Source organism: Pagrus major, chromosome 16 (genome assembly GCF_040436345.1).
Source record: "Pagrus major chromosome 16, Pma_NU_1.0".
Taxonomy (NCBI): domain Eukaryota; kingdom Metazoa; phylum Chordata; class Actinopteri; order Spariformes; family Sparidae; genus Pagrus; species Pagrus major.
In genome coordinates, this window is record NC_133230.1 from 4743369 (window position 1) to 4860028 (window position 116660).

General features: G+C 41.0%; 8 protein-coding genes across 11 annotated transcripts; 1 reads left to right on the forward strand and 7 right to left on the reverse strand.

Moving 5' to 3' along the window:
- Positions 1 to 11612: 11612 nt before the first annotated feature.
- On the reverse strand, positions 11613 to 21648 carry LOC141010118 (uncharacterized). The gene is made up of 18 exons (XM_073482947.1): positions 21533 to 21648; positions 21220 to 21272; positions 20834 to 20906; positions 18823 to 18980; positions 18562 to 18645; positions 18399 to 18455; positions 18084 to 18287; positions 17734 to 17937; positions 17340 to 17394; positions 17146 to 17236; positions 16908 to 17049; positions 16560 to 16664; positions 15296 to 15404; positions 15021 to 15207; positions 14474 to 14548; positions 13996 to 14098; positions 12843 to 12949; positions 11613 to 12573 (listed from the first exon to the last, which is right to left on the reverse strand). The coding sequence occupies exons 1-18, from the start codon at positions 21558 to 21560 to the stop codon at positions 12438 to 12440; spliced, it is 1971 nt and encodes a 656-aa protein (XP_073339048.1). The 5' UTR covers positions 21561 to 21648; the 3' UTR covers positions 11613 to 12437.
- Positions 21649 to 21980: 332 nt separating this feature from the next.
- alms1 (ALMS1 centrosome and basal body associated protein) lies at positions 21981 to 34736 on the forward strand. The gene is made up of 18 exons (XM_073482856.1): positions 21981 to 22087; positions 23286 to 23466; positions 23665 to 23785; positions 23893 to 25735; positions 25957 to 26116; positions 26333 to 27478; positions 27623 to 27738; positions 28151 to 29162; positions 29441 to 29554; positions 30405 to 30563; positions 31184 to 32109; positions 32279 to 32396; positions 32881 to 33060; positions 33191 to 33453; positions 33634 to 33799; positions 34009 to 34066; positions 34179 to 34278; positions 34419 to 34736. The coding sequence occupies exons 1-18, from the start codon at positions 22073 to 22075 to the stop codon at positions 34461 to 34463; spliced, it is 6723 nt and encodes a 2240-aa protein (XP_073338957.1). The 5' UTR covers positions 21981 to 22072; the 3' UTR covers positions 34464 to 34736.
- Positions 34737 to 34786: 50 nt separating this feature from the next.
- On the reverse strand, positions 34787 to 72477 carry dctn1b (dynactin 1b). 4 transcript variants are annotated; one of them, XM_073482859.1, is made up of 28 exons: positions 72391 to 72477; positions 63497 to 63748; positions 60985 to 61063; positions 58499 to 58530; positions 49182 to 49202; positions 47517 to 47687; positions 45312 to 45509; positions 44704 to 44908; positions 43717 to 43795; positions 43192 to 43351; positions 42921 to 43025; positions 41914 to 42105; positions 41695 to 41811; positions 41312 to 41464; positions 41071 to 41231; positions 40721 to 40889; positions 40403 to 40471; positions 40038 to 40250; positions 39731 to 39892; positions 39509 to 39640; positions 39278 to 39406; positions 39051 to 39193; positions 38801 to 38961; positions 37684 to 37811; positions 37324 to 37510; positions 36992 to 37065; positions 36793 to 36882; positions 34787 to 36505 (listed from the first exon to the last, which is right to left on the reverse strand). In XM_073482859.1, the coding sequence occupies exons 2-28, from the start codon at positions 63722 to 63724 to the stop codon at positions 36368 to 36370; spliced, it is 3696 nt and encodes a 1231-aa protein (XP_073338960.1). In that variant the 5' UTR covers positions 63725 to 63748; positions 72391 to 72477; the 3' UTR covers positions 34787 to 36367. The 4 variants fall into 4 exon arrangements, with proteins under 4 accessions (XP_073338960.1, XP_073338958.1, XP_073338959.1 ...); XM_073482857.1 differs by lacking the exon at positions 72391 to 72477 and adding an exon at positions 67596 to 67665; XM_073482858.1 differs by lacking the exons at positions 49182 to 49202; positions 72391 to 72477 and adding an exon at positions 67596 to 67665.
- A 1550-nt stretch (positions 72478 to 74027) lies between these two features.
- LOC141011221 (N-acetyltransferase 8-like) lies at positions 74028 to 76035 on the reverse strand. Its single transcript, XM_073484481.1, has 2 exons — positions 75945 to 76035; positions 74028 to 75115 (listed from the first exon to the last, which is right to left on the reverse strand). Exon 2 carries the CDS (start codon positions 75104 to 75106, stop codon positions 74432 to 74434), a length of 675 nt encoding a protein of 224 aa, XP_073340582.1. The 5' UTR covers positions 75107 to 75115; positions 75945 to 76035; the 3' UTR covers positions 74028 to 74431.
- Positions 76036 to 77213: 1178 nt separating this feature from the next.
- slc39a8 (solute carrier family 39 member 8) lies at positions 77214 to 85767 on the reverse strand. Its single transcript, XM_073483395.1, has 8 exons — positions 85266 to 85767; positions 83759 to 83921; positions 81874 to 82043; positions 81672 to 81794; positions 81154 to 81300; positions 79377 to 79584; positions 78505 to 78689; positions 77214 to 77634 (listed from the first exon to the last, which is right to left on the reverse strand). Exons 1-8 carry the CDS (start codon positions 85488 to 85490, stop codon positions 77488 to 77490), a joined length of 1368 nt encoding a protein of 455 aa, XP_073339496.1. The 5' UTR covers positions 85491 to 85767; the 3' UTR covers positions 77214 to 77487.
- Positions 85768 to 87083: 1316 nt separating this feature from the next.
- On the reverse strand, positions 87084 to 95536 carry manba (mannosidase, beta A, lysosomal). Its single transcript, XM_073484352.1, has 17 exons — positions 95260 to 95536; positions 94316 to 94410; positions 94128 to 94233; positions 93872 to 94045; positions 93487 to 93610; positions 93126 to 93295; positions 92919 to 93029; positions 92030 to 92181; positions 91679 to 91796; positions 91294 to 91380; positions 90936 to 91103; positions 90634 to 90852; positions 90271 to 90435; positions 89849 to 89993; positions 89447 to 89589; positions 88340 to 88597; positions 87084 to 88148 (listed from the first exon to the last, which is right to left on the reverse strand). Exons 1-17 carry the CDS (start codon positions 95473 to 95475, stop codon positions 87924 to 87926), a joined length of 2676 nt encoding a protein of 891 aa, XP_073340453.1. The 5' UTR covers positions 95476 to 95536; the 3' UTR covers positions 87084 to 87923.
- Positions 95537 to 96702: 1166 nt separating this feature from the next.
- LOC141010997 (ubiquitin-conjugating enzyme E2 D3-like) lies at positions 96703 to 103923 on the reverse strand. Its single transcript, XM_073484185.1, has 7 exons — positions 103484 to 103923; positions 102250 to 102313; positions 101330 to 101361; positions 101042 to 101119; positions 100540 to 100645; positions 99673 to 99766; positions 96703 to 97774 (listed from the first exon to the last, which is right to left on the reverse strand). Exons 1-7 carry the CDS (start codon positions 103505 to 103507, stop codon positions 97729 to 97731), a joined length of 444 nt encoding a protein of 147 aa, XP_073340286.1. The 5' UTR covers positions 103508 to 103923; the 3' UTR covers positions 96703 to 97728.
- Positions 103924 to 105857: 1934 nt separating this feature from the next.
- LOC141010995 (RING finger protein 145) lies at positions 105858 to 114430 on the reverse strand. The gene is made up of 11 exons (XM_073484183.1): positions 114153 to 114430; positions 113687 to 113937; positions 112842 to 112950; positions 112032 to 112123; positions 111210 to 111451; positions 110837 to 111012; positions 110604 to 110744; positions 109424 to 109606; positions 109137 to 109284; positions 108569 to 108925; positions 105858 to 107227 (listed from the first exon to the last, which is right to left on the reverse strand). The coding sequence occupies exons 2-11, from the start codon at positions 113853 to 113855 to the stop codon at positions 106376 to 106378; spliced, it is 2469 nt and encodes an 822-aa protein (XP_073340284.1). The 5' UTR covers positions 113856 to 113937; positions 114153 to 114430; the 3' UTR covers positions 105858 to 106375.
- Positions 114431 to 116660: the final 2230 nt, after the last annotated feature.

The following is a 116660-nucleotide window of genomic DNA, read 5'->3' on the forward strand; positions in this document are numbered from 1 at the left end:
CGGGCAGATATACCCGCCCGGACCTTCACCTACAGCCCAGATTCCTGTCATTCTCCAGTGAAGGTATTGGTCTCCAGCCGCACAGCCAGCCCTCCATCTGCCCATGAATAGGACCAGTCACATTTCTGATAGCATTTAATGAAAAATCCACCCGGGCTTTGGAGGGGAGGGTGGATATGGAGGGAGGGTTGAGTTGAAGAGGAAGGGGGGGGGGAGGTTGCAGAGGAGTGCTCAACAAAGAGTGCCTTTCACTGGAGTGGAAAGCCTAGATTGCTCCCTCTCCCTCCCCGCTCCCTCCTCGCTCTCTCTCATTTTGTCTTTTTTGATTCAACATCAAAAATGTGCCAAATGACTGGGCAGAAACCCCCAGAGGTTTTTCAATGGGTGTGTGTGTGGAAAGTGTCACACAAAGGGACAGGTGTCTCGCGGTTTAAGGTGGCAGCGGTGAGGAGGACACAAAGGTAAAAGCAAACAATCGGTGAGGCCTCGTCGAGGAAGACGTGCTCCTGAACTCAGCCAGTGGAAGAATCTGGAGCTGGTTCTGCATCACGTATCATTCAAATAATGTTATACCTGCACATATATCTACACAACTGTAAAGAGTTCACCTGGTGTTAGTCTTTATTTTTCTTACTGTCAGCAATACCCATGAAAAAAACAAAAAAATGCACTCTCTGACTTCCCTTATCAGCCTGGGACTCTCAGCCTCCAAACCAGTGGTTCTCTCTGAAAAACAGACCTTTAAAAGCAGCTCACAAATATATGCTTTCATTATTTTATAAGGTTAAATTATTTCCTTAAACAGCTGGGCACTGTAGTCTCTGGCAAACAGTACTCAAATAGAAGTAACTAGTGCATCTGTTGAGGACTGTTTTCAGCTGTGGATTGATACACAATTGGTGCTCCAGTGAATAGCGAGTGTATTCTCATAGTAATGAAGGAATATGTCACCCGGTGCGACAGTGTTCTGGCTCGTTGGAGCTCTACGGCACAGAGGAGTAAGATATATTTAATCTCTGTAAACAGATATCTTCATATGAATGTAGAATCTGCAGGCGAGGGACAAGATGCTGCTTTCAAAAGCGTTCGTCTGTTTGTAGTTCAGGTATTATCAACCAATCGCGTTGGAGCAGGTTTTGGTTGCATGCAGGTAAACAGTCTGTGTGGAGAGTAGGGATGTCTCGGTATCAGATTTTCACGACATAATTATCGTGGTCAGACGATTTCACGATAACGATATTATCGTGATATCTAGATCCTTAATAACTTACAAAAGATGCACAAGACCAAACATTTTCGCTGGATTATTCAGACTATATTATCATTTATGTATTAATAAAAACATTTTTTATATCACGATTATCGTGAATATCCCAATATTGCGTCACCCCTAGCGGAGAGCCAGAAGCTCCGAAACATTCGCTGTTACCAAGATTGAGATATATCTGGTGTTGGATCCACAGACAATACTTGTTTGTAGCATCAGTTCATTGTTGGTTTGGATTTTTCATGCATATATTAATGAAAAAAATCTCTAGACTTCTCTTTTAAAATGATTTTTCTGCCTTCTGGTTGCCTGGAAAGAAGCAAAATGCCTTCAAATAAAATCAAAAACACTTCAGACAACAGTCTTACAAAGATTAAAGTGCCTAATGTAATTTTAAAATGCCTAAACGCTGCCTTGGTCCGTGTAACAACCCTGATTTGTTGCGTTTCTGCACATGCAGTACGTTCAGTAAAACTGTCTCACTACATCCATCTGTTTTTTCATTTGAATGAATTATTCAGGTGTGCAGGTTTTGATGTGTATATGTGCATGTTTACGTCAACACATGCTGACTGTAGGGTGACAGGGAGGATAATGGCGTTGACTCCCTTTGTTGTCCTCGCTGATAAATGGCAGTTTAAAGGTTAAATCTCAGAATCCGTTCAGGGCTGACAGTAATTTATGTCCTGCAAAGACTAATAACACTGTTGGACGCTTGTTTTACAAAAAATCTGTTGATTTTGAGCGCATTTTTGTCAGATACAGTTTTAATATAACAGTGTTTCTGACATAATTCACAGTTTTTCGGGGCTCTGGATCCAAACAAGAAAGACGTGTGACTGTGCAGCACTGACATTGTTGACAGAAAGAACCAGGTCTGATGACCCAAATCAGATTTGGTTCCCGGCTCGCAGGAATTCCTCAGGGGGGCAAAGAGAGGTGTTCTTTTTCTGTGAATGCATGAGCGAGTCTGCAATACTGGATGACGACACAGTCAGGACATCTTCCAGCTTCTTCCTCCTTCACACTCCATGCACAACGCAACAGGTGCGAAACAAACCCGAGGAAATCTTTTCTCTCCTCCTCTGACATCAGATAACAGGCCGCTGCCCTCGCTCATTTCTCATTTCCGACAGACGGGGCCCGAATGTCTTCAGCATACCCTGCCATCATTACCAATCTCTAGCTTTTGTGTTTTTTTTTTTATCAGTCAGCGCAAACAACAGCTCGCTCTTGTTTGAGTTTGCTTTTGTTCCCCTTTAAAAAGGAGGTCAGCCAGACTAAAAACTCTCATCTCATTTGCTGCCGCAGCCTTTAAGCGGTCGAGTTTATCCTCGTTCAAATCACAAACAACCAAACCTCTGAGGGCTCGTTTTGCTAATAGAACAGCACACATTGTTTCTCTTCTTTGCTCATATCTAAAATGTTAATCAATACCCTGAGAGCTTGTGGCTGGTCTTCAGAGGAATGTGCAACAGCGAGCTGATCAAGAGTCTTCACAGTTTCCCCAGATGCTCGTGTTTTCTTCTCCTTTCTGTTTTTTTCTCTTCTCATCTTGCTGAATGGATGGCTGACTGGCTGTTCTTTTGGGGAACCACACAGCTGAAGGGTTTTGTTGTGGAAAAAACATTTCTAAAAAAACTGACACCTTCTCTCACAAGATGACTCATATCAGGAAAACAAAAAAGGAAAAACACAGTAGGATGTGCTTTCAAGATAAGGTGTGCATCCAAAACAGAAAAATCCCGCTTAAATAAATAAAGATACCAGAAAATAACCAACAGAATCAGTAAAGAGATTTCAACTGTCAAAATGAGAGTTGTGACCCTTCACACAGATTCTGGTGCATTCCCTCCTACTGTGGGCGCACAAATTGGTCTTTGTCTCTTTTATTTCCCCCTGCTTCTCCTGCTCTGACTGTATTATCAGTACAGTTTAATCCACCTGTTTAAGGAGTTTAACCTACAGATGAATGCAGCAATATCAGGTAATCACAACATGAGGCAGAAGTAGATGAGGTAGTTTAGTTTTGACATGACGCTACCCCCTTTATGAGACGTTTTTACTGAATATTTTAGAGCTATTTAATAATAAACGATAAATGATAGAGTAATGCTTCATTATTCTCAGAATGGAAATCCCTTTTTCCCATTGAATTATATAATAATGCCATTTGGGTTATACTTTCTACTAAATCTTCCAACAGCCAAGCTTGTATTTGTTCTGCACTGCTTTACTGGGATTTGAATATGAAATTGGAGCAGTGTTGTTTACATTCATTATAAAAGGTTTGGTCTATAAAATGTAAGAAAATAGGGATTTAGATATAATTTAGGTAACGTTCAAGTCGCCTGCTTTGTCTGAACCACAGTTGAAAATCCAAAGATATTTACATATAAAGATATTAAGATATTCTCATTTGAGAAGCTGGAAGTAGAAGGCCCCATATATATTTATGTCCAATGCCCAATGTCCGCTACTTGGACAATAAACAATAAACAAATGTCTCTTTTGGATATAATGAACAAATGCCTCTTCCTGCTATAATAAATAAATGTGGTAAATAAAATGGTAAACTGAAGGTGTAAAGGGGCTTGGGTTTTAAGGGGTTCCCCAAATAAACACAGTTCCCTCAAGAAAGATGTGGGCAGCCAAGAAAACAAAATGGGGCCCAAATAGACCAGAGTTTCTGGCTGACAGTCTAAGGGGGAATGAGGTTCTCGGTAATTCAGGGAGGGATTCAGAATGGGTCAGGGGCAGATTCAGTATGAGGGTGAGAGCCACCGGTGTGCCATTTCCCCACCTCTCTTAAGCCTTTCAAACAGGGTGTTGTCACACTTGGGAAATGCCCCAAGCTGCTTCCACTCCTCAAATCAGGAGTCAGTCTCCCCACCTGTGCACAGGTGACCTGAATCCCCTGCGATTAGTCATGAAGGAAAATCAGCCCAAACAAAGAAAAATAGCAAGTCACAAACATTTGGACTGCTACAAAGTCTACAGCTATGCTATCAGCACTGTGAAGCTATACATGGGCACAGCATTGCATTGAGCTAAGTGCCTACATCAGCAGGCTAACATGAGATAGATATTTAATACTTTTCCCGCCGTTCAAGCAAAGTCAAAAGTAACCACCATAACATCGTCACTGTCCTCCATGCTGCTTTCTGCTGTTAGCTGTTTTCTGGCGCGTTCATGACATCGAGGAAAGAAGTCAATTCCTTATTTTTTGTGGGTTTACTTGCGTTAAAAAAATCGGTATAAGATTCGTCCTCTGAATCTGACCATCAGTACATTATTTTAAGGAAATCCATCCAGTAGTTGTCGAGATATTTCAGACCAAACTGGTTCAGTGCGTCTCTAAATAACATAAACACTATCTCTTGATCCAAAAAAACACAAAAGACATTTGCAGAGTGTTGTGTGGGCAAAGTCTTACAGAGAGGAGAGGCGAAAAAGAAGAAAGAAACCTGGAGTCTCTGGTGAGTGCTGCGTTGAGTCAGAGGCTGACCTGATCGTAAACACATGGACACACAATCCCTCGGTGCTGTCGTTGCTTGCTAGCTTACGGCTAATGTACGATAAAGTAACCGGGCTGTTTCGGGGGAATATGCACATTCACAAACCATTAAACAACCATCTATATTTATTATTTACTCTCTAAATGTAAACATGTCAACTCTCACAGCTCTGCATGTGTTCTCGGTGACAGTAGGAAACCCCGGGTGATGAAGTTATCCACCTCCACGTGTCCCTCCGCTGCAAGAACATACAGATGGTCTCTTTCTGCTTGTCGCTCCTGAAAATCATCCATCCTGTAATCTGTCCATTAATCACAATCATAAACGGCAGGTGAACAGTAGGCTCCGGTAACTGTGCACCGCTGACAGCTGGATAGTATAAATGTTTAGAGGGAGGGTGCCGGGAGGGCGGCGCTGGGTGTTTACTTGTTTGTGCAGGGCAGGCCAAACCTTACCGGACACAATTTACTGAAAACTCTCCAAAAAGAAAAAAAATGAGGTTGCTTTATGGTGCAACTGGGACACAGAGTTACAGTTGGAGGGGGGGTAAACAACTGCGTGAGGGGGCAGATTTGCCCCTGCATGTAAACCACTGAGGAGCCCGCAGTCCATGTGCACGTCTGAATGATGATTAACTGTAATTACCAAAGCAGTACCTGGCCTGCATGCCAGGAGGCAGCCCAAGATTAATGGGGCTCCGCTGAAAACGGAACAAAAGCTCACATTTCCGAGGTAATGAATCGCTCTGGTACTAAGGCGTCTTCACATGGTGCGCCCGGGCCCCCAGGGAGGTTCATTACAACGGGAGGAATAGATGGATCCTCTGCAGCATTTTCAAACAGAGAAAAAGAAGCAAAGCGGGTGAGCAGGAGGAAGTCTTAAATCGTCCCAGACATCCTGGTTGCTATAAGCACAAGAGAGATAAACAGCCTCCTCAGTGCTGTTTAAATAGGTGGTAAACATTACACAGCAAACCAGCTTGTTTGCCTTGTCTCCCCCGTACACAAGGCGTTTAAACAATAAAGCTTGGCGTGGCGCAAAGTGGTGGAGTCGTAAATTTGACGGGATTGATGGCTTCAAGGAGCAAAATCTCTTTTTTTAAATAAAAGGCTTTAACTGAGGTGACATTATCTGTATTAAAGGAAGCAGGTTTCATTCACACAGGAAGCACACAGTTTTGTAAAAAGAAGCCTGCAGGGCAAAGTTTTATTACAAGTGTCTCCTGTTATAAATCACTGTCCGAAGGAATAACCGGCAGATTAATGGTGACGTTACTTTTTACAATGTTCCAGAGGTTAATGTATGGTTTTTGAAAAAATGAATGACACAAAGCGGAAGACAAGCCACAGGACAATGTGTGAAAAAGAGTGAGAGCGAGATTGAGCATTAAGACTTCTGCAGGACGGTGATGAATGGAAGTGGGCATCAATTATTGGAAGTCAAACTCCTCCAGGCAACAATGAGAGGATTTACAGGCCTTGACATTTTTCATGCCCTTGAACATGTTACCTCCAGATACGTAGGTCGATAGCGAGATGAAATACAACCTGACGGGAAGGATTTAATGATTCCAACGCACACACAGGCCACATATTTCTTGCCCCATTAAGTTACGTAAATACTTGAAGGAAACACGAGTCGAGGCATGCCCAGGTTTTAACATCCCACAAAAACCCAGTAGCCGTTTTTTTTTTTGTTTACAAGCTTCTAATCATGTTAATGACACTGTGCTCCCGTACAGGCCGTTTCTCAATCGATCACACAGACCAACATAAAGCGACAGAATTTGTGTCTGTGCACGTCTGACGGAGATGAAAGAGATGTGAGATTCAACCTTTAAACTGCCATTTATCAGGAGAGACAACAAAGGGAGTCAACGCCATTATCCTCCCCGTCACCCTACAGTCTCCGTGCGTGGACGTAAACATGCACATATCATATACACATAAAAAGCTGCACTGCTGAATAATTTATTCAAATGTAAAGAAACAGGAGTGTACATTATGGATGCAGGCAGACAGCTTTACTGAACATAGTTTACGTGCAGGAACATAAAAGACATGGTTGTTATGAAGACAGCACCAGCGTATTTACTGGATGTGTTCACTATTTAAATCCTTATATTACTGTTGAACATTGTTAAAAGTATTGTAGCTTTTTCCTTCTTCCAAAACAACCACCGGAAAAAAGAAAGTTTTGAAGATGATGTCTGCCGATGTTTAATATTTTTCTTTTTCATCAACAAATCCCACGAAGAGACCAAAACCAACAATGAGCTGATCTGAAAGAAGTTTTGTCTGCGTATCCAAAGCCTGATAGATCTTATTACACCACTGTCAGCTTTAAAAAAACAGTTTGAAAAAGGAAAATCAAAATCAATGCAGCCTGTTTTTGGTCCACACGTTCTTCTTCCTTTTCAATAGCCGGCGCCTACCTTACCGACAATGCAAGGTGTTATGCTAGTAGCGGCTAATGTAGCCTCGAAGTGAGATGAGGAGCAGATTTATTTCATTTTCAGACTTCCAGTCTTCAGACCACTGACTGCGAATGTGTCAAATATGGACATATTGTAGCTTCCAGGTCTGAAAAGGGAAGCCAGTGCATTCTTTCTAATGACCAGCAGGGGGCAACTGCACTGGTTTCAAAAAGAAGTCTGATTGTATGTAAGCTTATGAGAAAATGACCCTACTTCTCACTTGACTTATTACCTCAGTAAACAGTTTCCTAATGAGTGTATAGTCTCAATCTCTAGCTTCAAGTCTTCCTCAACACAGCATGATGTTCATTTAGTAAATTCTGGTCCCATTATGAATAAAATAAATGATAAAGCAGGATTATGATTCAGGGCGTGGCTACCTTGTCATTTACGAGCCACTACCATGGCGTGTCCTCAGGTTCTCAGTCAGATTGCAATCTCTGAAAAAAATATGGTTTCATATCGGACAGCCTATATGCTGATGCCGATATAGCTGTGATAGGCCAACCAATATATCGGCCGGGCTCTACTTCTGGCTCGACCGATGCTGACTGGATTGGCATCACTTCAGGCAACTTATCAGATTTCCTCTTTTGAACATGAAGATGAACATGGCACCGTTTATTATGACTCTGTCCCACATTCACCATCCTGCTTCTGCAAATACTCACAGTGCATCAAATGTGTATGAATCCACAGCTGAAAATAGTCCCCAGCATATGCACTATTTATTTTGTATTTGATAAGCGTTTGCTGGAAACTACAGTGCCCAGCTGTTTTAAGGAAATTACTGAGCCTTTTTCTAAATGAATGTATAATAAAGATTTACATCATGCTGTAGAGACGAACTAAAGGCAATGTTGGCAATTACAGAAATGGAGGTTTTTCTTTAATCATGGTGAACTGAATGGAAACATCACATTTAAAACCTGTAGAAGACCTTTTAAATATGGCTAGAAATAAAGAAAGGCTCATGCTGACCTATTCATAAACTCTGATATTTCCCTTTGAATGATCTCATTAACATAGAAACTTGTGAATTCAGACAGCAGTATGAAAGAGGACTGTTTAATCTTCTGTAAGTCTTTATTTCTGAAGGTGTTTAACAGCAGATAATCAGAGATGAGTTCGTCAAGGGGACACAAAAGACTCCTCTCCTGCTCATTTCTTAGCAATAGATGCTCCGTAACCAGGAATGACAGCGTGGACAAAAGACTAGACGTTAATTTATCTTCCCTATATGACCCTGATGCAAATGAGGAAAATGAAAGCAAGCAATCAATTCCCTAATTGGGTTTGCGCTATTTTAACGTGTTAAGGGGGCCTCTGTCGAGATTAAAGAGAAGGTCAATTTCTCTTTGTGACAATTACTGTATTCATTTCACAGAGCAACAAAAGGGATCCAGCCGACGGTTAGGAAGTCACCGCAGTGAAGCAGATGCCTCCCCCATTGTGCGAGTCCAACATCAGAACATCTTGTTGATCTCAGTCACCACGCTCATTAAGACACAACTGTTTATACATCTACATTAAAGTCAGGGTGTCCACAGGTATCAGACGTTAAATTAAATGTCTTTCGAGACCGTTTCAAGATAACAAATGTCAACTTCAATGCTGAAAAGCTTGACTCTTTTTGACAGAATGAAATTAAAAGATGGATAAATGAGATTAAATGTTTATATCACGATATCAGAGGTTCACTTCACGATTATTGCAGCCGAACAGATTCACATTAATGATATTATTCAGACAATCAAATCTATCTTTAACTTTGTTTACTGTGTGTTTTGTCTCTTTTTTGGCAAAAGAAATAATCTACAAGACTGAACATCTTCGCTGGATTATTCACACTGCCTGAAAAACCCTCCCTGCTTTAAAACCAGCGAGACGAGCACAGACAAAAACAGTAAAGACAGATATTTCTCTTGTGATATAACCAAAACTAATCCAGCTTTAGCAGAAAATTGTGTGTTATGAAGGACATCACTCACAGCGAGCAGATGATTGAGGAAATATGTTTTCAGGGGCCTTTTTTTAAAACTTTAAAGATGTTCCTGCAAGAATTTGTTGGAAATGAAGCACAAAAATGAGGTGTTTTGCTCGAAAACACACACTCAGCTATGTTTGAAGTGTCATTCCTTTTAAAGAGGACAAGCAAACAGCAGCAGCCCTGCTGGGAAGGTTATGAAGTTCACACAGAGGCCTGGAAGCTGAGCGGCTGCAGGGCTGCAGTGGAGCATTTACTTTGGCTTGCCGAGAAACAAATCAGACTGTTGATACAGAGCGTGAGTCAGCTACTCCCTCACGTCACATCAATAGTTTATTTAGCAGCGGAGGGAAACCACAGAATTAGAATAAAAATTAGATTATGTGTCCCTGCGATAGAAGCAACGCATTCAATTACGCCAACTCTAAACTTCTCTTGAGGGGGAGTGAGGAGGATTTTTTTTTGCTGCATAGCAATATATCAAGAAGCAAAAGAGTGGGAGAGCAGCATGTCATGTCTGCTGCTTCATTTTCTGTTTTCTTTTTTTTTTTTCCCTTTCCCCTCCTGTTGGGAGGGAGAGAAAGAGAGAAATCTGCTAAAAGCTCTACAAACCAAGCGGCCTTTTAACAAGATGCACTTAATCTTCCTGCTGTTTGCTTTAGTTAAGTGAGGGATTGGCTTCGTCCGGGCGCAGAGTGGCGGGATGTTGACTCCAGCCGGTTTGTGAACCCTCACCTCTTATCAGACTTTATCTGCATTTGCACAGGTTTTAAGCCAAGCAAAGCCAAGCAGACCAATAAGATTAAATATATAGACCCCTGTTTTGCGAGTTGGTAATGTATGAACCGCATGTCCCAGTGCTGCCTATGGGTTCACCCAGAGTTCATGTTGTTAGTATTACAGGCCTTTCATGCTCTCAAATCTCACACAGATCAAAAGGGCTTTGTGAGGTATGCCACCATCAGCCAATTAATGCCCACGAGTACAGCTGCTCCATCTGCGAGGTCAAGACTAAGCACTTTTCACAGCTAAACGCCTCGACTCTTTTTGTCTCCACCGCTCCCGACCTCATTTTTAGGTAATTATTCAGCTCTTTGGGAAGGTTTTGTAATTCACACCCCACACGTTGCGTAACAGGAGTCACAGAGAGTGACCTTGGACTGCTCCAGAGTCAAATAACAAACCGGCTGGGCTTCAGCGAAGAGGGATCTTACACAAATCCCACCCACATTAAGGGGCGAGGAGACGCAGTCAGGAGGATTGGAGCGAGGTATTTTAGGATTAGAAGAACCTCGCTTTAGATAAAACCTCTGGGACAATGGTTACTTTTCAGGTGTTTAACTGGCACTCTGCTCTGACTCAGGCCGACTGCAGAGGGCTTCTCGCTCAAGGACACTGCAACAGGATACACAGCTGCTGCCGGGGTTAATCTGCTGATAGCGGGACAGCAGTGATTTCCCAAATTACACTCAGTTACATTCTCAGGAATCTTGCTTCAGCCTGACGCGGTTTATCACGAAGCTGACTTTATTATTCTCTGTCGTGATTCATATCTGTATGTACTGCTCCACCTACACCAAGTCTTTGGTCCTGTTCTGTATATATATATAAATATATATATTAAAGGAACAGTTCTCCCAAAAATGGAAATTCAGTCATTACCTGCTAACTCTCATGCCGATGGAAAGTCAGGTGAAGTTTCATAGTCTATAAAACATTCCTGCAGCAAAACAACCCTGCAGCATTTATATGTACTGTTTGTGTCTCGCTTCTGGTTTAAATGTGTTTAACAACTGTCCGTCTTGTCTTGTTGTATTTTAGGAAGCCTTTTTAAGACCAAGGCCAGGGGACTACAGATGAAAAATAGTAATGAACTCACGTATTAACTTGTGTTTTCTTCATTTGCACTGTCCCTTCTTAAACTAAACTTAAAGTAGCATATAGATGCATATATACATATAGCTCGTCCGGCGTAATCCAATTCTCCAGAAGCCCTGAGATCCCAAATTGATTTGAAAAGATGTTCTTTATATCCTTGAGCTTTTAGCTTAGCAGCTACAGAGAAGATTTCAGCCTCAAAAAGGGCGTAAATAATGTCCTTTCAAATCAGTGTCTCGGGGCATCCGCAAGTGCCGATGGCCATCCAGTTCAGACGGGCCCTCAAGCAGACTTTTGCTGCATTCATGTGCTCCTCGGATGGCACCACTTCACGATTCTTCTCAACAAATTATACAATGTACATCAGAACATGTTTGAGCAGTTTATATAACCAGTACCTATACATTCCCCCCATCTACTTCAAATGCTGCAACGCTGTTTTGCTGTGAATCTCTGGTTTTGAGTAGATAATGACTGAACTTTCACTTTTGGATGAACTTGTCCTTTAATGTGTATGGCACAACATTAACACTCTCCAATTTGAGGCTTTAATCCCTCTGGGCTGACCCATGATAAACTGCAGCCTACAGTGCTACTAAAAGGCACTTAATGTGTGACAGTTTGTGTCCAAACATCACTTAAACAGATTCACCATCAGACATGCCATTAAAAACGTATACATAATGTACATAAATACTGAACTGAACCATTAGTTACGCAGCACATTAACAAAACCCAATGCCCCTGCACTCTAATCACAGAGCACAACTTCATCATTAAACATAACACAATAAATGTGCCGGTAGCAAAACTAACCATCAATCACAGCCTGTAAAGTGAGAGCAGTTCAATGTTTGCGGCCCTAAAGTTAAGGGATAAAAGGTTACAGTGCCACCTAGTGGTGACTGAGAGAACAGAAACATCTGTTAAAAATCGATTTTAAAACAATACAAAGTAAAAATCAAGTGTTTAACACAATCTTTAAACAGATTAGATAATCAGAATTAATCCCTGACAAAATCAGATTGGAAAGGAATGTTCAAAGCTGGATGCACACGAATTAATACAGTAATACAGCAGTATGATAAAGTTTGTCGTGTCCTTTTGTATTTGTACAACAGTGGTGGGGCCGTCATGGTGAAAACAATTCCAAAAAATTGCAAACGAATCAAACCCAAACACATCAAAACACAATTATTCTTCCAAAAAGATCCAAAAACAAGAAGGGGACAGAAAGCAGCCCCAGTCTGGCTCCACCACTGTGTCAAATGTCAAAAGGAAACATGATGCATGCTTGTCAATTTTGATTTCCTACATGTTAAAGTTTCCCAGTCTACTGGTGAATTTGTCCTTGTCAATGTTCTTGTGCTCTGGGTCGTGTTTGAAGGTGCAGTCTGGTCTCGTGCAGCCCGTGGTCCTCCAGAAGAAGCACTCCTTCTTGTACGGGCTGCGACAACAGAGAGAAACAATCTTTTACTTCAAGATTCAACTGTAAGGAGGTATGTCACGTTTTAAAGCTGGAAATGACAGGAGGCCTTTTCACAATTTTATACTTTGGCCCAACAAATCCTTCATACATCCACAAGTTAAAGATAAAACAATGACATACGACTGACAATCTACATTTTTCACCTCTAATATCTATGATTTGAATAATTTTACACTTGAAGATAAAGTTTAAACTCAAAGTTAAACAGAAGAAAAGCCTGTTCTTACCCGGGGCGTGAGTATGGGTCAGTAGCAGCCGCTCTGGACATACCAAGTCCATTGTGGATTCTATTGGGATATCGCACCGACAGTGGAGCCCCCTCGACCACCATCCCCTGAAAACATGTCAACATTAACAGCAGTTAAAATCAGTAATTTTGCTCATCAAGCACAGCAACGTACGTTCTGTAAAGTTAACACTCCTGGCCAGAACGAGGGCTGCAACCAACAATTGCTTTTATTATCCATTTATTCTATAAACTGTTGAAAAGTTGTCTTCAAATCGCTTCTTTTGTCCAACCAACCATCCAAATCCCAAAACATTCTTGATTTACTGTCATAAATGACAAAGACAAGCAGTAAATCCTCGCAAATAACAAGCGTGAACCAGCAGATGTTTGACATTAATTACAAATGATTGAAACTATCAATCAATATCAAAATTGTTGGCGATTCATTTTCTTTTGGTAGACTAATCCAGGGGTACCCAAACATTTTCCATCATTGTTCGACAATTATTGATATTGCACTCGTTTACAGCAGTCATAACTGAAAAAGTGTAAACAAACAAGTGTTAAAGGAACGGCTCAGGCTAAAGAAAAGCCTGGTAACTTTTGTTTGTATATCGCCACATTTCCTTCCATATTGTAAAGTTGCTGTGTTGAAAAATAAATGGCCTAAGTGACATTTATCAGAGCCGCACTGAAGAGCCTCACAGCTTAGAATAGAAAAGAGGTTTTATGGAGACACAACCGATAAGATTTGTGTCAGGGTCGATTTGTGTGATGTGAAAATAATGCCACAGTTTTGAAAGAGAAGCAGACAGACTTTAAAGTAGGAATAACTTTACAGAGTGGCGGTCTTCAGTCAATGCTTCAATAACACAATCAAAGAATACGTTTTACTCTCGTCTCAAAGTTACTGCTCTACTTAGAATCTGCCAAGTTGTGAATACAAACTCGTATTATCTGATTTTTTATCTTTGCACTTATACTGAATATAAATCTGTGTGCCTTTGCTGTCTGCAACGTCAGGGAACTTAAGCTTAAGATGTTTATTTTGTGGCTCTAGCTGAAGATTTTGGTCAATATCAACACTCCCTAAATGAAAAATACTGTTAACAAGAAGAAATATCACTAAGACAAGTAAAAAAGATGCATACATTAATGCACTGGATGGCTCGGTCACAGTCTTCCTTCTTGGCGTAGTTGACAAAGGCACACTGGTGTTCGAGCAGCATCTTGATGCTGTAAACCGTCCCAGCTCTAACGGAGAGAAAAGGAAGAGAAGGTTAACACACAAGCTTAAATCTTGGAGTCAATAAGGGCAAATCAACACATTAATTAAGCAGCAATAATATAGATACATAACAGGCTCAGAGTCTATACACTTGAGCCTTCTGGTGGTCATATACCAACACTACAACGTCAGCCAATTTCTTATCTAAAATATATCAGGGAATCCAAATTAACCTTTGCCATGCCTTTTTCATTCCTTGTATTCTTGTTGCTGAAAACTTCTGCGTCTACTGTGAAGCTGTAAACTCAAGACAACATCTGATTCTGACAAAGTGCTGAACGACATCCTTAAAATGAAAACCTGCTCAGAGGTGTGAAGGAGATCAGACTGAGGTACTTCACCTGCTGAAGAGCTCGTGGAGCGTTGTGTAGGTGACAGCAGGGGCCAAGGATCCGACCCAGATGGGGAACAGCTCCCTTCATACAAAACAGAGGAGAAAGATGTTGCACTATGGGTACGATTCGGAAAATGATCATGTAAATACCAAATTCAAAGGATCCAAAGTTCGACACAAACTGAGCTCTGTGAACTGAAGATTGCAAGAAAAACTGAATATGACTCACAGTAACTTGAAATACTGCACATTTGTAAACAAACATTATGGCAGTGGTTTCCTTCTTGGAGGTTGGGACGTCACAAGAGATCACACAAGAAATCTTTAGCCTTTTACACCAGTGATTTAAAATTTTTCTGACTTTTAATCTCATAATCAGGCTTCAAAAACTCTTTTTTATCTTATTTGCACACACATTATGTAAAAATAATATATGTATCAGGAGAGTTTAAGAAACCAAAACAATAAAATAAAAAACTAAGCCAATAGGTTGTTAGGAAACATTTTTCATCGTCCATGTAGACATGAACATTAATTACAAGCATCCAACTTACGGTTTCACAGAATTTCTTGAACGAGGGGTTGGTGACTGAGAGTTTGATCTGTTTTGGTCCAAAGCATCAGTATCTCTGATCTGCAGCGCTCTGGGACGACTTGTCTGTCGGACGATCCACTCTCCCGCATCTTCGTCATCTTCCTGGACCAACGGTTGATCCGCGTTGTCCTTACTGGCACCGAATTCTGAAGAGAGCCGACAAACATTCAGAGAGTTCATCACTGAAGTGACGCGTCATCTTTGCAGCTTTGAGAAACATTTTGAAACGCTTACCTCCAGGACCGGGATTACAGTCGCCACCGAACAGAGACTCAACAGCTTCCTCTAAGGTGGCGTGTGTTTTCAAGGCCTCGGAGCTCTGCGCCCAGGTGAATCCCATTTCCTAAAATGGCAGTCAAAAAAAACAACCTCATAAGCCAACATCATACCCGCATACACACAGTAAACACAAAAATGACAGAAAATCTGCATCTGAAACTTAAGCCAACTACCAGGACATTAAAAATAGCATCTAATCCCCTCTAAAACTTTCAGGCGCAGGATACAGCTTTCAGGTCACATGACAAAACATCTACAGTGAAGCACGGGAGAATCTCAAGAGAGGCATCAAGGATGTAAAACTCAATTCATATAATGAAATGAGAATCAATTTGACAGCGGAAATTGATTTGCACTGCGCTCGCCGTGCTGCTGCTTCACAGAGACCGATGGAAAACTATTAACGCTCCAACATCCTTAACTTTAACACACGATAGCATTGCACCTGACAATAAGCATGTCCACCCTGGTGTTGTGTCTCCATCACAACCGATCAGAGCCGTCAAACACCTGTGACGTCTGCAGAGTCAATTGACTCGGGAGTGAAAGCCGAGTGTAGCCACTCACAATATAGACAAAAGCCAGATGCTAGCGGGTTTTTTGTCCAGTGTGACAGCGGTGTAAGTGGTGTAGAAACAACATCCTGAGCCTCAACACCTCAACGAAATAGGAGATGGTTGTTGACTTGTCGACTGACAAGGAGAACAAATGAGGGAGTCCACCTCCCCCTCCACACAGAAGCAGGGAAGAGTGTGGGAAACCTGAAGTTCCTTTGAGTCAGGTGTCAAAACTTCTGACATGGACCGATACCTCGCACTTTGCTGAAAAGCCACAACAAAGACTCTTCCTCAGGAAGGTGTTTACACCTGTCCAACCACCAGAAGACATGAAGAAATGAAACTTATTTGACCAACATAACCTTAAACTACAGAGTGAAAAACAAACCAGGTGAAGGAAACAAACAGCTCCGGAAGTGAGAGAGCATTCTATTTATAGAAAGTTGGACTCTCCAACAAAACATCTAAAAAACTGTAGATCCTCTATTTCCTTTTACTGTGTCAACTGTTTACCATTTAGAGCCAGTAACACAAGTTACCACAGCCAACTTTCACATGAGCTTATATGCTCTCAGTTCTCTACTTCAGTCACTGCGGTGAGCAAATGACAGTCATTTATTAAACATTCAGGGGATTTTTTATGCCTTGTAAGCTTCTCTTACCATGAGGTGCAACGTCTGTGCCCGTTTCAGCTCTTGCGCTGCTTCCTTGCTCGAACTTTCCAGCTGCAACACTTCCTTATAGATCAGTGAGGCCTCGTAGTATCTCTGCAGAAGTGAAGGAGGAATAAATGGCAGTAAGTAAAGGTTAAATGATTAGGTAATAAAGCACATTAACTATTAGTTAAGCATTGAACTTGAGTGAAATTATTTCCCAATACGATCAAATTCTTCATTTGCAAACAGGTTTAACCGCAAGAGGAGGCGTTTTTCTAAAAATGCCAAGCCAGCTGCAACATGAAAAGAAAAACACCAAAGCAAGGTTATCTGGATACAGAAGCAGTGATTTACCTTGAGCCCGCAGAGAGCTTTCCCTTTCCTAAATAAACCTTTTATCCAGTTTGGCTCCATGCAGAGTGCCAGGTCAGCATCCCCGAGAGCGTTTTCATACTGCTGCAGTCTTTCAAAACAGAGTGACCGATTTCCAAACAACCTGAGAAACAAGTAAACAGAATTCAAGGTCATTATCGGTAAATGCTTCTGGATGCTTTAACGAAAGGCTGAAGTCAATTTAAGTCTGTCTTCTTACTTAAATTCCTTTGGGTTGAATTTAATGGCGTCAGTAAAGTATTTCACTGCCATCTCGTACTGACCAGAGGCAGCCAAACGATTACCAATACCTGGAGGGAAGAGCAGAGACAGTTGTGCCTGCTTCAGTACCTTCACATGATCGTTTTGTCAAATTCTCAATGAAAAAAAATTGTTAATGGAAATAGAACCTACCAGCAAGCTCTCTGCTTCTTTTTGCCAAGTCTTCTGCCTTAGCATCCACGATTTTCTGTTAAAATTAGAGGCAGCACATCAGTAAACTGACTGCAGGTTGAGGAATGCAGGAAAAAACACATCTGCCTGAGGCTTCCTGTCAAAGATGAGATGATTTTAAGACCAACCAGCTATTGTTTGACCCCATAAAATACAGATAGAGATTTTTTAAAGAGAAAATAATTTTTTTTTCCAGGTTGACAAGAATTTAAAATAGGTGTATTATCCATTAAAATAAGTTACTGATAAAAACAACAAGATTTAGTAGTTGTCATCTGATGTGACTCGAGTGTGGCAAACAACTTGTTCTCAACGCCTTAAGGAAATATAAATATTATGTTTTCAGTGTTCCCACCTCTTTATTGGGTTCAGGTTTCTCTTCCTTCTTCTTTGGAACTTCAGCTTTCTGCACTTCTTTTGTTTTTTTCTCCTTGGACGGCTGAACTTCCTGTAATTTAGATTTTTCCTTTTTTCTTTCTTTTGCAGGCTTCTGGTTACTTCTGGTCTCCTCTGGCACCGATTTAGTCGTCGAAGAATATGAATTATTTAAATCCAAATCCTGTTGAGGACAATCAAACACAGGGTGGTCGTTTTAAGATTATCATGTTAAAACGATTATCAATGTTAAAACAGAGTTCACAAGCGATTTAAAACAAATCAAACACAGTAATGTGACAAACAGAAATGTAAAAAATCTCCACAAACCTTTTGCTCCTCATCTTTTTTCTTATTCTCCACAATATTTTCTTCTTCAATTTTATTTCTACCACTGTTCTCATCACATGCAACTGCCTCTGTTGCATGTTGTGTTTTAGCAGATTCAGGAGATTCATTTGTTTCTGCATTACTTTCAATTACAGGATTTTCTTCCTGATTTTCTGAGGAGTCTGACTTTGCTCGTTCACCCTCCTGAGATGACAAAAAAAAAAAATGAGATTACAAACAATCAGCTTTGCTTTGCTTTGTTTTTGAGAAGGTCTTGCTGTCTGTATTGCATTTCCAGAACCAAAGAATACTTACAGGTATAATGTCTTTAACTGCGTTCTCCTTTTCTAATCTTTTCTTTTCTTTTTTACGCTGTAACAGCAAGAAAAAACATGTGTTGCAAATCACTGTCAAAGAAAAAAGCAAAACCAACATTCACAAAATGATGTTAAATCCTAATAATTGTACCAATACTGACCAATTTCTTTCGCTTGTTCCTCTCTGTTCTCTCCTTACGTTTTTCCTCTTCTTCTATCAATTCTTTTGCATGTTTATCGGCCTCCTGGGGGAAAAAAATCTGAGGTAAGTGATACAAGTTAATTGTACCATGTTTTGATTAAATCTAATCTCCAGTTATATTCTCCAGACAGTAATATTCTCCAGACAGTTATATCTCATATAAATAACAAACTGAACCTTTGTGTTTCACTTTCCCAAAAACGAAACACAGGTGTAATACCTCGTCAGTGAGTTGTCTAATTCGTGGATGTGGTTCTAAAGTCCTGTGGGCATGATTGCGTGGATAGAAGTGATCATCGTCATCGTCCTCATCATCATCGTCGTCGTCATCTGAATAAATGAGGTCTTCTTCCAGGTTGTTCCTTATAAAATCTAAACCTGGGAGACAGAGACAAACACAAACAGGATCCAATTATTCACTCTAGTGCCCTCAAACACATTTTAATCAGAATTATAAAAGAACAGGATAAATAATCTGTTTCATCACTGTTGTCCTTCAGATCTTGGTGGTGCATAAACATTAGTGAGTGACAGGAAAGTATAGTTCAGTAAACAATATTACTAGTTGCATGTGCAGTAGCAGAACTTGCCTATTAACCTTTCTTAGTCTTAATGAGCTTGATGAATAACTGCGCCTGTATACGCTTGTACTGTATACATCAGAACTGTTCTTCATTTGGCTTAGGAAACCACCTCCCTACTCACCTGTCCAACATCTAAATTGAGAGATCAACAATCTGACATTCACAACTCCTTTGACCTTCTCTCTCTAGCTCTGTTTTTTTTATTTGTTACTCAACTTTGTCTGCATCTTTTCATGTGAACAAGTCCAACTCTAAAAGCACTTTTCCAGAAGAGACTGCTGGAAAAATGTGCACCTATTACCTCATATTTAAATGGTGTTGCATCACCCAGTTTCTATGACGCTGTGCTTTTCAGTCTGCCTGAGGCTGTAATCAGACCAAATCAGATGTTGTTGCGATTAGCGCAGGAGGAAACAAGTCTCATCGTTGGTCCGTGAACTGTGTGTGTATAATGCCCGGTTTCCGGCTCCCAGCTTGGGAGCAGCAACTCTTCCACAGAGGCTTTCTCCATCCACAACAACTTTGCAGAGTATTTCTCCTCCCTTGTTGGTTCAGTCTCTTGGCAGCACAATGTTGTTTGAGGCCCCAAGCAACAGAATAGAAACTCAGAGCAATTTGGCAGACATCTGAATGTTTGTGCGTGTGTCTTTTTTGGCCAAATGACAGCGTTTGTTTGGCCTGACACCGAATGTGTTATGTCAACAAGTGCTTATAAGAAAACATGAAAAAACAAGAAAACAACTTCGATCATAAGTATTATAGTAGTAGGCTATATTCCTAGTGTCTGATTGCCAGCTTCTGTGATAGGCTACCACAGCATGACGTCAACACTTGAGGTGTGCACTGCCCACACTCGGATTGAATGGGAAGACTGGCATTTTCGCCAAAACGCCTGACTTGGTCTGAATGTTTGTTACAAACACAGTAGCTTTCCAATGGCATCACACCTACCATTTCATCCCTTGGCTGCCCTCTTCTGACTCATGTTTTCCAAAAGAAGATCTCACACCCAAAACCTCTCTCAATAAAATGACAGGTTAGCTTGTCTTCTCGCTCCTAGCTTACTCTTAAAAGGGGATGTAACACAGTTGGCATCAAAAGGCCAACCATAAACCTTAACAGTCAGCTCAGCAAACAATATTAACAGTAGAGAAGAGTATGGCAACATTGAACAGGATGCAATCTGCAGTTTACCGTCACAAAAAGGAGCTGATTGCCCTCCACACCCTTGTAATTGGTCTCTGTATATGTGCTGTGTTGTCTACTCCTGACAATAAGTAGATATCATCCGTGCAGATATTCCAGCAATAACCCTTGCAGCTCTGAAGCAATGATTACCCCAAAAAAGTAGAAAATGGTAAGGGAGAAAAAGCCCAATTAATAACCACCATGTCTGTCTGGTTTTACCTAAACTTGATGTGTCTAGATATATATTGACAGACATGTGCATTCACAGGGTGATTCAGGAACTAACCGAGAAGGCTGTGAATTTGTGTTAGCCGCCATCAGCTTGTCTAACATCTGCCATCTCTAATAAATAAGATAAACTCTAATGAATAACACTGGTTTAAAATCCAATAATACCCCCCAGCTCACATTCTCCATGGTGACTTTGAAGTAACCTGCAACAGCCAGAAAATGCCTTACCGAAGACAGAGGTGACGACATCCAGCAAAGAGCCCCCAGAGTGACGTCCATTTATGAAATCCACCATAGATTCCTAAGAAGAAGAAAAGATCAGCTGATTGTGTGTTGGCTGTTACCCGTCACAACAGGGACTGTTGTAAAGTTGAAACTAGATGTGCACAAAGATTATTTTTATGTGAAGTTTAATGTACCCTAACTGTAGTGTTTTCCTTTTTATAAGGGCTGCATTATAAGGACAGTTTGAAATTGACTAAAACAAAGTAAGAGATAGGCTGCCATGGCTTCCTATCTGATGGTGGCATGCTACCAGCAGCGACCTTAAAACTGGACAGACCTGTTATGCCACAGTGATAATGACACAGTATAAGATTTCCAGTAATACTCACATGGGTGTGCATTAGTCTCGAGTTTTCTCGGATTCTAGCAATAGGAGCGCCACCTGAAAGGTAGAAAAAGGTGATATTCAAATCCACAACAGACATGTTTTTAATTAATCATATACCAAGGCCAGGGTCAAAGTCCGTGGATGAAAGGTGACACGATTTTTGGTGCTCACCCAAACGCCACAACGTTAGCTAGCCAGCTACTAAGCTAACTAGCTTAACATGTTGACGAAATAGGTGAAGTTCCCAGTAAATGAAACTGAGCGACTGAGATATCAAATTACAAATCAAGTTAGACTCACAGCCTTATTCTTACCTTTAACAATCTCCTTCCTCCTCGGCATGATGTTAACTTGCGCGTTTGAACAGGTGTCCCGAGGCTGTATGTGTCTTTTCTGAAGGCAAATTTTAGTGTTGCTATGACTGACTTCTGATTTCCGCGTTTTAACGGTGAATGTTCATGGACCTGGCTTTAACCAATCAGGCTCTTCCTCGCCTCCGCGGAGCTCCACCAATCAAATGGTAGTCGCTCGTTTGTTATTGTGGTTCGGAGCTGTGATTGGATGCGAGGCTGCCAATCACGGTAAAGTGGGCGGGATTTGACGCGAGTCGTTTGGGTCTGTGCTGTCATGATGATTGACAGCAAATAATAAGTAAAGCCTTCAAACTCGTGAAAAAATAGACAGAAGTGAATTAAAGTTCCGAAGAAAAATGTTTTAAAAAATCAAATACATAAATCATCAACTCCCCCTCTCGCGCGAGTTTCCGGTTTCCCCCACATTTCCTAGCAACGCTCCTTGGATACGCGCTGGGGGAAGCGCGCGCGCTGTGGCGGCCTGATAACAACAACATCAACATGGAGCCTCCGGAGGTATTTTTTGATTCCTGGGTGAAAATAAGTCTCTTCACGACATTGGTATCGTCCTTACGTGCGCTTACACGTAATTCTCACCCGGAGAAACCTGGCAAGAGTCTACCAATCGATGGTTGTTGCCTATAGCTAGCTAACTAACTAGCTAATTGCTTTGCTAAGTAGTTAGCCGACTATAACACATCGCTAACATACTCATTAAAAACACAACGCCATTGCCAGACAAAATCTGTGTTTTCCATCGTTAGTAATATTGGTTGTATGGATGACTGGCAGCTAATCACTTGCAAGTTAACGTATAATAGGCTACGTAGGCATGTGTCTCACCAAGCTAACGGCAACAGGTTGCCATTAGCTTGCTAACTTTTGCTGTGCCTGTCAACTCATTCATATGTGGTACATAACATAATGTAGCTAAACTCAGTTATTATATAATACGCTTTTTACTCTAAAATGAGTGTGCTGTACATTTTATTTGTGATTCGGTTATTTCGAGTTTAAAGTTTTCCGTTAAGTGTTTACACTATTTTACATTATGTCTGTCATCATAGCCAAGCAATTGGGATCACAGGATGCTTAATGAATGAAAATTAGAATGAAACAAAATCAGAATGGACTTAATGTGAGCCCATAACCTTGAATATACACTGTGCAAAGATAGTGCCCAGTAATATGATGTACATTAGTAGTGCAGGTCTGTTAGATAATGCTAAAGGCTGCAAGGTGCAAGATTGTGTTTGGATATTATTGGAATCAACTGTACATTGAAAACTGTATTTAGATATTGGTCTGTTATGTAATAATCTAGAGTTGTGAGGTTGCATTATAGATATGAAGGATATTGTGATATGATTTCGAATGAAGGTATTAAATAAATGCGCTTCAGTGACGGGTGAGCCCTCTGTCCCAACACAGAGGAGGCTCTTTATAAAATGTGATGGATGGCAGCTGGCAGGAATGGCCTAATATATATAAAGGAGCTGAATAAGTTTCTCTGCTCTGCTGTCTGACCAGCAGGTGGTGGAGGGGTTGCTCAATATTTTCCAGGATGAATTACAGTTAGCACAGGATGCTCCTCGCCACTAAATCCAGAGACTACACATTTAATACCTGCTGCTGTTGTAGTTGTATTAAGCCTCCTAAGAAACTGTTCACAAGAAAACAGTGAGAGTGAGTTGTTTGATGATTCTGTTCACAGAGGGAGGCGGCATCTCCTCAGTTGCCAGCACATGAAGATGTGAGTCAGTCTGCTGGACAAACATCCATGAACCAACTGGGAGCTCAGACTCATGGCAGTGCCAGTCAGGACCAGGGGCAGCACAGACAGGGAACAGATGGCTTGGAGCTTCAACAGCGGTGGGAGCCCTCTTTGCAGCCAGGTATGTACAGTACATTGAATAAAGCAATGAATAACAAAATGTGCAATTCAAAATCTGCAGGTTTTACTCAAAATATAAACCATACTTTATAGCATAACTTTATTTTGTATCATGATTGAATTGATCTACATTTAAGTTGTAAGTTGTAAGCCTGTCAACAATGGTGTGGATAACAATCAGCATTTTCTGTATTATCAGAATTTCAGGACAGTAACCTGTCTCCAGCCCTTCCCCTGTTTCCTGTCCACTCTGGAGTGGAGCACATGTTCACTGAATATTCTTTATTCCAACAAAGTGACAATGAATTTGTCCCTTTAAGGTAAAATAAAATAAAATAAAAGTCAAATATTGGTTATGTGGTCATAGCTTTGTGCAATGTGTCACTTAAATGTTCTTAAGTTTATAATTTTATTTACTTTTTTAAAGGGCATACCCTGACATTTCCATGGCGTCAGAGAGGTTTCGCTTTCCGTCCCAGGATCGCACCACTCAGGCCTCTGAGCGCGGCTCATTGTCACAGCACCCTTTGGCCCAGGCGACCACCCTGTCTGAAGAAGGAGCGAGCAGCTGCTGCTCTCTGTCCCAGCACAGTTTGTCACCAGGGGACAAAGGCAGACAAAAGGACACTGACAGACAGGAAGTTCCATCCCGAGATGATACAAGCAACAGGGAGAAAGACTCAGACACTGTAACTGACCCTCCAGACAAGCCTGCAGGACAGGCTGCTGAAGATGAGACATTCTTTCTGAATAAGGAAATTCCTGCCCAGCATCTTTTGGAGCTCCTTCAGAAAGATATCGGCATGCCAAGCAGCAGCAGCAGTGCTGTGTCTTCTGCCTCTGAGACCTCTGTGAAGATCGCTGCATCCTTTTCCAAAGAGTCTAAAAGCACTCAAGTTTACAAACCAGAGATCGACCAAAGTACTGTGAGAAGAGAAGGTCCTCCAGGTGAAGCTTCTCGTCCCCAGCAGCAGATACAACAACCTGATAGAGATCGATCGCGGACATTGTCATCTGAGGTCTGTAACATCACCATGGGGGTCCGCAGCACTCGACCTGATGACAGTAGTGAAGAGCTACACAGAGAGCTGTTGTCTGAGGTAGAGAGGCACAGCAGCCGTGAAGCTGAATCTAAAAACCAACCCCCGAAAAGCGTAACACAACCTGGTCCGTCTTTCACACCATATCCTACAAAGATGTCTGAAGGCAAGCCAAGTGTCACCAGAACAAATCTTGGTGGCATGCCATGGACGGGGCCATTTTCAGCTGGTGTTGAACGGGGTCCCAGAGAGCAAGACCTCTGGTCATCTGGGAACCAAACAGGGATTGATGGATCGTACCTGGGTTTCCTTCCACAGTCTCAGTCCACTCCAGGTGTTTTTAAGGCCCCACCCAAATCCAGTGTCAAGGCTAAACTTTCTCTTATAGAATCCAATAAAGAGAACTCCTATCAGTCAAGCACAGAGATTTCTCCACAGCCAGATGTTCCTGTGGCTGATGTCCACCACCCAGACTCATCAAATCAGTGCCAAGAGAAAGCTACCACTGCACAAGTCCAGTCTCTCCCAAGTCTCAGCTATATGCAGAAAGTAGATGCTTGGAGGGCAAACCAAACTTCAGGCAAGACGTCACTATTTGATAGCTTGGCACTGCAAGGTTTTGCTGGCGTCTCTCCTAAAAAGAAAGCTTACGATGCAGTATCTGACACCCTGAATCGCCTCCTGAGTCAGCAGGCGAGAGATTTACAACAGTCTCCTGTTTTAGCTGCTGCCAATCAGGGTGTTACACAGAGCTCCTCCACAGCTCCCTCTTTTTCAAGAAGAGGGGAGGCGGTGGGCAGGGCTCCCAGTGACAAAGATAACACTGGGTCTACAACGAGACCCTCTGTCTCAACCTTTGACAGGTCACAGTCCCACTCCTCTATTAACACAGTGGTCATGTCAGTTAAGAAAGATCAGCAGACAGAAGGACGTGTAGAAGAGGAGAAGAGTCACACTCAGGATGATGTCCATCATCAGTCAAGTGCCGTAGCTCATCCATTGCCTCGCATGAGCCTCGGTCAGTTCAGTGACGTGTCACTTGATCGAGATTTGACACTCTCAAGTTCCCAAGATAGTTACAACAGTGGAGTTAAATTAGGAACTTCGGTCGGAGCTTCTTCTGTTATGAGCCTCGAGGTCGATAACTACGCCCCGTACTGGACTTCAAAGCTATCAACACCACCACCTCAGCCCAGGCCGCGAGAGCTCAACATTGAAGAACGAATTCCGGTATTTGAAAAACTGAAAATCTTACATAAAAAAATATTATTTAAAATATGTTTATGACTAATAAATTATCATGTATTATTGTTATTGCAGATTCACTTTCAGCAGATAGTAACCCCAAAAAATTAGCAGCTAATTTTATTCAGCATGCAAAAAAAATGTGTATACGACGTGTAGATTAGTATTGTTGGTTCTGATATGTTCTGTATTTGTTTTTCCTGCAGTTGTATCTCCATAACCTGGGGATTGACCAGTCTCCCTCAACAATCCTTACTCCGTTTGCACCCAGAGGCCCAATCAGAGAGCCTGAATTCTCTCCCACTGATCTCTGTACAATTAAAGGATCTATTGGAACCCCGACCAAGAGCACCCAACTCTCTGAAGGTAATTTACAGCGGTTGTTTTTAATAGAGCAGCAACTAACGATTATTTTCATTGTCGATTAATCTGTTGATTATTTTCTTGATTAATTGATTCTTTGTTTGGTCTGTAAAAAATTCTGTAAAAGACGAATGGATCTACTTTTATCAACTTTAAATTGGTTAATGTACCTTAATCACCTATAAAGATTAAAAGAATACTTCCATTTTGTATTTTCAGGTGGCAGTCTCCATAAAGGAGAGTTTTCCAGGTCCAGCATCCTGTCGGTGGACTCTAGTATATCCATCCCGTTGAGCCTGGACAGTCTCGGTCCCGCTGCATCTTTTCCAGAGCGGACCAGACAGATTTCTCTCTCATCAGATTCAGAGTCCATCCAGAGTGAACGCAGACTGGCCGCCTCCTCTCAGCCTGATGAAGACTCTTATCCCTCCTCACTGCAGACAGCCTTACAACGGCAGAGGGACAGCAGCTTAACCAGCAGCCAGAACACCATCCAGCCAGGAGACAGGTTTGGCTCTGACCCCTCGTTACGTAGTGACTTGGAGTCACCTTTGCAAACGAGCCGTAGTATGGAGCAAAGCGGAGAAGCTTCTTTTGTTAGCTCCAAGGCCTTGTTGGAGATCCGTAAACTGCTCTTTCAGGCAGAGAACATGGTCTCTGCTGGGTCTTCCGTGGCTTCCCCTGCAGCGCCCCGTCTCCCACTCTCTGATGAGGACATTTTCCTATCAGTAAGGAAGAAAACCAGCCAACTCCAGGACTCCTCATTTTCCTCCTCCTCTGCGACTGGAGATCCCAGAACTCGATCCTCCCTGCTGTGGGCCAGGTCCTCGTCTGACTCCATGCTGACCTCAGAGAAACCGAGAGAAAGCTCTGTTGGTCGAGAGAGTGTGACTTCATCAGGGCCACCTAATTATCCATCCACACAACCTCTTGTTACTGCACCGGCTACAGGTGCATACAGCAGGCCACAGGATAGCAGTGTTAGTAAAGGTGAAGGGTCGTCTTTTGTCCTGTCTCAGTCAGCCCGGCGGGCAGAGCCTGAGGGCTGCAGTGCTGCTCCCCCTGACAACACAGCCCCACCACAGCCAACAATCATCATTCCTTCACCAGCCTTGACTACACAACAGCTCACCTCCACTCATGTAGACATGGCAGAGGAGGAAACACAGACTGCTACGGAAGATCCAGTAGAGAGTAGCTCCTCTTCGCCCATCCTCGAGGACGCTGACCAGGGCGTGATGAGTGATGGAAGCAGTGAGAGCTCGCTGGCAGGCAGAGTGGCCAAATTACTGCAGAGTGAATCTCCTGCCACCATGGTGTCCAGTACACCCAGTGTCACTGACCAGGAGGAGAGCAAAGCCAGAGGTAAGAGGAGTCACATGCTATACAAATTTTAACATCCAAATGCACCTTTAAAGCAACTGCTGCAGCATAAATCGCATCCTTGTTGTCATCCTTATGTAGAGTTATTAATGTTAATTAATGAGTATTAATGTTTTTGTGTTGCAGAGTGGATTAAGCTGAAGATATCAGGACAGCAGTGTGAGCCTCTCGAGTTGGACAAAGAAGACAGAGAGCGGATTGAAGAGATCAAGAGAGAGCTGCTGTTAAAAAACCCATTTAAGGTAAACATCTGATGAAAAGATCTTAACACTGGTTTAGTCATAATTGTAAAAGCTTAATTTGTAGTCATGCAAATGTTGAAAAAATAATAATTTTTTGTTGTTTTTGTTGTTGATGTCTGCCTCCAATCTCTGGACAGTTGAGATTTCATGCTTGAGGTAACTGGTGTGTTGCAGGCGTGGTGTGTCAAATAAGAGCTGCAATGATTAATCGATTAGTCAATGGCGTAAAATTAATCACCAAATGTTTTGATAATCGATAAATCTGGAAAAATTTAATTTGAACTGTTTCTGGTGCAGTTTTGCAGTGAACAATGTTTTCTTTGAATCTCTGTGGTGGATGAATTCACAGTTTAATTTTCCTGGTCTCACAGTTTCATACAGACATCTTATTTTTTTTCTTCCTTTCTTTCAGAGTCAGGGTAGCACAGATACAGAGAGCAGTGCAGCGTCCAGCTTTAAAGTCCCAAGGCGGCAGGAAGCGGCTCAGCAAGTGCAGACATTCACCACCCTTGGTGACGCTAACAACCAGCCACCAGAGGCACTGCAGGGCCTCAGCACTGATCCCTCTGACTCCAGCATGCAGCTTCAAAACCCTCCTCACACGGATCTAGAGGCTCAAATACGTGAGATCGCTGCCAGAGAAGGGGTTACTCTCCCTAGGACAAACCCTAGGGCCATCACATCTATCACCATCGCCACCCGCAGGCGCTCCAACTCCCCTTCGCCTTCCACGTCACCTGCACCTCCTCTCAGTCCTGCACCGGAGCCGCTTCAGCTGACAGACCTTTCTACAGGAGCAGTCGACCACCCTAAAGCTAACAAGCAGCTTCTTCCCACCATGGATGAAGAAGATAACACTTCTCAGTCAGCATCAGCGGATCAGAGGAGGGAAGATGCTGTAGGAGGCCAAAGTGAGGAGCCTCCTCCATCCTCTCTGGGTGTAGGTAGAGAGGACGTGAATGTTAAAGATGACAACACACAGTCTTCCAGGCGAGATGACGAGTTATCTGTCCAGGACAGCTCGGTTTCTGGTCATGAATCTGAGCAAACCGCAGGTTCATCTACATCTGAATCTCCACCCAAGACAGGTCACGTCTCACATGTCCATCTCACTCTGTCCCCCAAAGCCAACGATCACAGCTTGGCCTCTGCTGTTACAGGACTGCCTCGTAAAGAATTTGTCCCCCTCAGACACTCCTCTTCTCCTGCCAGCAGTCCAGACGAAGGTGTCGGGTTGTCCAGTCCACCAGAGTGGTACGAAAATAGAGAGCCAACAAGACAGCGAGGGACAGAAAGAGCTGACACCTCCTCGCTGTTTAAAACCCCTGTGCCTCAAGGCAGGATGACCTCCACATCCTCACAGTTCTTTACACCAAGTCACAGAGCTGCAGTGTCACCAAGACCCTTAACCACTGAATCACCAGGTAGTGACTTTTATAGTTTTATAATAGATTTTAACTGAAAAAGAAAACTTAGCCCTTCACTATGTTTTTTATCACACTATAAATGGGGGCAGAGATCTAAACTGAGGTATTGATAAGAACAAACTGTGTGAGGACTTGGACCTCGGCTAAAACACAGAGCCCAAGTTGAGGGTGTGGAGCTGATGGTGCATTCTTAGCTAAATTAGATCACAGGAAATGAATGTCAACATAACTTTATTCCTATTTATCTGTTCTTCTTTTTACCTCTCCTCATACAGCAGTGCCTGTGCTGTTGCCTTACAAACCCCGCGGCAGTGAGGAGCTCTTCTACGTCCCTCAAACCGAGGCTGATTGCTCCTCTACCGACACCACCATTGAGAGCACCCACACAGGTACCGTCTACTCATATCTAATTTTATTGAGCCTCTTGGTCAACTTGCATTTTTGACAGCAGAATCACTGCACTTTTTTCAAGCTGTGTCAATGTGCTGAGATAAGTGCAGGAGCAACAGCGTGGCGGGCTGTAAATAACAAGCTGTAAACAGCACGAGGCCGGTCAGAGCGGATCTGGCAGTTTGCTGCTCCGCCCCGGTGTTGGCTCGTCTGACAATAACTGGGCAGGGGAGTAAATAATTATATGTTTTTATGTCTCCATGCCGGAAATAGCCATGGCCGGAGGCATAATGTTTTCATTCCTGTCTTGTCTTCTCATGGCGTCCCATCCTTTGGAACATGATATTTCAGAAACACTTGAAGGAATTTCTTCAAATTTGGAACAAATGAAGAGATTTGAGTGATCAAAGGCCAATAATTGGTTGCCAGTTTCCCAATATGGTTGCTAATCACAGCCTGGCAACTGTTCCCGTCGGGCCCTGAGTGAAAAAGTTAATCAAATGAAAAATTAAGAAATTTATCAAATCCAGAATATTGAATTGTCAGTTGAATCTGAGATGAATGAGGAGGCTCTGCTCTCATTTCCCCAGAGCCTTTTGGGCAGCAGCTGCTCTATTGTAACACACACCCGGCAGAGCATTAATTATTCATGTTCAGGGGCAGGGAGAGACAAAGGCGAGCTGGGGCCCCAGCAGAGACGGAGGGAGAGGAGACCGTAGGCTCCATGTCTTTGAACATCTTGAAAATGAAGGATTTAAGTCACTTTTCCAGCAGTTTTATTCATCTGTTATCTTAAAAATAAGGACACACACGTCATGAGATAATGAGCCACTTTTGGATCCTGACCAGGTTCAGACGACGCTGTGCCTCCACGCTTCAGCAGTGAGGTCCTCGGACACAGAGACCCGGGGTTGGACCGTGGAGTCTCCATCAGACACACAGAGGGGATCTACAGCAAGAGGCTGAAAACAACCACCTTCAAAATGAGAGAGGCTGGAGAACACAGAGGTGAGCTCAACACACACACAGTATACAGATTCACTCTTCCTCTGTTGGGGAATAAGAATCATCTGTCCATTAATTGAAACATTATCTGTCATTGGTTAATTTAAACATATGTCACTCTGGTTAAAGTAATCAGTATAATGGAAACATCCCACATGTACACACTAAATGTACTGAGGTGAGACGGATGTTGTTACACAGTTTGGCAATGCAGAAAAATTAACTGCTTTTGGGAAAAGGTTAGAAACATAGTGGAGAACATTATTTGAATTGAATCGATGTATTCAGGGGCCGGTCACACAGAAACTCATTGCTACAGGTGCAGACGCGTTAGAAATGGCTCAGAAAAGACTCTTACTATATATCTTATTATTTATTGTAATAAATGACAAAGAAAAGCAGCGAATTCTCGTATGTAAGAAGCTGGAACCATCAAATGTTTGACATTTTTGCTTGAAAAATGACTGAAACCATAAATGAGTGAGCAAGATAGTTGACAATTTTCTGTTGATTGGTTTCTTGTTGCAGTTCTGCCATAAAGCAACATGTTCTTGATGTTCCCATATTTGTTTTTAAATGTTTTAATGTGTGCGTTAAAACACCTGTTTTCTCTCTTTTCACAGGTGTGTCTGTATCAACAGAGATTGATACTGAAATACGTGCCACTCAAGCTCCAAAGCCGTCTTCTCAGGTGTCAGTTGCCTTCACCAGAGTGCCTTTATCGAGCAACCAAGAGACCTCCAAGAGAGACCAGGGGACCAGCCCGGTGCAGTTCCTTAGCTATGATCAACCAGAGCCCAGAAGTGAGAGATTTCAGCCGGTTCATGTGGACATCAGCCATCGCCTGCACCCAAGCTCTGTCCCTCAGGCTGGAATTGAGCGAGACCAGGACAGGAGGGAGTCTGTCCAGCAGAGCAGCAGCACTCTGGACCAGCTGTGGCAGAGGTTCTCTGCCCGGTGGAGTCTGGAGGAGTCCCGACCCACCAGTGACAGAGAGGCATCGCTGCTGGAGCGGCTGGAGCGTCTGTCTCGTCTTATTCATAACACACAGGATGAAAACATGTCAGAGGTGTATGGTGATCCAGAAGAGAAGCGAGGGAGGAGGGGAGACGATGAAAGAAAGAAGAGGAATGTGGGTGGTGAAGCCAGAGATCTGGAGAGGAGAGTCAGAGGAGGTAGAAAGGCTGAAGGTGAACCTCAAATCCGACAGAGGCTCCAAACAGAGGAGGCGTCTCCACCTGCAGACGAGGACTCCTTCACCTCCAGCGTCTCTCATGCCTCCTCCCAGAGTCAGCTCCTCTATCCTGCAGATAGAGACGAGTCAGAGACCCTGTCCACCACGTCTGGCTCCATGTCCACTGTGGACACGGCGAGGCTGATCCGAGCCTTCGGTGCCCACAGAGTCCAGCACCTGAAGATGAGCTCCGGCCTCAGTAAACTGTACAACACCATCAACAGGCAGAAAGACGGGAGGGAACAGAGGAGAGGGAGAAACGAAGAGCCACCTCGGATCATCACTCTGTCAGAGACCACCGGCAATGATGAATCAGTAAGTTTACAGTTAACCATGACAATGAGCCAGCATGTATGATACCAAGACCCTGAAACTGTGGGGAAATGTGGTCTGTGACAAAGATCTGTGTAGGAGCAAAGATGAGACACACAAATACAGTAACAGGTTATTACGGCTCTAATGTTTTGATGTCGTTGGTCTTCAGGTTGCTGCTGATTCTGCCTCATCCACCAGCACCTACAGCCTCCCGTCACAACACGGCCCCTCCAGGACTCTGAGAGCCAAGAAGGCTGTTAAACTGGTCAGCAAAGGCATCCAGGCGGGTCAGTGTGTGCTGAAGGCATTTGGTTTTCTTTTGTGTTGGAAAAACATTTACCGAGAAAGACCGATGACACATTGGGGCACAATATTTCCTGAGCTGTCTACATGATGAATCACTGAGTGCCTGTTGTGTTTCCTCAGTCCAAAATAGTCGGCTGCAAATGTCACGTGTTGTTATTGTATTGGGCCAAATATAAGACGGCCCAAAAGTTTTTAAACACATGACTCTGGTGGAATTTGTTATAACTACATCATTTAAGGCTACAAAAACCCTAACATACAGTATCTCTCCACTGTTGTGACGACGTGTTGTGTTGTCCTTCAATATGAGACGACCCCAACTTTATCAAACATTTGGAGTTTGTGTTTCTGTAACTGAAACCTGACAATTGGTTAAAAAAACATGGATAGTAAAGTTGCAGTAACAGTAATTCTTTAAAATAATATAAAAAAAAATCTTCACACTGTTGTTTTCCTCTTCCTCAGGTGATCTGGAGCTCGTCAGTAACAGGACTCGACGTCACACCCGAGATGTTGGAACAACGTTCCCGTCACCTGGTGAAGCCAGAACTTACAGGCGGGTGTCGTCTTCCTCATCCAGCTCAGAGAGAGGAAGAGGAGGGCAGAGAAAGAGCAAGAGAAGCCCACCAAAGACCTACCCTGAGGGTACGTCAGACAACAGATGATCTGTCTGTTCCCTTTGTTTTGTATTTTTGCGTGTATGTATACAGTATATTTATTTTACAGTAATCCTTATACTGAAGTGTTTGGTTTGAATCTCCTTCGTCCTCTCCAGGCGTTTCCTGGTTCATCTCTGCTGACGAGCTGAGGACAGAGGCGAGGAAGGAGAATCGGCCGGAGGAAGAGGAGTCGACGTGGAGGCCGAGCACCGCCTGGTTTGAACCGTACAGCAGAATGAAACCATGGAGAGAGCCGCTCAGACAGAGACAAGTCCATGAAGACAGAAACACACAGCCCAGCTTGATACTTCACCATGAAACTGATTTAGACCCAAGAACCAAAACAACATCTTCTGGTCTGACCCGGATCTCTCTCCAGGTTAGTTTCTCTTTGTAGAAAAACTTACAGTAAGAAGCTGACTTGGAAAATATATTTTCAGGGCCTTTAAGATTACATGTCGGGTGTCCACTCTGATCAAACGTGTCACATCATAAGACATTTAATAAACAACAGTAAATGCTCTATTAAAAACGTTGATGCTCCTCTTCAACCCTGCAGGAGGCTCTGGAGATGCGTCGTCCGCAGTTCATCTCTCAGTCCAGGCAGAGGGTGAAGTGCCTGGCTCGGCAGGTGGAGGAGAGGAAGCTGCAGGAAGTCTTCAGCAGAGAGAGAGAAGAACTGTTCTGCCAGCCCGGAGGACCAGGGAGGCTGCCGAGGCCTGCAGGTACTCATCAGGAAACAGTGTTTCTATTTCTAGTGTGCGATGATCCTTAACTGAGGTGTTGTTAATGTTCTGTCTGACAGCTACATGTTTTATGGATCTAGATCTTTTCTTAATACAGTTTCTGTGCATGCATTGTAAAGAAGAATGATGGTGTTGTTGTAGTATTTATAGGTCTTACTGACAACTTTTTCTTTCTCTTCTCTGTTAAGGCACCGCTCAGCTCAGGAGGGCTGTACCAAGGAAGGAGATGATTCAGAGGTCCAAACAGTAAGCTGACATTTGTTCTGTTTTGAATATAACTTTTAATTCATTATGTTAACGACAACAGTATCAAAAAGGTCTCAGCTGTACAGCAATCTGAACTTTGTCTCTTCTCCAGGATTTATGAGAATCTGCCGGAGGTTCAGCGGAGGAAGGAGGAGGAAAGAAGAAAAGCAGAGTATCGATCGTACCGGCTGAAGGCTCAACTCTACAACAAGGTACCACACAAACACAAATTCATCGGACAACTTCTGATATAACACCAGCTCTGAAAATCAATATTTGAATGGAGCCAATTTCCTCAGCTTTGTATTTGTATGTATTTGTATTAATCAGATGAATGTTTTGTGTCTTTCAGAGAATCACCGGTCGAGTCCTGGGCAGGAGGACAGCGTGGCACTGATCAAACACACCAGTTACACTTTTTACTGTAGATTAAATCAATGATATGAAAACATCTTTACAATTTTTAGAACAAAACTACCTAACTTAACTAAAACAAAAGCTTTTATTTATATGTGACCAAATTTTGTAGTCGATATTTTAAAGATTATGTAGAAAAGTTGATTTCTACTGTTTTGTACTCTTTCTTACTTACAGACCGATGGAATGTTTTAATTGGTTTAAATGACTTTTAATGTAAAAATAAACCAGATTTCTGCAGATTTTTAGAACATTTTTGTTTAATTTCATGTTTTGATTGAAGACAGTGAAGACCCAGAAAGATACACTGGCATTAATGTCTTTATTGATCAATTATTGGTTGTGCAAGAGCAGGAAGCCACACGAGGAAACTGTAAGACGAGTTAGACAAGCTGCAGGTCGAGTACATCAGCTGCTCACTGAGACAACAGATAAATAACAGAATGAATAAATAAGCTGCATATTTCCTCTTTAACTACAGTTAAGTAGATGCACTATGCCCATTAATTAAATAAAACTTCAAGCTATGACAGTACCGTGTAAACATAAATATTCTAACAAATCATAAATAAGATAATTAGCATGGATTAAAACTAAAAGCCTTTAAAATCAGCCGTGGCAAATGTGGTGAGAGAGAAACAAAGATTCTTTGGCAAAGATGTAGTTTTGCTTCAAACGAGGTTTGGTCTAAACGAATCAAAAAATAAGGCAGGTGACCGCTCTTCAGCTCGAGGCTCTCTGCAGGTTTAAGGCTCGGACAAAGTCTGAAACAGCAACAGGTAATACAGTCTGTTTGTGGATAATTCAGTAACTTTACCAACACAACCGGCATTTCATTTATATCAAGCATGTAAAAGAAGATGATAACAGCGTACAGGATTTTACACCACGAGTGTAATAAATACTAAATAATTTAAATCATATTAATGCTTCATCTGTTTTTAAATAAACAAGAGTTTTTTTTTCCACAGTAGATCCCTTGAGGTCAATCAGCTTCATTTGTTCTGTGCAGTCCAACAAGGTTTTCATCAAAAAACAAAATCCTCAACAAGTTTTCTTGCATTTAAGTCGGTTGCCAAAAATTTTTTTCTCATAAAACCACCAGTAAAACATCTTTAAAGCAACAAAGCAAATGTGCAGGATTTTGTTCTTTTGTCACTCACGACTTGTTAAATATGTGCAAAAAGTCTTTTTGATCAAACCACAGTAAAATGCCCACGACTTTAAATGGACAAATAATTTTTTTTTTTCAGTGTAATTTCTAAATCAAATAATTACGGAAGCCCTGAGAGGCAAGTAAGAGAAAAACAAAACCTCTTGTGATCCATTTTTAAAGTTTAGCCTAAATTATTTTCTTCACCTGTTCAGACTTTAAAATATTGATCACTAGAGTATTGGTTTTTTTTCTTACTTGCCTCTCGGGGCTTCCGTACATATTCCTTCTTTCCCTTTAGACAATCAAGTTTTAAAAACGGAGCACACAACAGTGACACCTGATTAAAATTCACAACACAGTCATGATCTTTCTTCTGTGTAGCCGCAGCAACATTAGCGCCGATAGTGTGACATAGAAACATGGAGCGACATCCAACATTCTGGCCTAATTGAAAGCACACTGCAGGTTCCACACCAGGGCCAAAGACAAGTGTGATACATTAAAATAAAATACAGTGAATCTTGGGCAGCATGCAGTAGTGCAGTCGTAATATCTCTTCTTCTTTTTCTGGTGTAAGAAGTGAAGATGGAGTCATGATCACGATTTTTACTTCCTGGTCTGACATGTTTGGCCCTGGAGTGGGGACCAGGCTGCCAAGCTGATGATGAGAGGTGGTGATGGTGGTGTTTTGTTGGTGCAGCAGGCAGGATTTACGGGGCAGGTGTAGCTCAGGTCCGCAGCAGACTGTGAACTCTCTGCAGCTGACACTGTGACAGGACGAGGCGGTGGACCTGCTCCTGACCGCGGGGACACGGCACCATGACCCGACCCACCAGCACGGAGTCGGTCTGCTTCTCCTCCTTCGCCTAAAGACAGAAAAGAGTTTAGTGTTAGATCAGCTAAGAGAGGGTAGTGAGTCCTGATTCATCCTTTTCACTGCTGCCGCCTTATTTTTGTTTATTTGTATACTTCAGCTGTTACTTCTAGGGAAAAATTTAATTTCTTTGACTCAAAATCAGATGGATTTGTACTGAGTAAGATTTCCCATCATGCACCTGGAAAACGTCAGACCCCTGGCATGATTTTACACTAATGGAAACTAGAGATAAGTGATGAGCTGTGAGTGACAGCGTGTCTGTAGCAGCGCTCTCACCTTAACAAACGTGGTCGAAGGGAACGTCGCGAAATCAGACGTCACTCGAGCCCCAGGCTGGTGGTTGACGACGTGCTCGGCTACTTCATCCTGACAGAGTGAATAGAAAAGAGAAGAGATGTGGCGGAGGACATTTGAATTTAACTGAATTTTAGGTGAGTATTTATCTGTTCACTGCAGGTGTGAAGATGTGTTTTACCTTCAGTCTGCCCAGAGTGTCGCTCAGGGACTGTAATCTAGCCGTCTGTTCCAGGAGCTGAGCACTAGGTGTCACTGCAGGACAAACAAAACAGTTGTCCCTAAAGTGAGTAATGTGTGATACCACTGTGAAAAGGTGTGATGAACGATCTCACAGCCTGCTATATTCAGATGTGGAGGGGACGTCTCAAAACAAACTATAACTACGAATGCAATTCATTTACAAACATTTATATTTCAGTGAGTAAATCAAACTAAAACTGTACAAATGGGGGGGACAAAAACAGGATTTTGAAGACACAATCCAACTTGCTTGATAGCGGACTCACTTACCTGGAGATTTCCCAGTGATGTCCACCACCTTGACGTTGGCACTCATCTGCAGCAGAGTCTCCAGGAGCTGGTCAGTTTTGCGATAGAGGGCGCTGGAGAGCACTTCAGGACGTCCTCCGTCTTTGGAGGGAAGTTTGGTCACGTGAAGAGGAGGCAGGGAGGCGAGCTGAGCGCGCATCTTCTCAGCCTGAGAGGGGAAAGACGTGGACACTCATTAATACAGACATGACAGCAGAAACATAGATCAATCTATGATACTAAAAAAAACATTTCCTCATGTCTTTGAGGGTTCATCATGAAGTAAAGAGTAAAATCTGTATACAAGTTGAGGTGTTGAGGTGGTTTAGAGGTGACTTGTACCTTCAGTCTGTTGTTCTCGTTCTTCAGGTGTTTGATGCAGAGTCTCTGAGCTTCGATCTGCTGAGTCAGCAGAGGAGAGTCGATCACCTGGACACCAGAACCTGAGCCGACACCGGTCATCATGTTCGCTGCAGGATAGAGAGAGAGCGGGTACACGTTAGGAACAGGAACCAAACCTTTATTTATACTCGTGTGAGTGTTCGCATTCATGAAACACTCCAGATGAACTGCCTTTAGTCTCAGTTTAAATAAACTTTTTCTGCTCCGGTGTAATTCTGTTAAATGTAATATATGTTTAATAAAAACAAAGAAATAATGTCGATATTCATGTTTGACTTGCAGACTTGCAAAATGACGATTAAGATCATGCACGATGATGTACATGCCATGAAAAACAGATTTATGTGATGAATATCACATTAATAACTAATGAATATTTACATAAAACCTTCTCAGTCTTAATGGTTTAATAACAGAGTTTCTGCAGGTTCAACTCGTTAGATTTAAGACTTCTGAAGACCTTTATAGTACCACATTAAATTCCATTTAATATCCGTTTCACAATCATGCTGTGCTGTATTAAAGTAAGATGGATAACTAGTATGGACAATATGTCATGGATTTATTTATTATTCTATCTTATTACAGAGATGTGTGACTACTGGAAGCCCGCAAACAAACACAAAAACCTTTAATTTAAGACTTTTGTGAACTTAATTTAATACTTTAACACATGAACACATTAAAAGTTCTTTTTTTCTTTAAAGGACGTGCAGACACCCTAAATAAAAATGTGCAAGTAGTATTCAACTGCAGTCAAACCATGCATAATTAAATAATCATTCATTTCAGCATGCAGAATCAACAACAGGAGTAGATACCTTTTTGTTCCTCTGCAGAAGTAAAAGATTAAAAAGAAGTCATACAAAGAGAAAAGAGTGAAGACAAGGAGGAGGTGTTTAGGTTGTTAGGGTCAAAAGGTGAAATTAAAAACGTCGTTGGAGTTAAAGTGATGATAAATAACCAGAAAATGGTTAAAAAGTGTTTGAAAATACTTAATACTTCTACGAACAGCTCTGATATAAGTTAAGCATGTGTGTTAATGTGACCTCTTTACCTCCTGCCATTCCTGTGACGATGGAGGCGATTCCTGACGGGCCGGTTCCTCTCATCCCGTCCATCTTTGACTGGCTGTTGATTCTCTGCTTCAGCTCGGCCTTCTCCGCCTCCAGCTGGTCGATGTCGGCCTGCAGAGCGTCCATCGTCTCCTCAAACTCCCTGCAGAGAGGAGGAGGAGAACATGACACAGCTGCAGACTTCTGCTACAGAACACGACTGTACCGTCTGAATCTATGGCCGGTTCTCACTTCTCTTTCTTCTTCAGCAGAGTCTGAGCCTCGTCAAGTCGAGTCTGAATCTTTTCAACACGTTCGTCTGCGTCTTTGGATGAACTGTCGAGCTTCTTCTCCAGGAGGCTGAGGCGGACGTTCGCCTCGCTCAGCTCCTCTCCCTGAAAACACGAACACAGTGACTCTGCAGTTCTGTGTTTTTATTCTCGGTAAATTTGCAGTGAGAAAGATGTGTGTTCACCTACCTTGATCTTGAGAGACTTCTTCAGCTCTTTGATGACCGTCTCTCTGTCCTCCAGCTTCATGCCGAGGCCTTCAGCATCAGTGATTTCAGCTCGGAGAGCCGCTGAACGCACATCCACGGGTGGAGGGTTCTGATGAGTGACAAGAGAATGACGTCAAAACTTAAGAATCTTCTAATCCTTCTGTCAAAACCAAAAACTACAGCTGAGAGAAATCACGTCAAGGTGACTCACCTTGTTTTGAGGCTTCTCTGAGTCATACTCTCCCTCTTGCATGGCGGTGGCCATCTTGTTCATGGTTGCTATGACGATGCTGCAGGACTGCCGCAGACACTCGTAGGGGTTGGCGCCCTGGGATCCATAAATCTGAAAATGATAGTGAGATATTTTAACACTTCGCAGAACTGTTTTTGTGTCATTTCCATCACAGATAAACTGAAGTATCACTACGTGTACCTGCTCTCCCGCCTTGAACGCCACATCCTCCAGTTTGACGGCTGACAGCCCCTCCTGTTCACCGAGAGGCGACATCATCTGAGCTCCAGCTGCTGCAACCTCCTGCAGCACCGCCACCACCCAGGTCAGGTGTTTCCTGCAGTCTGAGAGGGTGTCTGACACCTGCGGGACAAACATCAGCATCACAACCGGGTGAAGACTAATGTTTGTATTCTACTGAAGAATAACTTATTTTCTGGTTGGTAATGATTAAGTAATAGAAACAGTAAAAGTTGTCCAAGTTGAGGGGTTCTGCTGCCATGGTTACCTGCTGTCCGAAGTTGAGTGCCGATGGTATTCCCGGTGCGTCGGTTCCGGGCATCCTGCGGCGGATCTTCTTGCAGAACTGCCGGATGTCGCTGCAGGACGTCTCCAGGTCCTTCAGCAGTACGGCAAGGTCGGCCTTCTCCTGACCGGTGTGCAGGAACGCGCGCAGGCGACCGACCTCCACCGCCATGCAGTCCAAGGCACTCTGGGTAAACTGTACAGGGACAGCAGCAAGATACACAGCTGTTTAAACTGCATATACACTGTCACAACTCTTTTTAACACATGAGCTGATGGACTTGTCTTTTTCTTTTATTTTGAAGTATGAAGTGCGACATTTGTCCTGATGTTGATGTTGGTACTCACTCTGATGTGATCAGCCAGCTGCATGGTGCACTCCTCGTTCTGATCTGCCAGGTGGATACTGTACAGGTGCTGAGGAAGGAGTCATTTTGTAGTTCAGGTACAGTATTATGGTTTTACGTCTTTTGACACAAGCTAGAATAGGTCCAACATGGTACATTTGACTTTTTAACAGAAAATCGAATCACAAAAAAATCTTTAAGACAAACATCGATAAGTGGACCCGAATACAATATATCCTCGTTATGTCAGATCATTGCTTCATTAGATTTAGCTGATAAAATCATGCAAAACAGTGTGTGTGTTTGTGTGTGTGTGTACCTGATAGTATTTAATGGCCTTGGTGAGCGGCTCCACGTTGACCGTCTCATCCAGCTGGTCTTTGTGCAGCATGTCGATGAGGAAGTCCAGAGAACGCTCGTGGACGCTCATCTCCGGGTACAGAGAGCCGATCTTCTTATAGACATCAACAGAGCACTGATCCAGAGCCCTTAAACACACACACACACACACACACACACACACACACACACACACACACACACACAGAAAGCAACATTAAATTCAACTGAACAACATTTTTTTACAACTTAGCAAACACAAAACATTTTAAGTGCTCAGACTCTCTCCTGCTGTGTATTCTTGGTTTTATGGACCCTAATGAAACATACTGCTCGTATTTATGTAGCGTGGCCTGCAGCAGACTGAGCGAGTAGACCAAACCGCCAGCGAAGCTCAGCTGCTCCCCTGCGGCTCCCTTCAGTCCCGCTCGCTCCACACAGTTCTCATTCAGGTCGAACTTCTCCTGGGCCTGTTTGCTGATCAGCTCGGCCTGCAGACACACACAAAAAGATTTTATTTCTGTCGTCCTTCTTCCTCTACTGGAGGAAATGTATTTATAAAAGTGTTTACCTTGCAGATGAGCCTGGGGATGAGCAGCAGCACCAGGATGCAGTCGTGGTCTCCGCCGTGACGGAGGAAGGACTCGGGCATGAAGGAGGTCAGAAGAGAGACGTGTCTGTTGGCCTGACCCACCTCCATCTTCCTCAGCTCCATCTCAATGGCCTGGACACAAACACAGACACATACACACAAGATTAAACTCAACATAGACAAAATAATATATGGACCCTGACTTAAAATCTGGTGCAAACTTAAAACCTTCAAAGTTTTGACTTTACAAACTCTAAACCATAAGAGAGTTGAAAAAAGGACGTTCAGGCTGATACAGAATCACATTTAACGTTATCAGACTTCCTCATTATTCAGACCACAGAGCTCTTTCTGTCTCTGACCTTGGCGTACGCCTTCGTCTCTGCAAATTTAATCTTGAAATCGAACATCTCTGCAGGCGGCTGCTGCTGCAGCTCTGCTGAAGCTTCCTGCTGGCTGGTCAGGTCTCTGTTCACCTCCTGCAGAAAACACAAAGGTAGAATCAGGACGCAGCATTTAGACAGAAACATGTGTGATCGAACACCATGCTCGATACGCTACATTAAAAACTAACTGTGTACCTGCAGGTGAGCTGTGAGCTCTCGGTACTTCTTGATGGTCTGCTGGTAATCAGCGACCGTCTCCTGAGCGGCTTCGACTCGTTTCTCGGCCTCTCGGACTCTCGCAGCGCCCAGATCCAACATCTCCCTCAGCTCCAGCTCCGTCTCTCTGGCGTTCTCCTGCAGCTCGTCGTTCATCTCATTTATAGCTTCCTGAAGGGTGAAACGATGACAACAAACAGCGTCCTTTACTGGAAGCTTTTTATGATCACTATTCTTCTTGTTTTTCAGATTTTGGAAAATGTCGCTTGAAGTTATTTTTCCAAGTGCAATGTCCAAATCACAGGAACTGCAATTTTTTGATACTACATACATACTCTTGCAAATGCAACAGCTGTAAAAAATAATCGCAAGGTTTGTAGTACAGTCTGTGTTTCTGTAGGTGGCGCTGCTGTAGATGCTCCTCACACTAACTACCTGACTCTTCCTCTGTTTATTGCAAACACATTTCTAATGTCTCAAAATATTTTGACTCCTGGATGTAGTTTGTTTGTTTGTTACTTTGATGTGTGTACTTTGAAAACTCTCATGCCACCATATTGTTTTTGAAAGATGCCATTATCATTAAAATCCTGCACATCCTGTAGTTGAGGACTTTTGCTTGAGACAATGACAGACCAGTCAGGTTTCCTCTCAAGCAACATTTGTTCTGATCGAGGTCAAAAACAGAAGTGGACTTCAATCTAATTAAAATAGAAACTCAACAATGACTTCAGCGACCACAAACACCAGAGGGCAGCACATACATATTAATGGCTCCATATCAATAATGAAATGAGTCAGCAAACTGTGGCACTTTAATTTTCTCTGACCTCAGTCCTATAAATACTCAGAGGGTCAGAGCAGGAAATGAACGAGTCTTCGGTCATTAGTCTTTAAATTAAGAACTGGATCAACTTTGCGTTTTTTTGTTAATTTAATCTCATTTAACATGTCTGTCGTCAATGAGACCGATGACTTTCACTCACCAGGTCAGTGACGGTCTCTCTCAGCTCCCTGACTTTCTCCTCCAGGTCCAGGTTCCTCTCTGTCAGCATCTCCACCATCTCCTCCGCCCCCAAAGCTGCATCCACCTGAAACAAAGCATCAGAAATAGAAGTTTTATTTGTCTCCTTGACATTTGAATCATTTAACATCAATCACTTCACCAATATCAGCTTTAAAAGTTCATAAGTCCTATATAAAGATCTCCTCTGAACGTAAAAAATAGGCAGATTTTCGTCACTGTAAAACACTGACCTGTTCTTTCAGCTCGTCGATGGTCTTTTCTGCCGCTGACATCTCCTCCTGCAGTTTTTCTTTCTGGCTCCTCAGAGTGTCCAGCTCCACGTTTTTCTTCTCCATCTGCTTCTGCAACTTCACATGTTCCTGCTTTTCCGATGCAGACAGGTCACGCATCCTGACAAAAACAGGAAACCATCAACATCTGGATCAAGAACTTATCTTTCCTTTTTCTCTTATCTCTATTTATTGTCAATTTTACTGACGCAACATGCATTCTCCCTGGCTTTGCTGCAGGATGAGATGTCCATTAGTTTTATCGATTTGAGTAATTTTCTTTCTATTTTCTGGTTTCTTTCCTTCTCTATGACAGTAAACTGAATATCTTTGTGTTCATTGTGTTTTTGTTTCACATCATCTTGGGCTTTTGGGACTAAACAACTAATTAGTTAATCAAGGAAATAATCGACAGATCAATCGATGTTAAAAATAATCATTAGTTGCAGCCCTAGAGTCGATTTAAGGAAGTGCCGACACACCTACCTGACCAGTGCCTCCTTCAGTCTGCCGTTCTGCTCCTCCAGCTGTTTCACGTGGTAACTGGAAGCGGCACCATCTGAACCTGTGAGAAAAAAACCCAAAAAACACAACTGAAACACACTTCTTTTTTCACGCAGGGTAATAAAAAGACCAAGAACAACTTCAACTTTTAATTTATGTGACCAAATGACACTTGAAGAGAATTGATGTTGCTGGATGTTATTGCCAAAAGAGAACATGGATCGTTTTAATTAAACGAATGGGGCTTTTCTTTTGAGTTGGCTCTGATCACTGTTTGCCGCAGCTGTAAAGAAATCGATAAATCAGCCGCCATCATGCTGCACTCAGAGGTCACCGAAGACTGACTCTCTCGACACTACTTCAACAGTCTGATCACATTATAGCCCGACAAATTTCTCCTCTTTTGCTACTTCATAGCAACTGAGTAGAGAGAGAGAGAGTAAGAGATAAAGTTTCACAGACAGAAACTTAATTATTTCATTTTGCTCCCTTCTGTACAGACCACTTTAAGCATTTCACACTGTTTTAGACAGCTTACAGTACAGGTTTATTTTTTAACAGCCTTAAAGATAAAATATATATATATATGCGTTAAAGCAGAAAGACATCTGCTGCCTTAATAAAAAATGTATTTTTAGTCACTGCCTGCAGCAAGAGGCGACTAACGCAACATCAACATGTAATAATTATTATTTCTGCATAAAAGCTCATGTCAGTTTCCACATGCATGGTTACGAATGAGTTAAACAAAGGCTACGATATAAATGAATTGTTGAACTGAACCGTTTACCTTTTACATTAAAGTAAAGTTTAATGTGGACAAGTTTGATGTCTAACTTAAAAGATCTTGTATCTAAGTAGGAATGCTCCAAATGTGGTTGTGGTTGTGGTTTTGCTACCTGTAATTTGTTGGATGTTGCAAATAAAAATAAAAAGCTAAAAACATCATCTCTGCGTCTTCGTCAGTACCTTTCTCCTCGATCTCGTGCTTGAGGATCTCCAGGTCCATGGTGAGCTCATCCACTTTCTCCTTGAGCGAGTCGACCTCCAGCTGCAGAGACTCCGCCCTCTCCTCGGCCATCTCCTTATCCAGCGTGGCCATCTCGATGGCGTCCGCAGTGTCCGACATCTCCTCCACGTAATGCTCCTTCGCCTCCATAGCCTCTTTTGCCTCCTACACACAGAGAAAAACACAGTTATGGACAGTTGTCTATATAATCTCAGTACAGTCTTTACAACTCTTTTCTCGTGATACATTTTAATTTTTCAGTTTATTCTTTATTTAAAGGCGGAATTGTGTTTGTTGCTGCTGCTGCTGCTGCTGCTGCTGCTGCTGCTGCTACATGGGTGTGGCTGACAATTATGCAAATATTTAATCTGCAAAAAATTTCATTTGTGTGCATTCGTCTGATTTTAGTTGAAATACGACCTCCTCCACCCTGACAAGAGTATTGTTCTTGGATGAAAAACATGATTACTTGTCAGTTGGTCGTATAAAAATGGTCAAAAAACCCCAAAAACAACAGCACTGCTACCCGTCCATCTACTCATACGCTCGTCCGTCTGTTGCTTCTTACCCTCTTGGCCTCTTTCAGCTGTTTCTGCAGCTCAGCCTGCTGCTCCTGCATCTTGTTCTTCCACTCCTGCAGCTGCTCCAGCTGGATCTTGTGCTTTTCCAGCTCCTTCAGCTTGGCCTTGTCCTCCGTCCGCTTCATCTTCAGCGTCTCCAGCTTCTCCTCCAGGTCCTTCACCTGACCACGCAGTGCCTCCTCCTCCTGGATACAGGACGGCGGCAAGGGTCGGTTATGAGGACAGATGGGAGGAAAAGTAGCAATTTAATTAGTTTCAACATGTTACTGGTGCAAGATGTTGAGATAATCACACATTTTAACAAAGTAAAAGCGCTGCAAGACACAAAAGGAGGTTTCACCCTTACTCTATTGCTCCAGTTTCTCATTCTTTAATGTTTCTTTAATGGATTCACTTTCAGGTTTCTTCTCAGTGAATAATGAAAGCAATATATCAAGTACAAAGCTTTCACTCTGACGGCACTTTCGGCTTTTTATGTGTTAGAAAGAAAGCTTTAATTTCACTTGCCATGCAGTGACTCCACCTGTAGACACGAGAAAGTCAGCGAAAAGACACACAAGCGCCTTATCGGGAAGTACACACGAACAATATCAATCTGGCAATAGATGATAATTTGTTTTTGCAGCCTGGGACAGACAGAGCCACCTCACACGCCAATTAAAGCCTAGAAGTCACACTTTTGACGTCTTGTTATAAATGTTAGTGAGAGAAAAACAACACTTCAATATCAAGTGCAGAAAACATCACATCACGCCACATCACTGCACCTGTGTTTCCATAGCGACGGCCTCCTGAGGGGATAAAATATGAATCAGACTGATCACGTCCGCCGTAAAAATTAAAAGACCAAATAGCAGCTGACTTTTGCTAAATGTTAACGTGATAATACTTGACATTTTCATACATGTTGCTCTTTATCGGCTGCTCAAATGACACGCAACAGATTCAATCCGTCCCCAGTTCATGATTAACGAATTAACAGAACATTAAGCCACTTTACTGGTTAAAATTGGCTAACATTTGGTCACGCACTGGTTCTTAATCGTGCTTAATTGACTGTGTGCTCCAGAGCTAATCACTTCAGCAATTACCGATTGTCTCATTTCTGAGAAGCAGCAGACTAAAAGGCAGCTGATACAGACACTTCCTCGTTATCTCCAGTTAATGACTTATTTAAATGAAACAGATGCTCATTTTCAGGTTCAGAATTTTTATTTTGGGTCACTACTTGAAGAGGTTTTTATGCTTTAATGCTCAAAAAACACATCCCCTGTGTCTCCGGTCGGCCTTGTCGTGTTTTCAGCTTCCAGTTACCGTGAATATAGGCGTAATTATGCAAACGTGTGACATGTTGACGTACTGTGATGTCACAAAGTCACGGAATTAAAGGCGGGACTACTGACGAGATGTTTCAGGAGCAGTGTTTGGAGCAGACTTGGCAAAAGAGCCTACCTAAAACACTGAAGGAAAGGGAAAAACGAAAACGCATAATAGGTCTCACATACAATCCAGCATCTGTAACCATCAAAAGGATATTCTGTTTGTAAATGAGTGGGTGAATGGATTATATAACTAACAGATTGGCACTACATTATAAATAATAACCTCATGTTTTTTGTATTTTTTTTTCATTTATTCGACTGAAATTTCTGTTGTGTTTTCAGAATGTTGCCTAATGTATTGTTAGATACCAGTTATGGCCTCCGATGATGCCCGATGACTCTTGGATGACACCCAATATAAACTGACAGCTGTGTCAAAAAACATGTATATTTATAGGAGCTATAGCGAAGAAATGTCACCTCTTATTTAACTCCCACACCTCGACTACTACTGCTTATGCACCGAGTGTTAAGACGTCTATGATGTTGTTGGCACGCTGTGCTCTGTGGTTTTGTAACACATTACTCACCGTGCCAACAAGATCGGAAGATTCAGCAATCAATCCGATGCCTGATTATGTAGTTATTGGTTTTAAAAGAGAGAAAAATGTATCCTCATAGCTGGCTGAGTCACCTGGTTACTACCCTAACCCTAACCCTAACCCTAAATATAGAATTATCCCTGTATCTGCTGGATGCAACATGGTTCTTAATTCATTGGCAGGCAGCCTTTCTCACTTCACACTGACTGTAAAACATCAGATCTGCTACGCTGCTAACTACAGCGAGATATTTCGAGCTGATGCAGACCTTGCTGGGGACAGGGGGCGGCGGGTTTCCAGGGGAGTGGAGGGTGGGGATGACCGGAGCAGCCAGAGGGGTCTGAGCCGGCGTGCTGGGCTCGCTGCTGCTCATCTCCCCGGCTGAGGCCGAGGCCGAGCCGGACGCAGCCCCTTTCCCACCTGCAGGTCGGGTGGGCTGCTAAAGAAACAAAAGAAAGTAGAACCATTAGAAATCTGGATAGAAAGACAATGAAAAGATCCCGCTCGGTATAACTGGCTGATGATGTAATAGTGGCCATAATGGAGGTTGTTGAATGAATATGTTGACATAAAGAACCCTTTTTGTTTTTGTCTTTGTAAACATCTATAAAACACTGTTTCTGATCAGCTATGTGCAGGTGTGTTTTGATCACAGCGTCATAAATGTTTATATGTTCTGGTTTCTTTCCTCCTCTGTGACTGTAAACTAAATATCTTTGGGTTGTGGACATAAAAAACAAGAATTTCTGTGATGTCAGCGTTGGCTTTGGGAAACACTATTCGACATTTTTCACCATTTTCTGACATTTTATATACCAAACAACTAATCGACTAATCAACAATAATGAAAAAATCTGTAGTTGCAGCCTTATTTGATTCCTCAACGTGCTTGCTAATTGAAAACAGACTGAAATCCTCAATAGCTGAGGATTTAAACCATTTTAGTATCTGGCTTCCTGAATTCAGTCTACAATTTATGCTCTGCTAGTCACACTATCCTTTTAACTTTGGGTGCTTAGCATCATTACATTGTTCACGCTTTACTTGCTGAGGACTATGGAACTCAAACTGGTGATGCACTTGAAAATCTGGCAGGAAATGAGCAGATATTATGTTTGGCACACGGCCAACACATAACCAGGATACTCCATAAAACTGATCATAACAAGAATGTCCACGTAATTATAAAAACACTTGTTTTGCGCTGCCTGACCAATATTTATAATATTAATATGGTAATAATACAATAACTGAATAAACAAGCTGTCCTCAGAGGAAAATAAGGTCCCCAGAACACTGTTTGAAGCTAGAAAGGTGGCAGGGTCCGCCACATATAAACATAGCGAAACAGTATGAAATAAATTAACTGTAGGTTTGTCAAATGTTCTTGTCATACTGAGAGATGGATCACGGGTTTCTGCATTTGCCAATTTTTCATTGGACCTCCATCATGGCCACATCTGATTTACAAATAATGACCATAATTAAATAATAGCAAAAAAACAATATTAGAAAGCAAAGAAAGCAATTAATATGCTGAAAATGCCATGGAACGAAGTGAAACAAACACAAAAAAAGACAAAACTGAGCAAAAGAAACAGTAACTACACCTGCTAAAGCAGAAAGAAAGAAATTTGACAACAAAAATGTTGAACACATGAATGCTGGAATACTAAAATATAAATGTGAGGAAGTCTAAAAGGATAAAATAAAGAAAAGCAGCAATGTAAGTAGAAAAATGTCGGCACTGTTGACCAAAATTGTGATTCCTCTAATGAAGACAAAATGGATGTCGTGTCTGGCGATGTATTGTCACTACTGTCTCAGCAACACTCGCTCAAACACTCACTCACAAACTGCTGCATGAAGTGAAATAGCAATCACACGTATAAATGAAATGGGAAGCCCTGAAGACTTTGAAGACCGGGCTCACCTTGGGCCTTCTGGCCGTGGTCTGAGGAGCAGAGGGAGGAGAAGAAGAGGAGGAGAGGAAGAGGAAAAGGAGGATCAGGGAAGGGAAGGAAACAAACAGCCAGGGTTAGTGATTCAAGGCAAAGTTCATATTAAACTGGAAATCACAGACAGACGGACAAAATGAATGGAAGATGAAAAACTTTCCAGACTTTTTACTGACAGTAAAAACTTCACAACGAATCCATTATCATGTAACATCCCTACAGATCTCATCTCCTTTTGTTTTCCTTCTTGTCCTCGCTGGTCTCCAGGGCCTCATCTCTTCCACCCACGTGACCAAAAAAAACCTCAGTAACAACATGGACACAGTGGCTGGTACGGCTGCTGTGACCTAAATGACTGCATTGTGTCTCGAGGGACACGGCAGGTTCATCTGAAACCAGAGCTGTTGTACTGCGCTCATACTGGGATAATAGCTTGTTATCCTGCTACATCGCTTGTTTCAGACACGCTGCACAGGCGGCTGGCTGAGTGGATCATCAGTGAAGTGTGCAGAGAGATATCCACTCTTTGTTCTTATCTGATTTCTAAAGAGTCCGTCCACCAGATCTGGGTTGCATCTTTTTTAACTGATTTCTTGTGAATGTTTGAGTTAAACTGCTTAGAGAAGGAGAGGTTTGCTGTAAAGGACAACAAAGAGCATCCTAAGGAAGAGGAGATAATCCCACAATTTATTCTAAGAAGATCAAAGCCAACACTTACAGTGTAATGTGCTCTCAAGGAAAATCTGCATCTCTATTTTTAGTTGATTTCCATGAGAGAACTCATATTTAAAGATCTGGTTTCCCTGCAAGCTAAGACATTTCTACAATCTTTAGGCTGATGTGAGTTTAATTCTACATGCATCAGGTATACAGCTGGACGGATGATCCACAGTATAATCTATAATGAATGAACTTTTTCAGAAATAAATGCCAACACAAGGTAAAAGTAGTGCAAAAACATTTCGATTAGTCCGTTATTTAGGTAAAAGTAGTTTGCCAGAGTCAAAGTTAACTTCTTCTTCTTCTTCTACTTTGATATAAAACTGACAAAAGCAGATAATTCTTACATTTGAGAAGCTGTAACCTGCACAATTTGGCTTGAAAAATGACTTGAACGATTAATTGATTATCAAAAATATTGCCAATTAGTTTAATTCTGAACCACTTATCAATTCACTAACCCTCGCAGCTCTAGTAATTGGGATTACTTCATTATTACATGTCACGTTCACATAATGCATATTAACCATATTAAACGATCTTTATCATTCATTAATAGTTGATTCATATGTTAAAATTTTTCATGTTCAGTAAAAGAATATAGATTATGTTAGTTTATTGGTTGACTTGAATCATTAATTGGAAGTGAACCACTTGAACGTTGTCTCTGTTTTACTCATGATTAGTGCCACATTACGTTGTTCTGTCCTGGAAACTTTCTAGGACATTATCAGAAAATTGTGAGGAATTTATGGACCTGAATAAAGCGTCCCCTAAATACAGTATATACCCAATTTTTGAGCAAACTCAATCTGCAGATAGCCAAAACAGCTACAAAATGGACATTGAGAGTACGTTGTCTCCACACAGGCCTTCCCTATATGGTGATAACTACATTAAAACAGAATTTAACCCAGATCTGTGCAGACGCTGTGCAACACTTTCTCTTCCACCCTACTGACTCTCTCTGTCTCTACTTGGCCACGGCCATCGCTTTGGTCAGTTATCGTTCTTTATTGGATTAAAGCTGGACCATTCAGCAGAAATTAGCCCGAGCTAACAGCTGTACCAAATAAGAGCTGACAGCCTACTTAAGCCATAGTGTCGTGCTGTGGATAACAGAACAGGCTGTACTGACATCGCATCAGCCCTGTTTATTACATCTGCAACCAAGAGTGAAATCCCTTGATTCTCCCCTGACGGACTAAAATCATTGACCTCGTAAAAAAAAGCTGTGGAAGGCATGACTCGTGCAAGCTGAGCCCAAATTAAGGATAGACAGAAAAATACAACTGAAGCTGCTGCACACACATGAAATAACTCTGCAAAAAAAGGCACGTGAGTTCACAAAAAAAATCAATAAAAAAATCAAAAGAGAGCACGACCCAGCTGCAGGTTCACTTCTACTTCCACTCTGGGAATATTAAGAGGAGAAAAAAAAGGGCGATTCCCATCAAAGCAGAATGAGGAATAACTGAAACTTCCAGGCATGACCTTTACAGGCAGCTCTGCCAACAAAACAAATGGATGATGACAACAATAACAGCAACATCCCAACATTTAAGGACGATCATTTGGAGTTCTGTACCTTCCGGGGTGCAGGAGTCTGTCTCATCATATTTGCAAGAGAAGAAGACACACACACACAACACAGTCACCGAGAAACACACACAGAGGAAGGTGATAAAACAGGGAAAGATGCTCGATCCACAGACACCGGCTTTAGGACAGACAGCTGAAGCCGAACAGACAGGCAGCCACTCAGGCCGGGAAGCTGCAGTGGTGCAAATGGCCGCAGCGATTTTTTCCCAGGCTCCCCCTCCCTTCCCTGCCTCCGTCCGTCCCTTCCTCCTGCTATCGTCCTCCTTTATGTCCTCCTTCTCTCATAATCCATTCGCCAGAGCCCTCGGTCGGTGCCTCCCTTTCCTTTCTGCTACGATTACGACTCTGACATCTCGCTGCCGTGGAGCCTCCGACCTGCTACCGCTCACAGGAGACGCCTCGCCTCCCCTAACCTTCCCTCTCCTCCCTCCTCCCCTCCCCTCTGTCTCATTCCCCCCCCTTTTCTCACTCTGCTCATTGTGATTTGTCAGCTTGGCCAATGCCCTGCTCCAGCATTACATCACTGTGCACCCTCCTCCCTCTCTCTCTCTCTCTCTCTTGCTCTCCCTCCTCCCCTTGCTAGCTGCTGCTGCTCACCCACTCATGACCACCTCAACCACAGACAGACAGGGAGGGATGGGTGAGACTGAGCAGTGACGGGGGACAGACAGAGGAGAGGATGTGAGACGGAGGAGGGCGGGGCTGTTCACGGAGGTGAGAGGGGGAAAATGATGCAAGCCTCTCTTGTCTCCTAGCAACACTCCCATAACCCTCCTCCTCTGGGTTCATTAAAATGAGACAAAAACAATGAGGGCGAGGAAACACCTGATCTGTTTTTACAAACTGTATGAAGGTATACCATGCCGCTTTTCCTCCCAAATGTACAGAGGATTCACTTTTGATTAATTCAATTCAATATATCTGTTGATGCATCTTACCCAAATGTTATCTTTCTGTTGTCCTAGCCTGTTTATATTGTTTGTATTTGTTGTTGTAACTATTGTATTTGATTCTTTTTGACCTTTAATCAACCATTGTTTAAGCAGTCCACTGGAAAATGCCTTGTGCATAATCTGGAGCCGTCAGAGATATTTCCTTAAAGTGAATAATTCTAGCCAGCCAGCCCAAAACCACAGTATTTTGGGTAAACAAAACAAGGTTTGAGGTGGCAAACACCTGAAGACGCACTGATGTACCATGCTGTTCCTCGCTAGCCAATTTATTCATCTTAGCGAGTGTGCGTACAGTACAAAGATTTATTGATGGTGGATGATGTCAGGATATTATTGGTTCAAAATGGTCATATTTTGTTTTACAGTACGAAAACATGATTAGATTTTGTTATAAGAATGCAAAGAAATTGATTTTTGTAATTTCTTTTGCATAATATGACATGGGGTTATGATCTGACACGCTTGAAAAGGTATTTTCTATTTCATCTGGACTGTAATGCAGCTGTTTTTACAGGCTGAGTAGTGCCTCTCCTGGAATCAGTGGAGTGCCCCTTTAAATCCAATATGGCCTTGAAGCTCGTGGATTCGCAACATTACCCACAATGGCTTAATACAACCAGTGATCACAAGCACTGTATTGGCCTGTAAATGATACTGGAGTGCCATTTCATTTCACTTCATTACTCATGTATTATACTACTGGGATCACTGAAAAATCTGCAGGTCTGGAACTACAGCAACATCTCTTATGCATGCATCTGTAAATATCCTCATACTGCCTATTCCCAACAGTCATATTTGTTCTACACAGGTTACTTCTTCTCATAATGGAGAACAAATCCTTGCAAAATGGGTTGTAGGGATTTCCCAACCATTATACGGCTTAGACGCAGTTCCCAGGCTGGTTTGAGCACCTCCTAAAATCAATGTGGAGAGCATCAAGTAATGAGTTTTCCCAGATCTAATGGTTGTAGTTGGTCCCCCGTGGAATTTTGGGTGTTGTTTGATAATAATAGTTCAAAATGAATGTAAAATATCTTTTTTCTTCTTCTCAATAAAATGTAAGCCTCAAGCTTTAGACGTAACACCGATTGTAGCGAAATTAGTTTTTAGTGTAAAAGTGATTTAATAGGTCGATTCCTTCCTTAACAGCCGAGAGACGTTTGAGTAGCTATCATAATATCTTCCTCAGCTCCACTAATCTCCTCCTCTTCACCAGAAGCTCAGCAGGAAGCGGAGAGCGATGTAAGAGGATTAATTCAGTGGGGGATACTCCGATTAGCTGTGAGCTTTAAACCTGAAAACACTTCTACATTGTGGGCATGAGAATTGGCTGAAGTGTTTTGAGATTGATGTGATGAAACTAAATGAGGCTTACGTCACAGTGAATACAGACTCTGTAGTGTTTGAGTATTAAGGAACTGAAAATAGATTATTATGTGAAAGAGAGAGGCAGAACTTAAGATTCCTGGTTCCTGAACCAGAGAGTAAAACTGTTTACGCGTATCCATTACAGAGCAGCGAAGGGAAATCTGTCCTGTTGAAATATTAAACATCTTTCTGTGTAATCCCTTGACTTTCTCTCGAGCACACAGATACACTAAGTGCTGCTCTGAGAGGACCCCTGAAGTGATGGTAGTGAGGCGGACAGACAGAGAGGATGATGGGATGGGTGGATCAAGTTCCTGCTTTCCCAGCACACACAGGGAGGAATCGCTGCGTCTGAGGTCACTGCTCTGCAGCCTCCAGCAGGACACAAAGAGGATAAAATTACTGCCCAGGAAGCATCAACGCAGCAGAACCCAACACGCTCTGCTAGTACTGCCCTGAGCAAAAACAGTCTCTGTTATTATAATATATGACTATAGAAAGATGTGATCTCATAGGACAGCAGCACAAGAATAAAAATGAAAGTTTATTATTGATCGTTATGTTACTTGCACTCTGCATGTGCGTAATCTCCACTGAGGATGAGGGAGTATATCGTCATACTTATAGCTTAGTGCTCCAGGGCCCCAACAGAGCAATATACACGTCTATTTAACTCTATACCCTGAGGCTTTGACCAGATGATGTAACTTTTTAGAAATCCCATCATCCTCTCTGTCTGCTCGTCCCATTTTTGATGTTTCAGTTAGTGATTCACTCGCTTTAATTCTCTCTAAACATACTGCATGCTCATCCATATCACCTTTAACTAAGTCTCTAAGGACATTTTTTTGCCCTGGGTTTCCATTAAGATATGTCGAGGTTTCTGGGGGTGTGCAGTCTGACAAAAAGGCTCAAGGCACTCAGGGCTAAAGAAAAGCATTGTCGCCTCCTCTGCATGGTCCTGAGGATGAAAAAAAAAATACATTTTTTTTTTTTTTTACAGTTAAAGGGCAACTGCTTAATATCAGTCCCCACTGATGTTGAAATGAAACCTACTCACTTGCTTATTTATTCATTTATCATTGAAGACTTTGGGGGGAAAAGACAGCGTGTCCTTTTTCTTTAGACGCTTAGGGGAAGGCTGAAATTGAAATCTGGACACTAAACTGCTGTTTTTTGGGTCCTATGACCTTCAGTTGGAGGACTAGTAGGTGTAGACTCAATTTCTATTACAACTATGAACTATTACATTTAGTATTTCATGTTATTCATACCTTCAGTTAATCTCTACAAGTACATTTCTGTCTTGTCTGCATCCTCTATTCCCTGCACATTCCTCAGTTAAATCTCAGAAGTGAAATAAAGAATATTCAAGCTTCCTGTTCGAGACTAAACTGAGCTCTCAGTGTTAAAAGTCAGTCTGCTGAGGAGTAGCTGCAGAACAGGAGACGATAAAGTAGAACCGAGCTGACAGGAAATCCATACTCTGCAGGTCTGTTCTCTGCAGGCGGGAGGGCGGCTGATTTCACCTCCGTCACAGTCTGACATTTTCGAGACAGCGCAGCAGAGGAACGCCTGCATGTATGACTCAGCGGAGGGTGATTATTAAAGAGCACTGGACCTCGTGATGAATCCCCGAGTGGCACAGCATAAAATGTTAAAGTCACTATATATTAAATCATATTGTCATTTTATTCTGTCGCCTTCTTGTTTAGATGCATGTTCAGCTGGAATAAGATATTGTGGCTGGACATGTAAAGTTGGCTGTATGTACTATGTATTCAGATCTGTTAGGTTGAGGCATTCTTTGATGGTTAAAACTTGTCATCTTCTCAACAAAAGTAACGAAAAAACTGAGAGTAGAAGGGTTTGAAGAGAGTTTTTATTCCAGTAGTTTTATTCCATCCAAGCACAAAGGCCTCAGACTTGACTTTATCATCAATTAATCTCAAGATGAACGGAAATGGGAAGTTTATTTTAGCGGCCATCAGCCTTTAATGAAATTATAGCGATGAGTCGAGTTGATTATACGAAACCAAATCGCTTTTATTGACTTAACAAGCGTAGCATCTACACAAATACGGTATGTACCTTTAAATTTGGTTTGTAATAAAACCAATAAACTCTAAGAAGAAGAAGGAAAGAAGAACAACAGGAAATTGCTGTTCCTGGGTAGAGTCAGAAACTTCTACGAACTTCTTTTCAAAATACAAACATTTTATAAGGTCACAGTGACCCTTGACCACCGAATTCAAAACAGTTCAACCTTGAGTCTAAGTGGACATTTGTGCCAAATTTGAAGAAATTCACTCACTGTCATTCTAAGATGGACGGACAACCCAAAAACATAATGCCTGCAGCTATCGGTGGCACAGAAATCAACAAATTCTCACAATTTGGGAGGCAGGAAATAGAAAATGACCTAAACAGTCAGAAATCAAAATTGATGACCTCAAACCAGCCCTACTGCTTTCACCACTCTTACACCAGTACATAATTTTACTCTACAGATGTGAAATTGCAGAGGAAACAAGAGTTAAATAGCGACCAACACTGCCAAAAAATGAAGCCAATTGACGAGTACCTTCAGCTGCAGCTTCTGGTCTTTCAATATAATCTCCTAAAACCTCTGAACATCCCCTAACCCTTCAAAAACTCTTCGTTTATGATATCAAGAGGAACTTTTTCTCATAAAACCTGATTACTGGATTTGTGCTCCTACAATATATAACCACTAAAACAACAGTTTTCCTTGAGGCTCTTGGGATTTTGAGTTTAAAAAGAGGATAACTTGGCACTGATCATTAAACGTGCATCAGTACGACACAATCGGCTGCCAGAATCATTTGACTTCAACATGCTTTAAATGCACAGAAAGCAGACAAACACAGAAACATACACCTTGAGCCACAGAGCTGCACCGACGCAAACAGACCGGAGCACAGAGCACGGTGAGGTCAGATGACAGGAAGTGGGCGTGGCACGATGACGGACAGACACAGGTGTCACCTCTCGCTCTTCTCACGTAAACACAGGGGATGGCGATGCGGTGAGCTGAGAGGAATCATGGGTAAATGAGGGATGAGGCCCTGTTGCCATGCAGCAGCGAGGCCATTCAGAGCCACGGATACTACGATCATCGTCATAACATTACCACTGTACCGAGGTTAGAGAAACATGCAGCACCTTTTTAGGCTTCACTCCTCGCTGCGTGGTCGGAGGAAAGAAGGGAAGGAAGTGAGGAAGGATAGTAGGGAGGGTGGAGGTTAAAGGTCAAGAGTTGTCAGAGGCATGCTGGAGGTGACGGTGGCTGTAGTGAGACGGTGCTCTTCAAAGACCTCAGTCAAATACACAGTACACATATTTTCACAAACACATCTTCACTTTCACACACACATCTCTTCATTCAGTTGATTCTCACACACACTGCACATAAAAAATCCTGTTAAATATGAGTCAAACATGACTGATGTGTTATTAAAATAGTGTCTCTCTTCACAGTGATTACATTAAAATATAGTAATATGACACACATTCCATTTGTGTTGCATATATTTGTTTTTATTAAGAGCTCAGTTTTGAGTTTTTATAGACTTTTGGGAATTTTGTGTCATTGCATCCATGGGCACAACTGCAAAACTGCTAGACCTAATATTCTGAATTATATCTTTGCATTTTTCTCAAAAATATAAATAATTTGTGGCTGTACAGCCAGATTCATAAAGCTATAATAGAGCCATTATAGATTAATAACAGGGGAATATTCCCATACGTTTATTTATGTTAAAATGATCTCAGGGGAGCTCCTCCATTTGTGTCACTTAATAAATAATCTGTCTGGGTAGCACAACACACAGCTACTTTATTTATGAGTAAACATCGCCCTCTGCTGGTCAGAAAGGAAAACAGATGCTTTGGCTCAAGATTTAAGATCTGATTTGGTGCAACACAACTTGTCAAACTTGGTAAACTAATTTTTAGGGATTATTTACAAAAAAAATATCTGTTTTCATATATCTGAAATCTGTTTTTGATTATGTTGGAAGGCAATGTGAAATAGGAAAAAGGAGTTTATGATCTCTAGATTCTACATAGTTTATAATATTTAGCTATATTTTTATATTTCTCCTTTGTGCTGTAAATTACTACCTCTAAGCTGCATACTGTCAGTGTGCCACAGACTAAAAGTACTGTTCATTTTATGCATAGATAGATTTTTGTTAAATCTCTTTTAGACTGAATAAAACACACTATCGAGCCAAGTAAGTGTGACTTACTCCTAAAAAATACTAAAAACAAATATCCATAAACTCATGTGAGGGCTACCAAGCATCTTTCCACACAGTTACTACAACACAACCTGTTAAAAAAGGAAGATTTGTTTTGAAAAAGTCAGTCAGAAATGAATCAACTCTCACTGTTGGAAGAGGCTGAAAAATCGGAGCAGGTGTGGTGTTATTTCCTCCAACAGGAACACACTGGGTTTACTTTAGATAACACAGAGTTTGTGTGTCTGTGTGTGTGCAGGTATGTGAGTTTGAGTGGATCCGTTTGTGAGTCCAGGTGTGTGCTGCCGTATCTGCTCCTGACTTCCTGCAGGGGAACTTTCTCTGTCGCGGTGCAGTGTTATCTGCTATCTGACTCACCAGTTTAGTGGACTTGGGCGTCTCCAGGATCTCTGAAGTGATAAAAAGGACAAATAAAGAAAGTGAGAGGCCAGCTGTCATATTAAATCAGTGTTTACCGTCTTTTACAAGGTATAAAGTCCCACAAAGATCCTGTTGCACATTAGAGTCAACACTGACACACAGCTGCAGGAACTGTGCTGCTGAAACACCACAATCACGTCTCTAAAATTAGTTTCTCTGTGTCCATTTTCTCCCTTCAGATGAAAATAGAGGACAGTAGCTGTTACTTGTGTGTTGGTGATTTCAGTATTTACACCCCTTTACTTTTATCTGATGGTGATTTAACATGTCGGTTTTATGTGTGAATGAACGCCCTGGTCAACTTTACGCCTACGCACGACAACAATCTTTTCACATTACTTTCAACAAGGCACACGTCTGAACTGACTGCCTTCAAATTGATGCAAAGACTGCAGCAGCACAAGGTTAAACATGCAGAGAGAGAAGATTACTATAATAAATGTATTATCTAAATGTCCTTGCACTCCCTGTTATGCCAACTACAGATTAATAAATGAATGACCGTCAAGCAAAACATTTTACATACAGCATCACAGTCACAGCTAAAAAAAGAAAACAGAAGACAGTGTTCATCATTATAATTAACAAGTGTTCGGTGAACATTGTGGCTCTTTCTATAAATGTGCTGTCATGTCTAAACTGACTTACAAAAGTTACCTTTGTCTGAGAGGCATCACTTTAACTGGAAGATGAAGCAAGAAATGTTACATATTCCATGTCTGAAATTGGCTTCATTGTGCCTCTGGAGACGAGCATCAACTGGAAAAAATACCACTTCGATAATTACTAAAAAAAACAATGAATAGAAAGTGTTTCATGCTTGAAGTAGGGAGAAAAAACTGCCAATGAAACAAGTGAATATTGTATAAAAACAAGCCCCTATATCTCACAAAAATATGACCTTCTAAGTGTTTGTGTCTTATATAAAGTACATCAAGATATTTTGACTGGAAATTATACTTGTTGAGACATTTTTGCAATCATTTTTCTATCTTTATTTTGGTGCAGGGCAGCATTTACAGCAACCCCTGCGTCACGAGAACCCTCCTCCGTGTTGTGGCTTTTAAATCTTTAATATGAAAGAAACATCTCTCATCTACGGTCTCATTTTTGTTGCCTGCTACTGAAACATCAACAACACCACAATTAAGTGCTAAGTGTGTAAACACTTTTTAACATTCTGCACCAGGAAGTGGACGATACTAAACCGAATACAATGCACCAGACGCCGCCACCACCCCCCTATTTGATGTAGCAGAAGTGAGGCGTAACCATGGAAACAGAGTGCAGCTCCATCCTCCAGAGGATAAAACATATTAGTGACCAGATGTGGAAAAAATAGGCAATTTATTTTCTTTAGTTGAAAGTAGAGAGAGGACAATGATTCAATACATCTTTAAACGTCTCTTAAAAATTGAGTACTAAGTCAGAAGCTTTTCTGGGGCTTCCCTTAGCAGATGAGATGATGATGATGATGATGTTATGATGAAAAGCTCCAGCTATTAACGGCCCCCGTAATGGGACTGTTTTGTCAGCTGGTCTGAATCTCTCATGATTACTGTGACTTTGTTCTGCAGCCCTGTGTTGAAAGTGAATTAAGATGTTGCTGGCAGTTCTTCCCGAATCATCTTAAATACTTGATGTGTTGTTGTTAAGTCTGACATTTACAGATCATGAGCTGGTAGACGCTTCTGCCCCGAGAGCTTTACTGGAGCAACAGAGGGATTCAAACCCACAACTTTGGCAGTGATGGTGCCACACTCTGCTTGATCAGTGACTCATCATGACCAAAATAAAACCATAGGGTGTCCTTGTAATGAGATATTTACTGAAACTTGAGCAGAAACTCGAAACCACAGTGATTAACAGTGGGTGAGCAGGCGGGGTCACACTGCCTTGCTTATGCACTTATACACTGACACACAGATGCAGACAGAGCGGATGTGGTTAGTAAGTGTCATTTATGCTCAACGTCCATACTGTGGGCACTCTACACTCGTTTAGTCTGTATTTCTGCAGGTTTTGTGAAAGCTTACGGATAGGGACCAACAGAGCAGTACCTCTGCTAGTCATGGGGGGCAGTGCAGCTATGTAGGGAATAGTTCAAGCAAGACACGACCACAGGACAAGAGAAGAAGTTTTAAAAATGGCAGAACTTTTTGAGGAGAGGTTAGAGGAGTTTAACATCCGTATGATGTCACCTCGCCTGGGCAAAGAGACAAACAGTTCAAGGTCCATGCGATACCGATTGCTTTCAAATACCGCTGCATGTTTAGCACTCTGAGCATGCATGTCCCCTAGACAACTTCCATTTCAAGAAGGTCAATATCGACATGACTGCACTTTGTCTGAGCAAATTTCCCTTTTATTTTGCTGGTCAAGCACCTCCAGAATACTAAAAAACTGAATGTGTGTGTTCTTGCCTCGTTTGGGAACCCTGCCAGTGCCGGGCTCAGGTGTCTCCGGAGACGTTGTGTCGGCCCCATCATCAACCAGCTGGATCTGAGACAGAGACACAGAAATAGGAAGAAAGACAGCCAGAGACATTTAGTCATTTCTTCCAAAACATCACAGGATCTGACTGCCAACTATCTTATTCATCAGCAGAGCTGGCAGGGAGCAGGCGACAGATGTTAAAGGGCAGCCACAAAAAAATTAAATTGACTTGTTTACTGATGTTCATTCAAATGTAGCACCCTCCAAATGAGTCGTGCACTTTCCATCTCCATAACAACCTTTACAAGTGGAGTGCAGGCTTAGTCAGCATCAGACAGTCTTTTAGGCCAAGCGGGGGACATAATGAGGAGGATTAGCAATACGACGCCTAATCGATACTGAAGCTGACCTGTATGTGTCTGCACCTGCACAGCTGGGTCACAGGTAGCATTAACACCATGAGGAAGTCACTCTAAGGGCTTGAACCGGGCATCTTACAGGTCAAAACCACAAATAAGAGCCGTCAAGTGCAAGTGATTTAAGATGTCACATCCACCACAATAAGAATTTTCTCTTTGGTACTTAAAATTCAAGAGTGGTCCAGGCCTGTTGCACAAGCCATTAACTGATACCATTCCTCATAGCGTTAAACCCGTGTAGGAGTTTATATGATAAAAATAATACAAAGTGGAAAGTAATACATATTTTGTTCTGCGTATATCAGCAGGTCCCTGCACAGGGTAACATCCTCTGCTGCCTGTAATAAAATATATCCTCTTGTCCTTCGTATGAGTGTCATATTTGCTCTCATTTTTGTCATGAACTGCTTTTCTTTAGGAGGATGTTTTTGTATCGAACTTAAGAGCATTCTTACTTTGTTGTTGTCACAGTACTGTAATGACACAGCATTTACAGTACTAGTGATATTTTTACATTGTTTCTGGTCCCCTTATATCACCAATTACACTGGCTACACGTGCTCTGTTTTTGTCTGCTGATTTCCTTTGCTTTTACTTTGACATTTTTGTGCATGACACTTGCACACAAATGGAGCAGAGCATGTAGAGTCATACAGCGATTTGGGGGTGTCCACTGAGCCCCTTCCGGTTCCCTTCATGGGACTGTGATCCCTTTCCTAAGGACCCCATTTCAGAAGGGTTTGGATCTTGTTTGAACCGTGTTTGTCAGATGAAACGATGACTTTGAAGGTCAAAAATGTCGCAGTTTGTCATAAAGATAGTAAGATAATCAGTGAACTCCATCTTTTCGCACATTATGCATCACCTTGGCATGAAAAAGCATTTTAAAAAAAGTTAAAGTCACAACAAGTCTGGTCACATTGACAGCTGCAGTTATGTGAAAGGAGAGTTAGTCAGTTCTGTGAGCTAGCTAACATACGGGACCAGATGTACAGGGTTTCAGTTACGGTACAGTAGGTAAGTCAGTTTTAGGATAAGAAATGTTCTTGCAGGAGGTCCAAATAGGTTTAAATGGTGCACTGTGGAGATTTTTTGCTCCCGAACACACATGCACACTGGTGATGTGACACACATTGCTGCCAATGGTTTTCACACTATTCCACTGATGGAAAGGTGGCGATAATGTGACAAGAAACGCTGCAATGTGCCAAGGACAACAAGGAAGAAGAAAACTGCTAGCTAGTTAACATGACAAGTGGGAGACGATTGCCTTCAGGGGCAACTTTCATTAAGCTGTTGTTGCCCCATGTGAAACCTGAAGTCACTGTTTACTGATCTTCTCCAAAACCTAACCAAGTATAGTTTTGTTGCCTGAACCTAACACATAGAACACGACCCTAGCCTCCTGCATGACTTTCAAAGAGAGTTTTGGCAGAAAGGATTTCTGGCAAAAAGTCCCAAAGGCAAACTTCTCCCATAAGCATAAACACAGATGTAAACAATGCAAGATTTTATATACTTTGACATGTTGGCTACACAAAATGCATTGTGGTGGGTAACAGTGAATTTAAACATAACTTTTGTTTGTTTGCTGTAAAAGAAAACTCCACAAGAAACCTTGAACTCTTACTCCAAAGTGAGAAATCTGCCATTTCAAACAATTAAAACCCACCAATGATGTTCATTAAATGCTATGAAATTTAACCCAGGTCCCCCCAAAATAAGATTATTTTGCTTTCCTTCCTCTGGGATATATTCGACTTTCACCTCCAGGCTGCCACATGTAATCAGTGGCCACTGTATCACAGAGGGATTCTATGCGGTATTTTCTGGGAGAAAATAATAAAGTTGTTTTGATCCAAAACAACCGAGCATGCAGCCTGAAGCAGAAGAAAAATGCTGGCACCATTGAGACAGCAGAGGAAAACATCAACCCCCACACAGACACATGCATCACATAACAAGAAAAACAAAATGTCAAACATCTTACAAAATAAGAAACAATAGATAAATGGTGGAAAATACTGTATCATTATCTGCTTTAAGTTTCTAGCACTGGACAAGTTGTAACTGTAGTTACCTGTGATTGTCTCACAAATATCCCACGATTCTCCTCGCAGGTAAAGTAACGTTTGCCCTGCACGGTGCCGTCGTTCTTGCCTTTGGCCTCGTCCAGGATGACTCCCACCCACTTTCCTGAGGCGAAGAGCGTGTTGCCGATGTAAGCAACCGTGCCGCGCTGCCCCTTCCCGATCACCTCCACCAGGGAGCCCACTTTGACGGGCCGCCCGCCCCCGTCCGAGCTCATCCTGCTGCTGCCGCTGCTGGTGGTCTGAGTGGGACAAAGGAAAACACAGACAGAGAGTTGGACTTTTAAAATAGGAACTCATATTCATATCAAAACATTTAAAGGGGCACTCCACTAAATATACATATCAGTGTAGGTGTCAATGTAGGAGTACTTCTCAGCCTGTTGTATAATGTCTTCTGTGGCTCTGGAGGAGTCCTGTCTGAAAGTCTGATGATGATGTCATCAGGGTAGTCTCACCTTGGGCTTGGTGACTTCAAAGAAAGCCTGAGTTACAAACTGGAGGAGTTGAGTTTGAAAGGCGTGGGTGTTTACCAGACAAGGAAGTGTTTCGATGCTTGATATAGACCAGCACCAAATACTGTATCACCATTTGTTTTTTAAAATCTGCGTGCCACAAGTTCCCCTGAATACTGAATGGTTGTAGCAACTATTCAGGGTGGTCTCTTTGACCCTGAACATTAAAAAAAAGGACGTAAGGTGGCTTTACAAGTGCAAACTAAAGCTGTTCAGTGGATATCGTCTAAAAAGGAACCATTAACAGGATCGTGTCTGCACACAGAGGCGTACTGCAGTGAGGAAAAGACTGCAAAACAGTAGTTTAAGTGTCATTCTGAACCACTCGGCTATTCAGGACCACACAGGAAGTAAAAGCAGGAATTGTCCTGACCTCCACTCTCTAAATGTCAATATAAGCTTCTTTCTCTTTCTAGCCAAATTTCTGTGATAAATCCATGGAAACAATCACACAGTTAAATGTTTCAACAGGGCACGCTTACTCGTGCTGCAATATTTTGTAATCAAATAATCCTGCATAACCCAATTTTCAGTGTGATGTCCTAGAACTGATGGTGACTCAGCAGAACAGCTCAAAGAGGAGCAGCAGATATTATTACACTGAGAGAACATATCCCGACTCTCCTTCAGCTTACTGTAAACATACACCGTCTATATGCTGCTGTTTAACTAAACACAGAAACCTCCGCAGGACAGTGAGCCAAAAACAGAACAACAGCAGCAACGTAATGGCATTTTTAAATCCGGGTCTGTCTCATCCACTGCAGGTTTCTGCAGTCATTAGACAGTTCTCGTCCTTTGATCCAAGCTATTTTATTTCTGACACTATTTTTAACACATTTCTGTGGAAATATCAAACAAAAACTTCAGTAACTAATTTTGTTTGTATAAAAGGGATAGTATGTAACATTCATTAAAATCTACTTTTACAGAAATCAATTTTGTTGAGTTGTGTACTCGTTTCCATCAGCTCATGACGGAGCATGAATTTTCATGATTTTTCATTGCCGTTTGCTGCGTTCTATGTTTGAGAATGAAGACAACACCTCCCATGATCCCACACTACTATATGACATCAGCAGACTTCGACTTTTGTTATTGTTTTGGTTGAGAGATCCCTCACGGCAGAGTTTAGATACTGTGCTTTTGATAAGAAATTACTATGATTTTGATGTACCGATATTGATAGCTGAGTGTTTTTAAAATCCGATACAACACATCAGTGGATAGTCGTTTTTAAACGAACACAAAATAAAACAACAACTTTTTTTAAGCAAGTTTTAACTAGCATATTACAGCTGAAAAAATGTGTCATTGCTCTCTGGTGGCCAAACTACGTTATGGCTCAATGTATCTAACCCACCTGAAACATCTTTTATATATCTCTGCTGCAACTTCTCTTTACCTATGGCCGCAACACACTCATAGATCTACATTGAGTCATATCATCACAATTAAATCTCCCCAAATGTTGATAATCAATAATACACAGGTTTGCAAAATGAATTTCAGTGTAAATGGGCAATAAAGTTGTATCGTATCATATCATATCGTATCGTATCGTGATCGTATCACACTTTTTACAGCGATATTTGTTCATCATTTGGACAACGCTTTGAGTCTTCTGCAAAGACAAGACATTTTCAGGAAGCTAGCACAAACTGTATATCTGTATTTATACTTTATACTTTATTCTGTATGTCTGTACTGACACTGTACATCGTAAATCTTCTGTATATATTGTTATCCAAGTAGTTTTATGGTTTCACACAGCCCTAAGAGGTGATTGGCCACTCTAAATTGGAAATAAGAGGAAGTAAAAAACAAATCATAACCAGTTATATCTGGTTAAATCTACAGGCCTTAACAGTCAGCTACTGATATTGCACAAGTTGGGGGCATTAAATCTAAGCTAAAGAGTAAAGTATAGGTTGGAATGTGGTAATATAACGAATCTTTTGTTAAACATAAGCTGAGAGCTGCTTTCGCTTCTTAACAGTCATTTTTGAATGGTTTACATTTCTCAATCATTGAACAATGGATTTACTGCTCACAATCCAGACTGTATATGAAGAAAAATGGTCTCAGTCACAATGGAGGGAGGTGTAGGTCTATTCTCAGCTTATTATTTATGGAAACTAATTGGTCCGCTGCTGAGGCATAACTCAGAGCTACAATCAGTTTCTTTCTCTCATAAAATATCAATATATCAAAACATTTTGTTGGCAAAAACATGGAATACTATCATCTCCTCTTCACGTAGCCCTTCATATTCACTCTCTTACTGCTTTCAGACATCATTTAACAGCTGCAGATGATGATCTTTTATTTACATCACTGTTGAGATATTCAGCTGTGTAGCAGCAGCGATGCCAACCCTGAATTCCCATGATTGCTTAAAGTCTAATTAACCTATCTTATAATTCATGACCAACAAGGAAGGAGACATTTTAACTCGTCGTGTGGAGTAAATGCATCCTTGAGTCTTTGTTGAGCAGTTTCCACATCACACCAACTCCTCAGATCTTTTATTCAAGCTTCAACTTCTATTTAAAGACATAAAAGTACTTCAGATTCATCAAAGAAGCAGGAATCATTCGTTTACAGCAGCTTCACAGCTCAAATGCACCTGTCAACAATCTGCAATCAGTCATCCATTAGGGGTTATAAGTCCTGCCATCTTTAAAGTCATTAAATGATGTAAACAAAAGAGTTTTGGCTTCAGCTACCAGTCTGTAATGAAGCCCTCAGCGTAGTTCAGACTTTGCTCCGACCTGTTTGTCATGTGCTGGAAGCAAAGGACCCGAGGAGGACGTCCTGAATTATTTAGTGCCACTCTACTCTTAAAACACACGCGAGCTCACACTGACTATGATGCAAAATAAAAAGAGGATAAAAACAGTGATACAGCCTCTTTTTCTGCACTGTAACACTTACAGTGCTCTGACGAAGGCACTGATCAAACTGAAGATGGTACTGATTTGTTTTCTCAACAAAATAAGCATCATACACATGGTTTTAACAGATAAACACCATGTTACACAGGCTAGTACACAATATAAAGACTACTCTTGATCTATAAAGGGTTTTCTGATCTGAAGAAAGAGGTAAGAGTAGCTGAAAGGTACTGTGTGAGCAAGCACTGATGTCATCCCTCCCGGTGACAGGGAAGCTGCTTGACTCAGAGACGGATGACAAACAGGAAGTCTTGTGGGGCTCATGGATTGTGTGTCCAGCCGCCTGCTGATAACAAAAACCCCTTGTGAAGCCATTACCTGCCTGTCATGTCTCATGTAATAGTCATAACAGAGGTCTGAACCTCAACATCAGACCAGCAACGTTGAACCCGGAGGGGCATCCGAGCCGAACAAAGAGGCGACAATTCAGACAGAGGAATGCAGTGCTGAAATGGATTAGAAACCCCTCTATTCAAAGTAGAAATCGACATGAAGCAGATGACAGAGTGAAACAAATTGAACAGACGTAACAGGAACAATGGCGCACCGATCAGGACTAAGTTAAACACCACAGTCTGGCCCATTCATTCACCTCCCAGCACCTCGTACACACTCACCCGGGTGTACGTGTTCCTCCTAGTCTGTGACATGTTTCCCCAAATTGTCTCGTCTGAAGGAGCGTGTTACTGGGGTGAGCGTCAGCCAGACAGAAGGGGGTCTGGGAGAGGGGTGGGGGGGGGTTCGGTGATGCTGCTGGAGCGTCTCCCTCTTCCTCTCTCTCTCTGTCTCTTTACAGGATCACACCATCCCTCTCCTGATCCTCAGCACAGCCTGAGCTCCCAAAACTCCTCGTCTCCTCCTCTCTGCTGCTGCCAGAGGAAAGCTGCAGGAGCTTTTGGCCTCTGTCAGAAAGTTTCAGAGGGGCAGACGCTGCCGATCCACCCCTCCGATGAATGGACCGGAGGAAAACAGCAGAGCGAGGACAGGAGGAAAAAACGGCCAGGCTCAGTCTGCTGTGAGTGCATCAGCTGAGCGGCAGCACTGCGCTGCGCTAGTGTCTGTGCTGGCTTCTGCAGGAGGGAGGGAGGTTTAGGCCCAGACTGAGGTGCTGGGTCCTAAAGCCTGCAAATATGCTACTCAAAAGCTTCTCAGAATAAACTTGACAGTCATTATTCCCATGCAAGTCCTCCTAATTAGGCATGATGGAAAGGTAGAGTAGACAAACATAACGGTTGGCCAATATTAGCCCACCACAGATATATCGGTATTAGCACGTCTGTTGTCTGATATGGGCCAATATGGAAACTTATTTTTACAGGACATCATGCAAAAGATGCAGGGTTGTAATTCATGATAATAAACTCCCAGTGAAGTTTATTGTTAGACTGTTGAATATCCTGCCTCTGTTATATACAGTATGTGTCTGTCAGAAGTGTTTGATGAACCACATTTGAAGGATCATTGTTTATGCATACATTCTGTGTATGAAGCATAATCGGCTGATCGATCGATATTGGCAATTTTTTGCTCCTTTATATCAACATTGGCCCCCAGTCTCACTCAATGTCCCACCCACAACACTATCCGATTGGTTACACGTCACAAGTAATAGCCTAAACAGAGAGGCGGAGTCACGCCCCTTCCAGTGGGCCACCATGGGACCTTATTTTAGAAAAAATAAGTCTGGTAATGAGTGGTACCAGACAAATATTGTTGATTTCACACAAGTCAATGGTATTTTACTATCTTTACAACAAACTGTGACTTTCTTGACGACCGACATAAAGAATTTGTGTAATTCATGGCACAATTCAAATGGGATCAAAAATGTATTTGTCTCTCCCCATTGACTACTACACAATGTTTTTTCCAAAACAAGGTCTCATGGGACACACTGGAAAAGGCGGGATTTGCCTCTCTATAGCCTATCAACACTGAATAATGTGAATCTGTAAAGTCACTTGTAACTAAAGTTGTTAAATTAATGTGATGCAGTGGAAGTATAAAGTAGCAGAAAATGGAAAGTACCTCAAAATTGTACTTAAGTGCACTACTTAAGCAAATTGTTGTTAGTTACAATCACTGGTTATATTACATTTTGACATTTTTATTTGTGTTTTAGAGGCACTGCAGTCGAGTTCAGTTTCTTTCTTAAGCCACGGTAAAATCATGACAACTGGGAGGACGGAAATGCAGGCGGTAAGCATTTTGAAAACCAGTCCAACTCAATCTGAAGCCGTTTCATTGTGGTTGAACACAAAAGGCCCAGGTGATGCTCTGTAATAATGCAGCACACTGTAAGCAAAAGCCAGTAGGTTGCATTAGGGCCCCGCCTGATGCTGTGGCCCATCACAGAGCGAGGATTAGCTCTCCTTTATCAGCTTTTATCAGCTAACTGCGTGGCTGGGCCTTTTTTTTAAACTCTCTCTATTTCTGTGTTGTCATCTTTTTGCAATGGAAGCAAACGCTGCAGGGTTTCTGCGTGAAAGCTTTCAGCTTAGAGGCTGATGAGAGATGTGGTAAGAGTATGCATTTAAGGATCAGAACAAAAGAAACAGACCATTCAGGAGCAGGGAGATATTTCTCTTTCTATCGAATAAATGCATTTCTCATAATGCTTCATCAACCAAGAGTGGACCAGGACAACAACATGTACTGTCTGGAGGATCTGAAATATCTCTACATATACAGCAGGGACTACAGATTAAGGCAGTATATGTTTTTTTGGCTATAGAGCCTTGATAAAACTCCGAAAATTGCATTTAAAGTCCGAAAATACAGACTCGGATTTCAGACATGGGAGAGTTACTCACAGTTAAGGGTGTTTAGGGACAAAATCAACCTCTGCAGTCTCTTTGCACCCTTTTATGCAAATGACAAAGGCAGAACCAAAAGTGTGGGGAGGGTGTGTGGGAGAAGAGGGGGAGCCCTTATCTCCCACCAAAGAAAAAATAACGAGAGAACCAGCAGACGGCCCAAATCAAAGAACTGCTGCCTCCTTACAGAAAATGAGGACAATAGGACAGAAAGAGGCGTCACCAGCTCAGCCAAGCGCTGCTGCGAGCCTCTTTAGACCGGTGCACACAGGAAGGTTGCAGGAACAGAGGTGACACACAAGGATTTTAGGAGGAACATTACGACCACGGTGCACCTCAGCTGGTCTGCAGGTCCAGGAGGAACAAATCGACGTCATTATACAAGGTAAGGATGAGCATGTCTATGTCCTTGAAGCTGGCATTGATTGAAATGAAGAGGAGAAATATGATTTGAGTTCGTCATGTGTAAAAGAGATTATGTCTTCATAGAGAAGTTGAATAATGGGCTAAAAATGCAAACTGCTGCGTCAGGGCGCATCAAGGTGTCATCATTATGTCACCAAGGTAAAGAATTCTTAGGTACGTCACAAACGATACTGTTTAATTCAGTCAATGGTTGGTAATTTGTTCATTTTACGTTAAAAATAATGAAACGTGCTTGATGAAAGCTGTCAGATTGTCTTCAGATTGGTGACTCAATACGACTTGCTGTCAGAAAATCAAATGATTCAGTGTAGAAAGATGAGTCAGAAACTGATTGAGCAACCGTTCTCTGGCAGATATTTGTTATTTTACCAGATAAATGGTTTAAACTATTGATTAAAATTGGAATCAATTCATTTTAAGTTGATTTAAGCATCAGTGGTGTCATTCATTATAAAGATAATGAGGCCAGTGTGACCAAACTTCCTTTGATCCATATTTAAACACCAGAACTGATCATTTAAGCCTTTTTTAATCAGTGCGACTTTTACATTTTGGCCATAGGCCTCCAACTATCGATTATTCTTATTATTTTCATGATTGATTGATTTCTGATGAACTGTTTGGTCTATAAAACACCAGCAAATAGTGAAAAATACCCATCACAAGTTCCAAGAGCTTAAGTTGACACGTTCAAATTTGAGCACGACAGATATTATTGGCCGATATTGAACTCCAGTATCATTTTATCTGACCAACAGTCCAATATCCAAAGATAATGCAATAATAATGATAATAAGATAAGTTCACGATTATTATGCAAACTAAAAGAAGCAAGCAAGAGGCAAATATGACATTTAAATGTCTGGATTCAGAGAATTTAAAGCATCTTTGCATTAAAAAATGGCTTCAACTATTAAACAATTACCTAAAATGTCCCTGATTTATTTTCTGTTCACTAATTGTAATTGTAGATATTTAATTGTAAGCCTTACATGTAGAGATTTATCAATAAACTGGGTTGTAAATCAACTGAAAATGATTTAGAAGATTTTATTTTACATTATCTTACATCAGAATTTGAGGATAGTACTTGAAGCTTTGGGAAACTTTAATAGACATTTTGTTTTCGCAATGTTTTAACATTTACTTTGTGACTACGAATAATCAATTGCAACAGTAATCAGTAGATTCATTGCTAACAAGAGTGGATAACACATTAGCTAATTATATGTTTGGCTTCCTCTTCACTACATGCATGCTAATGATATTCAGCTTAGGTCTCAATGCTACAGTATGCACACAGGAAAAAATAGGTCATCCATAGAAAACAGGGGCAGAGCCAGTTCACTCCAGTACTTCACTCCAATGTGTGTCAAATTAGCCTGAGAGTGCCCAATTAAACTGCCTGGTCAAAAAAAATAATCCCTGCAAAATATAAATACATCCTCTATAATGAGAAGCGAGAGCATGTAAGGCTTAAATCTGTCATTTGGTGCCATCTAGTGAGTTTAAAGCCCAGAGTCCTCTGCTCCAAAGACATCCTACTGCCTTATTGACCTAAAAATGTTATTTATTTAACATAATTACCATTTATTATTCAAAAAAAAAAAAGCTAAATAATACCAATATTTGCCTGTTTTGTCTGGTGGGAGTCATGATAAATCACAGCATGGGTGTGGCTGCAGGCTGACATGACAGTGTCTCCCGTTAGATTAACCAAATTGGATGAGAAAATTAAGGAAATCAATCTGGATTTGGGATTAATTAATTTAAACCCAGAAGAGAGCCCTTTGATCCCATTAGGGCTGGATATCTGCATCCAAAAGGCGTCCATTAATCACCAACCACTGCTAATTAAATATCTGTAAAGGTCTCGACTCCATAATTAGTCGTTTTTATGTGCAAAGGTTGTATTTTAAACAGCTGTGACTCACATTAAAATCGTGAAATTTAACGCTGAGGTTTGGTGCTGTCAGCTGTCAGTGGGACACTCCCTGACTGGCTGCTAGCAAAAGATAGCTGTTAGCCTCGGTTGTCTTTCTCATAAAAAAAACCCTCATAACGCTTTAATTTTATCAAAACACACACATATATGTTGCTATACATGTGTGCTTGTGTATTTCAATTGTTTCTCACACCGTTCAGATGACATATATGTGCTAAATCTTACCTGTTTGTGTCCTAAAGTCCGGCTAGCCCGCTCAGCTTCGTCCCTGACAGGCTACATCCATCCATGGAGGTCTGACCGGACACATCCGTTTGAGGTGTCCGAGCTGCTGCCTGACCCGGCCCGCCTCACAGACACAGAGGAGCCCGGTGATTTTCTAAACACTGTATCACGATATAAAGGTGGTAAATATATTACTGCATTCCCTGGTAAGTTTATGACAGCTTACAGACAAGGTTGTGTTAATAATTAATTTTTTTTATGTGAGAATTTAGTACATTTAGGGCAGGTCCTCTGATAAATGTCATGTATTTTTCTCCTGATTGGCCTTATTAACTTTTACCATATCAAGCACTAGTGTGTGTAAATACATTTTTATTTATTATATAAAAATAATAAAAAGTTAAAGGGTAAGAAAACACAAAACTGAGGTGGGCAGAAGGGGAAATTCACCAAGATTCACCAAATATTCACCAAAAAAAGACAACAAAAGGAAAAATAAAACTGTATTTTTGTATTTTTGTGTGCATTTGATGTTCTTACAGTACTTTATTGTATTTCTATATGAGCAATTCAGCAGCAAAGACAAAATGTTCTTTATTGCCTGCATCAATGGACAATAAAGTTTTTGAATTTGAATGTACGCACATGTATCCACATTTGTTTTATGTGAGTTTGTGTGTCAGGTTTCAGCAATTGTTTTACATATTTATGTAATATCTTGTTTCATATTTTATACGAGTATGTTCTGTGTTTCAGTTTATCATCTGGCGGAAAGACAAACTTATCTTTCGCATGGACAATGACATTAAAGTTGAATATCCACAGTTTTATATGAAACAGAGATATTCATAAGATCTATAATGAAAAAACGACAACCTGACATCCTCAAAGCTTGTGAGTATCAGTCTGGAACAACAGCGGTAATAGTGATGCATCCTGTGGGCAAAACAAACCCCAGAGCAGAACCTCAGTATTCCCCTGACCCATTATTATCTGATTCAGTTCCCGGCAGGATCCTCGCCCTGTGGCCACAACCTTTCTCCTGCTCTTACTCTAATAAAAAAAGAGACTTGTTCTTCCCGTTTGACTGAGCAGTTGCCGGACTGTCTTTGATGCCTCAGGCTGCACAATTTTGGTTAAGAAAGAGAGGAAATTGCGAAGCTGTAGGGCTCAGTTTCAGAATACTGTACATACAAATCATTCTTAGTGAAGAGAGACTGGAAAATAGATTAGATACCTGGTCCTGGTATGAACAAATAAGACAACAGGTTATCCAGATTGCTACAGAGACATAAGACACATCGCTGATTTCAGCTTCTGTTTTCTTTCCTCCTCTTTGACAGAAAACTGAATATTTTTCAGTTGTGGACAAAACAAGACATTTGAGGAAGTCATCTTGGGTTTTTTTTCACCATTTTCTGACATTTTGTAGACCAAACAACTGATCGATTAATCAAGAAAGTAATCGACAGATGAATTGACAATGATCATCATTAGTTTTCGCTTTTATGTTGTGACTTTGAGTCTCATGAAAACCGCTATACAAATAAAATGTATTTTTATTATTATTTTTAGTTGCAACACCGATACTAATCCGGAGCATCGGGGGGTAAAAAGAAGAAATTGTAGGAGCATGGTCAGATCTATCAATTTATTCTTAGTGTCATGTAAAAATGAAACCATTTACAAAATTAAATAATCAAATAACTTTAAAGAAGCTCATCAACACAAACCTTTAACAGCATGAACATGGACATTGCAGACATTTCTATCAACTATTTAAAAAAAAGGTGTTGCTGCAAAACACAACTATAATTGATCAATCTGTCCTGTGTGTGTCTGGAAGAAGAGGAAAACATGCCTGACCTTTTACCTCGAGTGTGTTGAGTAAACAGTTCCTCGTGTTACCTGACCTGTCCTGAGTGTTTTAGTTGCCTTAACTGCAATGCATGCTGGGTAGACATAAGCATAGAAACTGGGAGAATGGACGGTACTGTCGCCCTGATATGTTACACAGCCTTGTGTTTTAGTTTAAGAACACTCAGTCCCTTTTCCCATCTTTCTGTAAATCCAGTCTGTACTCAAACAGTGTAAAGTTTGTGATTTTGGCAATGAGCTCAGGAATGACAAACTCTCTTATCTTCTCGTAGCCCATGTGCTCGTACAGCTTCTGAGCGTCCGTCTGCACCACAGAGGTGTACAGGACGACTGCTGGAAATCCCCTTTCTCGAGTAAAATCAGCCACTGTCCGACACAGAGCCTTAGCGATGCCCATCCCGCGGTGACTGCGCCGTACTGACATGCGTTTCAGCTCCAAGCACCCAGCTACTTGCTTAGCAGGCAGACAAGCCACTGAGCCAACCACCTGACCGTCACTTTCAGCCACCCAAAAACACGAGTTCTTCTGCTCCAGGTAGGTCGCACTGATGTTGTTGAGGTCCTCACTGAGGGAGTGATCGATGTATCTCTTGAACATGTAGACAACTAACTGCCGGGCCCCGGCCAAGAAGAGGGTGATGGCCAGGATGGGCAGCAGGAAGGACTTGGAGCTGGTCATGAGAGCGCAGAACAAACACATGAGCACCATTTGGGTCAGCGGCTGTTTCAGGAGGTGCATGAAGGACGAAGGGACGTGCTCACTCATCCCCAGGGTGAACATGTCCTTCACTGCCTCGGCGTCGTCATCCCGATACTTCCGGATCTGAATGCTGGCCATGGCTCAGCCCTGGGTTTTAAAATGACAGGAAATGAAGATGTGAGACAGTGTATAGCCTCATCTTAAGAGGACAATATATATCATAGATATTGCCCAGCTCTATTGGATATTATAACTCAATATCCATATTCGTTCAGACTTAAAAATCCAGTGTCAGTCTGGTTTTTAATTTAAAGTACCCCAAAGTGGACCAAAATTATAGATAAGATAGTACTGACATTGTAATACATTAATATTCAAGGAGTCTGAGAGGGATTTATTTTCAGAATAAGACCTTTTACTTTAACAATGAAACTGTCCACAAATGTTTTATCTTTTATATTCTGTTTACAAGTTAATGAATGTAGGGCTTTTACTTTTAATCGATATATGTGGTAATTATTGTCTAGTAAACCAAAACTAATTGTCAACATAACAAACAGCCCTGTCTTGCACAAGCAGTATAAACAACAAACACACCATGAGTAATTATCGCTGCAGGCTCAAGTTTGACGAAAACAAGGCAGTTTCTGTGACCTCAAACGTCACATGAGGGTCAACCACTGTTCAACGACTTTAAACAAAAAGCCAGGGTATGTTAGCAATGCTAGCTCTGCTAGCCACTGACAGACTTTAACACACAACCATACAACATTAAACAAAATGAATATTCAGAGCTTTAACTACATGTGTGCTTTCAGAAAATGTCCAAAGACAAGACGTCAGCTAACTGTTAATTCGTCTGATTAGCTAATAGCAGCTAGCACCAGTGCTAGCCTCACAAAGCTGCCGAGGATGTGATTGCTTTCCTTTGATTTCATTTGCTCTGAGACTCTCTGCACGAATAAACATGACTTACGTGTTTTGTTGTGAAGCTCGGCAGCAGGGTGTGAATGTGCTGAGCGCAGAAAAGTTCGCCAGAAGTCCAAATCGTCTGATTTCAATGTCCAATTCCCCACTTCCAGTATGTTGCGTTCACTGAATGTCAGCAGAGTGGGAAAATTAAAGGTCACGTCCTTCCGGTATGGGATTTCCGTCAGATTAAACTCCAGCTATTCTCTCGTGGGATTGTTAAAACTTCTGTCAAACATCTGCGATATATTCAACGCGTAATGACAACCAGGCTGCTGACGTGAAGCGTTTATTTTACAGTATTTTACCATCGATGTAGGTAATTACGAGCCGTGCCATGTAGTTGAACGCAACTTGCACCACTTCCTGTTTAACGCGGATTGGTTGCCACTTGCTGACGATTGTCTACGTAATTTGTTTATATAAAACAAAACATCCCCACTTTATGGTGCAACTTCACCTGTGTGTGTGTGTGTGTGTGTGTGTGTGTGTGTGTGTGTGTGTGTGTGTGTGTGTGTGTGTGTGTGTTACACGTTTGGGAGTTAATATTTTGTTGTTGTCATAAAGAAATAAGATATTACAGCAGTGTTTTAAAAAATAAAATGAAAACCTATCCTAAAAAAATGTTTTAATTTATTTTATTTTATTTTTTATTTTTTTTTTGGGGGGGGGGGGGGGGGGGGTATTTTATATCAACAGAATATATTAAGAACAGCTTTACCATCTGTTTTTGTTAAGGATTCGCAAAATAAAGTTTAAAACCAACTTGGTTTGCATATAAAGAGAAACAAAGGTCAAACGTTCAGGTATATTACTGGAAAAATGCACAGTTTGTACATAATTGATCCATTTGCATGGTTTAAAAGTTTCTTTAATTTGTTTTTGGTATTTGTGGCACCCCATGTTGGTTAATGTATTAATCATACAGCCACTGACAAAATCTGTCAAAACCCTGAGGGAAAAAACCTGAACAATGCATGAAATAATGGACATACGGTCAGCTCTGATGAAGAGTTGTGTCATTTGAAGTTCGTGGTGATGATTTTTGTTATACTTTACCTTAAGTGAGCAACATACATATATTGAAAAAGACAAAAAATATAAAAAAGGAAAACTCACAAAAGCACCAGTGAAGGTCACAGAGGTCACAAAACCCTGAGGTCAAACCGTCGCCATTAAAGGCAAAACAATAAATGTTGTCACACCAACACAGCGAACGTTAGTTTACACTACAGCATCAGTGAGGTACAATCAAAGTCAAATATTACACACAATGTGAAGACTAAAAAAATAATTTATTGTCTCCTGAAAACAAATTTGACTACAGTTCATACATCAAATGATTGCAAAGATTTTCCCTTTTTTATATGGAGTAAACTAAATTGATAGTCAGAACATATAAAAGCATAATTTCTCCTTTAAACATTTGGTTTTGTTTGTACAAAACATTCACTTTACATTCACTTTCCCGCCCAGCCCAACGAGCTGGAGCAGAAACAGAAGCAGCTCGTTTATTAATTTTTCTCTCCAGCTTGTGTTCATCCCCCCGGCTAGCCCAGATGGATCTGCCCTGCAAACATGGTGATCAGTAGTATGATGGTGAAGCCGGTGAGCAGCCCTGCGTTCTGGATCAGGAAGAAGACGATCTTTGTGGAGGTTCGTTTCTGTTCCCGTGCTATATTGTCCATCTCTGGAAACTGAGACAAAGAAAGACAATCAGACATCTGTCTGGTGCACCAAGGACACTGGCCTTACTGTTTAACTGCCCACATATGAGGAAGCGATAGTATAGATACAAGAAGTGTTGGTTTGTGTGGCTACAATTATTACATTGTTCCAAAGCATTCAGACTGGAAAACAGACCACAAGTCAGCATACCCATTGTCTGACTGCTGAATGGTGAAAACACTAGCAATTTTTGGTTCCTAAAAAATTACAATTTGGCCTGATGCAGGTGAAAAAGAGGTCATAATTTTAGCCTATCAGAAAGGGTAGTTTTTTATCGTCAACAATTGCCATGTAGAGGCCAAAACCAACTATCAACTGATCCTTACAAGTGCAAGTCCACTGTGACATCACCCATTGGTTTGAACATTAACTCAAACTGTTTACTGAGGTCATAAATCAAGTGAGAAGTATGGTAATTTTCTCATAAGCTTATATGCAATTGGAGTTTCTTTTGAAACCAGAGGAAGAATGCAGGCCCTTTTCAGACCCCGAAGCTACGTCCATCTTAGAGTTGATCAACAAGTGAGGAACAGACACATTTCTTGAGTTTTAACTCCACAGGCCTGGAAGTATGTAACCTCTCATGAAGGGTCCTGAGTTTAGTTTGCATCCTATTTCCGAGCCCCTTTTTAATAACAAAATGCTGTATGTTTGATAAATTCTTGCATTCATTATTTATTTTATTTTTTTGTCAACTTGTTGGCAGCATAGCAAGCTTTAAACACAACACACACTACCCTATCTGAGTGCCACAGACAGGATAGGGAAGTTAGTAGACATAAAAGATGCAGAACTAGCAGCAGTGTGTGAGTATCCTCAGGTAGTGTAATCTAACTTACCATGTCTGCCAATGCGATGTACAGGAACATTCCTCCTGCGATGGCGAAGATTGGATTTGGGGCAAATTTGCTCCCGAGCACGATGCCGAACACGAGACCGATGTAACACGAGAGAGCCGACAGCAGATTGAAGAAAATAGCTTGAGGTATGCTCATACCAGCGTTCAGCAGGATAACAAAGTCACCTGCAGAGGGGAAGAACACACAGGGTGGATACAACAGGGGTTAAAACTGATGAGTTTCATTGTTGTTTCTGTCGTTATTTTGTCTTCTGTCGTCTGATTTTGGTGTGATTGTATGATGATATGTTTAACATGCATAAACTGAAATTAAATGATTGAATGAATGAGGGAGACGATAAATGTTTTGGTGCAATTCTGCAGTTTGTCAGTAGAGATTGCTGAAGATCATAGATTTTAAAAGATCCCTTTAGTTTCAATGATAATATACTTGCTATACTTGCTTGCTATACCTGCTTTTAACCTACAAATCCAGTTTTCCTGTTTGATTTCCTCTTAAATTGCTTTAAAATTGTTATATTTTTATTTAAAATCAGAATCACACATCCTGTCTAAGCTTGTTCCCGCTCTCCACTGAAGCTACGGGATGTTTTTACTGATTAAACATTCAAACCCGACACTCTGTTGTTCACGGCTGCACCACATCATCAAACTAAGACATTCTAGATGTCTAGTGTCACACATTTCCCCAAAAAATCAGCATGAAATATCTGTTTTCTTTGGTGACTTGGGATCTCCACGAGTGCTCACAGCAAAGTTCAGTGGGTTTGAGCAATGTTTGCGTCACAGCACATGCAGAGCTGTAATGAATGACGCCCACACGGGGTCAGACAGGATAGAAGACTCACTCACCCAGCTCATGGGGAAACTCCTCACATATGATGGCGGTGGACGTGCTGAACCCGGTCAGCAAGGACACGGTGAACGAGGCACCGATAGCGAGACCATCAATGAAGTTGTGCAGCGCGTCGCTCAGAGTTATCATCCATGCCACCGTCTTGATGCTGGAGATGCGTCGCCCACGCAACCAGTGGCACATCACATCTGAGCCCTGGGTGTCCTGGAAGAGATGGGGGACAGGTTCAAGTCACACGACTCATGCTACTGTTTGATGTGTGGATTTAAGATAACATACAATGACTCCTCTCTGTTTAAAACCCAAAGTTCAAAAGTCATGCTTACAGCTAATGGAAAATAGTCTTGTGCTTTATTTATACATTTTCCCACAGTTCAACCTGGCGTATTTGATATTTCTAAAAATGTTTTCCAGGTGGCTAAATCTTGTTATGAATTATAGATCATTTTCTCTGAGTTTGCACAATGTTTGTCCACACAACCTGCAGCTGTAATGTTCTAGCAAGGTTTGAGAGGATTATTGAGTAACCACTTTACCATTTGAAAATGAAATTGTCACTGGTTTCTGGTGGAGAAACTATGTAACTGTGACACTGTTTCTAAATGGTCTCAACCCTAGTTTGGCCGAGGCACAGAGGATGATAGGAATGTCTCTAGTTGTGCATGTATTTAGTCATAAACCAAAGCATTTATTGGACAATCAAGGGATCATCAAAGTTATTACATTTCATCCTGAGGGGGATGTGACATTTGTTGACAAGAAAGTTCATGGTGGTGTTAGAGGTAGGTCAGAGGCTCACCAAAATAAGAGACCTTAAATGTCTATAAAATTTCACAGCAACCCCTCTAAGACTTGGCTAAAAATAAAGACTTTGAGGAAATCTTCCTGACTAAAGGCTTTTATCAACTTCAGCGTTTCCATTTGGATCCTCAAAATGTAAGAGACACTGATAATCAAATACAGGAAATATTTTCCTTAAATGAACGCGCAGCATTTTAAACAGAACTCTTCAATTACAAATATAAAGGCACGAGTGTCTTTAATGGGAAACCTGAGAGCAGGCGGACAGAAACAGAGCATTTGGGCCCCTTTTATTAGCCACGGCCGAACAAGGAGTCTTTGTGCTCGAGGCAGACAATTCCTGCATTTATCAGGAGGGGAAGGATCCGAGGCTTTCAGCCTGATTTCGCCGCTTCATCCCTCTGTGACAGCGGCATGTCTGTTTGTTTAGTATTTCTGATCCCTTCAAAGCCAAACTACTCCATCGGACACGAGAGATTTCACTGTTAAATATTAACAGTAGCTCTAAACGCCCTGTGTCACCGATAACGGCACAATAAAATGACTCCTGAGCTAAATATCTGGTCTTATAGAAAAACAAAAGTGTGTCCGAACCACACAAATATATAACCACTCTCTGATGCTTCATCCTCTTTGGACACGTTTTGAAATTGTTGTTTTACTCTTTGCATGATGACACAGCCTGTGACTCACAGCCACTGATAAGAAGTTTTTAAATACAGTCATTAATTTATAATCCAAGCTGAGCTCCTGTCCGGTGTGTTTGTGATGATGGCACAACAAATGATAAGAGTTAAGGAGAGACTCACTCACTGTTACGAGCTTATCTGAAGACTGAGCTACTCATTAGATAAAAGACGATTGAGTACAAGGTTGATTTCTGTGTAGGTCAACATAACATGTGAGGTGCACGGTGTGATTCAGACTTCACATTTTATTACTGTCACAGATGACGTGAGCGAGCGCTCGTACCTGAGAGGGTTCCGGGTTGGGGTTGCTCTTGTCCGTGGCGATGGTGTTGATGCCGGTCAAAATGATGGAGTCCTTTTTCTCCAGTATGTCTCCGTTGTGGAGGGAGTTTTCTTGAGCTTCTGCAGGAGTGAAGTGGCTGTGGCCGTGCTGAGGACAAGAGAGACACAGATAAAGAACATGAAATTATAATTATTAATTCTGTTTTCTGTAGCCTACTGATTTTAATAGCTCTCTGTTAAAGTTAACGACATTAGGGTTCTCTGATACTATATAAAAGATATGTTTAATGACGGGTTTGTCCCTCTTCCTTGTGTAAAACTATTAAAATATAAATAAAGCACATGACTCCCATAATCTGTAACTATGTCCTCATGGTAGTCACTAATTAGCAGCCAAATTAGCCAATAAATCAGGCTAATCAGTGGTAGATATACGACCGGAATAATAATCAATCACTCTGCAATAAAAAGAAAAGTGCTTTGCACCGATTAAACTCACTAACGGTACTGTTACCTCACCTCATGCTCCACCCCGAGAGCCATTTTCAGTATCTTCTCCATGAAGAACAGCAGGTAAAACCCTCCAAATATTCCAACCGCCTTCGACAAATAGTTATCCGATTTGGGATCAAAACCCAGGGCCTGCGGATTAACACGAGAACGTTAATGCTAGCGGCACATAAATATTGGCTCCATTTGACCCACTCCACCTGTCACAAACCTCTGGTATGAGCTGAAGCACGGCATTGGAGAAGAGCGTCCCGATGGCCAGGCCGATGAAGTAGGTCAGCACTTTGGGGAAATAGGACTTCTTGGTGAAGGGGATCAGGAAGAGACCGAGCAGAGACGCCAGGTTGATCACAGTGACCGCCAGAAACCCATAACCCCACACTGTCGGGACAGAAATCAAGAATAAACAGTGAAACAGAAGCATTATAATGTGCAAATGAAGTGATTAGGCTTTAGGTTTATTGCTGTGGTGTCACCCATTACTTGGGCAGAACCGGTTCTTCAAAAGCATCTTCATCACGTTACCAGATATTAATGCTGGAAGATTTCTAACTTGTTATAACATTTTGTGATATTTATTATCATATAACAAAGTCACCAAACAGATGTTTAACTCAACAAAATACACAATTATTATTTATTTGCAGAAGGGAAATTCTGTTCACAAGGCCGGCGAAGAACCAGCGTGCATCGCGAACAACACACTGAACAACAGTCACAGTTGGTTGTAACTGTGTCAACAGCACCGAGGAGGAGGAGGAGGAGGAAGAGGAAGAGGAGGAGGAGTGTCTGAGGTGAATCTGAGAGGTCAGTGGCTCTGTGAGTCAGTCCAGGACCTCATGGAGAGTTATGGCTCCTCGACAGGAGATGACTTTACATGATTAGATTTTATTAATTAGCCGGAACAGATAAGTGGGAATGGGAGATAATGAGTGACGACCTGAGACAAAGGTCCAGAGTCAAGAGTTGTGGTGAATTCAGGACACTCGTACACATTTTCATTTACAACCCATCAATCAGAGCAGCTGTCCCCTGCTCCCCTGATCGATGGGTTTACGATGAGGCAGTTTACCAGCAGCCCTGCTTTGGGAATCTCCATTTTATTTTGACATTTTACCAACTTCTGCAAGGACATAAGGAGACGGCGTTTGTTAGAGAGTTCAAATGATTTCCTGTCGTCTTTGCATGATATCGTTTGTCTTTGCGTGCTTTAAAGCTCTTTCAATTGTCCACATAAAGCATATCTACACAAGACAAACAGGAGAATATCCTTTATACCTACGAGTTCAAGCATTTACATTTTTGCTACCTGGAGATGAAGGCAGACTCAACGTTCATGACCATGGAAACAGCAGTCGGCATCGCAATTGTAGATGTTCAGGGGGACATTTTTCTGAGCATTTTAAGGAAACAGCAGTCGACAAAATAATCTTAAATCTTGTCCATAAAATGTGAAAAGGAAATAGAAATAAACTCTATGACGAATAGGTAACAAGGAAGAATGTGTGACACAATTAAAAGCCCCAGAACAGCTTAAAGATGTGATTACTTTGCCAAATAAAGACGGATTTAGTTCTAGTCTTCTTCCATTTCTTAATTTCCTGAGTTTCTCCTTAATAGCAAGAAGTATCAGGACATGTGGGATGAGAACAAAATGAGAACGCAGGATTTTTCCAATTTTGTTTTCAAACCTTTTTGAAACTTAACATGACCTGAAAAGTGAATACAATCAGTAGCTTTCAGACTGAAACTCGTGATCCTGTAATTTTCTTCTTGCAGTGACGACTCATTTAAAAGAATCTAAAAATAAAAAGTTGTTGGGTGTCACAGGTTTTAACACTTTTATTACGTGTGTTCACACTGTAAAGAGACGGTCAAAGGAAACGTCAACCAGCCCACATCCTGTTGTTTTTAGGGCGAAAACAAAATGCCAACCACAGACTTCAGTGACTGGCTCCATCTCCAATCCCTGAATAATCTCGAGCATTTGTGTCACTTTGGACCTGATTCAAGGCAACAAACCGCAGTGAACTGTGAATTATTTGACTTGCGGGGGTCTCAGCAAATAAACCGATGATGGTGATGAAGCAACTCACCAGTGTAGTCGAGAGGGGCCACAGGCTCTGGGACGACGTAGGGGCAGGAGGGCAGCAGCACCTGGGTCAACACGGCCGGGCAGATCCTCTCCAGATGTTCCACAGTCAGCTGACTGACATTACCGAGCCCATAGTGGGACAAGATCTGCCCTGCAGAGGGACACTGAGGGACAGAGAGACCTGATCAGACAACGCTTAATCGTTTTTAAATCTCTTTTCTGTCTCTAAAATCGTTTCAGCTGTGTTTTTAATGGTCCTGTTTCTCACATCTGTCTTGTTTTATATGCATTTTCATTTTTTTAAACAGTGTTTGAAGATGAGTGATCAAATAATGAAATGCTTCAGCAACCAGTGATTGATAAAGGTTTATAAACACAAACTGCAACTTTACAATAAACAATTGCTTATGAAGCATTTCATCGTCTGTGAACAGTGAACTAAAGATAATTAACTATAAATTTGCGTTTTATTCCTGTAATTCAGCATCTTCAAACGATTATTAATAATAGCAATCATCAATCAATCTACAGTATTCATTAGGATACAGTGTCAAGTATACAACAACAGAATAAAGTTTATTTCCAACTAATTTTTCTTTTTTTTTGTGAATAAACGTTATAAATGACATAAAATGGACATTCATGTGCTTATTTGGTCAAATATATAACTACATTTAACTACAAGAAAACAGACCGAATGTTTCAGGGGTTTATTTCAGTGTCAACAACAGAATAAGGTTCATTTACGACTAAATTTTGTTACTTTTAAATGAATAAACCTTATAAACTTGCTATTACTCTGAAAATGCTGGAGTAAATTACATAAATTATGCATTTCTATAACAGTATTTATGACTAAACACTGTAAACAAAAAGTATAAATAAAGTTCATTTACAACTAAAATGAGTTTTAAACAAATAAGCCTTATAAAGTGGCTCTGACTACAAAGCAATAAAGGGGGGAAAGATTATATAAATATGCATAAATGCACATTTCTGGTCAAACTACAAATGCCTACAGAGAAAGTCAGTTAGATTTACTATTAGTGAGAATGTTTCAGGCATTTATTACATTATGTTTTATACCATATAGTATCAACAAAGTGTGCAACAACAAGATATGGTTAATTTACAACTAAATTATGTTTTTTTTTAAGAATAAATCTTCTAAACTAGCTATAACTCTGAATAATGGGAGCAAAATGAATTAAAACACATATTTAGTCAAAAATAAGTCAAATTAATTAACTACAAAAGCCTACAGAGAACAAGCCAGTAAGATATAACATTAGTGAGAATGTTTCAGGCGTTTATATCATTTATTTCTATACAGTGTCGACAAAATGTTGAAAAAACACTTAAATTAGTTGCTTTCATAAACAGCCTTACAAACTGGGTGTGACACCACATCACACACTATAATAAATAAGCAATTCAGTGTTGTGTGGTGCTTTAAATGCTCATGAATGAGTTAAAACAAATAGAAAAGTGTTAATAAATATAAATACCTCTTGGTTCTCCAGTGGGTTGTCCTCAGTTACTGCCTCAGACCTCCTGGCTGAGATTAAAAGCAGAAAATCATCCAGATCCTGTGTGGAGATGGACTTATTCTCACCATAATAGTGTAAAATATCCTCTAGAAATCCTCGTCCATCCGCATCAAACACATGTAAACTGTGAGACTTTGAAATAAAGACCAAAAGGCAGCTGATCAGACATGTTAAGTTAGACATCTCTGTTGTTTTGTGTTTTTTTAAAAGTGTCCTTCAGTGAATAAATCTGTCTTCAGCTCCTCTCAAAGCATTTCACTCAGGATATCTGTGCAGCTCGTCCCCGGTGCTCAGTCACATCCATGGCAGTCCTTTTAAAAAGTTGTGCAGCCTGATTAAGTCCCGAGTGGTTTTCTAGATGATCAATCAGGACTATCGGAGGTAGATCAGGTTCAAAGATCAGTCTGCAGAGGCATGGAGGAGGAAAAACATGGAGACCGACCGCGTGCACTCCGTCTTTCTTTTGTGACTGACTTTCTCACTTGGTATGCAACGTGTTCACACACACACACACACACACACCCACACACACATGAGGGGACCCTAAGAAGAAGTGGAAGTGTGTGTGTGTGTGTGTGTGTGTGTGTGTGTGTGAGTGTGTGTGTGTGTGTGTGTGTGGAGGGTAAAAGTGCAAAGTGGCGGATGTTTGACAATGTGAGTCACTTTACAGCTGCTGAGTCTCCGTTTGATCAACTATGAAACAGCTGGAAGTTAAAAAAAAAAAAAAGTAAACATGAGACATGTGAGGTTGTTTTAATGTTTGTGGCGCCGCCTTGTGGCAGAAGATGATCACTGCAGGGGGAAGAGACCAGAAGAGGTTGCATAAGCGTGTACTTACAAGTTAAAACCTAATGGTGGGCCATTGTATTGTATTATATTGCTAAGATGCAAAGTAAAATAAAATAAAATCCTACATATTCAAGATTTCAACTTGGCTTTTATTCAGTATTATGTGCATTTAGTGCTCTGACACACTGAAATAACAATATATAATGTCTTGGATTGTAACTAAATACATTTACTCAAGTACAGATTTGAAGAACTTTACTTACCATCCCACTTTCTACTTCTTCACCTCTGCATCTCCGTTTTTAGGGCCACAATTATTTTGCAGCTTTAGTTACGTTGCAGGCAGATTTTCACACACAAAACATCTGAAGACAGAATATATGTTTGTTATAACTTAAACTATCCAACATGCAGCAAAAAGTATTGGTCAACTAGTTAATCAGGCGACATGTCAAGATTCCAGCCTCGCAAATGTGAATATTTGTTTTTTTTTTCGTTTTAATAATTGTAATAAAAGTAATTTTATTGTAATGATTTTGAGGTTTGGACCGTTGGACAAAACAATCATTGTGAAGGTGTCGCTTTGGGTCATTGTGACGGCGTTTCTCACTATGTTCTGATTTTTTACAAACCAAAAAAATGATTACTGTAGGAAATAATCAGCAGATTGATCCATAATGAAAATAATCATTAGCTGCTAAATGAACCCATCATAATAAGTAGACTGAACTTCACGTGTAATCATTATCTCAGTGTATACAACAATGTATTATTTATTGCTTTTCTATTTTGATCACAGTATAGTTTTTGCCTACTTATGTATACTCAACCATATTTATTTTATATTATATATAGATAGCTTAAGTTTAATTTTAATTTATGGTGTAAGTTTTCTTTTTCACGGTTTTGATTTTTGTGTATGTTTAGCTGGTCTGGTCTGATGTGCAGTTGCTACACAAATCCCCCCTGAAGATCAAAAAAGTCTCATCTTTTTCATATTTATTTATTAAACAATCAACCACAGTTGATTTCATCAGAATAAAAAAACAGCAAATACACATTTTGAACAGATCTGTACATAACACAACACATCCATGACGTCAAGTATGAATCTTTGTTCAGTCAATTATCTGAGAGATGTGCAAACAAGCAAAACACACAAAAGGAAAACAATTTCCAGTGAACAATACGGATCAGTGCAGGAGTTGATCAATGTCATTGTCAGTTTTGGAGCCTGATTAATTATCCATTTATTTCAATAGCTAAAGAAAGAAATCTGAAATGTCATCGTTTAGAAATCTGGACGGAGGCTTTTTAATTCTTCATCCAGTTGAACTCGTTAAACGTTATCAAACATGTATTGATCTTTACACATTCCATGTCTTTGTCCGATGGGTTTTGTGTGAATGAATGCTTCATGGAAAGGCCCATTGTGTGCCACAGTCTCCCTGCTAGTGACTGAATACAGCAGGTCGTCCTTTTGTTAAGAGCTGCAAACCCACTCAGAAATAATTTCCTTTTGTTGGAAACGTTCAGTGGAGAATTTCAGCGCTCCACGATGGTCTAACTACAGTTTTCTGAGGCTTTTCTGCTCCGATTGTTTGGCCAGAAAAGACGAGCAAACATTTAGAAAATTGGCGAAAAAGTCTCAACTTCATCAGGTTCATTAAAAAAAAATACCTTTCTGATTTTCCCAAAATCCACAGAGTCAAACACAAGTCATATTATCTCTTTAACAGACACAAAGCCCGTTCAGATACACGACAGTCCCAATCTGCCCTTCTGTTGCCTCTGCACTTTGGTACAGCTTTGCTGGCTGGTCTCAGGTCAGTAAACATCCCTCAAAGATGTGATGGTGAGGGATCTGGAGAGTTCAGCGACGCTGGTGGGACGCCACGCTTCAAAACCGACTGTCCTGTTTCTAGAAACCATCAGGAAGCCGTTGGAGCTGAAGCGTCCGGGAACGTTTCCCACATCGAGCCAGACGAACGGAGCCACAGAGGCAGAGTGGAGGGTGACGGTGTATCCCGTCTCATCCTGCTGCACCTTGGCCTGCACAGAAACACACACAGATCAACAATTACATTTATTTAATACTTCTGCAATCTCATATTGCAGCAATATAATGGCGGAAAATATTGCAACACTAATCGACCGCTCTAGGCTTTTCCATCGCTGCTTCCATGCGTTACTTAACATCCGTCTATGAATAAATAAAAGCAGCGGAGCTCCTGTCGTCTTACTGTGATGTTGGGTCTCTGGAGTCCCTGAGCGTCTTTAGGTGAGCACAGGAAGTGGTGGTTGGTGGGACCCTGCTGGCCGCCGCTGTCCTCCAGGTGAAAGGTGAGCAGGCAGGTGAGGCGAGTGCAGCGTCCACATCCTGCCAGCAGGGCTGTGACTGGCTGTTTAAAAATGGCCGCGGCGCTGCCTCCGGGGACCAGGAGCAGGTCTGACCTCAGCGTGCACACAGGATCCAGATCAGTCCACGAGTACACGGACACCTGATGGACAAAAGAATAAACCTGTTACCTGTTATGTTACTAAAATGGTGGAGGTGGAGGAATGAGAAAAACTGTTATTAGCATCTATTTAATGATCTACAAACTACTTTATTTATCACTTGATCACTCTTTTCCTCTACTTGTGACTCTTGAGATGCTGTAACAAGCGAATTTTCCCAATGCTGGATCAATAAAGTATCTAATTTTCTTACATTTTTATGTTTAAGTGTTTAAAAGTGTACAGCTGACAAAGAAACATTCATAAGTTGCATTAAATCTTCATTTTATTTTGACTTCCGACGCAATATTTAAGCTAATTAATTTAACTTTACAAACTGCTTTTCCCTAAGTGAATAAAGGGATACATACATTCAAAAAAACAATTGGTTAAGATTTATTTTGCAGTGTTTATAATTCTGCTTCTGTGTCCATGAACATGGAAATATCAACGTGTAACTTAAAGCAAACTACGGTTGCCTTTAGTTGATAAAATGTCAAATCTCATTCCCAACTCGTCAAGTACTGGCGCTTTAGGATGGTGTCTGACCTAAAATCCCAAAGAGTTGGGATCAACTTCCATACAAACTGGACCTTGAACAATGCAGGCAAATAACACATTAATAAAATGCATGCTCTCTAATCTTGTTTTTTTATTTTAATAAGTTATCTTTTTATTCTGGTTTTACTGTCTACACAGCATTACGGAGAAACTGTAAATACTCTACTGTCTCACTGAAAACGCTTTCAGTTGTTCGTCCAACGTCCAGCTGTTGTTTCTTTGTAATATGAATGCATTTATTGTAAGTAATAAATGTAATGTAATGATACAATTTACTGTTGTAAACATACCACGGCCCTGAGCTTCAGGTCGTGACTCAGGTCTGAGACGGCGTAGATGAACAGCGTGTCGTTGTCCTCAAAGGCGACAGGAAGGACGGCGGCGAAGAAGTTCTGCGCAAAATAATGCAGCATTTTCCACTTCCCACCAAACTCTACACACGGAAATGATATATGATTATTCTTCAACAGTGATATCTAATCTCAAGTGAAGATAAGACGTTTATTACACAACAAATTATTTATAGTGATCATAAAAATATTTCCATTTTCTCATCGCTAAATCTCCACAAAGTGTTGAGTGCAGGAGTCCAAATTGTATGTCAAGGTGACAATAACCTTTTTTTTTTCAAAATAAAGTTGTGAAAATAAAGATGTCAGTGAAAATTATCTGCTGACTGGGCGTTCACTCACCGATCGACGACCAGGACGGCGCCTGCCAAATATCATTGAGCTGCCAGTAGAGAGCGCCCATGGTGCGACCTTTGCCCTCGATGATCTCACTCTGACTTCGCCGGTAAAACTCAGTCTGAGTCTTCACACACTGAGCCTGCATGACCTGGATATGAAATACGATTAGTGCTTTAAGTGATCAGTTTGATGGATTACAAGATCAAACGTACACTTTGAATATTGTCAAATGATTTAGTCTGAACTCCGTGTTTCTTCTGTGTTCACAGATCAGCAAACATAAATGTACAGATTTCATGTTACATAACTCATCTGTGCTGAAGTCCAAATTCTTAACTTCCATCTGAAGCTGCTGTACCTGCACTAACTTGCCCCGCGCAGCTTTAGATGAATCAGACGTGAGCTGAGGGTGGTGTGTGTTTTACCTGAGTGATGTAGAGAGTGTCTGTAAATCTCTTCAGGGGATCTGTGGAGTTGGGCAGCTGGAAGTGTAAAGCGGCCTGCAGTAACATCTGCTGGTTCCCATTCTCATGGTGCTGACGATGGGAAGAGAAAGTACTGTTGTAGCTCCAGTCTGCTTTAATGGAAACCTGAAACGTCACAAAACAGACGGACACTTTATACCATCTAAAATAAAAATAAACTAAAGGGTTAAATTGAGTTATGTAGATGTGATAGACACAATCAGCAGCTTCCTCTTGAGATAAAATGAATATTTCAAAGGCTTCCTAAGACTTTCTGGTAAAGTCAACAACAACAAAACAAGAATGGAGGGTTTGTTCAGTCACCGGCTGCAGCGTGGAGAAGGAAGGCCAGGACTGGAAGCCGTATTCAGAGGCGAAACGTGTTCGTGGGAAAGTCCTCCAGTCCCAGCAGTCCAGGATGTAGCTGTAGAAATGTGTATCCCCATAGAGAGGGTCGTAGGGGTTCGCTGCCACCCATCCTTCCTGCTCCGATTCAGCCCCGTTTGTCGGACTGGAGACGAGGAACGGCCGACTCTCGTCCTCCTGAGGACAGATAAGACTCTCCCTTTCATCACGCTGCACACTATCTGAACACTTCTAAAAACATGACATGATTTGACTCTCACCTCTCGAACTATCGCCCGTATGTTGTTCACATACAGCGTCACATAGTCTTTCCGGTACAGAGGCCTCTGGGAAACTGGGATGCTGAACCAGTCTGTTGCAAGGGCAGCTTCGTTTTCATTGTTCCCGCTCCAGATTATAATGGAAGGATGAGACTTGAGGCGCTGAACCTGACGAGTTAACACAAAACAAAACGGATGACCTTTACTGTCAGTACAGGATGCAACACTTGGGAACCTTACATTAGCTTGAAATGCTGCATCTCTCCTAATTTTTGTTGGTATTTTAAAACTCTTCTTACAATGAGCAATACGAACAATAAAACAAATGTAATTAAATTAAAATAAATACTCGGCTCACCTGTTGGCTGACCTCCTCTCTTACAGTCTGTATGAAGTCGTCCTCAGTGGGATACATGGCACAGGCAAACATAAAGTCCTGCCAAACCTACAGACAAATATTTTTGAGCTTCCATCTGTTCTACAATATGGTCATGAGTCACGGTGGTGTTACACAACCTAAATCATACAAGAATATAGTCATCCATCCATAAATAGTCACACATTTCTTCAGTAATGGTATGTGAGAGTGGCTGAATGATTTCAGGGTATATTTTTGTTAAAATATTGTAAATAGCACCTTTAAGTTCTCCTTGAGAGATTTGGCTACATCATGATGTCGCTATTTAGATTTTTACTTTTGCGGTTGTATCAATGTTGATGTAACTCGAGGAAGAAGTAGTTACCATGATTCCCATCTCATCACAGATGCTGTAGAAAAGATCCTGTTCGTACACCCCTCCTCCCCAGACCCTGAGGGCATTCATGTTAGCATCTACAGCCGACTGCAACAAGTTCCTCAAGCTGCAGGAGAAGCAGAGAGCTTCAGTATTAATATATTCATAACAAACAAACTCAGTGGTCCTGCTCTAACTCTACGTCTGTCCCATGAATACAAAAATCTATCCAAAGACAGAGAAAAGAGGAGGAGAAACAGATTCTTTTTGAACGTGATCATAATTACTGATCAGTATTCTCCTCATCAGGCAACACTGACGTGCAACAATTCAAAAAGCAGCTTTTCAAACTGAACTCACACAGCAGGGGAGACCTGGTCCTGGAAGGAGTGGGCTGGGATCCAGTTGGAGCCTTTGAGGAAAATTGGCTTTCCATTGATCTGGAAATAAAAGCTCAATCCTGGAGACCCGACAACTGGCTCCTGGACCAGTTCTACTGTGCGGAAATACACCTGCAGGAGACACTTTCATCAAACCACTGACCTCTATGATTTAGTTCAGTCTCTGTGGCACAAGTGTAAAACCTTTTCAAAAAGATTTTCAAACCAAATTTAAGGCTAAGATGTCTGGACGGATCATCTTCTGCCTATTTAAGAACTGCTGGTTAAATAAAAGGCAGGATGTATTATATACTGTATGTATATATTATATACTGTATGAGGTCCAACGCAGAGGTAGAGTCAGTTACTTCAATCTACATTTCACCAAGTATGAAAAGAAAAGACAGGATAAGGTTCAGTGGTCGGCGTAAAGACTTGTAACATCAGAAATGTGGACTCATGTATCAGAATTATAAATACACTGGCTGGAACATGAAACACACTTTGTTTCACTGTTGCAGCTCCATCTTGTGATTTAAATTCGTACGACATCTGTCAGAGTTTTTACTTCGAAAACCTTCACCACTGTTGTTTTCCTGCATTTGTAACGTGTGCCATATAATAAATAGTAATTGTGACTTTCTAAGCATCATGAGTATAATCTGATCTGCTGCTGGATGTCAAATTAAGCAAGAAAAAGAAGTTTGATCCTACTCATGTGTCTCAATCTGTCATGTTTTCAGAGTATATAGGTGGAGATATGTTGGGATTTTAATGTCAGAAAACTGGGAATTTAAGCTTATGCTCCAGCTGAATGCCTAAATAATATATGAGGAGAGTGAAAGTGTTGACAGGCAGTGAACTCTGACCTTAGATTCTGTATTGAGGATTAAAAATCCATCCTGAAAGCCTCTGACAGTGAGCTGGTAAAAGGGTTGGTCACCGTGTCCGTTGGGCCACCACAGCTTCACCTGGCTGCTCTGGAAGAAGAAGACAAAGGACATAAAACACTTGGGGAAATTCTTCCTCAGTCATTTTTACACAGTTCAACAGTTTGATCCAACTGTGTTGAGTACCGTGTTGATGTGTAAGGTGAAGCTGTTCTTGGTCTTTCCTGATAGAAACTGCATCTGGACGGTCTGCTCTGAATCCAGCTCTGGTATGGAGAGCGTGATTTGGCCGTTTGTTGTCTGAACCGCATCGACAAGAAGCTGAACCTGGACTCTCCACTGAGAGACGCTGAAGTCTAGACACAGATTATAGAGACTTTGAATAAAAAGACAGGAAGACATTTTTATTATTCCACATTGGGTGAGTCAAACTACTGCTAGCAAGAAAATGGAAAGGTGCGTGGATATCGTGATAAAACAACATCCTTATGTGCTCTTTATTATCTTTAGTTTTAAAAGTTGGTGGTAAAGATTAGTTGGGACGTACTGTATAGAGGAACAGAGGACACCTGGACGAGCTGCAGTACATCAAACGCCTCCAGTCGAACTCCCTTCCACAGTCCCATCGTGGGGAACGAAGGCCCCCAGTCCCAACTGAAAGAGCTTTGCTCCTTCAACAACACAGAGAGACTGCGTGTCAGACGTACAGTGATATAAATACTGTTAAAATGTGAGTGATCTAAAAGGATGCCAGGGTTTGTTCTGCTTGCTATTATTAACATTAACATCAGAAAATGAGGAAGGAAGTACTGATGGGTGAGGTGAAGATCAGTGTTTAGTTCATGTGTAAGAATAAAATGTCAAAACAGAAAGAAAAACTGCACTTGGTTGTAGTGCCCAATTAGAGGTGGATGATACATTCACACACTCACTTTTCTGATGAAGTTGACGTGACATTCCCCCTTCTGAACATCTGGAGGACATTCAGGAGGAACTCTGTAGGCAGAATGAGCTTTCCTCCGCTCAGACGCATAAAGAACCGGAGACGAGAAGCTCACTTTCAGCACGTTATCCCCGTCCATCAGCAGGTCTCTGACTGAGAGCTCCTAAACACCAAAAACAGACGATGTTTCAAACAAACGATGCTCCGATGTAGAGGAAAATGTGCACAGTGCATCGTGATCGTACATATCTACGAAACATGTTGTCCGTCTTCCCGACACTGACTCCATTGAGCTGAATCGATGCTACAGTGTCGACACCATCAAAGACAAGAAGCACCTTCTGTTTTGACCTGTTGATGCAGAAAACACAGAGCTGAGTCAGGAAGAGGGTACAGAAAATGATTTAAAAATAACAGAAATCATGATTCTGACCTCAGCTGGGTAGATGCAGTAAATGTGGTCGTGTATGTCCAGTTGTCAAAAGCAATCCACCGATAAGACACGTCGTTGAACCTGAAATACGGGTCCTGAAATGGGACAAAAAGGGGGATTTAGCTGAAAGGAATCACTTCTTTGTAATTCAATTTATAAAAAGTGTTCAAGTTTTGTTTTTACTGACACCTGCTGCTAAAACTGTAACAAGGTGGAGGACTGAAACTGTACCCGTACCCAGCAGTGGAGGAAGTATTCAGATCCTTTACTTGAGTAAAAGTACTATATCACAGTGTAAAAGTATTAAAAGTAGAAATCAACTTATTGCTTAATTGACTGATGGTTACATCATATGTGAGAAGCTCTTTATATGTTTTGTATGCAAAATGCTTAATTTGTAAAGCAACAATAACTAAACCTGTAACATAAATGCACTGACTGAATGTAACATTTACTCAATTACTAAACTTAAGTGCAATTTTGGAGTACTTTCCCTCCACTTTCATTTTGGAGGCAAATATTGCAATTTTACTTCATTACATTTATTTGACAACTTCAGTAACTAGTTGTTATATATTGTATATAAATATAGGTACAGATATATTTACTTTTACTTGTACTTTTAATACTTGAGTACATTTATTGCCAGAAAATGTCCTTTTGTTACTTAAGTACATTTAATACCAGATACTTTTACTCGAGTACTATTTGTATGGGTGACTTCCATTATCAGCAAACATCTTAACAGGATATCTTTACTTTTTCTTAGGTTATTACTTTTGGGTACTTCTTACAACACTGTGTAATTGTAGTGAAGTTAAAAGTTCAATACTTCCCTCTGAAAGGACTCACTTCATTGGACTTCAGAGTGAATAACTGACTACTGCACTGACACAATAAAGTAAAATAAAGTGATTAATGTGTAGTTATATGTTGTTGCTCACCTGGATGTATCCCTGCTGCTGCAGAGCTGAATGAACACATCCTGGCACCTCTGCAGGCAGAGACAGTGAACCATTACTGTTCATCAGCCTCCATTTACCGCTCAGACTCACGGTTTGTTGTTGCTCCTTCACCGAAGAAAATCCGCATAAAACTCCGGAAAACAAACACAACAACACACCAGAAACATAAACACACATGTTTACACGCAGAGGCATGGCTTCTGGTTTGTTTAAGGCATGGTGAGTAACGGGAACACTCTTTAAAAGTGGACCGTCTGGGTTTGGTCGTGTTTGCTGTGAGGGCACTTCCTGGTTTGTCATGTGACGCGCAGGCGGCAGTCACGTGACGCACGAGTCACGCCAGAGTTTGGACATTTTTAAAGTTTTGTTGGGATTTTATGAAAATTGTGTCAAACCCAGCAGTGGAGGCTCACATGAATCAGTGCACAACACAGGTGTTAATATCAGTTTTTCACGGAGGAGTCGATTATTTATTATTATATTATTATTACATAGATTTTTGCTTTGGAAAAGTGCAAAATACACATTAAGGTGTGTTTTTAATTCAGACTTCTGCATATGTAACATAAAATATCAGAAAAAAATGCACAAAAGGACTCTAATTATCATTATCATACACTATATAACATTTAATATCATGGGCATTCTTGTGTAGATTATCAGGTGCAATATTACTTTATTTTTGCTAACTTTTAATATCACTGCCAATATTACTTTTTCCTATTTTATTTTATTTTTAATTTACTCTTGTACTTATTTTACTTCTCTTGTTAGGCAGTGTTTTCTATTTTCTACTAATATTTAGTACATTTCTGTATTAATTTAATATAAAGCTTGGACCCGCTGGTTGTTACAACTGTACTGTAAATTTTTTTGGCAAAAGAATTATTCAGCATTAATAAAGTTCTGTTTTAGCATATACAAAATAAATAAACAATTGTCTTAATGCAAGTCATTTACTTGTTGATGGATTCTCCTTGACCTTGGCAGAATTTCCTCAAATAGGGCAACAAATAATTGCACTTTTAGCAAAATTGCTTACCATTTTAATTAATTTCTTTATTTTGTACAGATCTATGCAAAAAAAAAAAATCCCACCATGGTTATTAAAATGTTTTTCAATGAAAATAATGATTTTTCTCCGTCAGTCCTTCAAATAACACAAATCTTTAGGTATAATACAATATCAGTTAAAATAATTAGATCTTTCAGTCCTAAAACAATCAAGGCTTTACAGAAAGGGACAGCCGATACTTCTCTTTTAGTTTCAACAGGCACAAGAGGAAAGAAAGTTGTGTAAACTCTGCACGTCTAAAAAAACCCACGTATTTTTCTGCAACTTCAAAGACATTTAACTCAATCATTTAGCAAAGTGTACATATTTACTTTAAATGAAAAACAAAACAGCACCACACTGATTCGTTTTATGGTTTAAGTAACTTTATTGAAGGGAAAAGTAAAAACAAACAGAGCCAGAAGTTGATTATCAACCATTAGCTTTGCATCAATATTTTAGGGCTACAAGAAGACAGTGTTCATGTGGGCATAAAACTAATATCTACTGGCTTCTAAATAACAAAAAGAAATAGAAAGCCTTTGAGGGGAACCAAATTTTTTCCAACTTCCAGCCTTACACTCCACTTAATTTGCAGAAACATATCAGATATAATAGCCTACCTTTATTAACATGCATAAAATACAACATTGAAGTTCTTATATTTTGTTTCCTTAACATTGATATATACTGCTGTGCTTCTCTGTACACACACTTTGATAGTGGAATAAGATACACTTCTTTCCTTTAGGTAATAGATTCCTATACTAATGATCAGAAGAACATACTGACATCACACCAGTCCAGGAAGCAGATACAAGAGCCAATTTATTTAATTTAATTTATTTATTTATTGCCAATTTGAACTTTAAAACTCTGATTTTACGGGCGTGGCACAACACAGGCCTCTCTAAGTGCTCGGAGAAATCCAGTGATCCAGTTAATATCAACCCCACAGGAGCCGACCAGTTAAACAGCTGGATCATCCTGGGGTTGATATAATGTTCATTGTCAGGAGAACCAGTTGCATCAGATTCTACTAAGTGTGTGCAGAGTGAATGAATAACATCACCAATTTCGGGTTGAAAAACTCTTACTGGTGCATGCTCAGACCGAGTGTTCAGAACTTTTTTTTTCTCCTTTTCTTTTTTTTTTTTTTTTTTTTAACTCCGCACGAAAATGGGAGCAGAAACTTCACAGAAACTGGCACGTGTCCTAGAGAGAAAACACTATCTTCTTATGAGCGCACAGGTGAAATGTAGGGAGGGGAGGGAAAAATGTTCTGATTTAACAGAAAATAAAGAAAAAGAAAAGTGAAAAGAAAACATAATTCCGGGATTTTTTCAGTTTGAACCAGCAATGACATTTTCCACCAGCTTTCCCCAACGATGCCATCACATTGCGTATTTGCTTGTCCATTCTTTTGCTGTTCTGGTGTATCTGCAGAGAGAAAACGGGTCACAATTAACTGAAGGTAATCTCAAACCAATCACACTTTTTGGCATAAAAAGCCATTAATCACTACAAATACTCGACCACTCTCCTTTTCTTCAGGACATACTTAACATGCACTTGAGCACATTGCTTTTTAACATTGCGAGCAAAGTTAGCACCTCAACAAAATGCACCATACTTGACACTTTGTACAAACTAAACGTCCTCATTTGAAATATGTCTTTGAGATGTCGTCTTTACCTGCCGAGGACAAAAAAAAAAAACTTTTCATGCTGGAGTTAGTGGATACGCTAACATGCACAGAAGATTCGGCTTCAAAACTTGTTACGCAAGGGATTTATTTTGGGGATGGGCGGCCATTATGACAGATACAATAAGCGATAATTATGCTCACACCCGGATCATATGAAACTATTAGGTCCGTAGACCATTTTGTCAGCAGATGACATCAACGAGGCCTCTGGGAAAACGTGATGGCCATATGTTTTAAACCAGTTTCTGATGTTTTGTAGACTAAATGAATAACCAAGAAAATAGTCTGCAGATTAAACAATAATGTCGCACCAAAGTTTCTTTCCCCCTACATTTTCTTATTACTTTTGTATGCTCTGTTTTAGTAAAATGTTACGTGACCCTGAAACAATGTGAAGTTATATCCATCTGTATATCCTTCAGGTTGGATTTCAAACCACACATAGTTGGATTTTCCCCACCAGGAAGCCACTCGTTCTGTTTGTTGTTCTCCATCTGTCCACCTCAGTACGATATGAAAATTAGCTTGGAAATACTTGTGTATGATTGGATATCTTCATTGCATGTTGATGCAGCTGCCAGCACAGACTATAAAAAAAAAAAAAAAAACTACCTTTGAACAGATTGTGAACCTGCAGGTGACAACACACCAAACATCAGCCTTTTCATACAAGAAAACTAACTCGTATTATCACTATTGTTTGTTTGCTGGGCTTCAGTTTCAGACATCATAGCTCATGAATGCAGCTCTTTTGGCAGCCAAATGTTGGCGTGTCCTCGAATGCACCACCAAGGACATTTTCAGAGTGGTCCCTGCTGACAACTGCTTTACAATGCAGCAGCAACAACAAAAACAAAGGCAACCCATTTTTAACTGCGAGGGATCACCCATTTCAAGTTTCTAAACGTTGATTTTCCTCTCATGCTGAAAGGAATGAAATATTAACTTCCTGTATGTGATTGAAAAGGGTCAGCAATGATGTAAAATATGTAATCTCTATCAAGGTGTGGTCTTAGATAATAAAGACTTCTCTAAACTCTCAGTTTATTGGCCATGAAAAGAAAATGACCTGACCATGGTACATTGTTAACTACTGGGCCTATGAAAGCTCATTTATTTGAGTATTTTCTCATGCAACAGAAGACTACAACCCATAACTGTCAAGACAATGTTATATTGGTGTGCAGGGCACAAATATCCAATTAATTAGGTCATCTACAGGTTTATCAAGGTGCACGCTGGACCCAAGATTGGAGCTAGGTGGGGCCAACAGAGTACTCTATTAGGTACAGACAGCCAGAGATTAGTATCACAGTCAAATCCCACACAGCAGTCATACACATGATAACAGAGATTGAAGCTTCTGGTTATTCCAGTGAGACCAGAGCGACACAACCAACCAATCCCAAAGCCAAGATGCAGCACTGCCTCCTGGCCTTACCCCTAAAGCATGGCATACTTCGTTGTCCACTCCTGAGCTAGTTTATTGTACCTGACAGGGTGAAACTAGATTACATACTATCATGGATATAATGTAATACAGGACTGTTGTTCCTTTTGGGAGGAAAAAATGATTATTTTGCGTGTTTAAGAGAAGAGTCAATCACATGTGTAGATTATATAGACTTACTTCACACTATCTGTTTTGTAGATTCGTGCGATCTCTGGCACTAGTGGGTCATCAGGGTTTGGGTCACATAGGAGTGAGCAAATGGAGAGAAGTACTGCAAGAAAGAGACATAAATATAAGTCATTTCAAAGTGTCCACAACAAATATAAAAACATTTTACAGAATAAAATACCTGCCAAAGACATTACACACTGACATGCTCTGATCATTTTTATATGGTTTTAAGTGCATAGAAACCGTTAAAAACATCAAAACAGATAAATAAAGTCAGTTGTTTACAGGCCTGTAAAACCACCCACACCCACACCCACACCCACACCCACACCCACACACACACCACTAGATGTGTTACATTTATCTTGAAATTTTTAATCAGGGCTCCAGAGTGAGACTATGGACTTGTAAAAACTGCAATACTATTTTATGTTCATTGATTCTAGCTTGACAGGTACGTGTGCTGTGTTTTAAATGAAGAACAATCATCTGTACCTTTATTCCTGTTAACGATAATTTACAACATATGATAAGAAATTAAATTAAGATCATTGGATGCACCTAAATGGAAAAAGTGAGTCATACCAGTGCAACCAGTGTAAAAAGTTCGTTAGGAGCCGCTTTATGCCAATTTATCCCTGCAGTATTGAATATTACCATTACCAACACTACTAATAGGAGGTACTGTCTTTCTTCAAAACTTTGTCACTTCAATTGCAGTAAAACAAAACTCAATCTACAGGAGAGCACTTTGAAACTCATCAAGAACTTTACCAGTATGTGCTAGTTTATGAGTGCTCATTTCAGACCCTGTCATCAACTAATAAAGTTCACTTTCAAGAACTCGTGGTGTCTAGTTGCAAGTATCCATACCTTTAGAAATAGTAAGTGCAGGAGACCACTGTGATCTGAGAATATCCAGACAGATACTGCCGTTACTGTTAATATTTGGGTGGTAAATTCTTGTTGTAAATGCAACCTGAAAAGAAGAAAAGGGACAAGTAAATTAAGACTGCGTCACACAGCAAGTCATGGTTATGCAACTTAAATATCTTAACACTAAGCCATGACGTTTGATGCTCATGACTATCAACTTCTGGAATGACCGGTATTACTTCATGAGGGCTGTCAACAGATAAAATGTGTTCATGATGCCAAACTGACAGGCTCAGTTTCACGACGAGGAAGGTTTCCTTGTTGTTTTGCGTCAACAGGACCACAAATACAATGTTTGACCCCAGTTTCTGACACTGGACATATAAGCCATTATTTTAACGTTTACCACAGGTGGGTGACTTGATAGATAAATGACAAAATGTTTAATTATCAAAGACACAAAAAAAAAAAAGCTCGTTTCAGGTGCGGTTCAGCTCACCTTGGGTGGTTTGAAGGGGTAGTCTGTTGGAAAATGAATTGTCAAGAAGAAAACTCCTCCCTGATATGGACTGTCGCTCTGAAAGCAAGAACAACATTTACATATATTTCAGAGAAGAATGATCTCAAAGCTGCTGTCCACAGCTTCTCATTATCAAGTCAAATTTCAACCTTTATCTAATGAATACATTTAAAGCAGCCAGGAACACAACGTCCGTCACAAATTTCAACATCGTGGTGCTTTAAAGTACAAGGAGAGCAACAATTATGTCATAAAATATCTACTTACAGGTCCCATGATTGTGGCTTGCCAGTGAAACACTGCGGAGAACAGAAAGTAAATTTTAGTAAACGGATAAAGGTCACAGGTATGTGATCTGACAGGAACAAGACTTCTGAGCCATCTTAGCCACTTCAAGAGAAGGGACTTTTAGGGTGGAGGTATTCATGACTAGTATAACTAGTTAGCAGTGCTAGATCTATATCCATCTGTGCTTTAAAAACATACAATATAATTTCTTTAACACTTTAAGTTCACTTAAAATATGTAAATTCAGCCATTATCTACTCTACTGGGTCAAGTTTTAGCTTCATGAAGTTTGTTGGGCGTAATCCAAAATTATTTGAAAAGACATAATTTGTACCCTCGACACGTGGGGTGTAAACACTTTGAGCTTAGAAGCAACAGAGAAGATCTGAGCTTTAAAAATTGTCTTTTAAAAATCAAATTGGGATCTAAGGGCTGCCAGAGACTTTACACCAGGCTGGTTAATGTTTTCAAACAAGTCCCCGTCTACTTCAGCTGTTTAGGAGAATGCTGCGTCACTGTTTTGCTGTGAAGCTACAGAAATGTTATGTATACTACAAAACTTGACCTGACTTTCAATCAGCATGGGGAGGGAGGAGATGACTGAATTTATCCTTTAAAAAAGTCTTTCTTAAAGTCTGTTTGATAAACTAATCTTAAAATGCAGCTTGTTCAGTTTTTGTTTTGTAGTCTCCACCACCTCCAAATGATCAATTAAATGGTTAATTGAAAATTGCCGACTTGATGTTTCCCTTCGTCATACATGACCGTAATCTGAATATCCTTGTAGTTTGGACTGCTGGTCAGACATGTGAAGAGGTCACCCTCGTCTGTGGGAAATTACAAACGGGTATATTTGAGATTAAAAAACAACAACTTTTGACTAGTTCTGGGACACTTACTGTCATCACCCACTGGGCCAGCTGAGCACTGTGCTGGAGGGTCACGAGCCAGGTCGCTGAGCTCCTGTAAGGAAGAGATTTACAACAATAACCAATTAGACCACAGTCATCTTCAGAGACAAAACAAAGAGTAGACACCATCTGAAATCAATATACCAGACGGAGTAGCACTTAACATCCTGGGTATAAATGCCAACATGGGGTGGGGGAGACTGAGGAGGGGGAAATGCAACATGAGAGGTCATTGTGCGTTTCATTTATTTCACAACCCCTCCGCCGGTGTTGTTATCTCCTCCAAGTTCAACTCTGCAGCAGCTCAGGGGCAGGGGGCCGCCTTGTTATCGTCTCCAGTTAACCGCAAGATGAGCCAGGAGCATGTACACTACAGCCTCCAAATGTTATTTTTAGGTCCCCGGCTACTTTAGGGTGAGGTGGCGACCACTGCCCCACCCCACGCTTACAAAACACACCATTTCACAAGTTAGTTTGTGGGATTTCCTTGGAAGAAAAATTCTAGTCCAACAACACACGGAAGAAAAAAAAGAAGACATTCAGGGAAACAATTCACATGTCACTCTTCTCTACTGCTGCCAACTTCCTCCATATGAGCTCTAGTACACACCCTGTGATGTGCCCATGCACTGAGCAAATACTTTCACATACCAAGGAAGTGTTTCATGAACACGGCTCTGACTGCTAACACAGATTCAGGGAGTGATATGAGTCATGAGTTCTGGTAACAGACTATTATACAATGTTTAAGTGATTCACTTGCTAAGAAAACACACATCGTCAAAAAGGGAGGCTTCAATAGAGACTTGGTATTATGAGCAGAGAGCGTTACAACACATGTATGTTTGTGTAAAGGTATGAAGTGTTGGGCAATTCACGAGGCCTCTTTCTGTCGTCAATCCATTTCGACGAGTTGGACCTGTAAACGAAACTGCTAACGTTAGCTAGCTCAGCTAGCTTTATGAATGGCGTTTCCCGTACAAACCGTGCCGTGTGTGCCCAGCCGGTGCCAACAATAAAAAAACTACAGTCGATTCACTCAACCCCTGAACACACCAAATTACTGTACACGCGATGAAACGCAAACTTCCGACTTTCCCCGAACATGTTTCACCGCCATGTTACACAGGATACAGCCGTTACATTGTGGGAGGCTAGCGCGGCGAACTAGTACAGTTAGCATGCTAGCTAGCTAGCTTGCTAGCCAACGATGTTATCTTACCTTGTTGATCCTTTTCAGAGCCATCCTCTCTCGATGTTCTTCTCTTTTATTTCAAGGTGTTCCGATCCAAGCAGTGAGAGGCAACCGTGATATGCCAGGATGATTCGCTCTCTGTTAAATTGATTTGACGCGGGGGTCAACTCGACGGCCTTTCTTCTCGAGCTAGCGTAGTTAGCTTGCTAGCGAGCTAAAACTACGTATGCGCGGAGTTGGTAACAAAGCTAGCTGGCGATTTTATCCAGCTTATTTTCGCCCCAACGACGGACCTTACACTGCCCTTCGATAAACCTCACTTTCCCCCGTAGTTTCGACGTCTTGCGGTGGATTATCCGTGTCCCCGGTCGAGGCTGAGTAAGTGCGTGTGCCAGGTGAAGCAACCCGGACGATAAGGCTCCTCTCTTCTTTTGGTTTCGGTCGATTCCGTTAGCCGACTAGCAGCTCTCTACATGTATTTGAAGCTTTATGAGCAGAAGGCGGTGCGGTCGGTGCGTGATTGACAGGGCGGATGTGAAGGCAGATTGGTTACAAGCCGGCAGAAGAAAAAAAAAAACAACATGCGTGACAGACCAGTTAGGACATGTCAGCATTTAATTATAAAAACGACCTGAATTAAAATGGAACACTTATAATAAAACATTTTAAAAAACTCAGCCACACTGTGACTTTTATTTTGAAATTCTAGCTGTGACAAAGTATAGTATTCCCATTAAAAAAAAAAACCCACATCTGTTAAATTATAACAGCTGAAAAAGTTAGTCAAATCAAAAAGAAACCAAAAGTCACACACTTGAGTAAAAGTAGATCATCATGTTTAAATATTGCTTTAAGTAAAAGTGAAAGTCACCCACACAAATAGTGCTGCTTTCAGTCTTACTGTCTGAATTTGTATCAGATGTATTTTTTTTTTGGCAATAATTGCACTCAAGTATCAGAAATACAAGTAAAAGTACATTGTACATATATTTACATGTATGTATTAGGGGTGGATTGAGTATCAGGGCCGATATTCAGCATTTTCCAGTTTATTATTGGTGATTTTTCCGTCAGATTGCCGATAAAATAAACTTATTTAAAAATGTGCAACTTTGGCTCTGAGGCAACATCCTCTCACACAATATCTGAGTGGCAACGCGTCACAATTAACAGCCTATAAACATTAAAATAATCTGAATCTGCAAAATGTATAAATAAATGTAGTGGAGAGGAAGTATAAAGTAGCAGAAAATGGAAATACTCAAGTAAAGTACCTCAAAATTGTACTTGAGAACAGTACTTGAGTGTCAATATCAGTCGACCCCTAGTATGTATATACTGGATTATATGGGTCATAATGATAATGGTTGTCAATAAAATCAATTTAAAAATGCACTTCTTTAGCTATAATCCAGCATGCAGTCTGCAAAGTGGAAGAATAAAGTAGCAGAAAATGAAAATATTTAAGATGTTGAATGTCAGGAACTTCTTTTCTAAACCTGTAATACTGTTAAATGTTTTTGGGACAGAATCCACGAGTGGTTAGTTTCAAATAAAGTAAATATCACATTGTAAAGTTTGGGGGTTGAATCTTTGTGTATTAATATTCTGATTATAGGTGAATTTTATATCCATAATTGTAGATTTCTTTAAAGTTGCTCCAAGTTTTGTGGCATTTAACAATGACTTGAAAATCTTTCTGAATAACTTGAGTTATATATCGATTAAAACCCTCTTAATTTGAATTTATATTCGTTTTTTTCCAGTTGTTTTTGTTTATTTGTTGTTGCTTGGATATACCAACAGTGTGCTCCGCAGCGCCCTTCTGTTGTTTAAAAATGCTGTATCAACGTCTACCGACTGTGCAACATTTGGTTTGTGGTAACAGGCCTTTATAATCTATAACATTTGAACATGTATTAGAAAACCACAGATGTAACTGATAAAATCAATGACGTCTGCAGTGTTATCCTGCTGCGTTCTGTTGTCAACCACTTGCAGTGTCATTTTAACTCAACACAACGTATTTGTGCTCACCAAGTCCAAGTCTTTGTACATATTTAAGTTCAGGCCCTTCATGTAGGCTGGCAGAGGGATTTTAACATTTTTCCAAGGAAGACCTGACCAGATAGTACAAAGAAACCGCTTTGTATGCGACAACAAGTTTTGTCACATTGTTCTTAGCATTCATCGATGATTAATGATATTTTACTGTTGATGATTGTGAAATTATTCAGTGACAAGTCAACATGTGAGCCAAAAAATGTAATCTGGCGTCTTATCTCGAGGCTACAGAGGTAATGTTCTGTTTAGACTTCAGAGATGTGGCACACAATGACAACGTCACCGTGCACCTGCCACGGTTTTATTAATTTATATAAAAACTACAGAAAAAAAAATGTTCACAGCAGTTATTTAATACTGGGGGGACAGAGAACCTTTGCAGTACAAAAGGCTGACTCATGAATAACAAAGACAACTGCTGAAGCTTTTCCTTTTTTCCACGCCGTTTTCACAAAAATGCTAAACAAGAGAACGACCAGGACACTGGAAAAAATTAAATGAAAATAAATCAAACGTCACCTAATTCTCTGAGTAAACATCTTTACTTGAAACCTGCTAGAATTAGGTGAATATTGATGCAACATAATTGCTTTATAGTTACACATAATTTCTATGAATTATATATATTTTTTTACAATTTCTTTACAGTTGTACAATAAGTGTCATTTAACACAATTTAGTCTTAATATTCAATCCAGATGCTCGTTATTTGCTCACTGAAGCACATTCAGTACACTGTCTGGTTAAAGATACAATTATTTTCTATTGGTTCACAGAGAGAAGGCAAATGTGCTTTATTCCCCAGTATGGAGGATTTACCCTTTTTTACTCCTTCAAGGCACTGATGCAGGGCAGTCAGTCACTGTTGTCACTGGAGGACAGCCGGCGGATCTGCCGGACAGCGTCAGCCTCTTCGAGCCCGTCAAGGTCCGAGTCTGAATATGTGCCGTTACCTTTATGAATCTGAGGGTCATCATTGAAGTCTAAGAGTTCTGAGTTACATGATTTGAAAGATGTTTGGCTATCAAGACTGAAGCCAGATGCGTCAAGATTTGTATTAGTATTGTTTGATTCAGGTGAATCAAGGCTGTTCCATGATTTAGGATTCTTGTCACCATTTTGTGGCACTCTAGGACAGGAAGTAACATTATATTCTGCTCCGTTAGAGTCAGATTGGTTCTCCACTGTGTTCTCATTCACAGCGTTAAGAGTCGATGGCAGAGGAGGGTCTTTTCCACTCTCCTCACCTTGAACGCAAGGAGAAAAAGTTTTACTAGAAACGCCCCCTAAAGAGGAGCCCGACACTGGGCTGACAAATCCAACAAAATCTCCACTGGAGCTGAAGCGAAGACCTTCAGCAGCTTCCCCGTCAGCTTTATCTTCTCTCCCGCGATCTCCATCCGCAAAGCTTCCCGTCTGATCCTGCTGCTCGCTGGGATCAGGAGTAACAGCCTCGCTCTCGCTCTGTGCCTCTTGGGACGTGTCGTTGTCCTGGTTCTGATCTCCCTCTTGTGCAGCCGGATCTGGCCCTGCATCTCTCTGAGTTGGAGCTTCCGGAGCGTCGCCTGAAGCCTGGCTCTGACCCGGCGGTGTGGGTCGGACCGTTTGGTGGCACATGGGGCAGGTCTCCTGCACGTACAGCCACTTGCGTAGGCAGTTGCCATGGAAGAAATGTCCGCAGTATGTGATCACAGCAGAGCTCATTTCCTGTAAGGAGAGACAGATTATCTGATTAGATTTCTTCACCTGTAGACGAGTACTTGGCTTAATGTAGTACTACAAGAAGAAGTAACACATCTAGATACTATATCTATATACCAGAATGTTTTTTACACAATTAAAGAAATATCTTCATCTATAACGTTTGCCGGATTAATAAGAAGGCCCAAATAGTAAACAATTTGTTGTAGACAGCGTTTCACAAAGTTTATAAAGTTTCTCTTCACTCCACAACTCTTAAAAACACGTAATTTCTAAGGGAGTCTGGAGATATCACAGTCACTAGTTTAATGATTTGTCAAAACAGACAAACAAACAACTGCTGCAAACATAGACAGGTTATGAGTGCCAAAACACGTACTCTAGTTTGCATTAGAGTAAACCACATGGAAATCAGACATGTAATGGATTCTGCCAGTTATTGTGGCTGCTTCTTCTTCTTGTTTTGCAGAGGACGTCAGTTGCGTAGGCGGTTCTTCAATGTGGCCCAGAACACATGTGCGTACACATTGCTAAAAGACTGTGGTCACAAGTGGCCCAGGCCTCCACTGAATGTGGTCTGAGTGATCAGAACTCAGATGTTGTTTTCTCACCTCTCAGGTTGTTTCTGTGCTGCTGTAACATCTGAATCTCCCCACTTAAGTCTTATACTATCTTACCTTTTTCTTTAAAAAAAAAAAGATGATTTAAAAACTCCTGAACCAGCAAATAAATAACATCTTCTCTGCAATTGCTTTCTGTTATATCATCAAGGTTTTCTGTAGCTGCTCCCTAGTCATCATGTCAAGGGTGCGAAAAAAAACAAATTAACCAGTTTTTTAAAAAAAACATTTTTGGCTGAGGGCCAAAGATTGTACCTAAACAGTGCAACAAGAGGTGGAGCTAAACTGGAAAAACAGGAACAACATGCCTCAAAGCAGTGGTTCTCAAACCTTACCTGGCGTGACACACTCTTCAGAAGCTAACAAAGTTCACCCCCCCAGCCCACAAATATTATGACTCTCTAACGATGATAGGGAAGGAACTAATAAAAAAGTATCCAAGTTGAACTTTCGTGACATAAAGGTTAGCACGATGATACCAGCAAACTCTTGTTTATTGTCCCTACATGATCAGATTCATTCAACTTAGCTTCCCTCCATATTTGTCTCCTGTTCAACCACACCTTCCCTGTAAAAGCTCTATGCCAAGCCAGTCCCACTGTCTGAAAGATACATGCGATGTTAAGCAATATACAGTATATACACAGCAGTCTCTTCCTACACTTAAACACACCGCAGAAGCCCTCTGATGACCTGCCTATGACGACACAGTCACAGTGTGACTAACCTGGAAGCAGATGGAGCAGACGTCGTTGTGTTCCTGCAGCTGTTGTGCTGTGGCTCTGGGGAGGGAGTTAATCTTCTTTGCTGCTTCCTGTCTGAGCAGGAAGCTCCTCCAGCCAGACTGAGCTCGGAGCCAAACGTTGAAGTATGAGTGGATGATGATGACAGAGGCGCCCATCCAGCTCCACTCCCCAAACAGTGACTCCCAGGTGCCGTACGCGACTACGCAGAGCGCCACCACGAACTCCAGCACCCTGCTGACGGCGTTCACCCAGTAGATCACTTCGTCCAGGCTCTCGATCGGGTCCCGACGAAACAGCTCCACCATGAAGAGGGAGTAGATGAGCATAGTGCCAGTAACCTGAAAGAAATAGTAAACATTTATATTCAGAATATTATTTTTCTTTTTGTTATCTTTTGTTTATGCAATTATAACAGTTTTTATATTATTCTAACAGCATTTGTCTGTGTTTTATTCCTTCAACTTATAACACATGTGTTACAAAGAGTAATCCAGCTTCCTTTCTTCAACATTTCACAGGAAGTCATATAAGGTCACTCGCTCTTCCTACCTGAAGGGAAGTCAACATGCAGCTGGACACCAGTATAAGAAGCCAGAAGTCCATGTGGAAGAACTGGGAGATTTTATAAGCCATGAAAACTGGGAAAACCAGCAGAAGCAGACACATGCTGAGGCCACGGAAGTGTTTCCACACACTCCTGGAAGCACAGAAGAAACAGAAAAGAAGAGAATGAAGCAAAAAGAGAACTTTTGAACATGAAGCATCTAACTTTTTCACTCAGTAAGCTTCACTTGTATTTCTCCCTAAGAGGTGAAATTCACTGTTGTGGCTGTTACCTGTTGCGCGATGCACCCAGAGCCAGAATAACTGGATCTGTTATCTCGATCATTGACTGCAGGGTTGAAGTCACCACGATGAAGAGGATGATGCTGAGGAGGAAGGTGCGCTGCAGTGCCTGCATGTCTAACAGGCCGGTCTGAAGAGCGAGGAGGAGAAGTGTGACGCCCTCAGTTACACCTCTGCGGACAAGTGGGGTAAAGGTTAAGTCATAACAGAGCAGAAGAATTAAATGATATTTAATTGCCATCCTAACGATTAAAGACAGTAATGCTGCCTTGAGTGTTTGTGAGGAGCATAAAGGGGGAGAATTTTCTGCGGTTTTTGTTTGTTTTGTTTATTCCAAGCTTTATTTGGGGAAGGGAATTTTCCAGTTGACTTTTTCCTGAGCGCAGTGACATGACTTTATTCTTGGAAATCACCCGAAATGTTTGTTACCTCTATGTGACTTAGGCAGGGGGCGCCCTCCAGTGGGAACAAATATGATCAAAAAGAAGTTATAATCTCAAACATTCTACACAAAGACTATAAAACACTTATACTGAAGAAGCTAAACTGACATAAACATACTTCAAGTGTCTGTAATAGATTGTGTTATGTATTCTATAACAACATGAAAGAAGTTGTTTGAATGGATGAACCTACAGAGAATAATCACACAAATTTGCAGCCCTCTTTGACTTTGCTGAGCTTTATGTTTTCAGCTTATTATTTATTGCAACTTTACTGTTTTGGTTCACTCTCATCGCTCTCATAGTGTTGTTTTAAGCCTCAGCAGGCAGCTTTGTTAATCAAAAAAGCTCTAAAAACCCACTGTACACTACCTGCTCAGCACCAAAGAGCAGTAAGACACATTAGGAAATGAACTAGTGAACAGAGAGGAGGATTTACTTGCTAAACAGCAACATATATCCCTCAGGAGTCGGTAGAGCCCAAAAACAGAGCTACAAAAGTGAATATTGCACCCACATTCACCAGGCGGACAGAAACACAACTCCAAATGAACAATGATGTTGCTCAGTAACTGCTGAATGCGGATATAGGAAATTGTTTGCTAACAAGTTCAATATATCAGCTTAATAAATGGCTAGAAGAAAATCTCTTACCGAAGGATTTTTGTGGAAAATGGGCAAAAAGGGGTTAATTGGTGAGAGTACAAAACTGGAGACAACATCTCACCTGTGCATGACGTTCTCATTCTGAACAGCTGCATAACCTCCCAGGTAGAACTTGCATAGGTTGAGCAGTCCAAGAGCGAGATAGGACACCACGAAGGTCAGACCCAGAAGAGAGTACGGAGTGGCACAACATTCAGAGACACTGTAGGGTTTGAAAAACGAAGAAAACACCAAATTATAAAGAAAATATGTAACAAAGGAATAATGTGCATCATCCACAGAATGACATCACACCTTGTGAGCAGGAAGAACATGATTCCCTGATGGCCTGCTGAGGCGTTGCCAGACATGGCATCCGAGCACAGCTGGACGATGAACAGCACAAACCAGAAGACACTGAAGAGCACTGGGACGGCAAACTGGTTCCACAGAGAGATTCCCACAGCCAGAAGTCTGTACAGCTCGATCACCTGAGGGACAGCACAACCAGGGATGAGTTAAGGAGTGTAAAATCAGACCCAATCAAACAAAAACAATTACAGATAAGAGGTAGAGAAGCGTGAGCCCACAGCATATTTTTAAACAAACTAAAGCATCGAAAACCTCTTCAGACAAACAGGATTCATTATAAAAAAGAAAAGAAAAAAGAATTTCAGAATAAGAGCACCTCCAGCTGCAGCAGCTCTGAGTAGGCAGCCCTTACGAGACGATATGGCAGAAAGAGATGTGAGAGGAGGAATACGGTGATTCCTGCTCCAGTCAGTCCCATGGAGAATGTGTTGACTGTTAACAGGGTGGCGTGGGGAGCAGCGCAGAGTCTGGCCAGCAGGGGGAGCATGTGAGCAGAAAACAACCACACCTTTCTGGTCTTCATCAGGAAGGCACACAGCGTGCTGAGAATAATCTGACCTGAACAGAAAACAACATTGCATTGATACAACTGTATGAATTACTAGAGACACTGATCTTTAAGCTGGAATTTATTTGGTTTTCTGTCAGAGGAGTAAAGAAACCAGAAAATGTTCAAATTTAAGAAGCTGGAATCAGAGAATTTCAATCGATTATTAGAATAGCTGGTGATTAATTTAATAGTTGAAAACGAATGAATTATTCAATTAATCATCTACGCACTGAGAAGCTTAAGTTTCTGAAGATACCAAAAAATGATTGGTTACATTTCAAGGAAATGTGTATGAAATGATGCACAAGACATCTACAATATTACCATTGATGGAAGGGTGGAGCCATAAAACTTGGAGACATGTAATTTTCTAGTGGAAAAAGCTAATACAGAATATCAATCACTGTCAGACACATAAATAAAATGACTGATGATGACGATTTTCCAACCATAAAGCTTGGAAAACTGTATGTTAACAGGCCAAATTGCAGCATATTTATAGTGAAGCCCTAGGAAAACAAAATAGTCTATGAATATGAACCTAAATGACTTTAAACCATGTATTTAAAGTTTGGTTTCAGGACTCACTAGTCATTGCAGAGACAAATCTATTGAAGGCCAGAGAATCAAGGTACACTGCTCCTTCATAACCGTACTGCAGCTCCTCACGAACATAATCCCTGTAAAATGAACAGAAATAAAACAGGTTTTATAATGTTTTGTGCAGTGTTTGTTGTTTGTTTATAGCAGACAGACGTCATAAAAAAAAAAACACAGCAACACACAACTTCTTGAGGCTGCATTTTGCAAATTTTAGATTGTTTTTTAGGACTTTGTATCCATCCCCAGAGTAACCAGCAGGATTTATTATGAAATATATTTTCTTAAATTAATAAATAAAAGAAATTAAAACAGGATTTATTATGAAATATATTTTCTTAAATTAATAAATAAAAGAAATTAAAACAATTCCAGACATGACAGAAAAAGGTAAAATCTACAGAATTATTTCTCAGTTTATTTTAAATTTTTAGCTAATTATTTGTTTATTTATTTCTGTTCAGATTTTATCTGGTTTGGTCTTTTTATAGTAACAAGCCTGAAGCCTTTAAAAGAAAACCACAGGCTGTTCTCAAGTTGCAAGACAGATTACAAAGCGGGTAAGCAGTAAACAACAGTGGCCTGAACACATGATACACTTCTCTGTCTCCTAAAATTAAATATCAGGCTGAAGGATACTGGATACACAGAAGGAGGGAGGGGAACTCTGACTGCAGCCAAGCTTTGTCAGGAGAGAAAACTGATCTAGGTACAATAAATCTAGCAGTCTGGGAAGTAGTAGTAGTAGTAGTAGTAGTAGTAGTAGTAGTAGAAGGAGGAGGAGGAAGTGGCTCTCACTTGGAAATCTGATGCCCCATGTAGAGCAGAAGGGCAGCGAGGATATGGAGGTAGAGCGTCACAATGTGCCTCAGTGGCAGAACCAAAACCACCACATTTATCAGATGACCTGAAGGCAGAAAGGAAATGTTTATGTTTCCTGTGATGGAAGAAGACAAGATCATTGAAAAATAGGAAATACGCGCTAGAAAGGCTCACAAGGTGGATTCATATCGAGCTCTGTCATCTGATCTGCGGTAGTTTGCAGATTTTAATGTCAACCTTACTTTATTTATGCTGCCAAAACACTGAAATTACACAACTACACTGTGTTCAACTGTTGTTTAAGGTCATGGCTAGAGCTTCAACTAAAAATTGTCAGAAAATAGTTAATATATCCCTTTTAGTATTTCCGGCAGCCCAATGTGACGCCTTTATATATATTGTTTTGTCCAAACAAAAGTCAAAAATCTCAAAGATATTTAGGAGGGATCTTCCTGAATTTTTTTCTTGGAACTGTGAAGTAAACTGGGGTCAAATTCCTTTTATGTGTTCACTTACGTCACCAATAAAGCTGATTGTGATCATGGTTTCGCAGTGAATTCTGACTAATGTCTGCCTTCTCTGGTTGGCAGTGTGTAGAGCTTAACTGAAAGCAGCAATGTTATGTGTCTTAGGCTTTCACAAGACAAATTCATTTAGAAAATACTTAATACAAATTGCATTGCAGCCTTTAGACAGACAGTGGCTTTGTTGTTGAGGAGGAATCATTATTAAATCAGCGTCTGAAAACTAACTGCACAGGGAAACACACTGTCAAAACACACTACTGCATATGGGTAATATTTTACCACATGCATACTTACCAACGTAGTACATGTTCCAGATGACATACTTGTATTTAAAGAGCATGTCTTCATTTTTGGCCTTGAGGTGATCCGTCAAACCTTCAATGTCACATTTATACAGCAGGTCCAGCACCAGTATGCTCGGCACCCTGAGGGCAACGTTGGCCAACTCTTCCAGTCGAGGCATCTTTGAAACCAGCTGTTTATTGAGCTTGTGTGTCACATGCTGTTAGCTAACCCTTTCACTGCTTTGCTCGTCTTCTTGTCATCTGGAAAACACAAAAAAAATACCTCAAGTTAGGCTCCTGAGAAGCACGCGAGGACTCCTCTAAGAGCAACCAGGCCGTCATTTTTCTGCTTTAGCGTCAAATTCAAGCCATGAATCAACTCTAGAGAAGTGCAGCAGTGAGATTGTAATCTCAGATATCACAGTGGTAAAGCTTTCTGTAAGCTGGTGTGTGTAAAGTGGCAGTGGTTCACTTACTTTGCACGGTGACAGACATCACAGCCGAACAGCCATTTGCTAGCTAGTTCCTGCTGCTGATTGTTAGCTTTCACAGCGACCAGCAACATGTTTTTACAGCACCGCGAGACAAATATTTAATTTATTCTGTAACTGCCGCTTGCCAGAGATAGTTAGATGTAGCCGCCATGGAGAAAAGTTAAATTAAATGGCTCAAATTAAGCGATATCTGGGTGAGTAAAGACACTTCAGATGCAGTGTTATGATTCCGCTCGCTTGCGTGGCCATTTCCCGTGTACACGTCACGGAGAAATGCACCAATCAGGTTCAGGTTCTTCTTCTTCTACGGTCATCAGGTTCAGGCATTCTCGATTTCAAAATAAAAGCTAGTACTGGTGCTACTTTTGTTATACTGCACTTTTTAGCAACATGGTGCAACTTAGACCATCTTAGTTGCCATTTTTGTAAACAATTGAATTAAAAGTATCATAAATTAACATTCCTTGTGTTTTTCTAGTCAGAAATTATATATTCTTATTATTCCTTTGCAGCACAGTGGGGTCCCAAGATGAAGTTGAACAACAAGATGATTAACTCACAGAACTTTATGTAGTTTTTGTACATTTTCACTGCAATAAAATTTGGAAACCACTGGTCTGATATAGTAATGATACATGTGCTATGTCACAAAATGCTGCAAACTGGAGCCACAACCATCAGTGTTATTTTCTGGACCAGTTTCATAACTTCACACATTGGACAAACAATTTCATATAAATCATTTCTTTCCTTATAACTTTTGTGATTAGATTTTCAATGGATACAGGAGAAAAAAAGATATTCCTCAACCTGTCTCAAGCATGAGACGTAATGAAAGACATAATGTTTCACAGAAAAATCCAAATTTATGCATCCATCATCTTGTATCTGAATTTACAGAAGGTTTCAGACCTTGTTTTTGACATGTGGCATATCTGGACATTTGTTGTATTTGTGTCTTTCCTACCATCGTCCATCTGTTGTCAGCATTTGTTTGTTTTCTCTCTGTCCCGAAAGCACTGCACGGCTGTCGTCTCCACACAGACTCTCCCAAATAGAATTTCATCCTGTCTACCCAAACAAACAAACTATAAAGTTAGATTCCCAGAACGAGCAGTCAAAATCACAATGTTGTTCTCATTACTGGCTTGTTAGGATAATGACATTTTGCTATAAAGTGTAGATGTTAAACGTTTTATTCTCAGAGAAAGAGATGACTAATATAAAGAAAGTGAATTTCCTGAGTGTGTGGGTGAGAGCCTGCATGGCTCTCATCTTTGTATCTGCATCTAGAAAGGAAATGTTACTCATGTCAGGTTGTTTTCAGTTGATTTCACAAAGATATCATCTCTCTCTTACTTCAGGCACTTCTTACCTCCTTCAGATGATCAAGAAGATATAATGGCCTTAGTAAAGGATCGATGCTCTTGGAAACAAAACAGACCCATTCTGTATTTACAGATATATGATAGATGTACAAGAGCTAATATCTTTGACATTAACAAACTACATAAGAGCGTAAGTGTACAACATTATGAGGTGTTTACACTCTGTTTAATGTCATCATTTCAACTGAACTGAAATTAAAACGGCTTTCTTGGTCTTCTTCTTATTTTCAAAAGCAGAATTACTGCCATTAAGCTGAGCAGTAGTTTAAATATTTACACCAAGCAGAGCTGTATATGACTCAATGCTGAAGAAAAGATTATTAAAATGCTCTCAGAGAGACTGGCAGCAAGAAAATGAGCCAAAACTGGAAACACAAACAAAAACCGCATCACTGTATGGACTGTTTATGTAGACATGCTCACAGACCCTCTGGGAACAAGTCATATACAGCTTAGTGAGTGACTCCTTGTTTGTCTAAATGTCGTCTTGCATTGCAAACATTATTAGTTCTACCAGATGTTGACGGCCAAGTGAGTAAAGCTCATGGCAGAGCGACTTAAATACAACACAGATGTGATGGTTTGCTGACAATCTGCAAATATGTGGTTTGGATGGAAGCAGACAAACAGGGGATGATGTGTTCCCAATAAGTGTTTGTCACTATTAAAATAATCTGTGTAAGTCGTGCTGCTGTAATAATTCTCATCTTCTCTCCAGTTCAATAGATGGAGGACAGGCCAATCTTGACACAGATACATCTGGTTTTTATATTGTTATTAACATGGTTCACATTGTCTCGGGTCATGACTCAGGACCACAATAAGCTGGAGACGATGCTGAATGAGTAAGAAGTTTCTCAGAGAGTCAGTGCAGAAGAGGGAAGCGGATGTGAATCATGAAAAATAAAAATCTTGTCCAAACAAAAAGTAGAGAGAAAATTCACAGTTTTGGAGTGACCTGAGATTGCAAAAGGCAGGATGTGTGGGAAATTGGGTTTTGAAATCCCGGAGAAAAAGTCAGTGTTATTAACAGGCAGCGTCAGCAACTCAGGACCCCACACATTATATGTATATTGATGATGTAGAGCCACCAGACCCTGAA

Excerpts from the sequence above, each read along its gene's own strand:
- manba (XM_073484352.1), bottom strand. The coding sequence starts at position 95,475 with ATGCCTCTGCGTGTAAACATGTGTGTTTATGTTTCTGGTGTGTTGTTG. Across the intron at positions 93,296-93,486 it reads GTCCTCTGTTCCTCTATACA|ACTTCAGCGTCTCTCAGTGG; the intron begins GTACGTCCCAAC and ends ATCTGTGTCTAG. Across the intron at positions 88,598-89,446 it reads ACCTGAAGCTCAGGGCCGTG|GTGTCCGTGTACTCGTGGAC; the intron begins GTATGTTTACAA and ends TTTGTCCATCAG.
- slc39a8 (XM_073483395.1), bottom strand. The coding sequence starts at position 85,490 with ATGTCTAACTTAACATGTCTGATCAGCTGCCTTTTGGTCTTTATTTCA. Across the intron at positions 82,044-83,758 it reads GGCCCCTCTCGACTACACTG|TGTGGGGTTATGGGTTTCTG; the intron begins GTGAGTTGCTTC and ends CTGTCCCGACAG. Across the intron at positions 78,690-79,376 it reads GGAGTTTCCCCATGAGCTGG|GTGACTTTGTTATCCTGCTG; the intron begins GTGAGTGAGTCT and ends TCCCCTCTGCAG.
- dctn1b (XM_073482857.1), bottom strand. The coding sequence starts at position 67,628 with ATGTCACAGACTAGGAGGAACACGTACACCCGG. Across the intron at positions 41,465-41,694 it reads AGACGAAGGCGTACGCCAAG|GCCATTGAGATGGAGCTGAG; the intron begins GTCAGAGACAGA and ends GTTTGTGTCCAG. Across the intron at positions 36,506-36,792 it reads CTTCGACCACGTTTGTTAAG|GCGAAGGAGGAGAAGCAGAC; the intron begins GTGAGAGCGCTG and ends TTCTGTCTTTAG.
- LOC141010118 (XM_073482947.1), bottom strand. The coding sequence starts at position 21,560 with ATGCCGAGGAGGAAGGAGATTGTTAAAG. Across the intron at positions 18,646-18,822 it reads TTAGACAACTCACTGACGAG|GAGGCCGATAAACATGCAAA; the intron begins GTATTACACCTG and ends TTTTTCCCCCAG. Across the intron at positions 17,050-17,145 it reads TTCAACCCAAAGGAATTTAA|GTTGTTTGGAAATCGGTCAC; the intron begins GTAAGAAGACAG and ends CTTGTTTCTCAG.
- LOC141011221 (XM_073484481.1), bottom strand. The coding sequence starts at position 75,106 with ATGGCCAGCATTCAGATCCGGAAGTATCGGGATGACGACGCCGAGGCA.
- alms1 (XM_073482856.1), top strand. Across the intron at positions 33,800-34,008 it reads GAGGCTGCCGAGGCCTGCAG|GCACCGCTCAGCTCAGGAGG; the intron begins GTACTCATCAGG and ends TTCTCTGTTAAG. Across the intron at positions 34,279-34,418 it reads AGGCTCAACTCTACAACAAG|AGAATCACCGGTCGAGTCCT; the intron begins GTACCACACAAA and ends TGTGTCTTTCAG.
- LOC141010997 (XM_073484185.1), bottom strand. The coding sequence starts at position 103,507 with ATGGCTCTGAAAAGGATCAACAAG. Across the intron at positions 102,314-103,483 it reads CTCTGAAAAGGATCAACAAG|GAGCTCAGCGACCTGGCTCG; the intron begins GTAAGATAACAT and ends TCTTCCTTACAG. Across the intron at positions 101,120-101,329 it reads AAGCCACAATCATGGGACCT|AGCGACAGTCCATATCAGGG; the intron begins GTAAGTAGATAT and ends TCTTGCTTTCAG.
- LOC141010995 (XM_073484183.1), bottom strand. The coding sequence starts at position 113,855 with ATGCCTCGACTGGAAGAGTTGGCCAACGTTGCCCTCAGGGTGCCGAGC. Across the intron at positions 112,951-113,686 it reads CTGGAACATGTACTACGTTG|GTCATCTGATAAATGTGGTG; the intron begins GTAAGTATGCAT and ends TTCTGCCTTCAG. Across the intron at positions 109,607-110,603 it reads AATGAGAACGTCATGCACAG|AGGTGTAACTGAGGGCGTCA; the intron begins GTGAGATGTTGT and ends ACTTGTCCGCAG.